Source organism: Petromyzon marinus, chromosome 57 (assembly GCF_048934315.1).
Source record: "Petromyzon marinus isolate PM22_M1 ecotype Great Lakes invasive population chromosome 57, UKy_Petmar_22M1.pri1.0, whole genome shotgun sequence".
In the NCBI taxonomy this organism is placed as follows: domain Eukaryota; kingdom Metazoa; phylum Chordata; class Hyperoartia; order Petromyzontiformes; family Petromyzontidae; genus Petromyzon; species Petromyzon marinus.
Window position 1 is genome coordinate 10,700,657 of NC_133723.1, and position 141,566 is coordinate 10,842,222.

Genomic DNA, 141,566 nt, shown 5'->3' on the forward strand with positions numbered 1-141,566 from the left:
ATTCCCGCAGGATGAGCGAGGCGCAGGAATTCGCGCACGTCGTTTGAACTCTACTTTATTTTACTTTACCGGGGTGGTATACTTTGTATGTATGTTGAACGTCTTTGTACGTATGTTGAACAGCATTGTATGTATGTTGAACGTCTTTGTACGTATGTTGAACAGCATTGTATGTATGTTGAACGTCTTTGTACGTATGTTGAACAGCTTTGTATGTATGTTGAACGTCTTTGTATGTATGTTGAACATCTTTGTACGTATGTTGAACGTCTTTGTACGTATGTTGAACGTCTTTGTATGTATGTTGAACGTCTTTGTACGTATGTTGAACGTCTTTGTATGTTGAACGTCTTTGTACGTATGTTGAACGTCTTTGTACGTATGTTGAACGTCTTTGTACGTATGTTGAACGTCTTTGTATGTATGTTGAACGTCTTTGTATGTATGTTGAACGTCTTTGTATGTATGTTGAACATCTTTGTACGTATGTTGAACGTCTTTGTATGTATGTTGAACGTCTTTGTACGTATGTTGAACGTCTTTGTATGTATGTTGAACGTCTTTGTACGTATGTTGAACGTCTTTGTATGTTGAACGTCTTTGTACGTATGTTGAACGTCTTTGTACGTATGTTGAACGTCTTTGTATGTATGTTGAACGTCTTTGTATGTTTGTTGAACGTCTTTGTACGTATGTTGAACGTCTTTGTATGTATGTTGAACGTCTTTGTATGTATGTTGAACGTCTTTGTACGTATGTTGAACGTCTTTGTATGTATGTTGAACGTCTTTGTATGTATGTTGAACGTCTTTGTATGAATGTTCAACGTCTTTGTACGTATGTTGAACGTCTTTGTACGTATGTTGAACGTCTTTGTACGTATGTTGAACGTCTTTGTATGTATGTTGAACGTCTTTGTATGAATGTTCAACGTCTTTGTATGAATGTTGAACGTCTTTGCATGTATGTTGAACGTCTTTGTACGTATGTTGAACGTCTTTATAGGTATGTTGAACGTCTTTGTATGTATGTTGAACGTCTTTGTATGAATGTTCAACGTCTTTGTATGAATGTTGAACGTCTTTGTATGAATGTTCAACGTCTTTGTATGAATGTTGAACGTCTTTGCATGTATGTTGAACGTCTTTGTACGTATGTTGAACGTCTTTATAGGTATGTTGAACGTCTTTGTATGTATGTTGAAGGTCTGTGTATGTATGTTGAACGTCTTTGTATGTATGTTGAACATCTTTGTATGTATGTTGAACGTCTTTGTACGTATGTTGAACGTCTTTGTATGTATGTTGAAGGTCTTTGTATGTATGTTGAACGTCTTTGTATGTATGTTGAACGTCTTTATATATATGTTGAACGTCTTTGTATGTATGTTGAACGTCTTTGTATGTATGTTGAACGTCTTTGTATGTATGTTGAACGTCTTTGTATGAATGTTGAACGTCTTTGTACGTATGTTGAACGTCTTTGTATGTTGAACGTCTTTTGTACGTATGTTGAACGTCTTTGTACGTATGTTGAACGTCTTTATAGGTATGTTGAACGTCTTGTATGTATGTTGAAGGTCTTTGTATGTATGTTGAACGTCTTTGTATGTATGTTGAACGTCTTTGTATGTATGTTGAACGTCTTTGTACGTATGTTGAACGTCTTTGTATGTTGAACGTCTTTTGTACGTATGTTGAACGTCTTTATAGGTATGTTGAACGTCTTGTATGTATGTTGAAGGTCTTTGTATGTATGTTGAACGTCTTTGTATGTATGTTGAACGTCTTTGTATGTATGTTGAACGTCTTTGTACGTATGTTGAACGTCTTTGTATGTATGTTGAACGTCTTTATAGGTATGTTGAACGTCTTTGTACGTATGTTGAACGTCTTTGTATGTTGAACGTCTTTTGTACGTATGTTGAACGTCTTTGTACGTATGTTGAACGTCTTTATAGGTATGTTGAACGTCTTGTATGTATGTTGAAGGTCTTTGTATGTATGTTGAACGTCTTTGTATGTATGTTGAACGTCTTTGTATGTATGTTGAACGTCTTTGTATGTATGTTGAACGTCATTGTATGTATGTTGAAGGTCTTTGTATGTATGTTGAACGTCTTTGTATGTATGTTGAAGGTCTTTGTATGTATGTTGAAGGTCTTTGTATGTATAATGTTGACCTCCTTTCGCACCGTACGTAGTTTACTGTGCTAATCGGAGGTGCCGGGGCGACAGGACAACCAACTTAACACGCAAAGCAGTTTTAAAGAAATAGGTTTGTCAATCTGGATGATGATTTAAAAGTCCATCATAGCTCCCAGTCACTTCCTAATATCGGAAGGAAGAGAGAGCGTTCCAGACGGCCTTAGAAGCGCATCTGAAACGCTCGAAAGGAAATTGTCCACTGAGCTGTGTATCTCTTTTTGTGAAGCGACCTGGCCACAAATGAGAGCCCAACGAAGCGGCTTTGTCTTTTGAAATGTACAGCAGCCAAATGCTCTTAAACGCGTGATGTTGATTCTGAATGTGGAGGGGAAAAAACGGAGGTCCCAGAGCAAAAATCCACGCAACCCACGGCCTCCTGTATACCGGGCGAGGTAGTTAACATCTCTCTACCGCGATGCTTGTATATTTCGAGGAGGGTGATCAGAGAGGGGGGGATCAGAGGGGTGGGGCAGAGGGGGGGGGGGGGGAGCAGAGGTGGGGGGGAGCAGAGGGGGGAGCAGAGGGAGGGATCAGAGTTGGGGGGATCAGGGGGTGGGGGGATCAGGGGGGGGGGGTGGGGGCTAGTTACGCGACTGCCCCTCGGCAGTGAGAGCGGCTGATCTATTCTCATCGTCACGAGCGAGGCATGTTCCGAGCCGGCCCTCTGCGACTGAAATAGATGCTGGGGGTGGGGGGGGGTGACGGGGCAGGGGGGGTGACGGGGGAGGGGGGTGACGGGGGAGGGGGGTGACGGGGGAGGGGGGTGACGGGGGAGGGGGGTGATGGAGGAGGGGGGTGATGGAGGAGGGGGATGATGGGGGAGGGGGCTGCCTCACATTCCAGTGTGCACCCCCCCCCCCTCACTCGGAAAGCGAGGGAGACGAGGGGCGCGAGATCGTGGTGGTGAGTAGTGGTGGTGGTGAGTGGTGGTGGTGGTGAGTGGTGGTGAGTGGTGGTGGTGAGTGGTGGTGGTTGTGGTGAGTGGTGGTGGTGAGTGGTGGTGGTGAGTGGTGGTGAGTGGTGGTGGTTGTGGTGAGTGGTGGTGGTGAGTGGTGGTGGTGGTGAGTGGTGGTGGTGAGTGGTGGTGAGTGGTGGTGGTGAGTGTTGGTGGTGGTGAGTGGTAGTGGTGAGTGGTGGTGGTGATGGTGGTGAGTGGTGGTGGTGAGTGGTGGTGGTGGTGAGTGGTGGTGGTGAGTGGTGGTGGTGGTGAGTGATGGTGGTGAGTGGTGGTGGTGAGTGGTGGTGAGTGGTGGTGGTGATGGTGGTGAGTGGTGGTGGTGAGTGGTGGTGGTGGTGGTGAGTGGTGGTGGTGAGTGGTAGTGGTGAGTGATGGTGGCGAGTGGTGGTGATGGTGGTGATGGTGAGTGGTGGTGGTGAGTGGTGGTGGTGAGTGGTGGTGATGGTGGTGGTGAGTGGTGGTGGTGAGTGGTGGTGATGGTGGTGAGTGGTGGTGGCGAGTGGTGGTGAGTGGTGGTGGTGAGTGGTGGTGGTGAATGGTGGTGGCGAGTGGTGGTGATGGTGGTGAGTGGTGGTGGTGAGTGATGGTGGTGAGTGGTGGTGGTGAGTGGTGGTGATGATGATGGTGAGTGATGGTGGTGAGTGGTGGTGGTGAGTGATGGTGGTGAGTGATGGTGGTGAGTGGTGGTGGTGAGTGATGGTGGTGAGTGATGGTGGTGAGTGGTGGTGATGGTGGTGATGGTGGTGAGTGATGGTGGTGAGTGGTGGTGGTGAGTGGTGAGTGGTGGTGATGGTGGTGAGTGGTGGTGGTGAGTGATGGTGGTGAGTGGTGGTGGTGAGTGGTGGTGGTGAGTGGTGGTGGTGAGTGGTGGTGATGGTGGTGAGTGGTGGTGGTGAGTGGTGGTGGTGAGTGGTGGTGGTGAGTGGTGCTTATGGTGGTGAGTGGTGGTGGTGGTGAGTGGTGGTGGTGAGTGGTGGTGGTGAGTGGTGGTGGTGAGTGGTGGTGAAGGTGGTGAGTGGTGGTGAGTGGTGGTGAGTGATGGTGGTGGCGAGTGGTGGTGATGGTGGTGAGTGGTGGTGAGTGATGGTGGTGAGTGGTGGTGGTGGTGAGTGGTGGTGAAGGTGATAAGTGGTGGTGGTGAGTGATGGTGGTGAGTAATGGTGGTGAGTGGTGGTGGCGAGTGGTGGTGATGGTGGTGAGTGGTGGTGGCGAGTGGTGGTGAGTGGTGGTGGTGAGTGGTGGTGGTGGTGAATGGTGGTGGCGAGTGGTGGTGATGGTGGTGACTGGTGGTGGTGGTGAGTGGTGGTGATGGTGGTGAGTGGTGGTGAGTGGTGGTGATGGTGGTGAGTGGTGGCGCAGTGGTTAGCACTGCGCTACGAACTGGGCACTCCAATAGTTCGATTCCCGCTCGCGGCCAACGCCAGTGGCGATTCTCTGAACCGGTTCAGGTCCTCTCCTAGGTCGACTCAGCCTCAAATGAGTACCCGGTTGCGGTGTGTAAACATCGCCACTGGGGAGACAAAGGCGGTCGGGGCGTGGTGCTGGCCACCCACTCCCTCGTGTGCCGTCCCAGCCTTCCTAGGCGGCTGCTAGTCGCTAACATAGCACCAGGCTACACAGCGGGGGAGGGGTCTGGGGGATCTTTGTCTTTGTGTGTTTTTTGTGGTGACCGACGGGGTGACATGCGGCGAGGAAAGATTGCCTCTAAATAAAAACTCGCGATCCACGCACGACAGCCCTCGTCACCCCCCGCCCCCCCTTCCTCCCTTCGGCACAGACGCAGGATGGAGGAACGCGCGCGGATTTCTCTTTCCCGGGGGGTCGGATGAGGTGGGGGGGGGGGGTGCGCACGGAGCTCCTTGCAGCCCCGGAACGCTCCAGAGTTGCTGCTGTTCCGGGAATTGTCAAATTGTTCTGGCGCGCACTCACAACGAAGAGCGGTCACGCAGCATCGCACGGCGCGTTCACGTGCACGGCTGCTGCCGTCTGGAACGCTCTCTCTTCCTTCCGATATTGGGAAGCCACTGGGAGCGATGATGCACTTTTAAATCATCATCATCATCTAGATTGACAAACTCATTGCTTTGGAACTGCTTGCTAATGTGTTTAGTCTGTTGCCCCCTCCCGCACCTCCGATTAGCGCGGTTGGCCACGTGCGGTGTGAAAGAAGTTCAACACACATGCATATTGAGGCCATCGAAGGCTCGTTGCTGGCAGTGGGATGTCACGGGACAGACCCAGGTGCTATGGGTTGACTGGCAGAAGCGTCACCTCTGCGCACACGCTGACAATTCATCCACTCGCACAAAGACAAAGATCCCCGTATAGCCATAGCAAACTGCTGGGTCAAGCGCTGTCAGTGAGCAGCTACCGCTCCCCACACATGTTCAACATACGTACAAAGAAGTTCAACATACAAGTGAGATCTACATACATATAAAGAAGTTCAACATGCATGCAACATACATCTCGTGTCGGACCTCACAGTGATATTTCCCCTCTTTAACACCTCGTCGGAGGCTTTCGCGACCAATATTGTCCAAAATAGAGGTGTTTTGGGTTAGATAGCGGAAATATAAAAATGTTGTGTCGTTAAACCCGCCACCACCCGACGCAGCCACAACTAGTAAGGTTTGTGACGTAAACAAAACGTGCCAATTCGTTGGAGAGTAAACCCCACGACATTTACAATTCGAGTACGACGTTTCGACAGCAATTACAACTAGCATCATCAGGAGACGGCCTAATGATGCTATGTGGTGGGTTTACTCGCCAACACACTACCGGTGTGCTGTACTAGTCAAGGTCGACTCAGCCGCAAATGAGTAGCGGGTGCGGTGTGTAGTAAACATCGCCACTGGGGAGACAAAGGCGGTCAAGCGTGGCGCTGCCCCCGTGTGCCGTGCCGGCCTTCATAGTCACTACAACAGGGCTCGTGAACAGGGCTATACGGGAGTCGGCCTTCCTAGTCACTACGACAGAGATCGTGAACAGGGCTATACGCGTGTCGGCCTTCCTAGTCACTACAACAGAGTTCGTGAACAGGGCTATACGCGTGTCGGCCTTCGTGGTCACTACGACAGAGATCGTGAACAGGGCTATACGGGGGCGGGGGGGTCTTTGGAGTTAGACAAGGTGTTTGAGGATGATGATGAAACGATCTTTCCGCGATAGTCTCCCGTCATCATGATCATCTTCCGCCAGCATCAGCAGCGTCAGTGGAATAAAATACGAGCAGAGAAATTCAACTCCTCGACACATTCAATGTCAGTCGCCCTCCTACCCCCCCTCACCCCCAACCCCCCCCCCCCCCCCCCGAATGTGAGTCTGGATCTGGGCTCCCGATCTCGCCCTAATGCGTGGGAAAGCGAGAGGCTTCGTGCGTGTCACGTGGCGTGCGTTGGTCGACTGAGATGACTGCCCGATGCACCACCTGTGCCCCCCTAATGTGCCAACTCGCTGCGTAGCTCCTCTGCCCTCCGCTGTTGTTGTTGTTGGAGGGGGGCTGCCCCCAAGTGGCCTAGCAGCAGCGTCCTTCACGAGCCTCCTCCTCCACAGAGGCCGATGTTGACAAGGCTGGTACCGGTCATCGGCAAGTCCACTCAGCTTCCACATCCTCCTGTACCCCATCAGCCCATCATCAAACACAAGACAAAGATCCCCCGTATAGCCTCAACAGACTCTTGGAGCAAGTGCTGTTAGCGAGTGGCACCTATGAGGGCCGGCACCGTACACGAGGGGGTTGGTGGCCAACACCACGCCCGGCCGTCTTTGTATCCCCAGTGGTGATGTTCACAAACCACACCAGGTACTACTCAATTGACGCCGAGTCGACCAAGGGGAGGCTCAGAACCGGTTCGGTTAATCGCCACTGGTGTTGGCCGTGAGCGGGACTCGAACTCGGGTGGCCGGGTTCGTAGCGCGGCTCTCATTCAGCCACTCGCACGCATCCCAAGACACAAAAAGTTGAACCCGCGTGGGGGAGCGCTTCACACTCGTGGTGGATGCGCGTGGTCGTTTAAAGATTTTGCGACTGGTGGAAAGCCTCAGGGAATGAATCCGTGCGCGTGCCTCGGGTTTTGGTCTTCTTATCCTTAATAGGAAGTTGACGGTGCGCTGAGAGACCGGCTCAGGGTGTGAACTCTGAACTTGGATGCGTGGGGTGGGGCCGAGGAGTCGGATTCAGCTGCGCTCGCCGATTTTGCGGGCCTGGAAATAGACGGCGGCGTTCCCACTCTGCACCACCACCACTCTGCACCACCACCACCGCTCTGCACCACCACCACCACTCTGCACCACCACCACCACTCTGCACCACCACCACCACCACCACTCTGCACCACCACCACCACCACTCTGCACCACCACCACTCTGTACCACCACCACTCTGTACCACCACTACCACTCTGTACCACCACCACCACTCTGTACCACCACCACCACTCTGCACCACCACCACTCTGTACCACCACCACTCTACACCACCACTACCACTCTGTACCACCACCACCACTCTACACTACCACTCTGTACCACCACCACCACTCTACACTACCACTCTGCACCACCACCCACGACCACTACCACTCTGTACCACCACCACTCTACACCACCACTACCACTCTACACCACCACTACCACTCTGCACCACCACTCACTCCTCTCAACAACTTCCACGACTGGATGAAGCTGCGCGCGACTCCTTCAGCTCTCGCTGCCTTTTCATCTTCGTCGACGGCTCGTCGCAGTCCACCTTGAACCGCATCCACTGCACAAACCACTGCACCTCCGATAATTAGCAACGGATTGCCCACGGTACGGTGTGAAAGAAGTCCAACACACACTACAGACAGGGCAGTAGCTGCGGCGACGCTACCCAGTAGCTGTGTGCGCCTGTGGTCATCCAGAACAGAGACACGAGGACAACGAAGAAGGACGCAATGCAACCGATCCACAAATACGAAGGCGACATCGTCACAGCTGCGTCGATACCCTAATCCGGACCGACTCTGATTGCAATTGGCAAGGCGTTCCATCGCCCGGGTGCCACGCTAACAGAAGCCCCGTCACCGAAAGAGCGTAGCCTATCGACAGCGGTTGGAGATATCACAAGATCTCAAGGACCTGTGATGGAATATATATATTCACGTTTTAGGTCCTGCAAGTAATGTGGGGTGCTGAAAAATGTTCAGTCCTTAGAGGTCATTGTGAAATTGTAGTTGAGGCTCTGCATCGACATCAGCAGCCGTACAAAAGAAGGAGCAGTCTAAACTAGAAACTGTAAAAATATATTTTTTTATTTTACCAGTTAAGGCCCACTGAGCTGCTACCGTAGCTCTTTGTCAACAGTGACCTGGCTATCACAAATGATAGCTCAACGAAGTGGCGCGTCGTCATCGTCATCACGTGGAAATGTTTATCAGTAGCCACATGCTGTAAACGCGTGGTGATGTTGATTCTGATTGTGGAGGAAACTGCGGAGAGCCCGGAAGACAAAAATTCACGGGACCACGGAGAGAGACACGCAAACTACAGAGCAGCAGACGGCGTCAGGGTCGGGATCGAACCCACAACCTCCTGTTGTATAGCAGGCGAGGTAGTGAACGTCTCCTAGCCACCGTGATGATGATGATGAGAGAGAGACACGCATACTATAGAGCAGCAGCAGGCGTCAGGGTCGGGATCGAACCCACAACCTCCTGCTGTATGGCAGGCGAGGTAGTGAACGTCTCGTCTGCCTCTCCATGCCCTTCCCTCTGATCCCGATTCCGCTGGCCTTACGAACCTGCCCACCAGAGTTTGAGTCCCGCGCACGGCCAAAGTCAGTGACGAAACTCTGAGCCGGCATTGGGCCTCCCCTAGACTGATTCAGCCTTAAATGAGTACCTGGTGCGGTGTGTGTGTGTAAACATAGCCACCGGGGAGACAAAGGCGTCCGGGCGTGGTGCTGGACACCAACCCATTATGTGCGCCATGCCGGGCTTAATAGGCGCTGTTGTTACTCGCTAACAGCACCTGCCCGACCGCCTGTTAGAGGCTATGCGGGGATCTGTGTCTTTTGCAATAGCTGCTCTGGGTATACACGGACACAGTACTCAGGGCATATTCGCCACTCTGCTTTTACATGTACTGTATGTTCCGTTATGAAGGTCCATTGACCGAAACGTCGCCTACTATATACACTATCATTCTCAGGCCACGCACACGCGGTGCTGTTATTGACACGGAATTTGTTTTCACAGCACGTTACAAAAATCCGAGTCGTGAATCGAATCGCCACTGACGTGCCCGTAGACTGGTTCAGACGTCAGCCGTGGGCATGGAATCCAACTCAGGTAAGAGCGGGCACAGTGCTCTGTGTGCGCTGCTGACTTCTTCACGCCACCGATCCGCCACTCATCCTCGAAGACGAACCATGAGGCTACGCTGCCCTCTGCTGGCCGACGCGCTGCGGTGAGGAGCATCCTTCCACCAGATAGAACAGCCACCTTCAAGTGTCTCAACTCGAAAGGGACTCCTCTACTGACGAATATTCGACTTACGAACTTTCAGAGATACGAGTGAGTGTAGGGGTGAGTGAGTGAGTGTGGGGGTGAGTGAGTGAGTGAGTGTGGGGGTGAGTGAGTGAGTGAGTGTGGGGGTGAGTGAGTGAGTGAGTGTGGGGGTGAGTGAGTGTGGTGGTGAGTGAGTGAGTGTGGGGGTGAGTAAGTGAGTATGGGGGTGAGTGAGTGAGTGAGTGTGGGGGTGAGTGAGTGTGGGGGTTAGTGAGTGAGTGAGTGTGGGGATTAGTGAGTGAGTGAGTGTGGGGGTGAGTGAGTAAGTGAGTGTGGGGGTGAGTGAGTGAGTGAGTGTGGGGGTGCGTGAGTGAGTGAGTGTGGGGGTGAGTGAGTGAGTGAGTGTGGGGGTGAGTGAGTGAGTGAGTGTGGGGGTGAGTGAGTGAGTGAGTGTGGGGGTGAGTGAGTGTGGGGGTGAGTGAGTGTGGGGGTGAGTGAGTGAGTGTGGGGGTGAGTGAGTGAGTGAGTGTGGGGGTGAGTGAGTGTGGGGGTGAGTGAGTGTGGGGGTGAGTGAGTGTGGGAGTGAGTGAGTGAGTGTGGGGGTGAGTGAGTGAGTGTGGGGGTGAGTGAGTGAGTGTGGGGGTGAGTGAGTGTGGGGGTGAGTGAGTGAGTGAGTGTGGGGGTGAGTGAGTGAGTGAGCGGCCACCACTTGAGAGTATTGGCACTACAACACAGCGGCAGTGTAAACAAATGACGAAATGTGCAGTGCACAACTACAACTGGCAATCTCTCTATGGATCGTGATGATGATGATGAAACTATATTTAATTTAACCAGGTAAGGCCCACTGAGCGATGTACCGTAGTTATTTTTCAGAAGCGACCTGGTTATCACAATTCATATCTCAACGAAGTGGCTTATCATCACGTGCGCATTTATAGCAGCCAAATATACTGAACACGTGATGTTGATTCTCAAGTATGGAGGAAAAAATCGGAATACCCGGGAGAAAAATCCACGCGACCACGGGGAGAGAGAGAGACCGCAAACTTCAAATAAACCACAGGCGTCATGGTCAGGACCGAGACCACGATCTCATGCATACCAGGCGAGGTAGTCAACACCTCCTAGCCACCGGGACGATACAGCATCGTGCGATGTCTCCCCAGAGAGGCGTTTTCTTACCAACAAAGGCAAAGAACCACCGTACAGCCTTTAAAGACTTTCGGGGCAAGTGCTGTTAACGAAAAGCCCGGCCGGCCGCCTTTGTCTCCCCAGTGGCAACGTTTCCACATAGCACGAGGTACTCATTTGAGGCTGAGTCGACCTCGGGGAGGACCCTGACCGGTTCAGACACTCGTCACCGGTGGTGTCCGTGAGCGGGAATCGAACTCGGGACGACGGATGTGGAGCTCAGCGGTCTCCGCACTGCGGTACCGCTCACCGCGAGAGGACAGCACGCAGGCAAAGATCTCCCGCGTGTGACGCCTTGGCAGGCTGTCGGGGCGAGTGCTGTGAGCGAGTCGCGAGCAGCAATGAATGCCGGCATGGCACGCGAGGGGGTGGGTGGCCAAGAGCACGCCCGGCCGCCTTTGTCTCTCCAGTGGCGATGTTTGCACAGCACTACAGGGCAGTATACACACATCACAAACACAGGACACACACAGCACACACACGGTACACACACAGTACACACACAGCACACACACAGTACACACACAGCACACACACACAGCACACACACAGTACACACAAAGCACACACACAGCACACACACAGTACACACACAGTACACACACACAGTACATACACACAGTACACTCGCAGCGCACACACAGTACACACACAGTATATACACAGCGCACACACAGTACACACACAGCACACACACAGCACGCACAGCACACACATAGTGCACACACAGCGCACACACAGTACACACACAGTACACACACAGCACACACACAGTACACACACAGTACACACACACATTACATACACACAGCACACACAGCACACACACAGTATACACACAGCACACACACAGCACACACACACAGTACACACACAGTACACACACACATTACATACACACAGCACACACACAGTACACACACAGTACACACACATAGCACACACACAGTACACACACAGTACACACACAGCGCACACACAGTACACACACAGTACACACAGCACACACACAGTACACACAGCACACACAGCACACACACAGTACACACACAGCACACACACAGTACACACACAGTACACACACACATTACATACACAGCACACACAGCACACACACAGTACACACACAGTACACACACAGCACACACACACAGTACACACACAGTACACACACACAGCACACACAGCACACACACAGTACACACACAGCACACACACAGTACACACACAGCACACACACAGTACACACACAGCACACACACAGTACACACACACAGCACACACACAGTACACACACAGTACACACAGTACACACACAGTACACACACAGTACACACACACACATTACATACACACAGTACATACACACAGTACACACAGCACACACACACAATACACACACAGTACACACACACAGTACACACACACAGTACACACACAGCACACACACAGTACACACACAGTACACACACACAGTACAGACACACAGTATACACACAGCACACACACAGTACACACACAGCACACACACAGTACACACACAGTACACACACACATTACATACACACAGCACACACAGCACACACACAGCACACACAGCACACACACAGTACACACACAGTACACACACAGCACACACACAGTACACACACAGTACACACACACATTACATACACACAGTACACACACAGCGCACACACAGTACACACACAGTACACACACAGCACACACACAATACACACACAGCACACACACACAGTACACACACAGTACACACACAGCACACACACACAGTACACACACAGCACACACAAACAGCACACACAGTACACACACAGTACACACACAGCGCATTCACTCCACTTGGTTGGTGTTGACACCTTAGCCGGCAGTATCCCAGAGGCTGCCGAGTTGTTTAACACGTTGCAGCCACTGTGCCTGTTTTTCTCTTCATCCACACACAGATGGGGGAAAGCCTTTCGGAAGACAGATGTCAGACTGGCATTAAAATCGCTGTCCAGTCCTCGGTGGAGTGCCCGGGCAGAGTCAACCAAGGCACCGTGGAGCAATTACACCCACACTAAAGAGGCCTTGGGTGGTGTGTGCCACGATGATAATGAGAAGAGAGACACTCGAATTGAGGCCGCTGGACTACGTGCTGAATTGGACACCTTAGAGATGGTGTTGATGGCACGTTTCTGGGACGTCATACTTGACCGGTTCCACGCTACAAGCATGCACCTGTGGCATTGACATCTCTGTAGCAGCACAGCTTTTGTCTTCGTTGAGGGATTTTGTGGCGGGGCAGCGAGACCAGTTTGATGCTTTTGAAAGGGCAGCCTTAAATGTGGCAGGTGTCTCTCAGTCATATCAACACGGTCTTCGGCGAAAGAGGAAACGCAAAAACATTTGCAGATGATCGCTCAGAGCCAGGTGTGACACTTGAGGGGAGGGAGAAGTTCAAAATAGAAACATTTTACGTTGCCGTTGATAAGCTAGTGGGCATGCCTTGAACATCGCTTGTACGCTTACAAGCGTTTGACAGTGATGTCACAGTGGAAAAGGTAAATCCAGTCTCCGCTGCATATCCATCAGACCTGGACATGAACTTTGCCAACGACTCATCCAATTCAAGTCTTTCATGTCCGACTCTGATGGTGAGAAGTGTCCCAGCTAAATTGCTTGAGACGTTGCGGGCACTTCGTCTGCAGTGGTCCCCAGTGTGTTCGTGGCACCTGGGATGTTTGTCACTTTGTGACAAAACTGCCATGGTGAGCGGACATTTCCCCTCTGAGGCAGAATACAAAATGAGCTGCGGAGTAGCGCGTTGCCAAAGACGTCTCAGCTAATATCGTCACTTTAATGTGAGTCAGATCTTGTCAGACAGCGAGAGTTTGGCGATCTAGTGGATGATTTTGAGGAAGGAAAGAAAGACACCAATATAGGTAAGCGGTGGGGTAGGGGGGGGCTCCAAAAGACACCACGTGACCAGGGGCCTCACGGGACTATGGTCCGGCCCGGGTGGTGGTGGCTGCTTTTGTGTGCGCGTGGCTGTCTGTGACATCAGTAGCGCTGTGGAGGCATCAGCGAGGGGTTGGTGGATCACACAGAGACGGTGTTGTTGTGAAACTCGCTTCCCTTTGCTACCCGTGGGTGGGCATCGAAGAGGAGCCGTATCCTGGGCTCTGCCAGGAGAGGGCAGTACACTGAGCGTAACCCAGCCAAGGTCAAATCTCAGCGATGACACGTGTGTAGCGTGACCCGGCCAAGGTCAAATCGCAGGGGTAGCACGCGTGTAGCGTGAAATGGCCAAGGTCAAATCGCAGGGGTGGTACGCCTCTATCGTGAGCCGGCCAAGGTCAAACGGAGGCAAGTGCGCGATCATCGAGTACAGAATCCCCTGCGGACTTCATGCCCCCCCCCCCCACATAACCCCCTAAACACCCCCCCCATCCCCAGAGGAGTATCCTGGGCTATATTTAAATGAGGGAGCAGAGAGCGCACTGTAAGCTCACTGGCTGTGAGATTAAACAATCTCGCACCCATTGTGAGTGTCTCCCAGTGTGTGTGCTTGGATTATATTATGGGGAGCGGTGGGGCAGCGGTTAGCACGCTGCGCTACGAACCCGGCGAGCTGAGTTCAAATACCGCTCAGGGTGGTGGTGGAGGTTGTGGTGGTGGAGGTTGTGGTGGTGGTACAGGTTGTGGTGGAGGTAGTGAAGGTTGTGGTATTGATGGAGGAGGAAGTGGTGGTGGTAGTGGTGGAGGAGGAGGTGGTGGTAGTGGTGGAGGTTGGAGGTGAATGTGGAGGTTGTGGTGCTGGAGGTGGTGCTGGAGGAACAGGTGGTGTTGGAGGAGGTGGTGGTGGTGGTTGTGTGGGGAGCGGTGGCGCAGTGATTAGCGCTACGCTCACAGCCAGTAACCCCGATGACGAATATCTAAACCAGGTCGGGGCGCCCCTAGGTCGCCTCAAACGAGTGCGTAAACATTGCCAACAGGGAGACAAAGGCGGCCGGGCACGATGGTGCTGGCCACCCACCCCCTCGTGTGCCTTGCCGGCCTTTATAGGTGCTACTCGCTGACAGCACTTTCCCGAAAACGTCTGTTAAGGCTACCCGGGAGGGATCTTTGTCTTGTGAAGACGATGGTCATTATGAATTAAGATGAATCGTAACTTACGATCTCTCACCCGGATCCCCAGATGCTGTGGTAAGAACAATCGTAAGTTTAAACCGTGGTTGTGGCTTAACACAGCCCATCATCACTAGCATCATCCACCCGGGGTCGATAAAAAGAGTACCACTCTGGTGGTACTTAATTAGGGCAATGCAAGTGGTTGCTCGATGCGTTGACTAGCCATCTCCTCTCTGCAATAGGAATGTGGAATTTCCACCACTGGAAAGTCCTCGCGGCCCCAGCACCGTCGTTCCGCGTTTGACAATTTCGTCCTCCTTCCCATTAATGATACAAATTAACTATGTCCACGCTGCACGGACCCGATTATTGTTCAACACGTCCCACGTGACGCGCCAAGCAATTAACGCTGTCTGCGTCACGTGAAACACGTGAAGAAATAACAAAAATCTCCTGTGTCATCTGACCGGACGTTTGGGGCAAGTGCTGTTTGCGAGCACCTATGAAGGCCGGCACGGCGCACGAGGGGGTGGGTGGCCAGCACCACGCCCGACCGCCTTTGTCTCCCCAGTGGCGATGTTTACTACACACCGCACCGGGTACCCATTTGAGGCTGGGTCGACCTATAGGGGAGGCCCAGGACCGGTTCAGATAATCGTCACCGGTGCTGGTGGCCCTGAGCAGGAATCAAACTCGGATTCGCCGAGTTTCTTAACGCAGCGCGCTAACCGCTGCGCCACCGCTCCCCACGTGTACACACACACGCGCGCGCACACAGAGACGCCAATCGTAATTATAAGCGGCTGTATTAAATCAGGCGGCGCGATTTGCTTAGCGCTTCTCGTGGGACGCGTTTAACAATCATCAGGCGCGTGCAATGTGGAACGCGTTGATTTGTATTTTGAATGGGGGAGGGAGGAGTAAAGTGGTGGATGCTTGAATTGACTGAGGATCGTGATGATGATAAGTGGTGATTGGTGCATGCCATTACGCTTTGTGATTACGCAATTCACTGCTGCTGCTGATGATGATGTCTGGCTGAATATGATGATAATCATACCCGAGTGATATGAATTGATTGATTCATGTTTATAATTATTGATTTATTCATGTCTATAATAGCATTACCGCTGTCATTACGCATTTCACTGCTGATGATGATGCTGATTATGATGATGTCTGTCTGAATATGATGGTAATCATACCCGAGTGACATTCATTGATTCATTCACGTCGATAATAGTTAATAGATTCATGTATTTAATAATTAATTGATTCATGTATATAATAATTGATTAATGCCTATAATAATTGATTAATGTATATAATAATTGATTCATGTCATAATAATTGATTCCTGTATACAGTTGGTAGCGACGACCGAGGTCCTGCCCGTCGACTTCGGCTTAGGAATCCTAAGGGAGGAGTGGTCACGCTTGCAGATGGAGGAGGATGCCTCTCTGCTGAAGCTGCGACGACGGGTTAGGCCTAATGGCCAACCCCCCTCTCAGCCGACCACTCCGCCAATTGCCCTACACGACGGCTTACTCATGCGCTGGGACCCTGTGCTCGAGGAATATTGTCTGGTGGTTCCTGTTGTCCTACGAGGGAGACTAATTAGGTCCGTTCATGAAAAGTTGATGCACCTGGGGTACACGAAACATTGTTGACCCTCAAGGGCGACTACTATTGGCCAGGCATGGAAGGAGACGTTTCACTACAGTCCATCCAGCAAAACATTAAAGTACGATTTGGTACAGTACACAAAATTCAAAAACTAGTATCTTGCACTAAAGACGAATTACCTAGATTATTAATAGGTGTATATCGGATTAATTGTTTATGTGGCAGATGCTATATTGGACAGACGGGGCGTAACATCAGCGTAAGACTAAAAGAACACCAAAGAAATATTAAATTATCTCAAACACAACTGTCGGCAGTGGCAGAACATGCATGCCAACAAGGACACTCAATTGATTTTGATAACGTTGAAGTGTTGTGTAAAACGAATTATTACTGGCAAATACTAATTAGATCATCCATTGAAATTGAGAGAAATAGAAATAACTTTAATCGCTCTGACAGCTACAGGCTTAGTGCGGCCTGGCAGCGAATTATTAAATAATACACATTACATTTCCTTATAGGGGAAACACATACTAATTAACTGATTACTAGTGTAGTATATAATTACAATAACCATCTCCCCCCTCCGCCCCCTTCTGATCTTGCACCTGCTTGGATATAATAATTGGGTTAGGTTATTTAATAACACACATTACAACTAATTACTAATCTACACCTGATTACTAATCTATTATATAATTACAATACCCCCCCTCCGCCTCAAATCACTGCACCTGATTGGGTTAACTGATGATGACGTCACCCTGCTGCTGCTCTATTTAAGATCGGGAGCAAGTGAGGGCTTCACCATTCTGGCAAATTGCCCGATGATGCTGGATGTCATTACCAGACAAACGGCGGTCTCAAAAATTGTAAATGTTGTGGATTCACTCTTCAACACACCGGTGGGCTAAAGTAGTGAACTCTTTGTCAACGTGACGCTACTGATTGGCCGTGGTGGAGGGTTATGACACATTTATAAATAACGCGATCTAACCCAAAAACGTTCATGAACGAAGCAAAGTGCCTACTAAACCGAGGATCATCATCGCCTTGTTTCCTCTGATCGTAACACAAAGAGAGAGAGAGAGGAGAGGGGGAGACTGGAACGGGACGTTGTAAGAGCTTCGATGAGATTCGGATGAGGAGAGAGAGGAGAGAGATAGCGAGGGAGGTGAGAGGGGAGAGAGGTAGGGGAGGAGAGGGGGAGGTGGAATAGGAGAGGAGGGAGAGGTGATACGGGGAGAGAGCGAGGAGAGAGGTAGGAGAGGGGGGTGATACGGGGAGAGGGAGAGAGGTAGGAGAGGGGGGGTATAAGAGAGGGAGAAGTAGGAGAGGGGGGGTGGTATGGGAGAGAGGTAGGAGAGAGAGAAGGGGGGTATAGGAGAGAGAGGGGGTATAGGGGAGAGAGAGGTAGGAGAGGGGGTGGTATAGGAGAGGGGGAGAGAGGTAGGAGAGAGAGGGGGGTATGGGAGAGAGGTAGGAGAGAGAGAGGGGGGTATAGGAGAGAGAGAGGTAGGAGAGGGGTGGTATAGGAGAGAGGGAGATAGGTAGGAGAGAGAGAGGGGGGGGGGTATAGGAGAGAGAGGGGGAGAGAGGTAGGAGAGGGAGGTATAGGAGAGAGCGGTAGGAGAGGGGGGGGTGATACGGGGAGAGAGCGAGGAGAGAGGTGGAGGGGGGGTGATACGGGGAGAGGGAGGGAGGTAGGAGAGAGAGAGAGAGGGGGTTATAGTAGAGAGAGAGAGTAGGGAGAGAGGAAAGCGCTCCATCTCTCCACCGACGTCTTCCCTTGCTCTCCTCCTCCTCGTCGTTGGCGGTGGCGGCGGCGGCGGCGAGGCAACAGGTCGGGCTCACAGCAACAACAACACCACCACTGTCGTATTAACAGCTTGCAACCACAATCGCTCGCAACAACCTTGCACAACGACACTCACTGACTCGCATCACCACCGCAATCACAGCTTCACATTAACCTTGCACAACCAGTGACAGCCGCTCACAACAACAACAAAACCACAACCACCACAATATTTAATATTAACAACCAAACCACGACCACAATGTTTAATATTGACAACCAAACCACCACTACAATGTTTAATATTAACAACCAAACCACCACTACAATGTTTAATATTAACAACCAAACTACCACAATGTTTAATATTGACAACCAAACCACCACTACAATGTTTAATATTGACAACCAAACCACCACCACAATGTTTAATATTAACAACCAAACTGCCACAATGTTTAATATTGACAACCAAACCACCACCACAATGTTTAATATTGACAACCAAACCACCACCACAATGTTTAATATTAACAACCAAACTACCACCACAATGTTTAATATTAACAACCAAACCACCACAATGTTTAATATTGACAACCAAACTACCACCACAATGTTTAATATTAACAACCAAACCACCACTACAATGTTTAATATTAACAACCAAACCACCACAATGTTTAATATTAACAACCAAACTACCACCACAATGTTTAATATTAACAACCAAACCACCACTACAATGTTTAATATTAACAACCAAACTACCACCACAATGTTTAATATTAACAACCAAACTACCACCACAATGTTTAATATTAACAACCAAACCACCACAATGTTTAATATTGACAACCAAACCACAACCAAACCCCCACTACCACCAACCCAAAAACATAACAATTTACTGTCACAACATTTCACAACAACAAAAACAGCAGCAGCACCACTCATGACAACAACACTGTTCACAACATGCACAACAACAACACTTCACAACACACACCACAACAACACTGCTCACAACACACACCACAACAACACTGCTCACAATACGCACAACAATAACAACGCTGTTCACAACACGCACCACAACAACGCTGCTCACAACACGCACCACAACAACAACGCTGTTCACAACACTCACAACACCACAACAACAACTCGCCACGTAGATCACCAAGGTACACACACAGTGAGGGAAAACAAGTATTTGATCCCCTGCTGATTTTGTACGTTTGCCCACTGACAAAGAAATGATCAGTCTCTAATTTTAATGGTAGGTTTATTTGAACAGTGAGAGACAGAATAACAACAAAAAATCCAGAAAAACGCATGTCAAAAATGTTGTAAATTTATTTGCATTTTAATGAGGGAAAAAAGTATTTGACCCCTCTGCAAAACATGACTTAGTACTTGGTGGCAAAACCCTTGTTGGCAATCACAGAGGTCAGACGTTTCTTGTAGTTGGCCACCAGGTTTGCACACATCTCAGGAGGGATTGTGTACCACTCCTCTTTGCAGATCTTCTTCAAGTCATTAAGGTTCCGAGGCTGACATTTGACAACTCGAACCTTCAGCTCCCTCCACAGATTTTCTATGGGATTAAGGTCTGGAGACTGGCTAGGCCACTCCAGGACCTTAATGTGCTTCTTCTTGAGCCACTCCTTTGTTGCCTTGGCCGTGTGTTTTGGGTCATTGTCATGCTGGAATACCCATCCACGACCCATTTTCAATGCCCTGGCTGAGGGAAGGAGGTTCTCACCCAAAATTTGACGGTACATGGCCCCGTCCATCGTCCCTTTGATGCGGTGAAGTTGTCCTGTCCCCTTAGCAGAAAAACACCCCCAAAGCATAATGTTTCCACCTCCATGTTTGACGGTGGGGATGGTGTTCTTGGTCATAGGCAGTATTCCTCCTCCAAACACGGCGAGTTGAGTTGATGTCAAAGAGTTCCATTTTGATCTCATCTGACCACAACACTTTCACCCAGTTGTCCTCTGAATCATTCAGATAGATGTTCATTGGCAACCTTCAGACGGGCATGTATATGTGCTTTCTTGAGCAGGGGGACCTTGTGGGCGCTGCAGGATTTGAGTCCTTCACGGCATAGTGTGTTACCAATTGTTTTCTTGGTGACTATGGTCCCAGCTGCTTTGAGATCATTGGCAAGATCCTCCCGTCTAGTTGTGGGCTGATTCCTCACCGTTCTCATGATCATTGCAACTCCACGAGGTGAGATCTTGCATGGAGCCCCAGGCCGAGGGAGATTGACAGTTCTTTTGTGTTTCTTCCATTTGCGAATAATCACACCAACTGTTGTCACCTTCTCACCAAGCTGCTTGGCAATGGTCTTGTAACCCATTCCATCCTTGTGTAGGTCTACAATCTTGTCCCTGACATCCTTGGAGAGCTCTTTGATCTTGGCCATGGTGGAGAGATTGGAATCTGATTGATTGATTGCTTCTGTGGACAGGTGCCTTTTATACAGGTAACAGGCTGAGATTAGGAGCACTCCCTTTAAGAGTGTGCTCCTAATCTCAGCTCGTTACCTGTATAAAAGACACCTGGGAGCCAGAAATATTTCTGATTGAGAGGGGGTCAAATACTTATTTCATTAAAATGCGAATCAATTTATAACATTTTTGACATGCGTTTTTCTGGATTTTTTTTGTTATTCTGTCTCTCACTGTTCAAATAAACCTACCATTAAATTATAGACTGATAATTTCTTTGTCAGTGGGCAAACGTACAAAATCAGCAGGGGATCAAATACTTTTTTCCCTCACTACACAGACACCTGCTGCTGTGAATGTTGTTGTGAATAATGCTGCTGTGATGCTGTTGTGAGTGATGCTGCTGTTGGTGTGAATGTTGTTAATGCAATTCAGGTGGTGGTGGTGTTACATTTCACGCAGGGTCTGCTTTAACCTCCTAACTCATTATCCGTGTATGCAGTAGATATATGTACAGTACTGCATATACAGTATACAAAACACACGGTATACGTGGAACTACAGAGTCTGTACACTACAGAGTCTGTACACCACTACAGAGTCTGTACACCACTACAGAGCCTGTACACCACTACAGAGCCTGTACACCACTACAGAGTCTGTACACTACAGAGTCTGTACACTACAGAGTCTGTACACCACTACAGAGTCTGTACACCACTACAGAGTCTGTACACCACTACGGAGCCTGTACACCACTACGGAGCCTGTACACCACTACGGAGTTTGTACACCACTACAGAGTCTAAACTACAGAGTCTGTACACTACAGAGTCTGTACACCACTACAGAGCCTGTACACCACTACGGAGCCTGTACACCACTACGGAGTCTGTACACCACTACAGAGTCTGTACACCACTACAGAGTCTGTACACCACTACGGAGTCTGTACACCACTACGGAGTTTGTACACCACTACGGAATCTGTACACCACTACGTAGTCTGTACACCACTACGGAGTCTGTACACCACTACAGAGCCTAAGCTACAGTCTGTACACCACTACAGAGTCTAAACTACAGAGTCTGTACACCACTACAGAGTCTAAACTACAGTCTGTACACCACTACAGAGTCTAAACTACAGTCTGTACACCACTACAGAGTCTAAACTACAGAGTCTGTACTACAGAGTCTAGACGCACCGAGGCCGATCCGGTTATCAAATCGCTGGAAGCTTGGCAGCCTTTGAGCCCGGGTATCCGGACATCTATGAAAAAGAGCTTTATAGCTCATCGGATTCCTCCCGTATAATTAAAGATGATTCTGATTCTGGATGGTGCATTTCGATGAGATACCGCGAAATATGCACAACAGTTGCTAATGCCAGTGGTCTATAGCAGGGGGTCATCCAGCAGTGGAGTGACCACGTGCTGTGTGTGTCCATTCGCTCAACCCGAATACCATCATCATCAGCATCACCGTCGTCACGATCACTATCATCAGCATTAATTATTATTACCAATATCATCATTACCATCATCACTGTCGTCATCATCACCATCACCACCATTATGACTGCCATCACCACCACCATTATGACTGTCATCATCGTCACCATCGTCACCATCACCACCACCACCATGAAAAACAGCAGCAGCACCATCACTATGGTCTTAATCAGCACTATTATAATCACTATCAACAGCACCATCATCACCACCACCGTTATCACTCTCATCACTGTCATCAGCACCATCAAAACATCATCAGCACCACTGTCATTATCATCAGCACCACCGTCATCATCATCAACAGCATCATTATCACTATCATCAACAGCATCATTATCACTATCATCATTAATGGCATCACTATCAGCATCATCATTAACGGCATCACTATCAGCATCATCATTAACGGCATCACTATCAGCATCATCATTAACGGCATCACTATCAGCATCATCATTAACGGCATCACTATCAGCAGCATCATTAACAGCATCACTATCAGCAGCATCATTAACAGCATCACCATCAGCAGCATCATTAACAGCATCACTATCAGCAGCATCATTAACAGCATCACTATCAGCAGCATCATTAACAGCATCACTATCAGCAGCATCATTAACAGCATCACTATCAGCAGCATCATTAACAGCATCACTATCAGCATCATCATTAACAGCATCACTATCAGCATCATCATTAACAGCATCAATATCAGCATCATCATTAACAGCATCACTATCAGCATCATCATTAACAGCATCACTATCAGCATCATCATTAACAGCATCACTATCAGCATCATCATTAACAGCATCACTATCAGCATCATCATTAACAGCATCACTATCGGCATCATCATTAACAGCATCATCATCATCGTCATCATCAACAGCAGCATCATCATCGTCATCATCAACAGCAGCATCATCATCGTCGTCATCATCAACAGCAGCATCATCATCGTCATCATCAACAGCAGCATCATCATCGTCATCATCAACAGCAGCATCATCGTCATCATCAACAGCAGCATCATCGTCATCATCAACAGCACCATCATCGTCATCATCATCAACAGCAGCATCGTCATCGTCATCATCATCAACAGCAGCATCGTCATCGTCATCATCATCAACAGCAGCATCGTCATCTTAATCATCATCATCGTCATCATCAGCATCATCATCATCGTCATCGTCATCATCATCATCATCAACAGCAGCATCATCATCATCATCATCAACAGCAGCATCATCATCGTCATCATCATCAACAGCAGCATCATCATCGTCATCATCAACAGCAGCATCGTCATCATCATCATCAACAGCAGCATCGTCATCATCATCAACAGCAGCATCGTCATCGTCATCATCATCATCAACAGCAGCATCATCATCGTCATCATCATCAACAGCAGCATCATCATCGTCATCATCAACAGCAGCATCATCATCGTCATCATCAACAGCAGCATCGTCATCGTCATCATCAACAGCAGCATCATCATCGTCGTCATCGTCATCATCATCAACAGCAGCAGCATCGTCATCGTCATCATCAACAGCAGCAGCATCATCATCGTCATCATCAACAGCAGCAGCATCATCATCATCAACAGCAGCATCATCATCGTCATCATCAACAGCAGCATCATCATCGTCATCATCAACAGCAGCATCATCATCGTCGTCATCATCAACAGCAGCATCATCATCGTCATCATCAACAGCAGCATCATCGTCATCATCAACAGCAGCATCATCGTCATCATCAACAGCACCATCATCGTCATCATCATCAACAGCAGCATCGTCATCGTCATCATCATCAACAGCAGCATCGTCATCGTCATCATCATCAACAGCAGCATCGTCATCGTCATCATCATCAACAGCAGCATCGTCATCTTAATCATCATCATCAACAGCAGCATCATCATCATCATCATCATCGTCATCATCAGCATCATCATCATCATCATCGTCATCATCATCATCAACAGCAGCATCATCATCGTCATCATCATCAACAGCAGCATCATCATCGTCATCATCATCAACAGCAGCATCATCATCGTCATCATCAACAGCAGCATCATCATCGTCATCATCAACAGCAGCATCGTCATCATCATCATCAACAGCAGCATCGTCATCATCATCAACAGCAGCATCGTCATCGTCATCATCATCAACAGCAGCATCGTCATCGTCATCATCATCAACAGCAGCATCATCATCGTCATCATCAACAGCAGCATCATCATCGTCATCATCAACAGCAGCATCGTCATCGTCATCATCAACAGCAGCATCGTCATCGTCGTCATCGTCATCATCATCAACAGCAGCAGCATCGTCATCGTCATCATCAACAGCAGCATCATCATCGTCATCATCAACAGCAGCAGCAGCATCATCATCAACAGCAGCATCATCATCGTCATCATCAACAGCAGCATCATCATCATCATCGTCATCATCAACAGCAGCATCATCATCATCGTCATCGTCATCATCAACAGCAGCATCATCATCGTCATCATCAACAGCAGCATCATCATCGTCATCATCAACAGCAGCATCATCATCGTCATCGTCATCATCAACAGCAGCATCATCATCGTCATCATCAACAGCAGCATCATCATCGTCATCATCGTCATCATCAACAGCAGCATCATCATCGTCATCATCGTCATCATCAACAGCAGCATCATCATCGTCGTCATCGTCAACAGCAGCATCATCATCGTCGCCATCGTCAACAGCAGCATCACAATCGTCGTCATCGTCATCATCATCAGCAGCATCATCATCATCGTCATCATCGTCATCGTCCTCAGCAGCATTATCATCGTCATCATCGTCATCGTTATCATCAACAGCAGCATCATCATCGTCATCATCAACAGCAGCATCATCATCGTCATCATCAACAGCAGCATCGTCATCGTCATCATCAACAGCAGCATCGTCATCATCAACAGCAGCATCGTCATCATCAACAGCAGCATCGTCATCATCAACAGCAGCATCGTCATCGTCATCATCAACAGCAGCATCGTCATCGTCATCATCAACAGCAGCATCGTCATCGTCATCATCAACAGCAGCATCGTCATCGTCATCATCAACAGCACCATCATCGTCATCATCATCAACAGCAGCATCGTCATCGTCATCATCATCAACAGCAGCATCGTCATTTTAATCATGATCAACAGCAGCATCATCATCATCATCGTCATCATCATCAACAGCAGCATCATCATCGTCATCATCATCAACAGCAGCATCATCATCAACAGCAGCATCGTCATCGTCATCATCATCAACAGCAGCATCGTCATCATCATCAACAGCAGCATCGTCATCGTCATCATCATCAACAGCAGCATCGTCATCGTCATCATCAACAGCAGCATCATCATCGTCATCATCATCAACAGCAGCATCATCATCGTCATCATCATCAACAGCAGCATTATCATCGTCATCATCATCAACAGCAGCATCATCATCGTCATCGTCATCATCATCAACAGCAGCATCATCATCAACAGCAGCATCGTCATCGTCATCATCATCAACAGCATCATCATCGTCATCATCAACAGCAGCATCATCATCGTCATCATCAACAGCAGCATCATCATCGTCATCATCAACAGCAGCATCATCATCGTCATCATCGTCATCATCATCAACAGCAGCATCATCATCGTCATCATCGTCATCATCAACAGCAGCATCATCATCGTCATCATCAACAGCAGCATCATCATCGTCGTCATCGTCAACAGCAGCATCATCATCGTCGCCATCGTCAACAGCAGCATCACAATCGTCGTCATCGTCATCATCATCAGCAGCATCATCATCATCGTCATCATCGTCATCGTCCTCAGCAGCATTATCATCGTCATCATCGTCATCGTCATCATCAACAGCAGCATCATCATCGTCATCATCAACAGCAGCATCATCATCGTCATCATCAACAGCAGCATCGTCATCATCAACAGCAGCATCGTCATCATCAACAGCAGCATCGTCATCGTCATCATCAACAGCAGCATCGTCATCATCAACAGCAGCATCGTCATCGTCATCATCAACAGCAGCATCGTCATCGTCATCATCAACAGCAGCATCGTCATCGTCATCATCAACAACAGCGTCATCGTCATCATCATCAACAGCACCATCATCGTCATCATCATCAACAGCAGCATCGTCATCGTCATCATCATCAACAGCAGCATCGTCATTTTAATCATGATCAACAGCAGCATCATCATCATCATCGTCATCATCATCAACAGCAGCATCGTCATCGTCATCATCATCAACAGCAGCATCATCATCATCAACAGCAGCATCATCATCATCAACAGCAGCATCGTCATCGTCATCATCAACAGCAGCATCGTCATCATCATCAACAGCAGCATCGTCATCGTCGTCATCATCATCATCAACAGCAGCATCATCATCGTCATCATCATCAACAGCAGCATCATCATCGTCATCATCATCAACAGCAGCATCATCATCAACAGCAGCATCGTCATCGTCATCATCATCAACAGCAGCATCATCGTCATCAACAGCAGCATCGTCATCATCATCAACAGCAGCATCGTCATCGTCATCAACAGCAGCATCGTCATCGTCATCATCAACAGCAGCATCATCATCGTCATCATCATCATCAACAGCAGCATCGTCATCATCAACAGCAGCATCGTCATTGTCATCATCAACAGCGTCATCATCAACAGCAGCATCATCATCGTCATCATCAACAGCAGCATCATCGTCATCGTCATCATCATCAGCAGCAGCATCATCGTCATCGTCATCAGCAGCAGCATCATCATCGTCATCGTCATCATCAACAGCAGCAGCATCATCATCGTCATCGTCATCATCATCAACAGCAGCAGCATCGTCATCGTCATCATCAACAGCAGCAGCATCATCATCGTCATCATCAACAGCAGCATCATCATCGTCATCATCAACAGCAGCAGCATCATCATCGTCATCATCAACAGCAGCAGCATCATCATCGTCATCATCAACAGCAGCAGCATCATCATCGTCATCATCAACAGCAGCATCGTCATCGTCATCATCAACAGCAGCATCATCATCATCGTCGTCGTCATCAACAGCAGCATCATCATCGTCATCGTCATCATCAACAGCAGCATCATCATCGTCATCGTCATCATCAACAGCAGCATCATCATCGTCATCGTCATCAACAGCAGCATCATCATCGTCATCGTCATCATCAACAGCAGCATCGTCATCGTCATCGTCATCAGCAACAGCAGCATCATCATCGTCATCGTCATCATCAACAGCATCATCATCATCGTCATCGTCAACAGCATCATCGTCGTCGTCATCGTCAACACCATCATCATCATCGTCATCGTCAACAGCAGCATCATCGTCGTTGTCGTCATCATCAACAGCAGCATCATCGTCATCGTCATCATCAACAGCAGCATCATCGTCATCGTCATCATCAACAGCAGCAGCATCATCGTCATCATCAACAGCAGCATCATCGTCCGTCGTCGTCATCATCAGCAGCAGCATCATCGTCCGTCGTCGTCATCATCAGCAGCAGCATCATCGTCATCATCAACAGCAGCATCGTCATCATCAACAGCAGCATCGTCATCGTCATCATCAACAGCAGCATCATCATCATCGTCATCATCATCAGCATCATCATCGTCATCATCAACAGCAGCATCATCATCGTCATCATCAACAGCAGCATCATCATCGTCATCGTCATCATCAACAGCAGCATCATCGTCATCATCAACAGCAGCATCATCATCGTCATCGTCATCATCAACAGCAGCATCATCATCGTCATCATCAACAGCAGCATCATCGTCATCGTCGTCATCATCAGCAGCAGCATCATCGTCATCATCAACAGCAGCATCGTCATCGTCATCATCAACAGCAGCATCATCATCATCGTCATCATCATCAGCATCATCATCGGTATCATCAGCAGCAGCATCATCGTCATCGTCATCAACAGCTGCATCATCATCGTCGTCATCGTCATCATCAACAGCAGCATCATCGTCATCGTCATCATCAACAGCAGCGTCATCGTCATCATCAACAGCAGCGTCATCGTCATCATCATCAACAGCAGCATCATCGTCATTGTCATCATCAACAGCAGCGTAATCGTCATCGTCATCATCAACAGCAGCGTCATCGTCATCGTCATCATCATCAGCAGCGTCATCGTTATCATCATCAGCAGCGTCATCGTTATCATCATCAGCAGCGTCATCGTCATCATCAACAGCAGCGTCATCGTCATCGTCATCATCAACAGCAGCGTCATCGTCATCGTCATCATCAACAGCAGCGTCATCGTCATAATCAACAGCAGCATCATCGTCATCGTCATCGTCAACAGCAGCATCATCGTCATCATCAACAGCAGCAGCATCATCGTCATCATCAACAGCAGCAGCATCATCGTCATCGTCATCATCAACAGCATCATCGTCATCATCAACAGCAGCAGCATCATCGTCATCGTCATCATCAACAGCAGCAGCATCATCGTCATCGTCATCATCAACAACAGCAGCAGCATCATCGTCATCGTCATCATCAACAGCAGCATCGTCATCGTCATCATCAACAGCAGCATCGTCATCGTCATCATCAACAGCAGCATCATCATCGTCATCGTCATCATCAACAGCAGCATCGTCATCGTCATCGTCATCATCAACAGCAGCATCGTCATCGTCATCGTCATCGTCATCGTCATCATCAACAGCAGCATCATCATCGTCATCGTCATCATCAACAGCAGCATCATCATCGTCATCGTCATCATCAACAGCAGCATCGTCATCATCAACAGCAGCATCGTCATCATCAACAGCAGCATCATCATCGTCATCGTCATCATCGTCATCATCAACAGCAGCATCATCGTCGTCGTCATCATCAACAGCAGCATCATCGTCGTCGTCATCGTCATCATCAACAGCAGCATCATCGTCATCGTCATCATCATCGTCATCATCAACAGCAGCATCATCATCATAATCATCGTCATCATCAACAGCAGCATCATCATCATAATCGTCGTCATCATCAACAGCAGCATCATCATCATAATCGTCGTCATCATCAACAGCAGCATCATCATCATAATCGTCATCATCATCAACAGCAGCAGCATCATCATCGTCATCATCAACAGCAGCATCATCATCATCGTCGGCATCATCAACAGCATCATCGTCGTCGTCGTCGTCATCATCAACAGCAGCATCATCGTCATCATCAACAGCAGCATCATCGTCATCATCAACAGCAGCATCGTCATCGTCATCATCAACAGCAGCATCATCATCGTCATCATCAACAGCAGCATCATCATCGTCATCATCGTCATCATCAACAGCAGCATCATCATCGTCATCATCGTCATCATCAACAGCAGCATCATCATCGTCGTCATCGTCAACAGCAGCATCATCATCGTCGCCATCGTCAACAGCAGCATCACAATCGTCGTCATCGTCATCATCAACAGCAGCATCACAATCGTCGTCATCGTCATCATCATCAGCAGCATCATCATCATCGTCATCATCGTCATCGTCCTCAGCAGCATTATCATCGTCATCATCGTCATCGTTATCATCAACAGCAGCATCATCATCGTCATCATCGTCATCGTCCTCAGCAGCATTATCATCGTCATCATCGTCATCGTTATCATCAACAGCAGCATCATCATCGTCATCATCAACAGCAGCATCATCATCGTCATCATCAACAGCAGCATCGTCATCGTCATCATCAACAGCAGCATCGTCATCATCAACAGCAGCATCGTCATCATCAACAGCAGCATCGTCATCATCAACAGCAGCATCGTCATCGTCATCATCAACAGCAGCATCGTCATCGTCATCATCAACAGCAGCATCGTCATCGTCATCATCAACAGCAGCATCGTCATCGTCATCATCAACAGCAGCATCATCGTCATCATCATCAACAGCAGCATCGTCATCGTCATCATCATCAACAGCAGCATCGTCATTTTAATCATGATCAACAGCAGCATCATCATCATCATCGTCATCATCATCAACAGCAGCATCATCATCGTCATCATCATCAACAGCAGCATCATCATCAACAGCAGCATCGTCATCGTCATCATCATCAACAGCAGCATCGTCATCATCATCAACAGCAGCATCGTCATCGTCATCATCATCAACAGCAGCATCGTCATCGTCATCATCAACAGCAGCATCATCATCGTCATCATCATCAACAGCAGCATCATCATCGTCATCATCATCAACAGCAGCATTATCATCGTCATCATCATCAACAGCAGCATCATCATCGTCATCGTCATCATCATCAACAGCAGCATCATCATCAACAGCAGCATCGTCATCGTCATCATCATCAACAGCATCATCATCGTCATCATCAACAGCAGCATCATCATCGTCATCATCAACAGCAGCATCATCATCGTCATCATCAACAGCAGCATCATCATCGTCATCATCGTCATCATCATCAACAGCAGCATCATCATCGTCATCATCGTCATCATCAACAGCAGCATCATCATCGTCATCATCAACAGCAGCATCATCATCGTCGTCATCGTCAACAGCAGCATCATCATCGTCGCCATCGTCAACAGCAGCATCACAATCGTCGTCATCGTCATCATCATCAGCAGCATCATCATCATCGTCATCATCGTCATCGTCCTCAGCAGCATTATCATCGTCATCATCGTCATCGTCATCATCAACAGCAGCATCATCATCGTCATCATCAACAGCAGCATCATCATCGTCATCATCAACAGCAGCATCGTCATCATCAACAGCAGCATCGTCATCATCAACAGCAGCATCGTCATCGTCATCATCAACAGCAGCATCGTCATCATCAACAGCAGCATCGTCATCGTCATCATCAACAGCAGCATCGTCATCGTCATCATCAACAGCAGCATCGTCATCGTCATCATCAACAACAGCGTCATCGTCATCATCATCAACAGCACCATCATCGTCATCATCATCAACAGCAGCATCGTCATCGTCATCATCATCAACAGCAGCATCGTCATTTTAATCATGATCAACAGCAGCATCATCATCATCATCGTCATCATCATCAACAGCAGCATCGTCATCGTCATCATCATCAACAGCAGCATCATCATCATCAACAGCAGCATCATCATCATCAACAGCAGCATCGTCATCGTCATCATCAACAGCAGCATCGTCATCATCATCAACAGCAGCATCGTCATCGTCGTCATCATCATCATCAACAGCAGCATCATCATCGTCATCATCATCAACAGCAGCATCATCATCGTCATCATCATCAACAGCAGCATCATCGTCATCAACAGCAGCATCGTCATCATCATCAACAGCAGCATCGTCATCGTCATCAACAGCAGCATCGTCATCGTCATCATCAACAGCAGCATCATCATCGTCATCATCATCATCAACAGCAGCATCGTCATCATCAACAGCAGCATCGTCATTGTCATCATCAACAGCGTCATCATCAACAGCAGCATCATCATCGTCATCATCAACAGCAGCATCATCGTCATCGTCATCATCATCAGCAGCAGCATCATCGTCATCGTCATCAGCAGCAGCATCATCATCGTCATCGTCATCATCAACAGCAGCAGCATCATCATCGTCATCGTCATCATCATCAACAGCAGCAGCATCGTCATCATCATCATCAACAGCAGCAGCATCGTCATCGTCATCATCAACAGCAGCAGCATCATCATCGTCATCATCAACAGCAGCATCATCATCGTCATCATCAACAGCAGCAGCATCATCATCGTCATCATCAACAGCAGCAGCATCATCATCGTCATCATCAACAGCAGCAGCATCATCATCGTCATCATCAACAGCAGCATCGTCATCGTCATCATCAACAGCAGCATCATCATCATCGTCGTCGTCATCAACAGCAGCATCATCATCGTCATCGTCATCATCAACAGCAGCATCATCATCGTCATCGTCATCATCAACAGCAGCATCATCATCGTCATCGTCATCAACAGCAGCATCATCATCGTCATCGTCATCATCAACAGCAGCATCATCATCGTCATCGTCATCAGCAACAGCAGCATCATCATCGTCATCGTCATCATCAACAGCATCATCATCATCGTCATCGTCAACAGCATCATCGTCGTCGTCATCGTCAACACCATCATCATCATCGTCATCGTCAACAGCAGCATCATCGTCGTTGTCGTCATCATCAACAGCAGCATCATCGTCATCGTCATCATCAACAGCAGCATCATCGTCATCGTCATCATCAACAGCAGCAGCATCATCGTCCGTCGTCGTCATCATCAGCAGCAGCATCATCGTCCGTCGTCGTCATCATCAGCAGCAGCATCATCGTCATCATCAACAGCAGCATCGTCATCATCAACAGCAGCATCGTCATCGTCATCATCAACAGCAGCATCATCATCATCGTCATCATCATCAGCATCATCATCGTCATCATCAACAGCAGCATCATCATCGTCATCATCAACAGCAGCATCATCATCGTCATCGTCATCATCAACAGCAGCATCATCGTCATCATCAACAGCAGCATCATCATCGTCATCGTCATCATCAACAGCAGCATCATCATCGTCATCATCAACAGCAGCATCATCGTCATCGTCGTCATCATCAGCAGCAGCATCATCGTCATCATCAACAGCAGCATCGTCATCGTCATCATCAACAGCAGCATCATCATCATCGTCATCATCATCAGCATCATCATCGGTATCATCAGCAGCAGCATCATCGTCATCGTCATCAACAGCTGCATCATCATCGTCGTCATCGTCATCATCAACAGCAGCATCATCGTCATCGTCATCATCAACAGCAGCGTCATCGTCATCATCAACAGCAGCGTCATCGTCATCATCATCAACAGCAGCATCATCGTCATTGTCATCATCAACAGCAGCGTAATCGTCATCGTCATCATCAACAGCAGCGTCATCGTCATCGTCATCATCATCAGCAGCGTCATCGTTATCATCATCAGCAGCGTCATCGTTATCATCATCAGCAGCGTCATCGTCATCATCAACAGCAGCGTCATCGTCATCGTCATCATCAACAGCAGCGTCATCGTCATCGTCATCATCAACAGCAGCGTCATCGTCATAATCAACAGCAGCATCATCGTCATCGTCAACAGCAGCATCATCGTCATCATCAACAGCAGCAGCATCATCGTCATCATCAACAGCAGCAGCATCATCGTCATCGTCATCATCAACAGCATCATCGTCATCATCAACAGCAGCAGCATCATCGTCATCGTCATCATCAACAGCAGCAGCATCATCGTCATCGTCATCATCAACAACAGCAGCAGCATCATCGTCATCGTCATCATCAACAGCAGCATCGTCATCGTCATCATCAACAGCAGCATCGTCATCGTCATCATCAACAGCAGCATCATCATCGTCATCGTCATCATCAACAGCAGCATCGTCATCGTCATCGTCATCATCAACAGCAGCATCGTCATCGTCATCGTCATCATCAACAGCAGCATCATCATCGTCATCGTCATCATCAACAGCAGCATCATCATCGTCATCGTCATCATCAACAGCAGCATCGTCATCATCAACAGCAGCATCGTCATCATCAACAGCAGCATCATCATCGTCATCGTCATCATCGTCATCATCAACAGCAGCATCATCGTCGTCGTCATCATCAACAGCAGCATCATCGTCGTCGTCATCGTCATCATCAACAGCAGCATCATCGTCATCGTCATCATCATCGTCATCATCAACAGCAGCATCATCATCATAATCATCGTCATCATCAACAGCAGCATCATCATCATAATCGTCGTCATCATCAACAGCAGCATCATCATCATAATCGTCGTCATCATCAACAGCAGCATCATCATCATAATCGTCATCATCATCAACAGCAGCAGCATCATCATCGTCATCATCAACAGCAGCATCATCATCATCGTCGGCATCATCAACAGCATCATCGTCGTCGTCGTCGTCATCATCAACAGCAGCATCATCGTCATCATCAACAGCAGCATCATCGTCATCATCAACAGCAGCATCGTCATCGTCATCATCAACAGCATCATCATCATCGTCGTCATCATCAACAGCAGCATCATCATCGTCGTCGTCATCATCAACAGCAGCATCGTCGTCGTCGTCGTCGTCATCATCAACAGCAGCATCATCGTCATCATCAACAGCAGCATCATCGTCATCGTCATCATCAACAGCATCATCGTCATCGTCATCATCAACAGCATCATCGTCATCGTCATCATCAACAGCAGCAGCATCGTCATCGTCATCATCAACAGCAGCATCATTATCATCGTCGTCGTCATCAACAGCAGCATCGTCGTCGTCGCCGCCGCCGCCGTCGTCGTCGTCATCAACAGCAGCATCATCGTCGTCGTCATCATCATCAACAGCATCATCATCATCAGCAGCATCATCATCAACATCATCAACAGCATCATCATCATCAACAGCATCATCGTCGTCTGAATAAGTTCCAGCTCTAAGACTTCAATGTCAGTGACGACCACGACTCTCGTGCGGGTGGGGGCGGCATTGCTCTCTCGTGCGCGTGCACCGCAGTGGTCACTTGAAGAAGTGGATCTCGGGGATAGTTCTGTAATAGCCACTTCAGCATGTTCCGTTCTCTATAACAGTGCGGTGGATGGCACGGCTGTGGAATGCGATCCTCCGTCACCGATAGCAATTGATCTTGGTGACAATTAGTTTTGAACGCGTTAGTAGTAGTAAAGTTTTCGCGATCAATTTGCGTATCGATAATGAAGGTGTTGGGTCGCGTGACTATAAATGTCGTTTTGTGAAACCCTCCAACAGCCAATCAGCGAGCGTTTGTCACGTAAACAAAACCCTCCAACAGCCAATCAGCGAGCGTGTGTCACGTAAACAAAACCCTCCAACAGCCAATCGGCGAGCGTTTGTCACGTAAACAAAACCCTCCAACAACCAATCAGCGAGCGTGTGTCACGTAAACAAAACCCTCCAACAGCCAATCAGCGAGCGTTTGTCACGTAAACAAAACCCTCCAACAGCCAATCAGCGAGCGTGTGTCACGTAAACAAAACCCTCCAACAGCCAATCAGCGAGCGTGTGTCACGTAAACAAACGTGCCAAATGAGTTGCTGCTTCAGCACGCGCACTCTCCAACACAACCGGTGTGTGTGTGTGCTGAAACTAGAAACTCATCGGGCCACGTTTTGTGTGCGTGACACGTGGTGATGCTGAAGTGTCACGTGGGGAGCGCGAGTGGGCACCGCACGGAGTTTCCTTCTGTGCGGGAACGCAGAGCTCTAAATACCAGGACGTTTTAAATAATAACTTCTGCATTTCAATTATAAAGTGGCTCCCCATTCTAGATTTGAAGCTTTCGTGACTGCAAGGATCCATACTCTTTGGTTCTATTCGGTAAAGTCACGTAGGTAAAACAACAAAAATCACGACGTTTCGGCCACAACACAAGCGGCCTTCATCAAGTGAAGGGACCAGACTGTCTCGAGGACAGTGCTGGAGTGAAACACTGCCAAGCTCAGACCGCGACCTTTAAGCTGTGTGAGAGTAATCAAGGTGCCTAGACAAAGGAATTAGCATTAAAAATTTGCATTTTAATAGGCGGACTTAGCATGTTGAAAGGTAGGGAGGGGGTCGACCTGTGCAGGCTGGCGAGGGGGCACGGAAGCGTCCACATGCTGGTGGTGTGAAAAGGGGATTTAAGATGCGAACGTTTGGGGTACCACTACTTGAAAAATAAACTGTACCATTGAACAATTAGTTTAATGTTTGATTCGATTTAGAACATCTTTCCAATGGTTGCTTAATTTGAAACCATCTTCTCGGTTGAAATTGTGTCTGTGTTTGTAGATCTGAATTGCCTCGTGAACAAATCTCTGATAAAAACCAGTGGGTTTGCAAAGAACCTTGGTATCGGAGAAAATTATATCATGATCACCCACAGCGTTGTAACAGTGATCAGCTACGGCAGAAGAATTCGTTCTGCCGTGTTTCAAATCTGATTTGTGCTCGCGAATTCGGTCAGAGACATGTCGTTTCGTCTCCCCGATATAGCAATCACCGCAGATACAACTCAATTTGTAAACCGCGGGGTACTGTAAGTCAGGAATGACATCCTTCACGGATGGGATCAGATCACGAATTTTGTGTACTGATTTGAGGGCTACATCGACCTGAGAAATGATATCATCTATCGGGTATATGTTTTGGGGTGACAGCAAATTTAGTCCTGACGATATCCTTGTCAGCTTCGATGTGGTCTCCTTGTTCACCAAGGTCCCGGTACTTGATACCATTGATATAATTGAAAATTTGGTACAACATGGACTAAACCCCGAGGTACCTACTCTGGTCAGGCACTGCCTCACCAACACCTACTTTACTTGGAATGGCTCCTTCTACAAGCAAAATGAGGGTACTCCCATGGGTTCCCCCCTTGTCACCAGTGATAGCCAATATTTTCATGGAGAAATTTGAGTCGGACGCCATCCAGACTTCCACCCTCAGACCTTCCCTGTGGAAGAGATATGTGGATAACACTTTCGTCATTTGGCCACATGGCCTCCCAGCTCTGAACCTTTTCCTACACCACATCAATTCCAGACATCCCGCCATCAAATTCACCATGGAAGTGGAGAAAGATGGCAAGCTACCATTCTTAGATGTTCTGTTTGAGAGGAGACCTGATGGCTCATTGGGGCATTCTGTCTACAAGAAACCCACCCACACGGATTCCTACTTGAAGCCTGATTCCCACCACCATCCAGCTCAGAAGAATTATCTCATCAAAACTTTATACCATAGGGCTCATTGCATTTCGGACCAACACCACCTGACCAGTGAATTAAAACATGTACACCTGGCCCTCAAAAGGAATGGATACTCTGACCGTACCATCCGCCAAGCTGTTTCTCCCTCCATACAGAAACAACCACTTGATACTCCGGTCAAAACCATCACACTACCATATATAGCAGGCGTTGCTAAAAAGATTTCCAAAATTCTAAGCAAACACAAGATCCAGGTCCGGTTCAATACAGTACACAAAATTCGTGATCTGATCCCATCCGTGAAGGATGTCATTCCTGACTTACAGTACCCCGCGGTTTACAAATTGAGTTGTACCTGCGGTGATTGCTATATCGGGGAGACGAAACGACATGTCTCTGACCGAATTCGCGAGCACAAATCAGATTTGAAACACGGCAGAACGAATTCTTCTGCCGTAGCTGATCACTGTGACAACGCTGTGGGTGATCACGATATAATTTTTTCCGATACCAAGGTTCTTTGCAAACCCACTGGTTTTTATCAGAGATTTGTTCACGAGGCAATTCAGATCTACAAACACAGACACAATGTCAACCGAGAAGATGGTTTCAAATTAAGCAACCATTGGAAAGATGTTCTAAATCGAACCAAACATTAAACTAATTGTTCAATGGTACAGTTTATTTGTTCAAGTAGTGGTACCCCAAACTTTCGCATCTTAAATCCCCTTTTCACACCACCAGCATGTGGACGCTTCCGTGCCCCCTCGCCAGCCTGCACAGGTCCGACCCCTTCCCTACCTTTCATCATGCTAAGTCCGCCTATTAAAATGCAAAATTTTTATGCTAATTCCTTTATCTAGGCACCTTGATTACTCTCACATAGTTTAAAGGTCGCGGTCTGAGCTTGGCTGTGTTTGTGTGGAGGCCAGCCATGCGTTCAGGTGAACTGGATTCACCCATTCCTTCACTTTGGCGCCATTGCAGCTCCGCTGTGCTGCCGTTTGTATTCCTATGGCGGTATTATTAAACATTTACGTTCTAGAGGTGGATTAAGTTGTTTATGAGTTATTATATAAATACACGTTAAAATGCGCTGTGGGATTCTGCTGAGGAGGCCCTTTATCCAGCAGTGGATTGAACAAGGCTGATGATCATGATGATGAGATCTCGGCTGCGTTACTTGATGAACGCGTCTGTCTGCTACCGTCATTAATCGGTGCTGCTACTTGCTACTAACAGCACTTGCCCCTTGCTACTAACAGCACTTGCCCCAACAGTCTGATGCTATACGGCGAGGGGGAACCTTTGTCTTTGGCTGTGCACGTGACCTGGATTCGCTGTGGAGGCGAGGGGTTGGTGCCAGTGACTCGGATGTGTTAACTATCTCGTCTGGTGTGCAGGATGTGTTAACTACCTAGTGTCGGGTGTGCAGGATGTGTTAACTACCTAGTGTCGGGTGTGCAGGATGTGTTAACTACCTAGTGTCGGGAGTGCAGGATGTGTTAATTACCTAGTGTCGGGTGTGCAGGATGTGTTAACTACCTAGTGTCGGGAGTGCAGGATGTGTTAATTACCTCGTCTGGTGTGCAGGATGTGTTAACTACCTAGTGTCCGGTGTGCAGGATGTGTTAACTACCTAGTGTCGGGTGTGCAGGATGTGTTAACTACCTAGTGTCGGGTGTGCAGGATGTGTTAATTACCTAGTGTCGGGTGTGCAGGATGTGTTAACTACCTAGTGTCTGGTGTGCAGGATGTGTTAACTACCTAGTGTCTGGTGTGCAGGATGTGTTAACTACCTAGTGTCTGGTGTGCAGGATGTGTTAACTACCTAGTGTCGGGTGTGCAGGATGTGTTAATTACCTCGTCTGGTGTGCAGGATGTGTTAACTACCTCGTCTGGTGTGCAGGATGTGTTAACTACCTCATCTGGTATGCAGGAGGCCATGGGTTCGATCCCTACCGTGACACCTGCTGTATATTTGGAGTTTGTTTAACACGCAGGCTTTCGCGACCAATATCATCCACAATTCATAATATCACAAATGATAGTTCACCGAAGTGGCTGATATTATCGTCATGTGTAAATTTATAGCAGCAGCCAAACACTCTAAACGCGTGGTGATGTTGATTCTAAACGTGGAGGGGAAAATCCACGCGACCACCACAGGGAGAAAGCGAGAGACCGACGCAAACTCCAAATATACAACAGGCGTCGTCAGGGTCGGGATGGAACCCACGACCTCCTGCGTACCACGCGAGGTAGTTAACATCACAGCGCCCCCCCCCCCTAACATAGGCGCACAGAACTTGGACAATTACATTTTGACTTAACTTTCGTTACTGCAGGAATTCATATTCTTTAGTTCTTTCGGTAAAGTCGCATAGACAGAAAAAAAAGTGAATAAAAAGAACAAAAACACGAATGTAGACTGTAGCCTGGTAAAAAAAAAAAACACATTCCTGCGGAGGGAGCTGGTAGGAACGTTGGGTTGCTTGGTCAACGGCGGCGTGGTGTATTCGGCAAATATGCCCGACTGTGAGGGTGGACACATGCCGGCGTGAGTAGGTTAAACGTTGAGTTTTATAAGGGCACCACGGGGTGACCAGCCCCTCTCCACCCAGCCCCACCCCTCCCATTTTTGGATGCACGACGGACGGACACAATAATCCCCTGTGGGCTGGTGGTGTAACCAAGAGGTGTCCTACCAGTAAAAACGGGCTACAGTTTACATGAGACTACCAGTACACTCACCCAGCTTAATAACAACCATTGCTACAGTCTACATAGGTTGCCAGTACACTCGCCAAACTTAATAACCAAGCAACAGTCTTCATTAGACTGCCAGTACACTCACTCCGATTAGGAACCAGGCTACAGTATACATTAGTGTTTTTTTGTTGTTTATTAGTTTAATTGTATTTTTATTCACTTTATTTCGTATTATTTTTCTATCTACGTGACTTTACCGAAATAACCAAATAATACTTGGACAATTCTTGGTGGCACCGATGTCTGGCTGCATTCTCCCGTTGTTATCGTTGAACCTACGGGAACCCCTGTTACGAAATGTAAAACTCTAATTATTATAAGTGTAGTGAGGTATATTGAGTCACTATGGCGTCTATCGCCAATTATTGGAAGAAGGGTGGAACTGTTAGCGTCTCTCTCTGGCACCAGAGCGTGCATGGCATAGAAGCGAGCCCATGGGGGCGTGCTTCGGGTGACGGCCAGAGAGAGGGGCACTTCAGGTCATGGAAGTCTGGGTGAACCCGAGAGGGCACGTGACCGAGACAGGGTAGCGAGGGGGGCCAAGGGTTGGCGTGAGGGACACGTGATACAGGGTCCAGAACCTTGTAGAAGGGGGCGTGGCCAAGGGCGGAGCCAGGCCACGCTCTGGAGCATAAAAGGGAAGTCCCGAGAGCCGATCCAGGCTGTCTTGTGAAATCAATCCGCCGTGCTCATCTCCTCGGTCTTCCATCCTCGGTCTTTGAGCTCGGCATCGTGGGTCAGGCAGTGTGTTTCTGACTGACCCGTTTATATAGTTACACTGTTGTGGTGTAGTTAACCAGTGTTAGTTAGGTAGTTACCCTGTCGGGGTCATGTAATAGAAGTGTTGCTTCCAAGTGTAGTATGCGCCTCTGTAGAACCCACTAGATGAGCATTAATTATTATAATAGTTAAATTATATAATAATTAATAATTGTTTGATTTTACTTTTTGTGCGTCAGGACATTTGCCCAGCATGTCTCGATACCATGTGACTCCCCGCACCTCCTCCACCTCATCGCTGCTCGTGGCGTTCCTCCTCGTCATCGTCGTGATGACCATGGGCACCACCGCGGCCCTCTGCTCCCAGGGGACGCGGCGCGGCCCCCACCTCGGGCTGGGCCTGCACCCCCTGCACAGTGAGATATCATCATCATCATCATCGTCGTCACATTGGTCTTCATCCATCAGTAGATTGACAATGGTTACTGAGACACAGGAGTACGTGGATTAGAGAACATGCGCAGGGTAGAAACATCACATTCATCCAGCAGTGGATATGTCATGACTTCATGATGATGTCACGACTTCATGATGATGTCACGACTTCATGATGATGTCACGACTTCATGATGATGTCACGACTTCATGATGATGACCAGTTACTTGGGCCTATCCAGGTGTTTCACCTAGAGTTCTTTACCCTTAAAGACTTGCCCCTACCATAGGAATGTGGAATTTCCACCACTGGCTGTGCAGCAGGGCTGTCAACGGGATGGAGCGCCAACGCCTCGGCACTCATTCTGAGCAGTCGCAGTGGCAGCAGTACCAGCATCGGCAGTAGTAGTAACAGTACCAGCATCGGCAGTAGTAGTAACAGTACCAGCATCGGCAGTAGTAGTAACAGTACCAGCATCGGCAGTAGTAGTAACAGTACCAGCATCGGCAGTAGTAGTAACAGTACCAGCATCGGCAGTAGTAGTAACAGTACCAGTATCGCCTTAGTAGTAACAGTACCAGCATCGGCAGTAGTAGTAACAGTACCAGCATCGGCAGTAGTAGTAACAGTACCAGCATCGGCAGTAGTAGTAACAGTACCAGCATCGGCAGTAGTAGTAACAGTAGGGGTATTGGCAATAGTAGTAACAGTAGGGGTATTGGCAGTAGTAGTAAGAGTAGGGGTATCGGCAGTAGTAGTAACAGTAGGGGTATTGGCAATAGTAGTAACAGTAGGGGTATCGGCAGTAGTAGTAACAGTAGGGGTATTGGCAGTAGTAGTAACAGTAGGGGTATTGGCAGTAGTAGTAACAGTAGGGGTATTGGCAGTAGTAGTAAGAGTAGGGGTATTGGCAGTAGTAGTAACAGTAGGGGTATCGGCAGTAGTAGTAACAGTAGGGGTATTGGCAATAGTAGTAACAGTAGGGGTATCGGCAGTAGTAGTAACAGGGGTATTGGCAGTAGTAGTAACAGTAGGGGTATTGGCAGTAGTAGTAACAGTAGGGGTATTGGCAGTAGTAGTAAGAGTAGGGGTATTGGCAGTAGTAGTAACAGTAGGGGTATTGGCAGAAGTAGTAGCAGCAGCAAGGATTGAGTCGGTGAGTTTTGTTCGTGTTGTTTTTAACTCCGCTCCACCATTGCCCCTCTCTCCCTCTCTCTCTGCAGAGCCGCCCGGCACTTCGTTCACAACCACAGCCGCCACCACCACCACCACCACAGCTGGAACCACCACCACCAGCGGCAGCACGAGCGGCGTTAGCAGCACCGGCAAGAACAGCAGTCGGCACCACCATCCTCTGCTCTCCTCCACCTCCTCCAACGCAACCTCCTCCACTCCCACCACCGCGTCCCCGCCCCGCGCCGGCGGCGAGTACCCTCGCGACCTCTTCTCGCTGGCGCAGCGCCGCCGCGGCGCAGTCGTCCTTCACCTGGCCGGCGTGGCGTACACCTTCGTCGCGCTGGCGCTCGTCTGCGACGAGTTCTTCGTGCCCGCCCTGGGCGCCGTCTCGGAGCGGCTGGCGCTCGCCGACGACGTCGCGGGCGCCACCTTCATGGCGGCGGGCGGCTCCGCGCCGGAGCTCTTCACGGCGCTCGTCGGCGTCTTCCTGGCGCGCAGCAACGTCGGCGTGGGCACCGTCGTCGGCTCGGCCGTCTTCAACGTCTTCTTCGTCGTGGGGGTCTGCGCGCTGGCGTCGCGCGCCCCCCTGCGCCTCCGCTGGCGCCCGATGTTCCGCGACGCGGCGTTCTACGCGCTCGCGCTCGCGCTGGTGATCGGCGCGTTCGCCGACGGGCGCGTCGAGTGGTGGGAGAGCGTCCTGCTGCTCGCCAACTACGCCGCCTACGTGGCGTTCGTGGCGCGCGGGGCCTGCGCCGCGGGCTGGCTCCGGCGGCGGCTGCGGTGGGACGGCGGTGGCGACGGTGGCGAGAGCGTGGGTGCTGCAACTACCGCTGCACCTGCACCTGCCGCCGCCGCCGCCGCCGCTGCTGCTGCTGCTGCTGTCCAGCCCGTGGTGATGGAGGCGGCCAGGAGGAATGAGGTGAGAGCGTGTGTGGGTTTCTCTCGGCGTGCTCCGGTATCCTCTTCCCGAAGGCACCAACACATACAGAGAGGATGGCAGAGCTTGGAGGGTAATCGTTGGTTGCGCCAGCTCTTCACCGCGTCGCTGCTGCAGATGCTGCTGCTGCTGCTGCCTTTCTCCTCGTTGTCATATGTGGTTCCTACTCCTGGTGCCCCCCCTCTCTCTGTCGCCCCCCCCCCCCACCTCTCTCTGTACGAGCGTGATGAGCTGGCACTCCGTGTGATGGCGCCGTGCCCAGGACACACGCTCGCTCCCCCACGACTGTGCACGCTCACGAACCAGACAAAAAAACGCGTCCGCCTCTCTCCACTCGAGTGGCCGTGGTGACATCACAGCAATGCCTGCGCCAGGCTCGGTGTACCCTGAGAATACGTGAAGTGTGGAAGGGAGGCTCGCCACTGCCAGTAAGTGGGGTGGAAGTGATGATGGCCACCGCTGCTGCTGCCGAACGTATCTGTCTATCCGTGTGTGTCCGTGTGTGTGGGGGAGCGGTAGTGCAACGGTTGGTGCGACCCAAGTTCGATTCCCGCTCGCAGCCAACACCAGTGACGATTATCTGAACCGGTCCTGGGCCTCCCGAGGTCGACTTAATCTCAAATGAGTACGTGGTGCGGTGTGTAAAACATTGCCACTAGGGAGACAAAGGCGGCCGGGCGTGGTGTTGGCCACTCATCCCCTCGCGCGCTGTACCACCTTCATAGCTGCTACTCGCTAAGAGCCTTGCCCCAACACTCTGTTACGGGCAATACGGGGATCTTTGTGTGCGTGCGCGATCTCAATTCAGTTGTTAGCTGTGCAAGTGGTAAATTCGTGCGTGTATTCATCTATTTTGGGGCATTTGAGGTGGCAGGAATCTTTCACGTTGTCCCGCGGTGAGCGATGGCAAAATTCAATAGGGGAGGATCGCAAACGCAAAACCTACGACCACGCAGTACAGGCGACCCTCACGCCTACGACCACTCGCTACAAGCGACCCCCACCCCCCCCAGGCGAGGTGCACTTTGAGGTCACGTAAAGTGTCGAACGCTACCCGCTGGCAGGAGGTCACGGGCAGACCCAGGTGCCATGAGTCGACTGACTGAGATGACTGGCTGATGCACCACCTGTGCCCCCTACTGTGCCAACCTGCTGTGCTTTAGCCACCCGGCGATCTTGACACCGCTGGTACCAGTCATCAGCAAGTCCACGTCCTCCTGTACCACATCACTCCATCTCTTCTCTAGCCCATGCCGCGCCCGTTTTGCCCCCTTGATCTGGCTGAAAAAAAGATGTTTAGGCATGCGGTGGCTGGGCATGCAGGCTACATGAACCAGCCAATGCAGACTTGCCTGCCGGAGGAGTTCACCAATGAGACTTTGTCCACTTCTTTCAAGGATTTGTGAGCTACTCACACAATCGTGCCTGGTTAAACTCAGGATGGATCGTAGTCAGGCCAGCCTAAAAGGTTCTAAATGGTGAAGATGTTCCATTAGGGGGGTCCACGTTTCGCAAGCAGAGAGAAGGGAGGGAATGACTGTGGCCGAGAAGACCTGAAGCTTCATGCAGAGCAACAGACCAGGTAACTTCCACACAGCGTTACGCAACCGATGAAAAGATAATGCCGCTCGACTAATTTCGGAGCGAGACCTCTGCTGTTAAACCGGAGCCGGTGATGAACACACTGCCGAGGTATGGGGAAGCTCTCCACTCTCCACAACTGCTCCATCACCAGCGGGGAGCTGAGAGGGGTGGAGTGTCCGATGGTACAAAATACCCAGGCAGATGCTTAGTTTTGGTGGGGCAGATGGTAAGGCCTCACCTCTTAGTGGCAAGCTTCAGGTTCAGCAGCGCACACGCACACACTCGCCGCCACACATACATACACACACCATAGCTTCCACATGCAAATTGCGACCCTTCATTAGCGATGTAGAATGCCAAGTGCCGGATTAAAACTCGCACGGCCTACCTTGCACAGTCACCCGCACCCCCCCCCCACACACCAGCCGCCCACACCAGCCAAACCACCCACTCGCCCACCCCACTCGTTACTAGTTCAGCACTAACTGGTGTGTCGCAGAGTAAACCCACAACACATTACAATTCGAGTACGACATTTCGCCAGTAATCACTCCTAGCCTCATCAGGCAACAGCCAGAGTGGTGGAGAAATCCTCCCGTTTCTATCTTAAATAGAGCGGATAAATGTGATGTCATCACTTGTGAGCCAATCGGGTGCAAAGACCAGAGAGGGATGGGGGGTTAATGTGGGCCCATAAACATGGGGGGAGCAAACACAACGACGTTCCACACCACCACCACCACAGTACTTGGGTTTCCCCACGGCAGAATATTATGCCCCAACCTGGAACAAGAAGTGTGCACACGAAGCTGCTGCTGTGGATCCACAGCAGCAGAGTGCAGCCACCAGGATCAATCGGGGGGCTCGCGAAAGAGCTCCACCGCTGCCGTGGCTTCCGGGCCTCGCAAACACCGCTCCCCTTGCTGGAGGGAGTACCCAGCAAGGCCATCAGGAATCACAAACCCCTCAATGAACAAGGACATGCCCCCATACCTGTGCCTACCTTATTACAGACCAATTCAGACCTTATTGGTCAAGGCGTGGCCTTATAAATCTCAACGTTCATCCTACAAAGTCCCATCAGAAGGGAGAAACGCAAACAAATATACTTTTTTGTACCCGCATTGAAACGGCTATATGCTGTATGGACCTGAGAGTCAATTTTTCTGTTCAGGAATACGGAGTAAACTCTATGGGTTGACAGGGATGTGTCGATGTCGCCGCCACCACCACTACACAGGTGGCTCAAATGCCAGAGAACACATTTCTGGCTAGAAACAAAAAACGTCCGACGATGACGACCGAAGCGCGAGGGAGGCCTGGGGCAAAACAGCCCTGCTGCAGAAATCCATCGTTCGTGATCTGACCTACCGAGGGAAGATCCTGAGTCTTCCCTGAAACCGGATCTGGACACTGCATGGAAGATGTGGGGACACTTTCTCCAAGAAAGGGAAATGAAGGAGAGTCCAGTGTGCGACTGTGGTGGTGGTGGCGGTGCGACCATCGTGTAAATGCATCGTGAATGGCTGCCCCGATCGGATCATTCAACGGCGATCTGAAACAAATCTACGTGGCGGCTACTCGTGAAGCAGTCGAATGGAGATATCAAATCTTGGCATTAATATGCCATCTGTTGCAATCCACAAAAATGCCACGTGAAAGAAGATGGGGAGAGGTGGCACAGGGATTGGCACTACACTGAGCTAAGAACCCAGCGATCCCAAGTTTGATTCCTGCTCACGCCCACCAACGCCAGTGACGATTATTCTAAACTGATCTTGGGCCTCCCCTAATTCGACTTGGCCTCGTAAGTAACTGATGCGGTGTGTGAATGTTGCAACTGGGAAAATGAAGGCGGCCGTGTGTGGTGCTGGCCATCAACACCCTCGTGCTGCTACTCGCTAATACTACTTTGCCCAACAGGCTGAAGCTACGGGGGGCGGGGGGGGGAATCTTTGTCTTCATCCCGCAAGAAGCTAGCCAGCCCACCTCTCAGTGCCTGCGTCGCACAATCTTCTGAGTAATTGCATAGATGATAGATGTGCAAATATCCCGCACTGTTTGTACGCGAGTATTTATATTTTAATTCTAAGCAGAATTAATTGAGCTGCTTTGTGGGTGAATGAATGTGTGTCCGGCAAAAACAAACCCCTGCTTCCCTCGTGATGCCGGATGGCAACATTGTGGGCTGTGTCGTGGGGGGAGGGCCAATGTAGATTGGCATTTCCCTTCATGGCGACTGTAACCACCACAGCAGCCAAATGGGGGTTCTGGATGGGTGTGAGGGGCTGGTAATCCCTCCACCTTGAATTAACTACCACTAAACTACGAGGCAAAACATTTAAGCTTGTGCCGGAGGCCCCGGGGGAGACAGGCATCTATGACGTCTCCTGACCAAACCCCATTTGGTGGCGCCAGGAGACTGAATCTAACCTCGGGGCTCCTCCAGAAACAACAAAAAGCCACTATGGATGGCCATGTGGAATGTTCGAATGCTCACTGTGGAGGGAGAGGCTGCCACTCCTCTGTCGGGAGCTGGACTGGTACCATCTGAATCTCTGCGGTATTCAGGAGGTCCGGTGGACCAGTTCTGGCTCCTGCCACCATGAGGGGGTGGACAGTCCTCTACTCGGAGTAGGAGACTTCTGAACAAAAGAATGAAGGGTGTGGGAGCATGGGTTTGAGGTGTGGGGAAGCTGTAAGCCCCAGGCTACTTTGGGCTCGCCTTCCCATCAACCAGAGGCGAGGAGTGGTGGTTGTGGTTACTTATGCCCCCCACCAAAGACGAACATCCATGGAGGGATGCAGGCAAGGCCAATGAGTCAGATGCCTTCTATGACGTCCTGTCACAGGTACTGGCTAAAGTGTTCTCTCGGGATAGTTATTTTGTTGGGTGACTTCAATGCCCGAGTTGGTCACAATGCTGGCACCTGGTCTGGAGTGATTGGAAGGCATGGGCCAGATCAGCTCAATAACAACGGTAGGAGGCTGCTAGATTTTTGTCCAGCCCATGGGCTTGTAATTACCAGCATGCTGTTCCGGCATCGGTGCATCCACACAACATCATCGATGCATGCCGGGTCCAAGAAAGAACATCTGCTGGACTACATAGTGACGGAACGCGGATACGGACCTATGTCCTTGACACCAGAACCTACCGTGGAGCTGATCTGTCCTCTGACCATCGACTTGTCACCTGTAAGATACCATTCTTCCACTCCGGTGGTGGGTGTACACCCAGGATCCCATTCAAACCCGTAGTGGCATGATCTCAGCTAGCTGATGAAAGTTGCAAGCGAGAATATCATCACTTGTGGCTGAGGTTGGCATCGTCCCCCACTCCTGATGGCGAGGGGAAATGGGCCAGGTTTAGGACTGGCTTGTGCAGCTGCAATGCCTACTTTGGGTACACGGTCAAGACCTCGTCAGAGACCCTGGCTGACAGAGGAGGTGTTCAGGCTGGCTGAGAAAAGCGACAGGCCGACTCATCGTCTACAGCATCCCATGTCAGAGAATGAGGAGGCTTACCGCAGCCTTCGCTCGGAGGTTCGGAGAGCCGTGAGGCGCTGTAAGGATGGGTGGTGGTCTCGGGTTGCTGAGGAAATGGAGTCTGCCTCAGTGGCCCGCGATCACAAATTGCTATTTAACTCCATCAAAAAAGTTACCTGCAGCGCCACACCTATTACCATCATTAGGGGAAAGGATGGTGATCCAATCTCCGATGCCCAGGAACAGGTTTGCAGATTTGCTGAGCATTTATGTGAGGACCTGGGGGAGGAGAAATCCCTCGGCCTGGAAAATATCGTGGCACAAAGTGGGGATGACCCTGCTGAGGCTGCAGTGCCTCATATTGGAAGAAGTCACCCCCTGTGAGTGGCTGGCTGAGAATGCCATCTGTTGAAGCACTGAAGGCGAGCCTGAGGCAAGGAAAGGCACCAGGCAGAGATCTCCCAAGTGAAATTCTGTTGGAGGGTGGTGTTTGTGCACATGCTTCCCTACATGACATCATAACAGTCTGGCCCATTGGATGTGTTCCACAACATTGGAAGGATGCTTTGGTGGTCCCCCTCTTTAGGAAGGAGAACCGCACGGACTAACAACTACAGGGGCATCTCACTCATCAGTGTGCCGGGAAAGGTACTGGCAAAGATTATTCAACATTGCCACACTAGGCACGCTGAGGAGAGGCTTGCAGAGACCCAATGCGGTTTCAGGAAAGGGTGGTCCTGCACAGATGCCATATTTTCTGTCCATCTGGTACAGCAGAGGTGTAGAGAATTCCAACGACCTACATCTCTGCTTTATTGACCTGGTCAAGGCCTATGATACCATCGGTAGGCCTGGGCTCTGGGTTGTTCTTCGTGCTTTCGGAGTCCCTGACCCTCTGAGCGGGCCTGGGTGAAACTACGTGGCTGAGAGTTGGAGCCATTCCCTGTTCACTTTGGGGTGCGACAGGGATGTCCTCTGGCTCCCACATTACTTAACATATTTTTAGACTATGTAGTTCGTGAAGCCTTTGATGGCTTACTGGAGGAATTTCCATCTGTTACAGACACAATGGGAGGCTGATCGATGCCCGGGTGTGGTCAAGGGATGGCTCCCTATTGCTCCAACCGTGTTATGTATACCGATAGTCTGGTAATTGCTGCTCATTCAGAGGGGAGGAGTTTGAGATGCTGCTGCTGAGACTGGAGCGTGCCACTAAGAGGTGTGGGGCCTTACCATCGGCCCCACCAAAACTAAGCATCTGCCTGGGTATTTTGTACCATCGGACACTCCACCCCCACAACTCCCAATCGGTGATGGGGCAGTTGTGGAGAATTTCCCATACCTGGGCAGTGTGCTCATTACCGGCTCCAGTTTGGCAGCGGAGGTCTCACTCCGAATCAGTCGAGCGGCAATATCTTTTCATCGGTTGCGTAATGCTCTGTGGAAGGTGCCTGGTCTGTCGCTCCGCACGAAGCGTCAGGTCTTCTCGGCCACGGTAATTTTCCTCCCTTCTCTACGCTTGCGAAACGTGTACCCCCCTAATAGAACATCTTTGCCGGTTAGAAACATTTTAGGCTGGCCTGCCTACGATAAATCCTGGGTTTAACCAGGCTGGATTGTGTGAGGAGCTCACAAATCATTGCATGCCTAAACAGCTTTTGTTCGGCCGGATCGAAGGGGCTAAACGGGCACGGAACGGGCTAGAGAAGAGATTGAGTGATGTGGTACAGGAGGACGTGGAGCTGAGTGAACTTGCTGATGACTGGTATCAGTGGTGTCAAGATCGGCCTCTGGAGGAGGCTCGTGAAGGACGCTACTGGGCAGTTGGAGGTAGTCGCCCTCCAACAACAACGGAGGGGGGAGGAGCGACGCTCACAACAACGAGCGGCGCGCCGAGTTTGCTAAAGCACAGCAAGTTGACACAGGAGGGGGCACAGGTGGTGCATCAGCCAATCGTCTCGGTCGACCTGTGGCATCCGGGTCTGCCCCATGACCACTTGCCAGCGGGCGTTCGACACTTCACGTGGCCTCGACGTGCACATAGCCTGGCACAAGCGTCGTGGTGACGTCACCGCCACTTAGTGGAGAATGGTGGTTGTGTGTGTTTGCTTACAGCACTTGCCCCAAAAAGTCTGGTCAGGCAGTATGGGCGATCTTTGTGCTTCCTGTCAAATGAGTACCCGGTTGCGGTGTGTAGTAAAACAATGTCACTGGGGAGACAAAGGTGGCCGGGGAAGTTTAATACGGCGTCGGCAACCGATGTATATGATAACTCGCCGTAGACATTTCCAGGTCAGATCAGTGGAAGTTGTAATGTTGTCGTACGCCCTTCCTCGAACTGACACAACCCAGTTTTTATAAAGTAGTCACGTGGTGAATATACGTGGCCAATGTATTGGCGTCCTGCATATCAACAGTAGCAGCACACGGGTGGTGCGTTTCTCACGCCGTGATAAATTGGCCACGTGTTTAGTCATCGCGCGACGTCATCAATTGGGCTATGGGGGTGGAGGGATATACGACACAACGGTTTTACTCGCACGGGCGATCTGACCCAAAGCAAAAAAAATCGCCGCTGAATGGTTTGGGAACTAGGCGAGCGAAGCAAGGGGAGGCTCTCTTGATGGACTGGTATTGGGTGCGGCTTGGAATTAAAACTAAAGATGATTATTACACATATTTATAAAGCACCTTTCATCCAAGGTGCTAAACATAATAAAACAATGGTACGTATGAACAAGGCCATTATTTAGATGGCAGGGGCATGCAAGGCGTGATGAGTGACAAAAAGGAGTGACTTGATTCGAAGCTTTCGTGACTGCAGGAATTACTCTTTGTTTTTTTCGGTAAAGTCACGTATGAATAAGAAATAATAAAATAAAATAATAGCGTATTTTATTACCTCTTATTTATACGTGACTTTACCGAAAAAAACAGAGTGACAAAGGAGTGCTTGGGGGGGGGGGGAGGGGGCGGTTAACGAAAGGGCTAAAGGCGGAGTGGAGGGGCGATAGAGGAGAGGTGAGGCTTGAGAGGAACAGAAGGAGGTTAAAGAGGGGGCGGGGGGGGTGCTTAATGTACAGGGATGATATGGAGGATATGGTGCAGTGTTGGATCTATGGTGCAGTGCTGCTCCATGTAAGGGAAGCTGATTCCAGTGGAGGGATGTAACCAGAGATGGGCCGTGCCAGCCTTAGCACCGCTGCTGCTAATCAATAACAGCACTTGTCCCAACAGTCTGCTAAAGGCTACGTGGGGGTTATTTAGCTTTGTATCCCCGCAAAGAGTAGGAGGGAATTAGGATGTATGCTCCGCATCGCGATCTGACAAGCGTGTGAGATGACCACTTTGCATCGACCCACTGTGTGATTCTGTATCGACCCACAGACACACAGAGCGCGCGTGTTTCCACTGTCACGTGGGACGACGGTTCTCCCTGATGAGACGAGACCTTCCGCATTGGATAAAGCTTTGTGCTTCACAAGGATTCTCTATCCGCCTCTGCTGCTACTCCTGCTACGCTTACTCAGTGCCGGATGAAGCTCGTGTGGGGCCTGTGGCAAATGTTATCAAGGGGCCCTAAATAAAAAGACACATGAATCTTAAAACATGCTTTTTTAACTTGCATAGTAAAGTAAATGTGTTTTTTCATTTGCTACACAGTCGGGTAATACGACAAATTGCTAACCTTAAACACCCAGCCATTCATAAAAGTTTAAGGCAGTACAGTACTATAGTAATAGAGCAAGCGCAGAATCGCTGAACCGGAATTGATGGTTGAAAGCATTTAGCGCGGGGCCCTTGAAAGTGCGGGGCCCGTAGCTGCTACTACACGTGCAGCTGCTACTGCACGTGCAGCTGCTACTACACGTGCAGCTGCTACTACACGTGCAGCTGCTACTACACGTGCAGCTGCTACTCACGTAGCTACTACACACGTAGCTACTACATATGTAGTAGTAGCTACGGGCCCCGCACTTTCAAGGGCCCCGCGCTAAATGCTTTCAGTTACTACTACACGTGTAGTAGTAACCACTACAACCTGCGATTAGCACGGTTGGCTACGTATGGTGCGAAAGAAGTTCAACGTACATTACATGAATACGATAGACAGAGGGAGAGCGAGAGAAAGGGAGCAAGAGATAAGAGAGGGAGAGAAAGAGAAAAAGAAATGGAGAGGCACAGAAAGAAAATAAAACGAGATCAAGGGAGAGAAAATGAGGAAGAGGTGAGAGTGAGAAAATGTGAAATTGGGAGACCTGAACACAATGTGGAATGTGAAAAAAGTGTTTTTTTTTTTTCAAATTATTTCTGCAGCCAAAGCCATTTATTATTATAATGATATATTTAATCCGATTTCAAATGTCCCGAGCAGGAGTTACTCAGTGTGCAGGTGCAAATATACATTTGCATCTTAATTTCCAGAGTCAGCAGAGGTGTGAATTAGAATGCGGAATGATTTATATTTGAAATTCATGGGAGAAGGCCGATGGGGTTTAACACTCGCCCACAGGGTGGTGGTTATAGAGGTCACGGAGGTTGTGATGGAGGTGGTGCTGCTGGTGGAGGCGGTAGGAGGTAGTGGAGGAGGTGCTGCTATTCGTGATGGAGGTGGTGGGAGCAGCTATGTAACGGTGAGCGCGCTGCACTCCAAACCCAGCGACCGGAGTTCAATTTCCAATTATCTGAACCGGTCTTGGGGCCTCCCTGAGGTCGGCTCGGCCCCAAATGAGTAGCTGGTGTGGTGCGTAAACATCGCACCACTAGGGAGACAAAGGTGGTCGGGTGTGGTGCTGGCCACCAACCCTCGTGTGCCGTGCCGGCCTTCGTAGGTGCTACCCACTAACAGTCCTTGCCCCAAGTCTGTTCGAGGCGATATGGGGAATATTTTTTCATTGGAGATGGCGTGTGGTGTGTGTGTGAGAGAGAGGGTCTATCAACCCCTCCAACTGAACACTTGGGTGATACCAAGAGGCAATGTGGAGGCCTGGGGTGGATAGGCGTCTGACATTTGGAGCATAAACCATCATCACGCAAACTCCGCTCATCCTCGTAGCAGTAGCAGCAGCAGCGGCGGCGGCTTTTGGCTGCTGGCCATCGAACAAAGACGGCGGTCACCGCATCATCGCCTGGCGATTTCAGACGCACTTCTGCGGCCGTCTGCAACGCTCTTCCAATATGAGGAAGCCACTGAGCTATGCAATTTTAAATCTATAGTGAAAACGAATTTCTTTAAAACTGCTTTGTGTGTTTTAGTTTGTCTTTATCCCGCACCTCCGATTAGCGCGGTTGGCTACGTGCGGTGTGAAAGAAGTTCAACACACATACATATTGAGGCCAACCAAGGCTCGTTGCTGGCAGTGGGATGTCACGGGACAGACCCAGGTGCTATGGGTTGACTGGCAGAAGCGTCACCTCTGCACACACGGTGACAATTCATCCACTCGCACAAAGACAAAGATCCCCGTATAATCTTAGCAGACTGTTGGGGCAAGTGCTGTTAGCGAGCACCGCTGAAGGACGACACGCGAGGGGGTAGGTGACCAGCACCACGCCCGGCCGCCTTTGTCTCCCTAGTGGCGATGTTTACACACCGTGCCAGGTACTCATTTGAGGCCGAGTCGACCTAGGGGAGGCCCAGGACCGGTACAGATAATTGTCACTTATGTTGGCCGTGACAGGAAGTAGAACTCGAGTCGCCGGGTTCGTAGCGCGGCGCGCTAACCGCTACACTACCGCTCCCCACACAACAACGGCCATTCGCCACCAAGTGGTGATGATGTCACCACGGCACTTGTGCCAGGCTACGTGCATGTTAAGGCCACATGAAGTATCGAACGCCAGCTGGCAGGTCATGGGATAGACCCAGGTGCCATGGGTCGACTGAGATGATTGGCCGATGCACCCCCCCCCCCATCATCCCAGGAGTGGAGTGACCATGGCTGATGATGACCGTGGTGGTGGTCTTCATAGGGAGGTGCTACTCGCTAACAGCACTTGCCCCAACAGTCTGTTCAGGGAATCTTTGTCTTTGGTATTACCGCCCCCTTGCCCCCTTCTGCCCCTCCCCTCTAGAAGTGGCGGCTGCAACGTGGGGGCAGCACCGCTTCCCTGCGCAGTAGCACCATGAGGAGCAGCCTCTTCCAGCTGATGATCCATACCCTCGACCCCCTCGGAGATGGTACGGGCCCCCCTTCTTCCCCTCAGCCCCCTCACCCCCCTCCACCCCTTCCCCCTCTCACCCACTCCTCCGTTTTATTTCATATAGACCTCGACACTGCCCATTTCATTCATTCCACATCTGTCCATTCGACTCCACCACAGTTAACCCACCCCACGCGCCCCAGTGTATAGGAATGTATAGGAGTGTGTGTACCGTATGTTGAACTTCTTTGGTGCCGTCCGTAGCGAACCGTACTATAATCGGAGGTGTGGAGGGCAAGAACAACAGACGTAACACAAAGCAGCTCTCAAGAAATGAGCTTGTCAATCTAAAGCGGTGATTCTTAGCCTGCGGTGAAGGTCAATCATGGAAACACAAACTAAGCACGGGCACGCCAGTACAACTTCTTTGTTTCATTAAAGCCCTATGTCTTTATTAACACTGTTTTTTTATGATTGAGAAGTAAAAGGGTGCAAGGCTGCAGTAAAAGGTTAAGAATCACCGATCCAGATGACGATCTAAAAGTACATCAAAGCTGCTGCCGGTGGCTTCCTAATATCGGAAGGAAGTGGCGTTCCAGACGGCTGCAGAAGCGCGCGTCTGGAAGCGCCGCACGACGCCGCCTTTGTTCGACCACCGCCGCCGCGAGGGCGAGCGGCGTGTCCTGTGACGACGACGATGGCTCCCGAGCTCCTTGGCCGAGATGGCCAGCGAGGCGGTATTGTGGCGACGAGCGATTTGCTCGTCAGCGACGTGCGTGCGTCGGAAGAGAAAAAAAAAAACCATTCCGAACGAAGAAAGAAAATGTCTTTGAGAGAAAATCAAAACGATGTCTAGGTTTTGCAAAAATCACCAACCCTGGTTCCTTTTGCGAGAGTCATGGCAGAGTGAGGCGGTGAGTTATTTTTGGGAAGCCGCTGCTGACCTTTTCCGAGATGCGGCGTTACAGCGAAGCTCCTTGCCCGTGCCGATAATTCCCAGCGGAGGCGTCACTTCAGCTCCCATCTCCCTCCACCTCTCCCCCCCTTCCCTATCTTCCACTAGATCTCCCCTTCTATCCCTCCCTCCCTCCCCCTCTTTCTTTCCCCCTCTCTCTTTCTCCCATTCTCTCTCTATCCCCCCTCTTTTTTTTAATTAAAACAACCTTTATTTTTTTTTCAAAAAATCCATAAATCAAGAAAGGTATTCAAATCACTCAAAAAAAGAAAAGTAGAATAATTTCTGCAAGCTTGACACACTACTTTTGAAAAAATACATGAAAGAGAATCGATAATTTTCGCGTTAATGTTATTCCTTTTTAAGTTATTCCTTTATTGTTTTGACCGTCTGTCTGCAACTCCACTGGGCAACCTCACTCCAGCAGCCGGTTTATAAACGTGGATGTTAGAGGGGATTACGTGCAGAGATGAGAGGATGACGAAGGAGATGAGGGAGATAGTGAGAGATGATGAACGCTTAGTTGATGCAGAATTATGAGGGGGAGAGGAGGTGATGGGAATGAGTGAACAAGGTGGAACATGAACTAGTTTGACAATTTTGAAGGCGATGGTAGGTTAAGGGAGAATTTTGGAAATCCATGGAGAAAACGATGAATAAGAAAACAACCTCTTGAGACTCCAATCAAAACCATCACGTTACCATACATAGCAGGCGTTACCAAAAAAGATTTCCAAAATTCTAAACAAACACAAGATCCAGGTCCGATACAGTACACAAAATCCGTGATCTGATCCCATCTGTAAAGGATGTCATCCCTGACTTACATTACCCTGGTCTCTATAAACCGAGTTGCATTTGTGGTGATTGTTACATTGATGAAACGAAACGACATGTATCTGACCGCATTCGCGAGCACAAGTCAGATTTGAAACACGGTAGGACGAATTCTTCTGCCGTGGCTGATCATTGTTACAATGCTGTGGGTTCTCGTGATATTGTTTTCTCTGATACCAAGGTACTCTGCAAGCCGTCTGGATACCACCAAAGATTTGTCCATGAAGCCATAGAGATATACAAACATAGACATAACTTCGGCTCCTGCCACCCACACCCCAAACCCCCCCCCTTCACCCTGCATATGTCCTCCCTGGCTCCTCCCCCCTCCTCTTACCTTATATAATTAATCTCTCATCACAAATAGCTTTACAGTAATTTTGCTGTGCTTTGTACACCTTATGAAGGAAGCTTGTGTTGCCTCCGAAACGTCGTGATTTAATTTAGTTTTCATTTTTGTTTTGTTTTGTTTGATTTATTTATTTTTTACCTACGGGACTTTACCGAAAGAACCAAGAGTATTTCAAGCTCTGTTCCTTCTTCTTACCACTTCCACCTCTCCCTACTCTGTTCCCCCTGTTTTGTATGTACATATTTTTTACTACGCAATTCCACCTCCTTTAGATCCTCGGTCAAGCCGAAAAAGGTTGTAGTTGTCAATCGTAATCTGCAAGTCATTGACGGCACAAGTGAGAAATGTTTCTGTTAGGCAAAAATGTCTGGGTCAAGATTTGCCACTTCTAGTTTTAGTTGACTTAATTTAATCACAAGCCATCTGATGTTGACATGTAGAACACCAACACCTTCTGCCAGAAAAATCTACAGAATTAAATGAGTTATTTATATTTGGGCCAGGGTGAAGCTCCAATACCTCCCAGAAATAAGAAAATGAGAATTAATAGTTTGCACAAGTATTTTCTGTGAAAGGATGAAGGGCGACAAACCTTGGATGAATAGCAGCTGCTTACATACGGCGACATTTTTAAGAGCAGAATGGACTTAGGAAGGAGTGCTGGTGAAGTAATAGGGCAAAGATAGCCTTTAAAAGGATTACAATGATGGAGTGTAGAAGTGGCTATAAGCTGTTTAACTAACAGGTGTAGTGGCAAATGGAGCATCAAGTACGAACGAGAAATAATGAGGGCTGCCAGTGGTGGAGTTCTGTTTGGCACTAGATATGGCCTGGAGGGACAGCAGTAGGATTAACAGCAGAACTGCAATCTTTAAAATAACAAAGCTCCACAACAGTTAAACACAAGTGAAAACGTACAGGTAGGCCAAGCGTGAGAAATGTCTTTCCGCACTCGTCGCACCATGTACGACTTCTCGCCCGTGTGCTTCAGTTTGTGTTGGCGGTTAGCTCCAGGTCACGAAGTTGACTAGTCGTTCAAGTTATTGCTGTTTGTAAGCACACCTTCGTGCGTTGCTATTTCTCAACGCTAGCGTGGATGTGACCTAACACTTCACTCTTTTTTTTCTCTCAAGGAGCATATTCGCGAGCAGGGCAATAACCTGATCAAACATGTGAAGGGTAAAAACCTCGAGTGGGTTAAAGACGGTCGAGGGCTTCCTGCAAACGCTTCGGCTCCTTGTTAATGAAGAGCGTTTCTGAGCAAACCAGGCAGCAGCAGTTAAGGCAGGCCCGGGGAGCGGCTGCTCAGGCGTGCATTGTCTTCAAGGGCAAGACCACGACCCAGGGCGAGGACTGCGGCGATGATGATGAGACTGTGGATCTTACGCAGAGGTGATAGCGGTAGCGGGAAGTCGCAACGCTGAGGAGCCATTGCACCGAGTCTCTGCGGTCGCAGCGCAGATGCTCCACCAGTGGGCTCCTCCATAGAGTTTGCTCTGCACTCTGTAGGTAACGTCCAGGAGCGACATCATCCAGGGAGTGCAGGATGAGGAGGACATCCTCGGCTTATGCGGTCAGGACCAACTTGACGCTTGGTTCCCTGAGCACCAGGCCGCTTAGTCTCGCCTTACGAGATTCAGGAAAGGCTCTAAAGCCAGGGCATGACGTTGGCCTGACCAATGGGCATCTGTCTCACGCCTTGCTCGAATTTGACCGGGGCAGTGAGGGCGCCATTGACCTTGATCATGCACTCTGCCTTGGTGTAGAGTAGGCGGATCATTCGGACAAAACAATCCCCAAAACAAAGGTCTTGAGGGTTCCCAGCAGGTATACATGGTCCACTCTGTCAAAAGCTTTTTCCTGGTCAAGGGCCAGAAACACGATTTGGGATGCCCAACCTCAGGGACACCGCGATTAGGTCCCTGACTAGGAAGATGCTGTCGTGGATGGTTCGTCCGAGGATGGTGTAGGACTGGTCCCTGTTTATGACTTGTGCAATCACCTCTTTCAGTCGCAGGGAGAGCCTTCGTCAATATTTTGTAGTCTTATGTTCAGAATGGAGACTGGACGCCAGTTTATTGTGCCTCGGGTCTCTGTTCTTGGGAACAGAGTGAGCACCGCCCTCCTCCAAGACTGAGGCATCGCCCCAGTCACAGAGGCTTCCTCCAGCACCTCTTTGTAGTCCTCCCCGTAGGGATGGCCAAAAAGTGGCGTAAAACTCTCCTGTTAGCCCATCGAACCCTGGGGATTTATTTGGGGCCAGTCTTCTTACAGCTGCGTCAAGGTCATTCCTAGTAAGCTTTTGCTCTTGCAGTTCTTTCCCGTCTTCCCCCAGGGTGGGTAGACCGCTCCATGCCTCCACCTGGGCCGATCCCGATGTCTCTTCAAGGGAGAACAGGCTGCGGTAGAAGTCTCTGATGGTCGACTTCTGCTGGAGTTCGTGCGCCAGGACACCGTCACCATCAAAGAGGCACTCCATGAATTTGTGCCTCCCGAGGGAGTAGAAGAGCGGGGATCCCGTGTCGAGGTCGGTGATGAGCTTCACCCAGGATTGTACAAACACCCCCCTCGTCTGCTACTCCTGTTGCCATTTGAGACGCTCCCTCTTCTCGTATTCTCGGAGAAGAGCAGGGTTGCTGTCCTCGGCGAGCTGACCCTCCAAATTGAGGACTCAGGCTTCCATGTCGGTGATGTCTGTGTTCTTCTGTCTGGTGCTCCCCCAGGTCTATTGTTGGCACAACTGCCTGGTGTGCACTTTACCCATTGGGCCACAGAGTCGAACTGCGTTTTTGGTTTTTCGCCACGCTTCCCAGAAATCCTTGAACATTTCTATGAAGGCACCATCCTCCAGCAGCGAGTTGCTAAAATGCCAGTGGGACGCGCCCTCGCGGGCTCTCTCCAGCCTGACACAGAGCATGATGAGGTTGTGGTCCGTGAAGGGTGCCGCCCTGATGCCAGACGTTATGACGCACGTCACAAAGCTCTTAGAGATGTAAAATCTGTCGAGCCTGGACTGCGTCACCGAGCCGTGGCGCCTTTTCCTTGTGTACATGAACTGGCATTGGCCCGAGTGATGTATGCGCCACACATCCACCAAGGCGGCGTCCTCCAGGAGCCCCTGCATTTCCTTCTGCCTAACTCCCCCTGACTGCCTCCCCGAACGATCCAGGACACCGAGTGTGCAGTTGTGGTCACCACCCACAATCACGCAGTCGTCGCCCGGCATCCCAGCCAGGTGCCTCCTGAGGAGGTGCAGAAACAGGATCTTCTCCTTGTTGGTCACCAGCGTGTATACGTTCAGCAGGTGCGTGGTGACATCGCCCACTCTGACCGTTACTGCGAACAGCCTTCCCTTCACCACTTCAGTTTGGGTGATGAGCTTGGGATGAAACCCTTTAGAAAACAGGGTCGCGACTCCACAGGAGGTGTTGTCAAGGTGGCTGTAGAAGGAGTCCCCTCCCCACTCCTTCCTCCAGTCATCCTCGACTGTGAGATGTGTCTCCTGAATGAAGAAGATGGGCAGCGTGTTTCCTCGCCAGAGACATTGCGGAAAAACCTCCACCGCCTCCCTGCTCCCGTTCACGTTTAGGGGGCCAGTGTACATAGGCATTGCTTGTTCCTTGCCTCCGTGGCCTCCCACCTTTTGTAATTTGTTTGCAGAAATATCCCAGCTTTGCCATTTGCCCCGGGACTCGAGTCCCTGCTTGGCGAGGAGTCTCTCAGCTTGAGTCAGAGGCCTTTATTGCCTTGATATCCTTTCATCGAGCCAAGGCAATGTCCGCTCTGTCCTTCACATTGGTCTCGTCGAGGAAGTGCCAGAGATATTCCAGGGGAGTCTGAGGGTCAAAGAGTGTTGACCCCTGGCTGCTCTCGCTCCCCACGCTGAAGCAGTCGTCCCGATCTGAGTCGATCTCCGCGCCATCCGGCTCAGCTGGAAGAGCTGCAGTGGCTGGGCTGGTGCATTGCCCAGCGGCGTCCTCTCCCCCAGTGTCAGGGATGGCCTGGGATGTCTCCTGCTCAGGCCCTTCGGGTGGATGGCCCAGTGTCTCTTCCACTGGGTCAGCAGTGGGATGGGGACCTTCCTCATTCCCATCCATTTCCTCCTCGCCCCTGGTGAGTGGTCGATGTCTCTCAACCAACTTCCCCTTCCTCTTCTTAGTCGAGGGTGGCGCAAATTGTATTTCTCCCAGCCTCATCCATAGCTGGTGGGGGTGAGGCTCTATGACCACAGGAGATGGGTCGATCTCCGTGGCGATGTCTCCTTCATCGTCCACGGTCTCCTGCTGTGGCAGCCCTTCCCCAGACGCACGCTGCTTCTTCCTCTTGGGGGTTTTTTCCTCGCCGCCCGTGCGTCACTCGGCGTGGCGTCCAGGATGGCAAAAACCACGTCTTCGGCGTCTGGCAGCTGTTCTGCTCCCTCCCCCTGGTGTGAGGGGGTTTCACCGCTTCCAGGTCTGGGAGGTGTTCCTCCTCTGAATTTGACCCTTGCGATCGGGGTCCATCTGGATTTTTCCTCTTGCGATTCGTCGCTCGAGGCGGCGATGATGTTGGGGCCACGACCTCAGGTGTGAGAGGCTACATGCTTCACGGGTCTGGTGTGGGCTGTTGGGGGCCTTGTTGCAATGCAGGCTCTTACTACTTTGCTTTCTTTCCAATGTCTCCCTCCTCCCCGCTCGTTTCTCCGACCCTTGCTGTCGTCGGTTTAGGGCAATCCCTTCGGAAGTGCCCCTCTTCTTTGCAAATATTGCATTTGATGCAATCCTTGCCATAAAACAATCTATGAGCAATGCCTTCATAGACAACCACACAAGAGCCCGCCTCCTGCTGTCTGGGAGTTAGCAGGACGTGTTTTTCAGGGCAGGGTTTCTGCACCCCCAGTGGCAGGGCACGTACTGGCGACACGACCGTGCCCAACGTGGACACGCGCTCCAACACGGCCTTGCCGGGGATTGTAGGGTGGCACGTTGGATACGATTCGTGCCGCCACCGAAGCGACGGGTTCCAGTTGGACGTCGAGTCCCCCCACGGTCATCCCCTTCTCGACGGCCGCATTGACCGTCTTCTTCGTCGCCGGGAAGAAGACGGCTTTCCCGCTCAGCTTCGAGGCGTGGGTGACGGTGACTGGCGGGACGATGGCGGCCAGGGCCTCGATGTTATGCCTCGATCGTGACGGAGCTCGAGGCGTAGCAGCGGATGCCGTTCTGGTGCAGTGGTCGCTGCACGCTTGGGGGGTGGGGGGGTTGTCCTTGGAACAGAGGCCCTAATGGGGGGGGCGTCGTGACTCCAGGCAGATTGGCAGCAGCAGCCTATCCTCCTACCTTCAAACTCTGCCTGATTGTGGTGTTGAGTGTAAACGGAGGATCAATAAATAATCCTCGTTTAAGAAAATAGTGGAATAAAAAATGAAAAATAGATTTATTGAATAAATAAACGTGATAAAAAAATAGGAATCGATAAATTATCTCAAATTAACTTATTTAATACATTTACGTGTTACATAAGTAGATGTATTTTGCAAACAAATCTACTTGGACAAATTTGTTTATTAAATACATTCACTCATCGTTAAATAAATACAACTTAGAGACCTTGCGCACACGTGAAGGGGCCCAGAAAAAAACGCAGTGTGTGATGGAATCATTAACTAGTAGGTTAGCATTAGCAAAGTCAACAATTGTGTTCTAAGCGCTTGTGTGGCCTTAAATCTACTGCCCACTGTACTCGGAGCGACTATGTGCTACAGCAACAGATGCCCCCACTTGGCTTGCACACGAAACAAGGTATAACAAATCTCAAATAGTTGGAGATTCGTAAACTAAGATTAACACCATAATCAGAAGAATAAAGAAACGATAAACAAAGTAGAAAAAAAACCTGTAATGTATGAAAACGATGCTTTAATTAACTATGGGATTGAGCACAGTGCCTAAGGAACACCACTTTCAAAAGGCTATGCCTCACCCTTACTGTTAAGCAATAGAAAGTAATGAAGAGGAGGGATATAAACACACAAATAGTACGACCTGTGTGTGCAAGAGGTCGGATACTTACTCTTGCTGAGTAAAATCTAAAAAAAAAAAATTAAATCAAAGTGGGGATGTTAGATTTATAGAGTTAACGCGGGGAGCTCAAACGAAAGCGCGTCTCTCCCCCCTCCCTCTTCCCATCAGCGCCCGCCAAAGTGGTCGCTTGATTTTCTGCTTTGCCATCCGTGTGAAGGAGGGTACAAAGGTCCCCTGTATAGCCTGTAGCAGGTTGTTGGGGCAAGTGCTGTTAGCCAGTAACAACAGCGCCTACGAAGGCTGGCACTGTGGCACACACAGAGGGGGTGGGTAGCCCAAAGCACGCCTGCCCGGCCGCCTTTGTCTCCCCAGTGGCAATGTTTACTACACACCACACCGGGTATTCACTTGAGGCCGAGTCGACCTAGAGGAGGCCCGGAACCGGTTCAGAGATGTATTGGTGCGTTGCATGGCATCCCTTGAATTGGAATGTGAATATTTACTTACACTGGAGGAATACGATGAGCTATAAAGCTCTTTTTTCACAGATTTCCAGAAGGGGCACGGCCAGAACGTAACAACACCACCACACAATACAAAAACCCGGTCGGAGTGCAGAGTATAGGAAAGGTGACCAAACATTTCCACACGATGACGATGATAAGCCACTTTGTTGAGCTATCAATTAGTGATAGCCAGGTCGTTGCTGAAACGGAAGCTAATAGCTCAGTGGGGCAACAATAACAACAAACTTTTACAGTTTTAGAGCGCCTCCGAGAAGCACGGTTGGCTAAGTACGGTGCGAAAGAAGTTCTACGTACATACACAGAGCAGTCGGTGTTGTTTGACCATACTTCACCGCTTTGGGCAGTGCGGGTGGGTCTGTGTTGGGTGCCGTGGGGAGCGGTGGTGTAGCGGTTAGTGCTACGCTGCGCTACGAATCCAGCGAACCGGGTTCGATTCCCGCTCACGGCCAACATCAGTGGCGATTATCTGAACTGGTCCTGGGCCTCCCCTAGGTCGACTCGGCATCAAACGAGTACCTAGTGCGATGTGTAAACATCGCCACGAGGGAGACAAAGGCGGCCGGGCGTGGTGTTGGTCACCCACCCCCTCGTGTGCCGTACCGGCCTTCATAGGTGCTCGCTAACAGCACTTGCCCCAGCAGTCTGTTAAGGCTACACGGGGGATCTTTTATTTTGGTGCTGACGTCAGCGTCTCTGGACGAGGGCTGAACAATTTGTGGAAAATTGCTAATTGCGATTCTTCTGACAGATATTGCGATTTGATTTGCAATTACATTTTTTCAAAAGTCAAGCTTCAGTTCAATATTCACTGTAATAGATTTAAAACGTGATGGAGCATTACCACGTGATACCATCAAAATATGAACTGCTCTATATATTCTAATGCTAGGATGAGAACTTAAAATATATGAATTGCTTCTAACATGTTTTTTATAAAATGTTTTAATTGAAATAGAACAATCAAACATAAACCAATTGTTAAATTAAATAAAGTTATAATAATACAAAATAAGACAATTCCAATAAGAAAGTAACAGGACTTTTCAAATCGCAGCTTTTGCGATTTACTAATCGCATTGTTTCAAATTGCGATTTCTATTTGAAATCGATTAATCGTTAAGCCCTACTCTGGACACGGCCATTTGTGAGTCATCTTCAAAGCGAAACTTTTTGTATTTATTTTTGTTCCCACGGACTAGAGCGGATCAATTTTCCCATCTGCAAATACAACACTGGTGTACACGTTTTATATCGTGTTCCGTCGATTCCAATTTTCTTAGATGATTAGACTGGCGGTAGCGGCGGCAGCAGCGGCAAAATATTCTTTGTCTTGGAGCGCGATCCAGATACTCTCATTTCTGATCACCATAGGACACCTCCATTGTCATTATTCACTAACTAAACTATCGTTTTTATTTTGCCAGGTAAGGCCCACCGAGCTCTATACCTCTTGGTTCTTTCGGTAAAGTCACATAGATAGAAAATGAATAGAGCACGTTGTGATCTATAACTTTCTATCTCCGTGATGACTTTACCGAGAGAACCAAAGAGTGTGGATTCCTGCAGTCACGAAAGCTTCAAATCAATATTAGATAGCGACCTGGCCGCACGTATTGATGGCACAACGTAGTGGCTTGTCGTCATCACGTGAGGAATATATTGCAGCCAAATACTGTACTCTAAACGCGTGATTTTGTTTCTAAATGCGGAGGGAGGACCCGGAGGACCCGGAGAAAAATCCACGCCACCACGGGGAGAGAGAGATGCTAACTCCCAATATACAGCAGGCTTTCAGGGTCGGGATCGAACCCACGCACTCCTGTATGCCAGGCGATGTAATTAACATCTTGCCCATAATTATTACCATGATTAGCATGACCCCAGGGTTATTATCTTCATAATGACTCTGCAATCGAACAGCCGCCGAGTAAATATCCGCAAACAGCAGGCGACGGCTCCAGCATCATTGGCGAGAGTCCTATCCCAACCTGGTGCTGGCAGGAGAGTAGAAGTTCGACTCCGAGCCCTGGCGACGCCTGCTGCTGTCTATTTGGAGTTTGCGTGTGTCTCTCATCATCATCACGATGGCTAGGAGATGTTGACTACCTCGCCTGGTGTACAGGAGGTCGTGATGTGTGCGTCTCTCTCTCATCGTCACGGTGGCTATGAGATGTTGACTTCCTCGCCTGGTGTACAGGAGGTCGTGGTGTGTGCGTCTCTCTCATCATCATCACGATGGTTAGGAGATGTTAACTACCTCGCCTGGTGTACAGGAGGTCGTGGTTTCAATCCCGACCCTGGCGACGCCTGCTGCTGTATATTTTGAGTTTGTGTGTCTCTCGCTCTCTCCCCGTGGATCTTTTTTTCTCCGGGTCCTCCGGTTTTCCCCTCCACATTGGGAATCAACATCGTGCGTTTAGAGTATTTCTCTGCTGTACATTTTTATTTGAGCCACTTCGGTGAGCTATCATTTGTGGCCAGGTCGCATCTGAAAAAGCGAATTGCTCAGGTTGGGCTTTACCTGGTAAAAAAATAAGTAAATTTTTATAGTCATTTGCTTTCCGTTCTTATACTTTGCCCTCATACCGCATGTTTGTATTGTTTGTAACGTTCTGACCCCCGGTGCCCCTGCTAGATATGTGAAAAAGAGCTTTAGAGCTCATCGGATTCCTCCAGTATAAATCCATATTCTGACCTGGCAGTCAAACCAAAACACGTTCACCCTCAGGGTTGCAGTGAAGTGGAACTGAGCAGAGAAACAACTCTTGCTGCACTTGACAACCCAGTTTAAACACATCTCCGGCTACCCGAGTCTGTGGGTCTCTATGGGTCTACACGAGCCTATGGGTTTCTACGCGAGCCTATTGATCTAAATGAGTGGTTATTTGAGGCTATGGGGTCTCTGCGCGAGTTTATGGGATGATAAAACGAGCACCGCTTTGTGAAGTCTTCCGTGGGTTGGATAGATATAGGCTCGGCTCTCTGGTCATAGGAACGTGGAATTCGTGACAGATGTTTGACAAAGCGTCGTTGGGAACAACGCAGTAAAATTACATTCGTGTGATTTATTCTCAGCGTCGTCATTATTACGATTTTTATATAAATGTGTTATTATCATCGTTATATAATATTTAAATTCCAAGGGTGAGTGTCGTCGCAATCTGAGGGCCTTGGATCCCAGGTAACCGCTGCCATGGCAACAGCCAAGAATCTGCTGTCTCTGTCTGGGGGGGGGGGGGGGGCGCTGTTCAACCCCAGCACACGGGCGAGAAGCCGTGCGTGTGTGACGAGTGCGGCAAGACGTTTCCTCGCGCTCGGCCGACAAGTATATATTGTGTGTTAATCTGTGTGTACCCCGGATATTTTAAAGATGGCAATTCTCCTGCTGTGTGTATCATTCTGCTATCCCTCCCGGCCATATCTAGTGCCACACTCAACTCTACAAACGGCTCTACCCTCGTTACTTTGCGTCCATGACTTGTTGCTCGATTTGCCGCTACACCTGCAAATGAAACGGCTCATAGACACTTCTACACTCCATCATTGTATCCTTTTAAACCCTGTCTTTGTCCCATTACTTAACCAGCACTCCTTCCGAACTTCATTCTGCTCTTTAAAATAACACCATCTGCGAGCTGCTGCTATTCGTCCAAGGTTCGCCGCTCTTCATCCTTTCACAGAAAATACTTGTAAAAATTGGTTTTCTGTATCGACACAAGCACTGCTTACCCCCAATGTTCCGTTTGGAATTGATAACAGCTACCATACTGCCTCTACTTGATTACTGTGACATCATATTCTTGGTTCTTTCGGTAAAGTCACGTAGAATGGAAACAATAAAATAATAAAAATATAAAACAATAAAATTCTCACGACGTTTCGACTGCAACACAAGCAATCATCATCAGGTGTGAAAACCTGCAGTCACAAAAGCTTTGAATCAAAATTTTACTGTGACATCGTGTATAAATCAGCCCCAAGTACTGTACTGAAGAAGCTTGATTCCATCTATCACTCGGCCTTAAGATTAGCATTGAACTGCCCATATAGGACTCACCACTGTCATCTCTACATTGGGTCAAACTTAACATCTCTTAATGTTCGACGGCTTGTGCACCAGATCTTATGTATTCACGATGTACTTACAAAAAAATCTGCAGACTACCTGCTGGACCTCCTCTCTGTTTCAAAGAACAAATTTGATCTCAGGTCTTCGCTCATTTACCAGCTTCACGGTCCCTATTGCCGTCCAAAAACTGGAGGAAGGGCCTTTGCTATTGATGCCCCCATGGTCTGGAATGCTATTGCCAATAACCTGCAACTTGAATCGCTACCAATGAGATCTTCTCTCAAATTGCTCTAGAGGAGTTGTACACCCCTAGCTGCCACTGCTATTCATTGGCGTAAAATAAAATAAAATGTTTTCGCTCCGGATGACGCTGCAAAGTATTATCTGTATTTTGATTTAGCGTGCTGATCTTAAAGGTGCATTGAAAAATTTGATACTCCGACTGATGCTTCTGTTGTGGAGTAACTCATGCAGCCAGCTATGGCTCTAGGATTTGGTGTTACATGTTTTTTTATGTAGTTTATTGTAAACATTCGGTCAGTCCCTATGATCACTGTTACATTGCAATTATGGCTTTATTTTTTGGTGATTTCGAAAACTTTTGTGGTTTGGACATGTGTGTTTCATTTTAGTACGGAGTTAGACTGATGGCTTTAATCTAAGTTGTCTTGTGGTTGTTGTTGTTGTTTGACTTGCATCCCACTGGGATTTTTTGCACACAGCGTTGGTATACGGTGCTTTTTTTTAGGACTATTTTTGCTGTCTTTTCATGGATTTTCTGTTTGCATAGTCACTTTAAGATGTTCTTGTTCGTGTTTTTGTTTGTGGTTGCACCCGATTCAAGAGCCGAATGGCTCACAGGGCTATACCAAAATAAAGAAACTGAACTGTCTCGAGCGAGAACATAACGTGTAGTAATCGCAGTAGTAATAATAATTATTCTGAACTCCAATTTGTTTATCGCTGCTGTTGTTCCTCCTGTTACAGCTCACCAGCGGGGTTTTATTTTTCTTGTGGTAGCATGGTGTTTTGTTAATGTGATTATTTATGATGAATAATCGATCGATTAAATCGTGACTACGCTACATATCTATAATTTGGATTCATTCTGTACACTTCGCAATATTAGAAATAATGCCTGGTGCTTCTGCTGCACGAGTGACAACACTGCCAGTGTAGCCGTAAAATCAAATTATATAAACATTGTATAATGATTATAAATCTTACTCTCAATGGCGTCTGCCTGTGTATGCGCACTTGCGAAGGATTTGGCTCGCGAACCGTGGGGTTTACGTAAAAAAAATTAGCCGGGTACCACGCCGTAAGCCCCATGCTTGGCATAGGCTATTCCCTGTCCACGTCCGTCACCTTTGAATAAGTAAAAATAGCGTTTTTGTGAGACTTCTCTTTATTTACTTTTTGCTGCACAGCGTGGGACAAAGTACGCAATTGCGCATGCGCGAAATGCTGACAGGATTCTCCTTGGCGTTCAAAATACAAAAAAAAATACACACAACGCTGAGGTACATTCATCAAAGTGTCCATGTCCCTCCCCCCCCACCCGAATGTGTGCACTTACTACTATAGGGTCGGTAGATACTAAAATTATCGCGCTTGGATAGCATTATTGTAGCGCGGGCGGGGGGTAGCGGCCCAGCCCACAGCCTCGGCCGGCTGGGCAATCTAGGCGAGGGCGGGGGCTCTGCACGGGACTAGGCCTCACCACGGCACTCAGTCAGGTGAGTACTTTGTGCTATAGAGTCAGCATGTACTGCTCTAATCATAGCAGGTACCACCACAGTCGGTATCCACTGCTGTAGTGAAAGCAGGTACCACAGTCGGTATGCACTGCTGTAATCATAGCAGGTCCCACCGCAGTCGGTATGCACTGCTGTAATGATAGCAGTTACGACCAGAGCCAGTATGCACTGCTGTAGTGAAAGCATATCCCACCACAGTGGGTATGCACTGCTGTAGTGAAAGCATATCCCACCCAAAGTTGGAATGCACTGCTTTAGTGAAAGCAGGAACCACCACAGTATGCACTGCTGTAATCGCCACCACAGTCAGTATGCACTGCTGTAAATCATGGCAGGTTCCACCACAGTCAGTATGCACTGCTGTAGTGATAGCAGGTACCACCACAGTCGGTATGCACTGCTGTAGTGATAGTAGATACTGCGATTGAGTTGGTAGATACTAAGTCAGTATATACCACTATTGTCAGTAAATACTGCTAGTCAGTAAAGACTACTATACACTCCATAGCTACTACTAGCTCTAGTATCTACTGAGTCAATAGATACTACTTACTCTATTGTATGTAGGGTGTGTAGGTACATATACCTATGCGGGGGTAAATATATTTTTTGAGGGGGGGGGGGTCGACAATTTTCATAAACCTTTTAGATCAACTATTTACTCCCCACTTTCTATAACTTTTTGGACTTCTGCAAGCCTCTCAATTTTGTTGATGGAGAAATGGACAAATGGCCCACTGGGCATTCACTTGAGCTTAGTATCTGTGTATGTGTAATGTTTTTAAAAGAAGTTTTGAAATAAATGTTTCACCTGGGCAATGCTGGGTACTTCCGGCTAGTATTATATAAACATTCCTGCGGAGGGAGTTGGTAGGAACGTTGGGTTGCATGGTCAATGGCCAGGGTCAACGGCGGCGTGGTGTATTCCGCAAATATGCCCGACTGTGGGCGGGCACAAGCCGGCGTGAGTAGGTTAAACGTTGAGTTTTATAAGGGCACCACGGGGTGACCAGCCCCTCCCCACCCTCCCCTCTCCACCCAGCCCCACCCCTCCCATTTTTGGATGCCGGACGGACACAATCCCCTGTGGGCTGGTGTAACCAGGAGGTTCCTACCAGTATAAACATTGAGACCAGTAGAGGCGAGGTATATACGGTAATACGAGTTGGTTACTGCACTTAGATCGATGGGACCCTGATGCTAATTACTTCAGAATATTTTCTGATGACCGGATTAATAATATGTTAATATACATGTGAATACATTTTGATTTAAAGCTTTCGTGACTGCAGGGATTCATATTCTTGGTTCTTTCGGTAAAGTCATGTAGAAGGGAAACAAAGTAATAAAAATATAAAACAATAAAATTGTCACGACGTTTTGACTGCAACACAAGCAATCATCATCAGGTGTGAAAACCATAGCAAGAAATTTTGAAAAAAGTGGCGTTTTTTAACGTTAGCACCACGGAGAGCGATTTGACAGTTTGTTAAGATGGACAAGTCCATATATGTTCGGAAATGAGGAGGGGGGAGACGAAAATAATGGATGCGGTCTGAAAGCCACCTTAAGCGTGATCAATCAATTAAGACCCGAAATGGTTTATCAAATCCTTCCAATGATTGCTAAGCCAGAATCCATCTTATCGGTTGAAATTGTCTCTGTTTGTATATGTGGATAGCCTCATGAACGAATCTCTCATGGTAGCCAGATGGCTTGCAAAGAACCTTTGTCTTGGAGCAGTCAATGCCATGTGAGCCAACTGAATTATATCACTGTTATAATTTAGTAGGCTCACATGACATTGACTTCTCCAAGACAGAGGTTCTTTGCAAGCCATCTGGCTACCATGAGAGATTCGTTCATGAGGCTATCCACATATACAAACAGAGACAATTTCAACCGATAAGATGGATTCTGGCTTAGCAATCATTGGAAGGATTTGATAAACCATTTCGGGTCTTAATTGATTGATCACGCTTAAGGTGGCTTTCAGACCGCATCCATTATTTTAGTCTCCCCCCCCCCCCCTCTTTTCTGAACATAGATGGACTCGTCCATCTGAACACACTGTCAAATCGCTCTCCGTGGTGCTAACGTAAAAAAAACGGCACTTTGTTTCTTTTTTTTCAAAATTTCTTGCTGTGGGTTTCACACCTGATGATGATTGCTTGTGTTGCAGTCGAAACGTCGTGAGAATTTTATTGATGTATAGTTTTATTATTTGATTGTTTCCATTCTACGTGACTTTACCGAAAGAACCAAGAATATACATGTGAATAGTTTAACACGTAGGCTTTTGTGACCAAGATTATTCATTATAAAGGTTTTCGGGTTAGATGGCGTTAGTATAAATGTGTCCTAACCCTCCACCACCCTATACAGCCAGTAAGGTTTGTCACGTAAACAACATGCTAATTAGTTTATACTTCAGTCCATCGGTGTGTTGGAGAGTAAAGCCACATTTACAATTAGAATACCGTGACGTTTCGCAGGTAGTTACATCAACCAGCATCATCGGGCGATTTGCCACAACAGTGAAGGAATCCACCTGCTTCCGGTCTTAAATCGAGCAGCAGAAGGACTACGTCATCACTGAACCCATCAGGTGCAGAGATCAGAGGGGGGGAGGTATTGTAATTATATCATAGATTATTAATCAGTTAATTAGCATATGTTTCCTTTATAAGAAATAGTTGTGATGTGTATGACTTAATACGCTTTCAGGCCGCACTAAGTCTGTAGCTGTCAGAGCGATTAAAGTTATTTCTATTTCTCTCAATTTCAATGGATGATCTACAGTGAGGGAAAAAAGTATTTGATTCCATGCTGATTTTGTACGTTTGCCAACTGACAAAGAAATGATCAGCCTATAATTTTAATGGTAGGTTTATTTGAACAGTGAGAGACAGAATGACAACAAAAACAATCCAGAAAAACGCATGTCAAAAATGTTATAAATTGATTTGCATTTTAATGAGGGAAATAAGTATTTGACCCTTCTGCAAAACATGACTTAGTACTTGGTGACAAAACCCTTTTTGGCAATCACAGAGGTCAGACGTTTCTTGTAGTTGGCCACCAGGTTTGCACACATCTCAGGAGGGATTTTGTCCAACTCCTCTTTGCAGATCTTCTCCAAGTCATTAAGGTTTCGAGATTGACGTTTGGCAACTCGAACCTTCAACTCCCTCCACAGATTTTCTATGGGATTAAGGTCTGGAGCCTGGCTAGGCCACTCCAAGACCTTAATGCGCTTCTTCTTGAGCCACTCCTTTGTTGCCTTGGCCGTGTGTTTTGGGTCATTGTCATGCTATAATACCTATCCACGACCCATTTTCAATGCCCTGGCTGAGGGAAGGAGGTTCTCATCCAAGATTTGACGGTACATGGCCCCGTCCATCGTCCCTTTGATACGGTGATGTTGTCCTGTCCCCTTAGCAGAAAAACACCCCCAAAGCATAATGTTTCCACCTCCATGTTTGACGGTGGGGATGGTGTTCTTGGGTCATAGGCAGCATTCCTCCTCCTCCAAACACGGCGAGTTGAGTTGATGCCAAAGAGCTCCATTTTGGTCTCATCTGACCACACCATTTTCACCCAGTTGTCCTCTGAATCGTTCAGATGATCATTGGCAAACTTCAGACGGGCATGTATATGTGCTTTCTTGAGCAGGGGGACCTTGCGGGCGCTGCAGGATTTGAGTCCTTCACGGCGGAGTGTGTTACCAATTGTTTTCTTGGTGACTATGGTCCCAGCTGCCTTGAGATCATTGACAAGATTCCTCCCGTGTAGTTCTGGGCTGATTCCTCACTGTTCTCATGATCATTGCAACTCCACGAGGTGAGATCTTGCATGGAGCCCCAGGCCGAGGGAGATTGACAGTTCTTTTTTGTGTCTTCCATTTGCGAATAATCGCACCAACTGTTGTCACCTTCTCACCAAGCTGCTTGGCAATGGTCTTGTAGCCTATTCCAGCCTTGTGTAGGTCTACAATCTTGTCCCTGACATCCTTGGATGGCTCTTTGATCTTGGCCATGGTGGAGAGTTTGGAATCTGATTGATTGATTGCTTCTGTGGACAGGTGCCTTTTATACAGGTAACAAGCTGAGATTAGGAGCACTCCCTTTAAGAGTGTGCTCTTATTCTCAGCTCGCTACCTGTATAGACACCTGGGAGCCAGAAATCTTTCTGATTGAGAGGGGTCAAATACTTATTTCCCTCATTAAAATGCAAATCAATTTATAACATTTTTGACATGCGTTTTTCTGGATTTTGTTGTTATTCTGTCTCTCACTGTTCAAATAAACCTACCATTATAATTATAGACTGATAATTTATTTGTCAGTGGGCAAACGTACAAAATCAGCAGGGGATCAAATACTTTTCTCCCTCACTGTAATTAGTCTTTGCCAGTAATAATTAGTTTTGTACAACACTTCAACGTTATCAAAATCAATTGAGTGTCCTTGTTGGCAAGCATGTTCTGCCACTGCCGACAGCTGTGTTTGAGAGTATTTAATATTTATTTGGTGTTCTTTTAATTGCACGCTAATGTTACGATCCGTCTGTCCAATATAGCATCTGCCACAATCAAATAATCCGATACACCCTCTGTTGATAACTTAGGCAATTCATATTTAGTGCAAGATACTAGTTTTTGAATGTTGTGTACCGTGCCAAATCTTACTCTGATTTTTTTTTTCCAAAACTCTCGCCAGTTTGTCAGTTCATTCCGCAATTGATCTTATTTTAATTGTTTTAATAACCTAATCGCTTTCAGCAGTATTGCTGTTCTATCTTGGTTTAGCATTCAATGCCATTAATTTGAGCATTATTGCGCATCTTCATCTCTCTCATCAGACTTTCACCATCTGACACTGTTTTAGCCCCATGTATAAGCTTCTTGATGACAGAATTTATGTGCGGGGTGATGATGCGAATCTGCATTCAGATAGGTATCAGTGTAAGTTTCCTTTCGGTAAACAGTGTTATTTTACCATTTATGACGTGTCTGAGCAAAATATTCAGGAAATAGTGTGTTATTCACCTCCATTTCCATGGTGAACTGCATGGACGAGTTTTGCGAATTGAGATGATTTATAAATGCATTAAGTGTATCTACGCCATGTGGCCAGACAACCAAAGTGTCATCTACATATCTAACAATTATTCATTACAATACCCCCCTCCTCCGCCTGATCTCTGCACCTGATCGGTTCAGTGATGACGTCGTCCTGCTGCTCTCTAAGACCGGAAGCAGGTGGATTGCTTCACTGTTTTTGGCAAATCTCCCGATGATGCTGGATGTAATTACCAGCGAAACGTCACGGTATTCTAATTGTAAATGTTGTGGATTTACTTTCCAACACACCGTTGGGATGGAGTAGTAACTAATTGGCGCGTTGTTTACGTGACACACCTTACTGGCTGTGTCGGGTGGTGGAGGATTACTGCACATTTATACTTACGCGATCTCACCCAAAAACCTTTATTATGAATACATGTGAATAGTCTCAGTAGCTACTGTGGCAGCGAACTTTCAAGCCAGTTCCTGCGCTTCTCCCACCCCTAGCTCTACTCGGCCTCAAATAAGTATCTGGCACCGTGTGTAATAATCCAAAGCAAAAACATTTCGCCACTGGGGAGGCAAAGACGGCTGTGCATGGGGCCGGGTCCCGCCCCTTCTCCCCTCCCCGCTCGTGTGTCACGGTGGAGGCCTTTATATGCGCTGCTGCCACTTGCTACTACTAAACAGCACTTGCCCCCAACAATCTGTCACGGGCTATACGGGGAATCTTTGTCTTCGATGGATGGGTCATTTCACACGTGGGCGTACTTGCCACTAAGTGGCGGTGGTGGCCTCGGTTGGGTGGCACGTGTGGATTGGATGGCTTTTATTGGCATGCGCGCACAGGTCACGTCACGCACGCCACGCACGCACGCAAGAGTCGAGGCTCGAAATCCGAGCCCTTTTGTTGCCGTGAGCTAGGAACGAGTGTTACGACTGCACGACCATCCTGCGATATCGTGACGTCGCTGCAACATCGTGGCAACGTCGCTGTAACACCACTGCCTCTGCTATTCTTGTTGTGGTGGTGCCAGCAGCCCAGTTCCAAGAGAAGGCTGCAATCCTCCATCGCGTGGCGAAGATGCAGCGGGATGAGCCACAGGCTGAAGGCAAGCCAGGCTCCTGTCCACAGCACGCCCACAGCACAGTAATGATTTATTGTAGCGCCGTAGACGCCAGGTCGCCCCGGAGCGCTTTGCCATGCGACTCATCTCGACGCATCTTAACGGGCACCCCCCAGTGGCAGCTAGCTGACCCTTTGCGGCTCAAGGGCGACTCGGTTACCTTGCTTGTAAGCAGGCCATTACCCTGCTGCCAGTAGGGTGGGGAGCACTGATTGCAGCTCCTACTGCTGCTACGTGATCCCGATTGAGGAATTTGCCAAATCTTTTTTTCGAATTGAGGATGATGTTTGGGCACCCAAGGATGATGTTCCTTTTGCGGATGATGCCACGGGGTCTCAAACGTCCAGTGCGCTTATTGCTCCGCGCAGTATCCGCCACCACCGCTATCGCCCACAACATCCCTCGTGTGTGCCACAGCGCCGGCCTTAATAGGTGCTGCTGCTATTCGCTCCTAATGGCACTTGGCCCCAACAGTCTGTTCAAGGGCACCTTTGTCTTTGCTACCGAGGCAGCGTCGGCCGCGGGCCCAGCTGGGACGGATCCTGGGCACCACGTGCTGCTCTCCCAGTCGCCCGGCGTCAGCGGCGGCAGAGGGGTGGTCAGCTACCAAAACTACGACTCCTCACTTCAGTCGGTGAGGTCATGGGGGGGGGGGGCTCATGATGGAGCCAAGCAGAGACGGCTCCACCTGTGAGAGCTACAACTTCTACACTTTCAAAATAGATTTTAAATTTATTTTTTTCATTTACCACCCGGTGTAAGGCTCAGACTGTGAGCCAAAATATATTTTCCCTTTCCAGCAACGACCTGGCTATCACGAATGATAGCTCTTCATTCGTGAATCCATTGTCATCTTGGCGTAGAAATGTAGTGGCAGCTAAAAACTCGAAAACGCGTAAAGTTGTTGGTGATTCTAAATGTAGAGGGGGGAGATTTTAAATAAAAAAAAACGTCGTAGGAACCCCGGAGAAAAATCCACGCGACCACAGGGAGAGACGCAGACTCCACACATACAGCAAGCGGCAGAATGGAACCCACGACCTCCTGCATGCCAGACGAGGTAGTAAACATCTCCTAACCACCGTGGCGCCAACGCCTCCACAGTGGTTCCAGGCCTCGCCATATAGCCTGTTAGGGCAAGTGCTGTTAATGGTGAGTTGCAGCACCGATGAATGCCAGTAGCAGACATACATGTTCATAAAGTAACGCAGCCGAGATTCCATCAAAGATCGGCAAAGTTCCATCCACTACTGGATTAAGACCGACTCCAGCGGAATCCCACAACCGTAGCTCATCTGCCCCGAGCCTGGAGCATCGGTGCGGCTGTTGAGTGCGCAGGCAGTGCAACTGCACGGGGGGGAACCCCCAAAGGGGTGGCAGGGCCCCAGGCGACGGCCCAGGAGTGGGGCGAGCAAGAGAGCTTACACCAGGGCCTGTGCCGACATACGCCTATCGTATTCATAGACTCACGCGGAGACCCATATCCTCGCACAGATTCATAGGCTGCTTATATAGACAGACTCGCACAGACACCGACACATTATGCATGCGCGTACTTTAAACACTTCGAGCCACCAGTGCTCATCGGGGACTCGTGCAGAGCTCCGTGCGCCGCTCTCTCCCCCAGCCCCTGCCCCACCAGCCCCTCCCGGGCGACACGGAGCGAGCAAACGAGCGAGCCCGCTGCGTGACATCTTCTTGTGCACCCACCCGCTTGTGCGTTACCACGCAGCCCCAGTGCAACGACGACGAGGTGATGGGTGACGACGGTGACGACGGTGACGACGATGACGAGGCGATCGAAGAACCCATGAGCCTGGCGTGGCCGGACTCAACGCGCAAGCGAGCGATCTACCTCCTCGTCTTCCCCATTGTGTTCCCCCTGTGGCTCACGCTTCCTGACGTGCGCAAGCCGGTACGCAGGAGGGTCTGTGTGTGGCAGCGTGCTGTGCGAGTGTGTGGGAGAGTCTGCGAGTGCGTGGGAGAGAGTGCGAGAGAGTGCGTGGCAGCGTGCTGTGCGAGTGCGTGGGAGAGTGCTGTGCGAGTGCGTGGCAGCGTGCTGTGCGAGTGTGTGGGAGAGTCTGCGAGTGTGTGGCAGCGTGCTGTGCGATGTGTGGCAGCGTGCTGTGCGTGGCAGCGTGCTGTGCGAGTGTGTGGGAGAGTGCTGTGCGAGTGTGTGGGAGAGTCTGCGAGTGTGTGGCAGCGTGCTGTGCGATGTGTGGCAGCGTGCTGTGCGAGTGTGTGGCAGCGTGCTGTGCGAGTGCGTGGCAGCGTGCTGTGCGAGTGTGTGCGAGAGTCTGCGAGTGTGTGGGAGAGTGTGCGAGTGTGTGGGAGAGTGTGCGCGCGAATCTGCGTGTGTTATGGGGGAGAGGTTAGCGCGCAGCCCTGCGAATCAGGCGGCCCGATTTCGAATCCCGCTCGCGGGCCACCCACACCAGCGACAATAATCTGAATCGGTCCTGGGCTTCCCCGAGATCGACTCAGCCTCAAATGAGTACCTGGTGCAGTGTGTAAACATTGCCACGAGGGAGACAAAAGCGACCGGGTGTGGTGGTGGCCTCCCACGCCCGGTGTGCTATGCCGGCCTTTCTAGGTGCTCACTAACAGCACTTGCCCCAACCGTCTGGTGAGGCTACACGGGGGATCTTTGCGCCCACAGCCGCCCCTACCACCTCCCACACAAAGATCCCGCCCCACCCTGTATCGGCTCACAGACTGTTGTGGCACGTGCTGCTAACGAGTAGCAGCACCTACGAAAGCCGGTAGTGTGGCACACGAGGGGTGGCCAGCATCACCCCCCCCCCCACATACCCAGGGTAGAGACGTCATCACATCGATCCTCATCTCGGGACGCAGCGCGTTCCCCTCTGCTGCCGCTCGATTCGACGTCTGTGACCGGCTGCCCGGCGCCGTCCTCCCAGTAGGGAGGGAAGCCACGGGGCGGGGCGCGCTGTGGGAAGCCTCAAACTCGAGAGCCGTCGCGCAGCCCGTCCGTCTCTCGAGACGGGCGCGTGAGTGGGGCATTGGGTGGGTCAATTAGTGGGCTAGTGGGTGGGCGAGTGGGGCATTGGGTGGGTCAATTAGTGGGTTAGTGGGTGGGCGAGTGGGTCGGTGAGCGAACGGGGCATTGGGTGGGTCAATTAGTGGGAGGGCGAGTGGGTGCGCAAGTCCGTTCCAAGGCGGAGTGCTCGCTGTATGCCGCTAAGCCCCCCGCCCCCTCTCTGCGCGCGTTCCCAGGCGGCGCGGCAGTACTTCGTGGTCACCTTCCTGGGCTCCATCGTGTGGATCGCGCTCTTCTCCTACCTCATGGTGTGGTGGGCGCACCAGGTACGGGACGCGCCTCACGTTTGGCTGTAGTGGCAGTGCCTAATGCCGAGTCGCCACTCTCCAAGGCGGCCCAGCAACGAGCAGCGCTGCGGAAAATAGTGAGATGGCAAACCCTGGGTCACTGATGCCGGGGCACTGATCCAATGCCGATATTTTCCCACAATGCGTGATTCCTCCCTGTCGTGCTGCGAGGTGGGAGAGACGATGGGAATCAGCGAGGAGATTATGGGGCTCACCATCCTGGCAGCGGGGACGTCCATCCCGGACCTCATCACGAGCGTCATTGTCGCTCGCAAGGGCCTGGGGGACATGGCCGTCTCCAGCTCCGTGGGCAGCAACATCTTCGACATCACCGTCGGGTGGGTGGTTAGGTGGGCGGGCAGGCAATTGGGTGGTTGGGGCGAGTGGTCTGACGGGTGAGTGGTCGGTTGGGCGAGTGGGCGAATAGACGAGGCTGTAGGAGCATCAGGAGCAGGTGGGTCGCTATGTTGGTGGCTGGGCGAGCCAATCCGCTATCTCTGGCTCCCTGGTCCAGCATTCAATGTTTAAGTCATTGTCCCCGTTCAAGTGTCCGTGTCTAATTGTCCTTGTATCAGTCTGTCACTGCCCAACACGTGTCCACGTGTCTATCGCACGGGCCTTTGTATCAGTGTCATTATCTCATTGTCCCTGTAGCAGGGTCGCTGTCTCCGTATCTAATTGTCCCTGTAGGTCTCATTGTCTATCTCATTGTCCATGCATATCATGGTCAAAGTATCTAATCGTTCTTTTATAAGCGTCTCGTCCGTGTGTCTCAGTCCTTGGATCAGCGTCTGTCCCTGTATCGGTGTCATTGTCCCACGTCAGCGTGTCCCTCTATCCCTGTCCGTGTCGTTGTCTGCCTCCAAGTCTCGGCGTGGCGTAGACAGCCGTCTCATTCAAAATGAATGGGGTCCCGGAGGGGTGCAGCTGGAGAGACGGGGGGATGGGGGGAGGGGGGATTACACAGCTGGGTGGCGAGCAGTGATTTTCTCTATAGGAGACCGTGGATTGTATTTTAAATGGTCCTACCGTGTGGGGAGCGCTAGTGCAGCGGCTAGTGCGCTGCACTTAACGCCCAGAGTTGAATTCCCGCTCATGGCAAACACCAGTGCCGATTTTGTGAACCGGTTCTGGGTCTCCCCCGCCCCCCCCCCCCCCCCCCCAGGTCGACCCAGCCTTTAATGAGTACCTCGTCCTGTGTGAATATCACTGGGGAGACAAAGGTGGCCGGGCGTGGTGCTGGCCACCCACCCCCATCGTGTGCCGTGCCGGCCTTCCTAGGTGCTCGCTCACAGCACTTTCTCCAACACTGTCGGAGGCTACACGGGGGGATCTGTGTACGCACCTTGTGCGTGCAAACACGGGGGAGCGGTGGCCGAGCGATTGAGCGGGGCGAGTGGGTCAGTGATTGGGCGAGTGGGTCAGTGATTGGGCGAGTGGGTCAATGTGCGGGGGAGTGGGTCAATGTGCGGGGGAGTGGGTGGTTCAGTGGCCGAGTGAGCGGGCGCGTGAGCCAGTGAGCGTAACCCCCTCCCCTCCCCCCCCCGCTGCCCCCAGGCTGCCCGTGCCGTGGTTGCTCTTCTCGCTGTCGCACGGCCTCGCGCCCATCGGCGTGAGCAGCAACGGCCTCTTCTGCGCCATCGTGCTGCTCCTGCTCATGCTCGTGCTGCTCATCGGCACGGTGGCGGCCAGCCGCTGGGTGATGACGCGGACGCTCGGAGCCGCGATGCTGGCGCTCTACGTGCTCTTCCTGCTCGCCAGCGTGCTCCTGGAGCAGCGCGTGCTCACGTGCCCCGTGTCGCTCTGAGCGAGACGGCGGGGGTGGAGGGGGGGGGGTGGTGGTGGCCGTGGCAGTAGTGATAATGTCGGTGGCCGCTGTGGTGTTGGTGGTGGAGGCAGCAGTGGTGGTGGTGTTGGTGGTGGAGGCAGCGGTGGTGGTGGTGGTTGTGGTGGTGGCCGCTGTGGTGTTGGTGGTGGAGGCAGCGGTGGTGGTGGTGGCGGTGGTGGAAGCAGCAGTGGTGGTGGTGTTGGTGGTGGAGGCAGCAGTGGTGGTGGTGTTGGTGGTGGAGGCAGCAGTGGTGGTGGTGTTGGTGGTGGAGGCAGCGGTGGTGGTGGTGGTGGAGGCAGCGGTGGTGGTGGTGGAGGCAGCAGTGGTGGTGGTGGTTGTGGTGGTGGAGGCAGCAGTGGTGGTGGTGGTTGTGGTGGTGGTTGTGGTGGTGGAGGCAGCAGTGGTGGTGGTGGTTGTGGTGGTGGTGGTTGTGGTGGTGGAGGCAGCAGTGGTGGTGGTGGTTGTGGTGGTGGTTGTGGTGGTGGAGGCAGCAGTGGTGGTGGTGGTTGTGGTGGTGGTTGTGGTGGTGGAGGCAGCAGTGGTGGTGGTGGTTGTGGTGGTGGTGGTTGTGGTGGTGGAGGCAGCAGTGGTGGTGGTGGTTGTGGTGGTGGTGGTTGTGGTGGTGGAGGCAGCAGTGGTGGTGGTGGTTGTGGTGGTGGTGGTTGTGGTGGTGGAGGCAGCAGTGGTGGTGGTGGTTGTGGTGGTGGTTGTGGTGGTGGAGGCAGCAGTGGTGGTGGTGGTTGTGGTGGTGGTGGTTGTGGTGGTGGAGGCAGCAGTGGTGGTGGTGGTTGTGGTGGTGGTTGTGGTGGTGGAGGCAGCAGTGGTGGTGGTGGTTGTGGTGGTGGTTGTGGTGGTGGAGGCAGCAGTGGTGGTGGTGGTTGTGGTGGTGGTGGTTGTGGTGGTGGAGGCAGCAGTGGTGGTGGTTGTGGTGGTGGTGGTTGTGGTGGTGGAGGCAGCAGTGGTGGTGGTCGTCGTCGTGACGACAACTGCAGTGGTGGCAGCGGCAGCGCTTTAGTGCTGTGGACGCAGCCAAAGGCGTCCGTGTCTCACTGATGAGACCAAGTGGAGCCGGTTTATGGTCCTCTGCAGGAGATGTTCAGACCGAGCTGTCGGTAGAGAGTGGGGGTTGTGCTATTGGTGGGTTACATAATTGCAGTATGTTACACCCATCAGAAACACGTTGCGAGAAACATGAACAGATTTACAATAAGATTGTATCCTGTGCTCGGTTTGCCGGAGTAAGATGGCAGCAGTTATAGAAATCGAGGTGAGGGGGACGCAGCCCTGCAGGCTCCGGCTCGCTAGGCAATGGGCCCCCTCCTCCAGCAGTTACCCACACTTTACCCAACCACATGAAACACACCGATCAGAGAGCAACTTATAATAATAGGTTTTTTCCCCTTTTTTCTGGCAACAAAACTGAAACCTATTTTACAAGGATTCATATCTGCATTAATCACAATACTTGCAGTCAAAATGCAAACAAAAAGCACACTATGATAATATATGTTGCATTGTCCTTGAAAATGATTGGTCCACACCAGAGACGGCTTCCTTTTGAGCCTCGACTCAATTGGTGCTAGACCAGATGATGCCAGAAGGCGTACAGCTCAAAGACAACGCCACTATCAAAGGAGGTCTAATGATGTAGATGCTTACCCCGAGCCCTCATTACTTTGATAGTGCATTGTCTTTGAGTTGTGTAACGTATTTTGGCGTCATCTGGCATCCTCTGGTATAGCACCAATTGAGACGAAGCTCTACAGAAACCTGCCTCTGGTGTGGACCAATCAGTTTCAACGACAATGCATATATTCATTTTTTTGTTTGCATTTTGACTGCAAGTATAGTGGTTAATGCAGTAACATGAATCCTTGTAAAAAAAAAGGTTTCAGTTTTGTTGTCAGAAAAAAAGGGGAAAACCCTGCTTATTATATTTCGTTCCTGGCAAAGGAGGTCCAATGATGTAGAGCGCAACTTGTGGGTGAATCCGTTAATACCGCTGTGGGTGGACAGAGGTGGCAGGGGTTGGGGGGCCAGTGGGTGAACGGGAATGTTGAGAACCCCACTCTTACTGAACTGTCACGCCAGGAGGTGGACTCGAACCCACGAGCTTCGGGTCGCGAGTGGAGCGGATGGCGAGGGGTTCGGACGAGGACGCAGGGGTGTCCTGTTCGTTATTTTTGAAGCACACCATTGGGCAAGGCGAGCGTTTGTCTGTACCGTCGCGTCTGTGCTGTACGTATTGTTTAAATGGGGGGGGGGGGCATAAAACCAATCGGGTCCCCAAATCGGCAAACGTTTTGAAAGGGGGAGGTGGCAATTTCTGTACGTACGGTGCGAACGAAGTCCACAGTACAATCAACATCTCTCCATTTCCCGCCTGGCTCACACGTCACCAAGTGCTGGAGTCGTCACAGCCAAGGGATGGTGGTGTGCGGGTGGAGAGATTGTTATTACGAGAGATTATTATTATTATTACGAGATTATTATTAATGCATCTCCCCGGGGGTGCACTGGGAAAGCGGTGGCCACGTGGCTCGAGTGTCGGCCCGCAGCCATAGCGGGTAGCTATACTGGATGTTGTGTGCCGATTGGCGGGCGATATAAACCGTTACAACGCAGCTGCCATGTAACTAAATGGACCAAATGATACCGTAACTCAAAAGGTTTACATTGTCAAATATTGTTGTAAAAATCTGCAGTAAGAATCGGATTTTTTTTTTTTACACAATTCGCCCCAAGATTTTTTTTTTCTTCAACGCAATTGGCGTGTGCGTCAGCCCGGTCCGTGCGTCTCATGGAGAGCGGTGGTGCAGCAGTTACCGCCGAGCTACGAACCCGGCAACCAGAATTCGATTTCCGCTCACGGCCACCAACACCAGTGACGATTATCTGAACTGGTCCTGGGGCCTCCCCTGGGTCGACTCCGCCCCAAATGAGTACCTGGGGAGACAAAGGCGGCCGGGCGTGGTGCTGGCTAACCATCCACTCCCTCCTCCCCCTCTCTCACCTTGTGCCGTGCCGGTTTTTAATAGGTGCTCACCGACGGCACTTGCCCCTAAAAGCTTGTTAAAGCTGTACGGGAGGAGGGGGGGTGATCTTTACCTGTGTCTTGTACGTGCGCCGCGATGGCCTTAATAGGTGCTCGCTAACAGCAAATCGTCGTCCCTCTGCAGAAGACGAAGCGAACCAAGCAGGGTAATTCACGTCGTGTGTCTGTGCGCGTGGTTTGACATTCCTGCTAATCGATTTGTGTTCACCTGTGAATCGTAACCGATGTCTGCGTGCGATGGGAAATGCGGGCTTCTAGGGATGCGTTCCAGATTGTGTTGTATGATGAAAGTCAACTTCAAATGGTCCGGCCGAGATTAGACTTCCGGAGCGCGAAATACATTTTTGGTGATAGGTCCGGAGATTGACGTCACTAATATGGCATCTCCCTCAGTTATAGGTGGGAGAACGGATACTATTATTCGCCCGTGGTGTTACAAAATCATTGTCTGCGATAGTCCCAACCGCCTAACCCCCGCGGATTCAAGCAGCGTTTCGTTGCCGTGCAGAAACTCCGATACACTCGCCGTGTCGCGGATCACGGTAGTGTCGTGACGATCCGTTACCCGTGGATAACCGGATGGTATCAGAAATCAGACTTTATACTGGAGGCATTCGCCAACTAACCACGCGTGTTCCCTCAATCCGTGAAAGTTCAACATCGCCAGTACTGGGAATGCGGGTTTGTTATCCATCAACTACACCACGCTTAATCAATTCCATCCTACATACAGATGTAGTATTTGTATGATCTCGGAAGCGTCTTGGAATTAGGCGGTGCTGACAACTCCTCGATATAAGATTTCAGATAATAAATCGGAGTCGCTGTAGGCGTTTCTTTCAGCTCTTGCGAATAATAGGGTCACAGGTGAGCGATGGGTCTATATGACCAGTAAATTAAAAAAACATGATTTGACAGTGCTTTAAGATGTAAAGCCACAAAGTTATTTATTACCTAACTCATCCCTATTGGCTGCTGTTGTGATAATGTTGGCACAATGTGTATTACTACAGTTGGCACGGTTGACTACGCACGGTGCGAAAGTTCTACGTACGTTCATCGTTACACATTTACGAATCATTACGCTGTACATAATTTTATAATCTACAGGAACCTGTTAGAATGAAGGTACTTACGCCAAAAGCCCTCACAATGTATTGTTTTCTGTAATTGTACAAATACAATAAAACTAATATAACCTATCACAAAGGTGTGCCTCTCTTTGCCAGCAATCAATACCGGGTTCTGTGCGATTGAGAGCAGGGGGTCTACCTTTGTCACTCCAGAGCCGCGTGCGGGCTTCGTGACGCCATTGATTAAGGAGCCACCACCACCGTCTCGCATTCACGTCGCGGCTCTTCAAAGATCAGTTTCTTACAGAATTAGAACAAAAATGATTGTCGTTGTTTGGTTGCTCGACCCATCCCCTCTATGGGCAAGCCTCTGTATAAAGGACAGCTTCGTGACGTTATTTATTTAGGACCACAGTTTTCACGTAGCAGCTATTTATTGAGTTTGACACCGAATTGGAATGAAAAGCCTTGTTAATTTAGTTGTCTAACGCTACCCCATCCCCTCTGCTCAAAGAGTCAGAATCCTGCGGCTCTTTCAGGACAGTTGCATCTTTTTTAAAGGGACCACCGTCTCGTATCCACATTGCATCGCTGCTGTTAAAATATTGGAGTTTAATGTACAATTTATCAGACTTGATTCCATGCAAATGGTATCCATTTGCTGTTTGAACATTTAAACACCTGTTTTATTGCCAGAAAAGGCGTCCATCTTTACCTGCACGTCGAGCGATGGAGAAGTCGCCACCAAAAGCCGCCGCAGTCACGTCACTACAGCGCTTGTGCCAGGCTAGGTGCACCTTGAGGTCCACGCCAAATGTCGAAGGCTCACCCCGTTTGGCAGGAAGGTCACGGGACAGACCCAGGTGCTATGGGTTGACTGCTGTGCCAGGCTAGGTGCAGGAGGTCACGGGACAGACCCAGGTGCTATAGGTTGACTGCTGCACCGCGCTAGGTGCAGGAGATCACGGGACAGACCCAGGTGCTATGGGTTGACTGATGTGCCAGGCTAGGTGCAGGAGTTCACGGGACAGACCCAGGTGCTATGGGTTAACTGCTGCACCGCGCTAGGTGCAGGAGGTCACGGGACAGAGCGAGGTGCCGACCGACTGCGCTCTCCGCTGTTCCGAATAAAAAATTCCACACCCCCAACTTTACGCTGTTCGTATTTATAGCGAATCTGTGGGAGACCCGAGGTTGTTAACCAATTATCCAATTGCAACGCCACTGTGACCCGACGCGTAATTAGACCCGCGTGTATTTCAGTTTCATTTCAGTTTCATTGATTTGGTATATCCCTGTGAGCCATTCGGCTCTTGAATCGGGTGCAACCGCAACAAACAAAAACAAAAACATGAACAAGAAAACATCTTAACGTGACTATGTGACTGTGCAAACATAAAATCCAGGGAAAAACAGCAAAATTTTCCACAAAAAGCACCGTACACCAACGCTGTGTGCAAATAGCATATGACGTTTCGATTGCAACACAAGCAATCATCATCAGGTACAAATGCAAGAGAAAACAAAACCTAGTAAACTTAGAAACGTAATGCAATACAACACAGAGAGTCGGCTAACATAACAGTCAACACCCCACCTGGTTGATAACGTTCTTCCAAAGATTGCTCAATTTGAGAGATAGACAAAACACAGACACGGAGACACATAGACAGAGAGAGATAACACAGAGACACACAGAGAGAGATACACACATAGGCACACAGATATACAACGCCTCTGTGTCGAGGCCTTAAATAGAGAGAGAGAGGGGGGGTAGAGAAATTAGCATGTCAATGCAAGGCTGTAGCCATGGACCAAATCTTCCAGGGGGGTCTGGGGTCCCCCCCCCAGAAAAAATGTAAATTTTAAAACTAATTTCATGCCATTTCCTGCATAAAATATTAAACATGTCACTAACACAAGGGATGAAATTTTGTTTATTTGATTCAATGTCTAATATTGTATTGTATTACATTGCTCTGTTTTTACTTTTTTACCTCTTCTTGTGTCATAGTATATAATGGCAGAGATTAGGGATTCATAAATTACAACGCAATTATATAAACAGAAATCTGTCCATTGTTATATGAAGACAAGTCCAGATTTTCTGGCCAAGTTTTTTTTATAGCAATATATTGGGAGGGACATTTTGAGCATATTTGATTATTGAGAGGGATGTGTGTCCCCCAATAATAGATTATAATTATTATAATATATTATAATTACGGATTTGTGTCAATGAGAGATTTGGAGCTTTGGTGACTGCAGGTGTGGTGCCACAACAGCGAAGCCACTCCGCCGAAACCGGGGCCGTCGCTGTGCTGCTGCGACCGAGAAGCCACCCGGCTCCCGTCACAGCGCTCTCCCCCCCCCCCCCCCCCCCACATAAACACACACTCACGTAGGGCCTCGTGGGGAGGGGGGGGGCACCTGCCCTGAGTTTTTACCCGAGAGACCCCCTCGTGGGGGTGCTCCACGGTTTCTCAGGGCCAGGGAATTGGCAGGCCCCCCTCCCAGGCCAAATGGCACTGCGGCGCCGTGGCTTAACTTAGAATTAAATGACCACGGCGAACTCACTGAGAACCGCAGTGAGGAGGTGTCCAAGACACACGCGGACCAGCAAGCAGGTGAGGAGCGGGGCAGCGCGGGTTAAACGTCTCTACCCGTGATGCACCACGGATTAACGTCTTTACCCGTGATGCACCACGGATTAACGTCTCTACCCGTGATGCACCACGGGTTAACGTCTCTACCCGTGATGCACCACGGGTTAAACGTCTCTACCCGTGATGCACCATGGATTAACGTCTCTACCCGTGATGCACCATGGGTTAACGTCTCTACCCGTGATGCACCACGGGTTAAACGTTTCTACCCGTGATGCACCACGGATTAACGTCTTTACCCGTGATGCACCACGGATTAACGTCTCTACCCGTAATCCACTGCGGGTTAGCGTCTCTACCCGTGATGACCACGGATTAACGTCTCTATCCGTGATGCACCACGGATTAACGTCTCTACCCGTGATGCACCACGGATTAACGTCTCTACCCGTGATGCACCGCGGGTTAACGGCGATGATGCGGCTCCGGCTCGCTTATTGAGTCGGTGCACTTGGTTAAACAATGGGGGAGCGGAGCGTCGGAGAGGGGGGGTGATCGGATTGGATAAGAGGCCAACGGGTCGGCGGCGCGCATGCTTTGAAGCCGAGCATAAAAAGCGACGATTTTGGAAAGCACGGGGTCGTTTTCGCTGGGGATCAACTGGAGAGAGGGATCGAGGAGCCGTCATCTCACTGTTACTCGCACGTCCGTGAGACGGGTCAGAGAACAGCCAGATTCCGTTTACAGCATCATCTTTCCGTGACCTCCAACACTGCGAGGTCGGACCGTAAGTACAAGGATGAGAGGTAAGACAAAGGGGCGAAATTCTGAGAGAGAAAGAGAGAATAGAGAGCGGACAGGCCAATTAAGTATCAGACAGTAGAGAGATAGGTTAGACCTGTCCTGCTGGTCCGCACTGACACGCGCAGTTTGGTTTGTTTATTCGTGGGGAATAAATCGTCAGTAGAGTATAAACCAGGGGTGGGCAATGGGTTCTAAAATTTGATAGAGGGGCCGGGCCAGGAACAGATGGATGGAGTGTTTGTGTGAACTAAATATAAATGACGTGTAAAAATCATTACGTGAAAGGATTTGGCCTTTAACAGGGAGCAAAGCATTTATTTACAAGGCAATATAACAAATTGCGCGAACATGAACAATACAAAAGCATGTCGTAACTCCCGGTCAAAGTGCGCTATCTAATGGGGAAATGGGGGCATTACAGGAGAAAGGTAAAATTGTATTTAATAATAATAATATTTGGACAAGTTCGGCGGGCCGGATCAAAACGCCCAACGGGCCGTATACGGCCCGGGGGCCGTACTTTGCCCATGTCTGGTATAAACCGTGTCGTGTTGTCTCCGTGAGTGCGAAGGGGAGTTCGTGGTGTGGTGAGCCTGCGCACTGTGGTTTCTGTGTTTATGCACGGGTGTGTAATTTCACCCACGTGTGCGCGCTTGCCACGGCACGCTAACCCGTGAGCCTGCGCAGCTCGCCATGATTGTAAAGTGGTTAGTGCAGCCAGTTAAATCATGCCCCGAGGAGCAGCAACGAAGGGGGGAGAGCAGGAGGACGGTGGGTCACGGGAGAACGGGGAGACGGGGGGCAGTCTCCCTAACACAGTAAATAATAATAACACGAGCACACACAGAGAGAGAAAGCACACTTAATCAAACAAACTGAGTACAATTAGGAAATGTAATGCAATGCAACACAGAGAGTCGGTCAACACACAATGAACGCATAGACTGGTTGATTACGTTCTTCCAACGATTGCTCAACTAAGCAAGAGAATTTAAGCAAACGCGATCAGGCGAGGACAGGAGGCAAGGCCCCGCGTGGCTAGGCCCCGCGCTGTAAAGTTCCAACCTGGACATCGCTTCCATGCTTGCTGCTACTCAATTGACACCCCTACGAGAGAGAGAGCGAGGCTCTCCCTCGGTAAACAACAACCACAACATCAACCACAATAACCACCACCACAACCACCACCACAACCACCACCACAACAACCACCACCACAATAACCACCACAACAACAACAACAACCACCACAACCACAACCGCGATGAGAATTTCTCACTGTATGTGAGCGCGCGTGCACTCGGGGCATCGCACGCTCACGTAATCACTCGCACCTGCGGATGCGTTATACAGGGTGGCCCAAAAGTCAGGACACATAAGGTTATTGTTATACAGGGTGGCCCAAAAGTCAGGACACATAAGGTTATTGTTATACAGGGTGGCCCAAAAGTCAGGACACATAGGGCTATTATTATACACTAGGGGTTGTTTGAGGCGCCCCCTCGCAACCATTTACGGCCTTTGGCCAGGAAAGTCACGAAAAATATTGCACACGAACAACGCATTCACGCAAGTATCCGATGCTCCGTTTTGAAGTTATAAAATGAAACATCTTTGAATTGTATTGTTTTGAATTAGATAATTGTATTTATTCATTAAAAGCTTATATAATTTTACATCTGGAAGACTTCATTAAAAAGGACATTTGGTGTGACTTTTCTCTCGTCGGTAAGTAGATGGCCTTGCTGGGGGTTCGGTTCGATGCGGACTTCCACCTGTTTGGGATTGCGGGATCGAGATAAGGCGACGTGGAGCTGCTGGCCGTGCGAGAAGACCGCCGTCTGCAGATCGATTCCAACGTGATCGAACGTCTGTCCCTGCGCCTCCGTCGTTCATGCATGGGGCACGTGTAGGTTTGCAGCGCCCCCTGCATGAAAAGGACGGTGAGAGCAGCGTTCATCACAGAGAGATATGCGCTTACATAAGAGTATGGTGGCCCAAAAGTCATGACACGTCGGGATATTATTATACAGGGTGGCCCAAAAGTCAGGACACAATTGGATATTATTATACAAATAAACACCACGTTGTTGTGGAAGATCCAACGCATAAGACCCCCTGGAGTTTGATCTTCCACGAAGCTGCTCATGGTCCACCCCTAAGCCGCATCCACTCCTAAGCCGCATCCACTGCACAAATAATGGCAGCAGCAGATGCGGATAGCTGATGTACAAATGGAAAATAAAAAAAAGTCTCCATATTCTTGGTTCTTTCGGTATAGCCACGTGACTTTACCGATAGAACGATAGAACCAAGAATATGGATTCCGTCAGTCACGAAAGTTTTCAGTCAAAAGTCTCCAGCAGTTGTGTGCGTCGGTGGTCATTTCAGAACAGAGACCGGAGTACAGCGTAGAACGACGCAATGGAACAACCCATCCACAAACACCAAGGAGACATCGTCACAGCGATGCACTCACTCCGCTTGATACACGACGCGGTTGTCTTCTGGCTTGACCACCTGAATGCGACATTCTCAGTGTTTTGCTCTGCATCTACATCATGCGTACGACGAGAAGAAGATAAGGAAGATGATGAACGTACAGACGAAGTTAAAGAAGAAGATAACGAAGATGATGAACGTACAGACGAAGTTAAAGAAGATAAAGAAGATGATGAACATACAGACGAAGTTAAAGAAGAATAAGAAGATGATGAACATACAGACGAAGTTAAAGAAGATAAATAAGATGATGAACAGACAGACGAAGTTAAAGAAGATAAATAAAAAGCTGAACATACAGACGAAGTTAAAGAAGATAAAGAAGATGATGAACATACAGACGAAGCTAAATAAGAAGATAAAGAAGATGATGAACATACAGACGAAGCTAAAGAAGATAAAGAAGATGATGAACATACAGACGAAGCTAAATAAGAAGATAAAGAAGATGATGAACATACAGACGAAGTTAAAGAAGAATAAGAAGATGATCAACATACAGACTAAGTAAAAGAAGATAAATAAGAAGATGAACATACAGACGAAGTTAAAGAAGATGATGAACATACAGACGAAGTTAAAGAAGAAGAATAAGAAGATGAACATACAGACGAAGTTAAAGAAGATAAAGAAGATGATGAACATACAGACGAAGTTAAAGAAGAATAAGAATAAGATGAACATACAGACGAAGCTAAAGAAGAATAAAAATAGAAAGATGAAGCTAAAGAAGAAAGTAAAGAATAAGAACCCGAGCCGCAAACTCTAATGATTATTTAGCAATACCCCGGTTTACGTCTGGAGGGGGGGGGATGCGTTCCTTAATGGTGCGACGATGAATATCGACACGACATGAATCCCAAGTGATGTACAGCGTGGTAGTAGCAGTGGGTGGCAGTAGCAGTGGGTGGTAGTAGCAGTGGGTGGTAGTAGCAGTTGGTGGTAGTAGTAGCAGTGGGTGGTAGTAGCAGTGGGTAGTAGTAACAGTAGGTAGTAGTAGCAGTGGGTGGTGGTGGTAGCAGTGGGTGGTAGTAGCAGTGGGTGGTGGTGGTAGCAGTGGGTGGTAGTAGCAGTGGGTGGTAGTAGTAGCAGTGGGTAGTAGTAGCAGTGGGTGGTAGTAGTAGCAGTGGGTAGTAGTAGCAGTGGGTGGTAGTAGTAGCAGTAGGTAGTAGTAGCAGTGGGTGGTGGTGGTAGCAGTGGGTGGTAGTAGTAGCAGTGAGTGGTAGTAGCTGTGGGTAGTAGTAGCAGTGGGTAGTAGTAGCAGTGGGTGGCAGTAGCAGTAGGTAGTAGTAGTAGCAGTGGGTAGTAGTAGCAGTGGATGGTAGTAGTAGTGGGTTGTAGTAGCAGTGGGTGCTAGTAGCAGTGGGTGGTGGTAGCAGTGGGTGGTGGTGGTATCAGTAGGTAGTAGTAGCAGTGGGTGGCAGTAGCAGTGGGTGGTGGTGGTAGCAGTGGGTGGTAGTTCCATAGTTCATTTAGTTCATTTATTTGGTATGGCCCTGTGAGCCATTCGGCTCTTGAATTAGGTGCAACCGCAACAAACAAAAACTTGAACAAGAAAACATCTTAAAGTGACTATGTGACTGTGCAAACAGAAAATCCAGGAAAAAAAAACATCAAAATATTCCTGAAATAGCACCGTACACCAACGCTGTGTGCAAAAATCCCAGTGGGATGCAAGTCAAATGACAATAACAACCACAAGACAACTAAGATTAAGGCCCTCAGTCTAACTCCGTACTACAATAAACAAAAACATGGCCAAAACAAAAAAAACGTTTTCGAAATCACCAAAATAAAAGCCATAAATGCAATGTAACAATGATCATAGGGACTGTGACCGAATTTTTAACAATAAATTACATAAATCAATTATAACACCAAAATCTAGAGCATTATTTTAGGCCACTGAATAGCAGTGGCAGCTAGGGGTGTACAACTCCTCTAGAGCAGTTTTGAGTGAAGATCTCATAGGTAGTGATTCAAGTTGCAGTTTACTGGCAATAGCATTCCAGACCCTGGGGGCATCAATAGCAAAGACCCTTCCAGTTTTTGTACGGCAATAGGGAATGTGAAGCTGGTAAATGAGCGAAGGCCTGAGGTCAAATTTGTTCTTTGAAACAGAGAGGAGATCCAGTAGGTAGTCTGCGGATTTTTTTGTAAGTACATCGTGAATAAATAAGATCTGGTGCACAAGCCGTCGAACATTAAGAGATGTTAAGTTTGACCCAATGTAGAGATCACAGTGGTGAGTCCTATATGGGCAGTTCAATGCAAATCTTAAGGCCGAGTGAAAGATGGAATCAAGCTTCTTCAGTACAGTACTTGGGGCTGATTTATACACGATGTCACAGTAGTCAAGTAGAGGCAGTATGGTAGCTTTTATCAATTCCAAACGGAACATTGGGGGGAAGCAGTGCTTGTGTCGATACAGAAAACCAATTTTTTATTTTTGACTTTTTACCAATATAATCAATGTGATCTTCAAAATTAAGTTTTGAATCCAGGATGACCCCAAGATACTTATAGATCTTGACTTGCTCTATTTGATAATTATTCAAGGAATGTAATTGGGGAAAAATAACTTCCTGCTTTAGTCCCGGTGAGAAGCATAGCACCTTGGTTTTGGAGGTATTCAGGACTAGTTTAAGAGAAACTAGCTGATGTTGTAGTTTGTTGAAATCACCCTGGAGCTTAGCAATCACGTCATCCGGAGAGCGGCCAGCAGTAATCAGTATCGTGTCATCTGCAAAAAGATTTACCCTGGAATGATTCAGGTCAGTGCCCAAGTCATTGACATGAAGATAGAACAAGAGGGGGCCGAGGATGGAACCCTGTGGAACCCCTTTGTTATCTTAACACTGTTTGACCTCCAACCATCTGTGAATACAGTTTGGGTGCGAGAAAAGAGGTAATTTTTTAACCATTGTACTGTGTTCTCAGAAAAACCGAGGCAACTTAGTTTACTAAGCAGGGTGTCGTGGTCTACTGTAGTAGCAGTGGGTGGTAGTAGTAGCAGTGGGTGGTGGTGGTAGCAGTGGGTGGTAGTAGCAGTGGGTAGTAGCAGCAGTGGGTGGTAGTAGCAGCAGGTGGTAGTAGTAGCAGTGGGTAGTAGTAGCAGTGGGTGGTAGTAGCAGTGGGTGGTAGTAGCAGTGGGTGGTGGTGGTAGCAGTGGGTGGTAGTAGCAGTGGGTGGTGGTGGTAGCAGTGGGTGGTAATAGAAGTGGGTGGTAGTAGCAGTGGGTAGTAGTAGCAGTGGGTGGTGAAGGTAGCAGTGGGTGGTAGTAGCAGTGGGTGGTAGCAGCAGTGGGTAGTAGTAGCAGTGGGTAGTAGTAGCAGTGGGTGGTGGTGGTAGCAGTGGGTGGTAGTAGCAGTGGGTAGTAGTAGCAGAGGGTGGTAGTAGCAGTGGGTAGTAGTAGCAGTGGGTGGTAGTAGCAGTGGGTGGTGGTGGTAGCAGTGGGTGGTAGTAGCAGTGGGTGGTAGTAGAAGTGGGTGGTAGTAGCAGTGGGTGGTAGTAGCAGTGGGTAGTAGTAGCAGTGGGTGGTGGTGGTAGCAGTGGGTGGTAGTAGCAGTGGGTGGTGGTGGTAGCAGTGGGTGATAGTAGCAGCAGTGGGTGGTGGTGGTAGTAGCAGTGGGTGGTAGTAGCAGTGGGTGGTAGTAGCAGTTATGTGGTGGTGGTAACAGTGGGTGGTAGTAGCAGTGGGTGGTAGTAGCAGTGGGTGGTAGTAGTAGTGGGTGGTGGTGGTAGTAGTAGCAGTGGGTGGTGGTGGTAGTAGCAGTGGGTGGTAGTAGCAGTGGGTGGTAGTAGCAGTGGGTGGTAGTAGCAGTGGGTGGTGGTGGTGGTAGTAGCAGTGGGTGGTGGTGGTAGTAGCAGTGGGTGGTGAAGGTAGCAGTGGGTGGTAGTAGCAGTGGGTGGTGGTGGTAGCAGTGGGTGGTAGTAGCAGTGGGTAGTAGTAGCAGTGGGTAGTAGTAGCAGTGGGTGGTAGTAGCAGTGGGTGGTGGTGGTAGCAGTGGATGGTAGTAGCAGTGGGTGGTAGTAGCAGTGGGTGGTGGTGGTAGCAGTGGGTGGTAGTAGCAGTGGGTGGTAGCAGCAGTGGGTGGTTGTGGTAGTAGCAGTGGGTGGTAGTAGTAGTAGTGGGTGGTGGTGGTAGCAGTGGGTGGTAGTAGCAGTGGGTGGTGGTGGTGGTAGTAGCAGTGGGTGATAGTAGCAGTGGGTGGTGGTGGTGGTGGTAGTAGCAGTGGGTGGTAGTAGCAGTAGGTGGTAGTAGCAGTGGGTGGTAGTAGTAGTGGGTGGTGGTAGTAGCAGTGGGTGGTAGTAGCAGTGGGTGGTAGTAGTAGTGGGTAGTAGTGGCAGTGGGTGGTAGTAGCAGTGGGTGGTAGTAGCAGTGGGTGGTAGTAGTCGTGGGTGGTGGTGGTAGCAGTGGGTGGTAGTAGCAGTGGGTGGTAGTAGCAGTGGGTGGTAGTAGCAGTGGGTGGTGGTGGTAGTAGCAGTTGGTGGTTGTGGTAGTAGCAGTGGGTGGTAGTAGCAGTGGGTGGTGGTAGTTGTGGGTGGTGGTAGCAGTGGGTAGTAGTAGTTGTGGGTGGTGGTGGTTGCAGTGGGTGGTAGTAGCAGTGGGTGGTAGTAGCAGTGGGTGGTAGTAGCAGTGGGTTGTAGTAGCAGTGGGTGGTGGTGGTAGCAGTGGGTGGTAGTAGCAGTGGGTGGTAGTAGTTGTGGGTGGTGGTGGGTGGTAGTAGCAGTGGGTGGTAGTAGCAGTGGGTGGTAGTAGTTGTGGGTGGTTGTAGCAGTGGGTGGTAGTAGCAGTGGGTGGTGGTAGCAGTGGGTGGTAGTAGCAGTGGGTGGTAGTTGTTGTGCGTGGTAGTTGTTGTGCGTGGTAGTAGCAGTGGGTGGTAGTAGCAGTGGGTGGTAGTAGCAGTGGGTGGTAGTAGTTGTGGGTGGTAGTAGCAGTGCGTGGTAGTAGCAGTGGGTGATAGTAGCAGTGGGTGGTGGTGGTGGTGGTAGTAGCAGTGGGTGGTAGTAGCAGTAGGTGGTAGTAGCAGTGGGTGGTAGTAGTAGTGGGTGGTGGTAGTAGCAGTGGGTGGTAGTAGCAGTGGGTGGTGGTGGTGGTAGTAGCAGTGGGTGGTAGTAGCAGTGGGTGGTAGTAGTAGTGGGTAGTAGTGGCAGTGGGTGGTAGTAGCAGTGGGTGGTAGTAGCAGTGGGTGGTAGTAGTCGTGGGTGGTGGTGGTAGCAGTGGGTGGTAGTAGCAGTGGGTGGTAGTAGCAGTGGGTGGTAGTAGCAGTGGGTGGTGGTGGTAGTAGCAGTTGGTGGTTGTGGTAGTAGCAGTGGGTGGTAGTAGCAGTGGGTGGTGGTAGTTGTGGGTGGTGGTAGCAGTGGGTAGTAGTAGTTGTGGGTGGTGGTGGTTGCAGTGGGTGGTAGTAGCAGTGGGTGGTAGTAGCAGTGGGTGGTAGTAGCAGTGGGTTGTAGTAGCAGTGGGTGGTGGTGGTAGCAGTGGGTGGTAGTAGCAGTGGGTGGTAGTAGTTGTGGGTGGTGGTGGGTGGTAGTAGCAGTGGGTGGTAGTAGCAGTGGGTGGTAGTAGTTGTGGGTGGTAGTAGCAGTGGGTGGTAGTAGCAGTGGGTGGTGGTAGCAGTGGGTGGTAGTAGCAGTGGGTGGTAGTTGTTGTGCGTGGTAGTTGTTGTGCGTGGTAGTAGCAGTGGGTGGTAGTAGCAGTGGGTGGTAGTAGCAGTGGGTGGTAGTAGTTGTGGGTGGTAGTAGCAGTGGGTGGTAGTAGCAGTGGGTGGTGATAGCAGTGGGTGGTGGTGGTAGTAGCAGTGGGTGGTGGTGGTAGCAGTGGGTGGTAGTAGCAGTGGGTGGTAGTTGTTGTGCGTGGTAGTAGCAGTGGGTGGTAGTAGCAGTGGGTGGTAATAGCAGTGGGTGGTAGTAGTTGTGGGTGGTAGTAGCAGTGCGTGGTAGTAGCAATGGGTGGTAGTAGCAGTGGGTGGTGGCAGCAGTGGGTGGTGGTGGTGGTAGTAGCAGTGGGTGGTGGTGGTGGTAGTAGCAGTGGGTGGTGGTGGTAGCAGTGGGTGGTAGTAGCAGTGGGTGGTGGTGGTTGTGGGTGGTGGTAGTGGGTGGTGGTGGTGGTGGAAGGACGCGTGACGATGCTGCCAGCGACGTGAGTGTGGGGGGGGGGGCGATGCTAATCGGGTCGTGTTGTCAGTGGTGTTGCGACGGATTTGTGAAACGACTTAAAACGGGGAGAACGTAAATGGGGGTATTGTTATGTATTCACTTCTACAACGTGGTAAAACACACGTAAAGTATTTAATATACAGGATCCTCCGTTAGTCACAACATTAATTTAAATAACTTCATGTGTACGTCCTTAATTGGAGACGATAATTCAATCGTTGTTTGGAATAATTAAAACAAGCGTTACTGTTGGTTGCACATACGGTGCTAAAATAAAGAATAAATCACACTATTGATTATCGTCAACATAACATAATTAATCTCTTTTGATAATCATCAATGACACGTTGACTCACCAGGTATAAAACTTCTCCCATAATCAAACAAATATGCTACATACCTGGTAATTAAAAGACAAAGATCCCCCGTATAGCCTTGACAGACTGTTGGGGCAAGTGCTGTTAGCGAGCACCTATTATGACCGGCACACGACGTGGTGGGGTGGCCAGTACCACGCCCGACCGACTTTGTCCCCCGATTGGCGATGTTTTACTCCATACAGCACCAGGTACTCATTGGAGGCTGAGTCCACCGAGGAGGAGGAGGAGGTTCAGATAATCGTCACTGGTGTTGGCCGTGACCGTGAACGAGGCTCCGTCGGGGTCCGTCTCTCCAACGCTCTAACCGCTGCGCCACCGCTCCCCACTGGCACACAAAGACTAACAGAGACGTGTCCGCCAGAGGGCGCCGTGTAACCATTCATTAAAATACAACTATAAACGATTTATATATTATAGGTTCCTTCGGTAAAGTCACGGAGATAAAAAAAAATAACATTAAAAGACTACAAAAAATTAAGCAAAAAACCGACAATTAAAATAGCAAAATAAAATGTAAATTAATAAAGTTTATAAATATAAAGTATTTGCCAGGTGTCAGGTACCGCTGAGCTATGTTGCTCTCTTTTTTCAGAAGCGATTTGGTAATCACAAATGATAGTAAAACGAAGTGGCTGACATGATCATCGCGTGGAGATTCATAGCAGCAGCCAAATAACTTTAAACGCGTGAGGGCGATTTTGATTCGAATAAATGTGGAGGGGAAAATCCCGGAGGGACCCGAAGTGAAATCCACCAAGAACGACAAGAAAAAGACATTTCATGAACTCGTTGATCGTAAACAATGCGGGCCCTCCAAGCATGGGAAGTGTCCGTTGAATGTATTTTGTATTCGTTTGAGTTACTTCGCTATATGTACGTGGCATTCCTTGTTGTTGCCAGCATCCAACAATTATTAAAAAATAAGAATAGGTTTTACCCTTTCCAGCCAATCAAACTGGCGTAAGGGCAATCAGTTGCAAGGATAATGCGTGTATATCACACTGGTCTGCAATTGTTTTAGACGTCGTCTGCCTCAGTGATGAAATGTGCTGTTTATTACGGATGTTTACGTGCTAAATTCAAATATGACAATCAAAACTCATTGGCTACTGTTCCCACGATATTAAAGTTTTTATTTTTATTTTACGTCTATGTATATTGTGTAGATAGTTGAGTTTTAATCATAAATTGTGTTTATGGTTGCTTTACATGAGTTATATGAATGAAATGTTACATGAATAAAACGTATTATGAAACAAAAGGCAAACAACTATTATGTATATAAAAGTGCAGTGAGGGAAAAAAAGTATTTGATCCCCTGCTGATTTTGTACGTTTGCCCACTGACAAAGAAATGATCAGTTTATAATTTTAATGGTAAGTTTATTTGAACAGTGAGAGACAGAATAACAACAAAAAAATCCAGGAAAACGCATGTCAAAATGTTATAAATTGATTTGCATTTTAATAAGGGAAATAATTATTTGACCCCTCTGCAAAACATGACTTAGTACTTGGTGGCAAAACCCTTGTTGGCAATCACAGAGGTCAGACGTTTATTGTAGTTGGCCACCAGGTTTGCACACATCTCAGGAGGGATTTTGTCCCACTCCTCTTTGCAGATCTTCTCCAAGTCATTAAGGTTTCGAGGCTGACGTTTGGCACCTCGAACCTTCAGCTCCCTCCACAGATTTTCTATGGGATTAAGATCTGGAGACTGGCTAGGCCACTCCAGGATCTTAATGTGCTTCTTCTTGAGCCACTCCTTTGTTGCCTTGGCCGTGTGTTTTGGGTCATTCTCATGCTGGAATACCCATCCACGACCAATTTTCAATGCCCTGGCTGAGGGAAGGAGGTTCTTACCCAAGATTTGACGGTACATGGCCCCGTCCATCGTCCCTTTGATGCGGTGAAGTTGTCCTGTCCCCTTAGCAGAAAAACACCCCCAAGGCATAATGTTTCCACCTCCATGTTTGACGGTGGGGATGGTGTTCTTGGCGTCATAGGCAGCATTCCTCCTCCTTCAAAGACGGCGAGTTGAGTTGATGCCAACGAGCTCCATTTTGGTCTCATCTAGCCACAACACTTTCACCCAATTGTCCTCATCGGCATACATAACGTGGTTGAGCAATAGGGAGCCATCCCTTGACCGCACCCGGGCATCGATCAGCCTCCCATTATATCTGTACCAAATGGAGATTCCCCCGGTACAGCTATTGAAGGCTTCACGAACTACGTGGTCAAAATAGATGTTAAATAATGTGGGAGACAGAGGACATCCCTGTCGCACCCCAAGGTGTACAGGGAATGGCTCTGACTCCCGGCCATGTAATTTTACCCGGGCCCGCTCACCATCATGAAGGTCCTTAATGATCGTGAGCAGAGGGTCAGGTACTCCAAAAGCACGATGAACAACCCAGAGCCCAGGCCTACTGATGGTATCATAGGCCTTGACCAGCTCAATAAAGCAGAGATGTAGGTCTTGTTGGAATTCCCTACACCTCTGCTGTAGCAGACGGACAGAAAATATGACATCTGTGCAGGATCGCCCTTTCCTGAAACAGCATTGGGGCTCCGCAAGCCTCTCCTCAGCGTGCCTGGCAAGGCGATGTTGAATAATCCTTGCCAGCACCTTTCCCGGCACACTGAGGAGTGAGATGCCCCTGTAGTTGTTACAGTCTGTGCGGTCCCCCTTCTTAAAAATGGGGACCACCAGGGCATCTTTCCAATCCTGCGGAACCCGTCCCGTGGTCCAGACTGTTGTTATGATGTCATATAGGGCAGTCTGTGCACAAACGCCACCCTCCCTCAGCATTTCGCTTGGGAGATCATCTCTGCCCGCTGCCTTTCCTGGTCTCAGACTCCGGATCACCTTCAGTACTTCCTCAACAGATGGCACCTCAGCCAGTCACTCACAGGGGGTGACTTCTTCCAATATTTGAGGCACCGCAGCCTCAGCAGGGTCATCCTCACTTTGTGCCACGATGTTCTCCTGGCTGAGGGATTTTCCCTCACCCAGGACCTAACAGAAATGCTCAGCAAATCTGCAAACCTGTTCCTGGGGGTCGGAGATTGGATCACCGTTTTTTCCCCTCATGATGGTAATAGGTGTGGTGCTGCAGATTACTTTTTTGATGGAGTTAAATAGAGATTTGTGATCACGGGCCACTGGGGCAGACTCCATCTCCTAAGCAACCCGCGACCACCACCCATCCTTGCAGCGCCTCACGGCTCTCCGAACCTCCGAGCGAAGGATGCGGTAAGCCTCCTCATTCTCTGACGTGGGATTTTGTAGCCGACGACAGTGGGCCTGTCGCTTTTTCTCAACCATCCTAAACACCTCCTCTGTCAGCCAGGGTCTCTGGGGAGGTCTGGTCCGCGTACCCAAAGCAGCCATTGCAGCTGCATGAGTCACAGTCCTAAACCTCGCCCATTTACCCTCGACATCAGGAGGAGTCGGGGACCAATCCCAGCCGCAAGCGATGATGAAATTCTCGCTTGAAACTTTCATCAGATAACTGAGACCAGGCCACTTTAGGTTGGAATGGGGTCCTGGGTGTACACCCACCACCGGAGTGGAAGAATGGCAGGCGCATCTTACAGATGACTAGTCGATGGTTAGAGGGCAGATCAGCTCCACGGTAGGTCCTGGTGTCAAGGACATGGGCTCGCATCCGCTGGTCCATCACTATGTAATCCAGCAGATGTTTATGCTTGGACCCAGCATGCATCCATGATGTTGTGTGGATGCGCCGATGCCGGAACAGCGTGTTGGTAATTACAAGCCCATGGGCTGCACAAAAATCTAGCAGCCTCCTACCGTTGTTATTGAGCTGATCTGGCCCATGCCGTCCAATCACTCCAAACCAGGTGCCAGCATCATGACCAACTCGGGCATTGAAGTCACCCAACATGATAACTCTATCCCAAGGGGCCACTTTAGCCAGCACCTGTGACAGGAGGTCATAGAAGGCATCTGACTCATCGGCATTGCCTGCATCCCTCCACGGATGTTCATCTTCGGTGGGGGCATAAGTAACCACGACCACCATTCCTCGCCTCCGGTTGATGGGAAGGCGAGCCCAAAGTAGCCTGGGGCTTACAGCTTCCCACACCTCACCGCCACGCTCCCACGCCCCCTTCATTCTTTTGTTCAAAAGAAGAGCCACACCCTGTTGTTTGGTAGTCTGCTGCCCCGAGTAGAGGACTGTCCACCCCTCATGGTGGCAGGAGCCAGAACCGGTCCACCGGACCTCCTGAATGCCACATAGATCCAGGCGGTACCGGTCCAGCTCCCGACAGAGGAGTGGCAGCCTCTCCTCCGCAGTGAGCGTTCGAACATTCCACGTGGCCACCCGTAGTGGTTTTTCGTTGTTTCTGGAGGAGCCCCGAGGGTAGATATTCAATCTCCTGGCTCCTCACACATACACAGACACACGCACACACAGACACACGCACTCTTAGACGCACACACACAGACACACGCACACACAGACACACACACAGACACACACATACACAGACACACGCACACTTAGACACACGCACACACAGACACACGCACACTTAGACACACGCACACACAGACACACACACACTTAGACGCACACACAGACACACGGACACACAGACACACATACACAGCCACACAGACACTTCGACGAACACACGCACAGACACATACACAGACACACACAGACACACACACCGCCACACACATACACAGACACACACACAGACACACACACCGCCACACACATACACAGACACACACAGACACACGCGCACAACACTGCGGTGAATTATTTTTGGCACGAATCGCTGGGCGAGTTGACGCCTCGCTTGGGGAGGCATCCGCGTGACCCAGATTCCACTACAAAGGGAGGCTGCGCATCCACAATGAAGCACGCGTGCGTGTGTACACGTGTTTGTGTGTGTGTGCACGTGTGTGTGTGCCCGTGTGTGTGCACGTGTGTGTGTGTTCACGTGTGTGTGCCCGTGTGTGTGCACGTGTATGTGTGCCCGTGTGTGTGCACGTGTGTGTGTGCACGTGTGTATGTGTGCACGTGTGTGTGCACGTGTGTGTGTGCACGTGTGTGTGCACGTGTGTGTTTGTGTGTAGTAGTTAGCACGCTGCTCTATGGACCCCGCGACCCGAGTTCGACTCCCGCTCACAGCCACCACCAGTGACGATTATCTGAGTCGACCCTGGTCTCTCTAGGTCGGCTCAGCCTCAAATGAGTACCTGCTGCGGTGTGTAAACATCGCCGCATCGGAGACAAAGGCGGCCGGGCGTCGTGTTGGCCACCCACCCCATCGTGTGAGGTACCGGGCTCCAGAGGTGCTCGCTAACAGCACTTGCCCCAACAATCTGTTAAGGCTACACAGGAGAGGGGGGTGGGGGATCTCTGTCTTTGTGTGTGATTGTACACAATTATTGAAAGTGTGTTCCTCAAAAGCAATACATAACTATTCACATGCCAATTCAAAAGCTGTTCATCAGGAAACATTTTGCAATGTAATAATCACCAGGCATCATGGTGTGGAGTAGTGAGTCTCCAACTCGGATTAATCCACTCTCCCTGCTGCTGTGTTCAAGGGCCATTGACCCAGCGCTCTGAGATGCCGCTACAGCTCACTGAGCGATGGGGCTCTTTGTCAGAAGCGACCTCGCCTTCACAAATGATAGCTCAACGAAGAGTGGCCTATCGTCATCATGTGGACTTTTACCTGCTCAAATTAAAAACAACGTTACATTTTAATCGTTAGCCCATACGAAAGAAGAAATAATACAAAGACAAATATCCCCCGTATAGCCTGAAGAGGGTGTTGGGGCAAGTGCTGTTAGCGAGTAGCACCGATGAATGCCGGTACGGCACACGAGGGGGTGGGTGGGTGGCCAGCACCACGCCCGGCCGCCTTTGTCTCCCCAGTGCTAGCGATGCTTACACACCACACTCGGTACTCATTGGAGGCTGAGTCGACATAGGCCCAAAACGGGTTCAAATAGTCATCACTGGTGTTGGCCGTGAGCGGGAATCGAACTCGGGTGGCCGGGTTCGTAGCGCAGCGTAGCGCTAACCGCTACACACTCACACACACACGTGCTCCTTAATAGGTGCTCGCTAATTACCTCCGGACAGCTTGTGATGCAAGGGCCCGCGGTGGGAGAGAGGGCGGAATTCAGGGTGGGTGTGAGATGAGTCGCAGGCGCCTTCCAGGAGTAACCTCCCGCTGGTTAATTAGAGACGAGGGAGTGTAGAGAGAGAGAGTGTAGAGAGTGTAGAGAGAGAGTGTAGAGAGTGTAGTGTAGGGAGGGTAGAGAGTGTAGAGAGTGTAGAGAGAGTGTAGAGAGTGTAGAGAGTGAGTGTAGGGAGTGTAGAGAGAGTGTAGAGAGTGTAGTGAGTGTAGTGTAGGGAGTGTAGAGAGTGTAGAGAGTGTAGAGAGTGTAGAGAGCGTAGAGAGAGTGTAGAGAGTGTAGAGAGTGAGTGTAGTGAGAGAGTGTAGAGAGTGTAGAGAGAGAGTGTAGAGAGTGTAGTGAGTGTAGAGAGTGTAGAGAGTATAGAGAGAGTGTAGAGAGTGTAGAGAGTGAGTGTGGGGAGTGTAGAGAGAGTGTAGAGAGTGTAGTGTAGGGAGTGTAGAGAGTGTAGAGAGAGAGTGTAGAGAGTGAGTGTAGGGAGTGTAGAGAGTGTAGAGAGTGTAGAGAGAGTGTAGAGAGTGTAGAGAGTGAGTGTAGGGAGTGTAGAGAGAGTGTAGAGAGTGTAGTGAGTGTAGTGAGTGTAGAGAGTGTAGTGAGTGTAGTGAGTGTAGAGAGTGTAGAGAGTGTAGTGAGTGTAGTGAGTGTAGAGAGTGTAGTGAGTGTAGTGAGTGTAGTGAGTGTAGAAAGTGTAGTGAGTGTAGTGAGTGTAGAGAGTGTAGAGAGTGTAGTGAGTGTAGAGAGTGTAGTGAGTGTAGTGAGTGTAGAGAGTGAGTGTAGGGAGTGTAGAGAGTGCAGAGAGTGTAGTGAGAGTGTAGAGAGTGTAGAGAGTGAGTGTAGAGAGTGTAGTGAGTGTAGTGAGTGTAGAGAGTGTAGTGAGTGTAGTGAGTGTGGAGAGTGAGTGTAGAGAGTGTAGAGAGTGTAGTGAGTGTAGAGAGTGAGTGTAGGGAGTGTAGTGAGTGTAGGGAGTGTAGAGAGTGTAGTGAGTGTAGTGAGTGTAGTGAGTGTAGAGAGTGTAGTGAGTGTAGTGAGTGTAGAGAGTGTAGAGAGTGTAGTGAGTGTAGTGAGTGTAGAGAGTGTAGTGAGTGTAGTGAGTGTAGTGAGTGTAGAGAGTGAGTGTAGAGAGTGTCGAGAGTGTAGAGAGTGTAGTGCAGAGAGTGAGTGTAGTGAGTGTAGTCAGTCTAGAGAGTGTACAGAGTGTACAGAGTGTAGAGAGTGAGTGTAGTGAGTGTAGTCAGTCTAGAGAGTGAGTGTAGTGAGTGAGTGTAGAGAGTGAGTGTAGAGAGTGTAGTGAGTGTAGTGAGTGAGTGTAGAGAGTGAGTGTAGAGAGTGTAGTGAGTGTAGTGAGTGAGTGTAGAGAGTGAGTGTAGTGAGTGTAATGAGTGTAGTGAGTGTAGAGAGTGTAGAGAGTGTAGTGAGTGTAGAGAGTGTAGTGAGTAGTGAGTGTGGAGAGTGTGGAGAGTGTAGAGAGAGAGTGTAGTGAGTGTAGAGTGTAGTGAGTGAGTGTAGAGAGTGTAGAGAGTGTGGTGAGTGTAGAGAGTGTAGAGAGTGAGTGTAGTTAGTGAGTGTAGCGAGTGTAGTGAGTGTAGAGAGTGTAGTGAGTGTAGAGAGAGAGTGTAGTGAGTGTAGAGAGTGAGTGTAGAGAGTGTAGAGAGTGAGTGTAGAGAGTGTAGTGAGTGTAGTGAGTAGTGAGTGTAGAGAGTGAGTGTAGAGAGTGTAGTGAGTGTGGAGAGTGTAGAGAGTGTAGAGAGAGAGTGTAGAGAGTGTAGAGAGTGTAGAGAGTAAGTGTAGAGAGTAAGTGTAGAGAGTGTAGAGAGTGTAGAGAGTGTGGAGAGTGTAGTGAGTGTAGAGAGTGTAGTGAGTGAGTGTAGAGAGTGTAGAGAGAGAGTGTAGAGAGTGTAGAGAGTGTAGAGAGTGAGTGTAGAGAGTGAGTGTAGAGAGTGTAGAGAGTGTAGAGAGTGAGTGTAGAGAGTAAGTGTAGAGAGTGTAGAGAGTGTAGAGAGTGTGGAGAGTGTAGTGAGTGTAGAGAGTGTAGTGAGTGAGTGTAGAGAGTGTAGAGAGAGAGTGTAGAGAGTGTAGAGAGTGTAGAGAGTGAGTGTAGAGAGTGTAGAGAGTGTAGAGAGTGTGGAGAGTGTAGAGAGTGTGGAGAGTGTAGTGAGTGTAGAGAGTGTAGTGAGTGTAGAGAGTGTAGTGAGTGAGTGTAGAGAGTGTAGAGAGAGAGTGTAGAGAGTGTAGAGAGTGTAGAGAGTGAGTGTAGAGAGTGTAGAGAGTGTAGAGAGTGTGGAGAGTGTAGTGAGTGTAGAGAGTGTAGTGAGTGAGTGTAGAGAGTGTAGAGAGTGTAGTGAGTGTAGTGAGTGTAGTGAGTGTAGAGAGTGTAGTGTAGAGAGTGTAGAGAGTGAGTGTAGAGAGTGTAGTGAGTGTAGTGAGTGTAGAGAGTGAGTGTAGAGAGTGTAGAGAGTGTAGTGAGTGTAGAGAGTGTGGAGAGTGAGTGTGGAGATTGTAGAGAGTGTAGTGAGTGTAGAGAGAGAGTGTAGAGAGTGTAGAGAGTGTAGAGAGTAAGTGTAGAGAGTAAGTGTAGAGAGTAAGTGTAGAGAGTAAGTGTAGAGAGTGAGTGTAGAGTGTTGTGAGTGTAGAGAGAGAGAGTGTAAAGAGTGTAGAGAGTGAGTGTAGTGAGTGTAGAGAGTGAGTGTAGAGAGTGTAGAGAGTGTAGTGAGTGAGTGTAGAGAGTGTAGAGAGTGTAGTGAGTGTAGTGAGTGTAGTGAGTGTAGAGAGTGTAGTGTAGAGAGTGTAGAGAGTGAGTGTAGAGAGTGTAGTGAGTGTAGTGAGTGTAGAGAGTGAGTGTAGAGAGTGTAGAGAGTGTAGTGAGTGTAGAGAGTGTGGAGAGTGAGTGTGGAGATTGTAGAGAGTGTAGTGAGTGTAGAGAGAGAGTGTAGAGAGTGTAGAGAGTGTAGAGAGTAAGTGTAGAGAGTAAGTGTAGAGAGTAAGTGTAGAGAGTAAGTGTAGAGAGTGAGTGTAGAGTGTTGTGAGTGTAGAGAGAGAGAGTGTAAAGAGTGTAGAGAGTGAGTGTAGTGAGTGTAGAGAGTGAGTGTAGAGAGTGTAGAGAGTGTAGTGGGTGTAGAGAGTGTAGAGAGTGTAGAGAGTGTAGTGAGTGTAGAGAGTGTAGTGGGTGTAGAGAGTGTAGAGAGTGTAGTGAGTGTAGAGAGTGTAGAGAGTGTAGTGAGTGTAGAGAGTGTAGAGAGTGTAGTGAGTGTAGAGAGTGTGTAGTGAGAGAGTGTAGAGAGTGTAGAGAGTGAGTGTAGAGAGTGTAGAGAGTGTATAGAGTGTAGAGAGTGAATGTTAATTAGAGACGAGGGTTTGCCTCGCTTCATGGCGCAAGGGAATTGTTCGTGCGGTTGATTCTCTCCCAGGGATCGGGGGGACACACGCGGTGGGTGGCTCCCGAGCCACCGGCATGTCTCTCCGGAGCCGCGGGCGGTGGCTCCTTCAGCACTGACAGTGGCGGCTCTTGAAAAATCGAGAGAGAGAGAAAAACAAATTCTCCTCTTCTTATTTGGGTTGCCACCCCCCTAACCATGTGAATACAGTTCACCATGGGAGTCCAGTTCACCATGGGAGTCCAGTTCACCATGGGAGTCCAGTTCACCATGGGAGTCCAGTTCACCATGGGAGTCCAGTTCACCATGGGAGTCCTGTTCACCATGGGAATCCAGTTCACCATGGGAGTCCAGTTCACCATGGGAGTCCAGTTCACCATGGGAGTCTAGTTCACTATGGGAATACAGTTCACCATGGGAGTCCAGTTCACCATGGGAGTGCAGTTCACTATGGGAATACAGTTCACCATGGGAGTCCAGTTCACCATGGGAGTCCAGTTTACCAGGAAGTCCAATTCACCATGGGAGTCCAGTTCACCATGGGAGTCCAGTTCACCATGGGAATACAGTTCACCATGGTAGTCCAGTTTACCATTGGAGTCCAGTTTACCATCGGAATACAGTTCACCATGGGAATACAGTTCACCATGGAAGTCAAGTTCACCATGGGAATACATTTCACCATGGGAATACAGTTCACCATGGGAGTCCAGTTCATCATGGGAGTCTAGTTCACCATGGAAAGCCAGTTTACTATGGGAGTCCATTTTACCATGGGAGTCCAGTTCACCATGGGAGTCCAGTTTACCATGGGAGTCCAGTTCACCATGGGAGTCCAGTTTACCATGGGAGTCCAGTTCACCATGGGAGTCCAGTTCACCATGGAAAGCCAGTTCACCATGGGAGTCCAGTTTACCATGGGAGTCCAGTTCACCATGGGAGTCCAGTTTACCATGGAAGTCCAGTTTACCATGGGAGTCCAGTTTACCATGGGAGTCCAGTTCACCATGGGAGTCCAGTTTACCATGGGAGTCCAATTCATCATGGGAGGCCAGTTTACCATGGGAGTCCAGTTTACCATGGGAGTCCAGTTCATCATGGGAGCCCAGTTTACCATGGAAGTCCAGTTTACCATGGGAGTCCAATTCACCATGGGAGTCCAGTTTACCATTGGAGTCCAGTTCACCATGGGAGTCCAGTTCACCATGGGAGTCCAGTTTACCATGGGAGTCCAGTTCACCATGGGAGTCCAGTTCACCATGGGAGTCCAGTTCACCATGGGAGTCCAGTTCACCGTGGGAGTCCAGTTCACCATGGAAGTCCAGTTTACCATGGGAGTCCAGTTAACCATGGGAGTCCAGTTCACCATGGGCAGGGGTGGGCAACCTGTGGCTCCAGGAGCCGCATGCGTGGCTCACCAAGGGACTGCCACGTGACCGTTCTTTATTAAGGGACCACCACGACCCGTCTCGTATTCACCGCCACGGTTCATTGCGGCTGCTCTTGAAATATTGAGTTGGTGTTGGTTTTTACACCGAATTCGAAAACAAAAATGTCTCTTGTTGTTGTTCTCGTGGTTGACGACCCCCTGGTCCATCGTGTCGTGCCTGCCGTGTACGCTGTGTGCACACACCGTGGTGTAGCACAGGACTCGAGTTTGCTACAGGCGACCGTGCGTGCTCGCAGGAGAGCCGTGCCTGGGCTACACGGCGACTCGGGGCGACCACCCTGGGCCCCGTGCTTGGGGGTGGGGATGGGGGGGTGGTGCGGGCGTCGCTGGACCCACACGCCACTATGGACGGCCCTGACTATCCAGTGCCACTCGTGGACATCTGTGAAGAAACGAGCTTCATAGCTTATCGGATTCCTCCGGTCTCAAGAGAGGTTCTGATTCTGTCACTGTGTGTGGGCGCGTGTGCGGAGAGGTGGCGCAGCGGTTAGCACTCCTGCGCCACGAACCCTGGCAGAGACCCGAGATCGATCATTCCCGCTCACGGCCACCAACACCGGTGACGATTATCTGAACCGGTGCTCGGCAATCCCAACGTGTAAACAACGTGAGTAGGGAGACAAAGGCGGCCGGGCGTAGCAGTGTCCACCCACCCCCTCGTGTGCCGTGCCGGCCTTCATAGGTGCTACTCGCTAACAGCACTTGCCCCGACAGTCTATTACAGGCTATATGGGTGACCTTTTGAATCACACAAAGTTAATGATACATTTCGATTTAAAGCTTTCGTGACTGCAAGGATTCATCTTCTTTGGTTCTTTCGGTAAAGTCACGTAGAATGAGAATAAAATAATACATTGATTGAGAATATTATTGTGTTATTTTATTTTATCAATTTATTATTTTATTCTGATTCTACGTAACTTTACCGAAAGAACCAAAGAAGATTAATGATATTTTTTTAATGTATTGATTACCTATATAACAATTGCATCGCGTTATTCATTTGTTGATAGCCCAGTCCCTTCAAATCCATTGTTTTGTTTGGTGCTCGATGGGACTGTGGAGTTTGATGCACGCGGGATGCTAATAGGGTCAAAATACGCCGCAAGTTCAGTATCTTAAACTACTATTTTTTTTATTTTACCAGGTAAGGCCGACTGAGCTCTTTTTTTCAGATGCATTCCTGGCCACAAATGATAGCTTTTAACGAAGTGGTTTATCATCATCGTGTGGACATCTGTGAAAAACAGCTTTATATCTCATCGGATTTCTCCGGTATAAATATTCTGATGTGGAAATTTATCGCGGCCAAATTTTCTCCATATGCACGACGTTGATTCTAAATGTGGAGGGGAGAAACCGGAGGACCCGGAGAAAAATCGACGCGACCACGGGGAGAGAGAGAGACGCAAACTCCAAATATACAGCAGCAGCAGGCGTCAGGGTTGGGATCGAACCCACGACCTCCTGTAGACCAGGCGATGGAGATCACATCTCCTAGCCACCGTGGCGTATCACGAGGCCACTGATTTTGATTTAAAGCTTTCGTGACTGCAGGGATTCATCTTCTTGGTTGTTTCGGTAAAGTCACGTAGAATGGAAATAAAATAATAAAAATAAAACCATAATAAAATAAGATTCTCACGACGTTTTGTGTTGTGGCCGAAACGTCGTGAGAATCTTATTGTATTATGTTTTATTTTTATTATTTTATTTCCATTCTACGTGACTTTACCGAAAGAACCAAGAAGATGAGGCCACTGATGTTAGCCGTGCTCCACTAACACTCGGGTCGAATCGAAGAATCGTCCTCGGAATCGATTCTCGTTGAGCGTTTCATCGCGCAAACGCGTGCGCGCCAACTGCTGCGCCACCACTCCCCCCCCTCCCCAAATCACTCCACCCCCCCCCCCCCCCCCATGATCGCGTGATTAGTATTACGATTGAACGATTGCTTCAATTAAAGGAATGATCCGATTATCTTGATGGTAATTCATCGATTGATTGATTTAGCAATGGTTTATGGAATTAGGATGATTAAACATTGCACGGTGTGATTGATGATTATGGATTATTATGATTGACCAATATGTTAATTTCCGCCCGCGGGTGAGAATCGATTCCGCCACGAATCGATTCCCACAGTGCGGGGAGGGGGGTTGCCTCGCTTAGAACGCCCCCCACTCTCAGCCCCCCCCCCGACCCCCGCGATTGACGTCATGCTTGACGTCACAAGATGACAGCGGATGACGTTCCCTTGGCTTTTTGTGCGTGGCCGAAGCGAAATGCATCGTCGTTACGGGGCAGCGAAAAACCTGGGCCCGCGCGGTGTTTCTGGTGAATGCATGCGGAGTTGCCAGTCCCGCAACTGCGCCTGTCTGCCGCGTAGCTTGACACTATGAACGCACCCCCTCTCTGTACCAACACACGATGACAAAGACCCCCGTATAGCCTTAACAGGCTGAAGAAGCAAGTGCTGTTAGCGAGCAGCAGCATCTATAAAGGGTGACTCTCTACGAGGCGTTTTTTTATGCCAGTACCCAAAGAGGTCCCATAGATGTAACTGCTCGACCCGAGCTATGAGTGTTCGCACGCGTGTGGAATCGTCTTTGCACTGGTCGCCTTTTGGCTTTGTTCTCTGGTCGGGCACTGGTGAGACCAGGCCATCAAGAACGCTGTCTCTGGTGTAGGCCAATCAGTTTAAAAGACAACGCATTTATTATTATTATCAGAGCACGTTTGCTTCCACGTTTTACCACAAGTATGTGTGGTTAATGCAGGCTTGATGATACCTTACAATAGGTGTATCTCCTAACAAAACCCTTTATTATGAACAATATTGGTCGCGAAAGCCTCCGTGTTAAATAGGTGTATCTCTCTGGTGTTTGACATCTTAATACAGCTCCTGTCTTATTGCCAGAAAGGGTGAAGGGTTACTAGTTCAGAACATGTCCAGTGGACAGACTTCCCTTGTCAGGTAAGCCTCGGGGCAAACTGGAAATTGTGTTTAAAAAATAACAATCAGTTACTGCACGCTTACAAACAAAGAAAAGCACACTTAAATCATACTTTGTCAATTGTTGGAGCGAAAATAGATATAATCAATAACAGTTTACATTTGTAAAGTGACGCATTGAATCCGTAGGTCCCAATGCGTCACCTTGTATGGAAAGCAGAAAATCAACAGAACCTACAGGTTAAACGGCGAGAACTATTAACTTTTTACCTACGCGACTTTACCGAAAAAAACAAAGAGTATGAATCCTTGCAGTCACGAAAGCTTCAAATCTAGAATCAGAACTATAAACTATATTTTTTTTACCAGGTAAGGCCCCACTGAACTATGTAGCTCTTTTTCAGAAGCGACCTGGCCACATATGATAGCTCAACGAAGTGGCTTATCATTGGGTGTAAATGTACAGCAGTTAAATTCGCTAAACGCGTGATGTTGATTATAAATCTAAAGGGAAAAACCGGAGAACCCAGATACAAAATTTTACGGGGAGAGAGAAATATACGCAAACGCCAAATATACAACAGGCGTAAGGGTTGGGATCGAACCCACGACCTCTTGCATACCAGGCGAGGGAGTTAACATCTCACCACCGCAGCGCCCGAGGTGGGGGGATAATGCCAGTTCAAAGAGGTGAGTTTTCAGGACAGGACTTAATAGAGCTAGCGACTCTGATTTGTCTTCTTAGACAAAGGCACAGAGCGTTGTCCCAGACCTTGGGAGCTGCTCAGTGGCAAAAGATTGATCACCCCTATAACCTAAAACTATAAACCCTTTCAGGAAGAGAGCATTGACCTCGGAGTCCTTAGGCAGAAGGCGATCCGAAGGTCTCAGGGACCTGGTTGGAGAGCCAACGCGGATGAGTCCCTGTAGTTATTGGTGGCCATTTTGAGAGAGAAAAAAATGGCTGCCAATGTGGATTTGCAAGTGGCTTGCGGTTTGAGTCAGCCGAAGACGCAGCCAGCAGCGAGCGTCACGAGCGTGGGGAGCAGGTAGGGGGTGCCTTGCCCCCCTCACACCTGATGGCCAAAGCTACGAGTTGCCCCCCCCCCTATAACCACCATGAGATATGTTTTCAACAAGTTTATTTGAACACTGAGAGACAGAATAACAACAAAAAAATCCGGGAAAACGCATGTCAAAAATGTTATAAATTGATTTGCATTTTAATGAGGGAAATAAGTATTTGACCCCTCTGCAAAACATGACTTAGTACTTGGTGGCAAAACCCTTGTTGGCAATCAAAGAAGTCAGACGTTTCTTGTAGTTGGCCACCAGGTTTGCACACATCTCAGGAGGGATTTTGTCCAACTCCTCTTTGCAGATCTTATCCAAGTCATTAAGGTTTCGAGGCTGACGTTTGGCATCTCGAACCCGCAGCTCCCTCCACAGATTTTCTATGGGATTAAGGTCTGGAGACTGGCTAGGCCACTCCAGGACCTTAATGTGCTTCTTCTTGAGCCACTCCTTTGTTGCCTTGGCCGTGTGTTTTGGGTCATTGTCATGCTGGAATACCCATCCACGACCCATTTTCAATGCCCTGGCTGAGGGAAGGAGGTTCTCACCCAAGATTTAGCGGTACATGGCCCCGTCCATCGTGCCTTTGATGCGGTGAAGTTGTCCTGTCCCCTTAGCAGAAAAACACCCGCCAAACCATAATGTTTCCACCTCCATGTTTGATGGTGGGGATGGTGTTCTTGGGGTCATAGGCTGCATTCCTCCTCCAAACACGGCGAGTTGAGTTGATGCCAAAGAGCTCCATTTTGGTCTCATCTGACCACAACCCAGTTGTCCTCTGAATCATTCAGATGCTCATTGGCAAGATCCCCCTGCTTTATTGAGCAGGGGGACCTTGCGGGCGCTGCAGAATTTCAGTCGTTCACGGCGCAGTGTGTTACCAATTGTTTTCTTGGTGACTATGGTCCCAGCTGCCTTGAGATCATTGACAAGATCTTCCCGTGTAGTTCTCGGCTGATTCCTCACCGTTCTCATGATCATTGCAACTCCACGAGGTGAGATCTTGCATGGAGCCTCAGGCCGAGGGAGATTAACAGTTCTTTTGTGTTTCTTCCATTTGCCAATAATCGCACCAACTGTTGTCACCTTCTCACCAAGCTGCTGGGCAATGGTCTTGTAGCCCATTCCAGCCTTGTGTAGGTCTACAATCTTGGCCCTGACATCCTTGGAGAGCTCTTTGGTCTTGGCCATGGTGGAGAGTTGGGAATCTGATTGATTGATTGCTTCTGTGAACAGGTGTCTTTTATACAGGTAACAAGCTGAGATTAGGAGCACTCCCTTTAAGAGTGTGCTCCTAATCTCAGCTCGTTACCTGTATAAAAGACACCTGGGAGCCAGAAATCTTTCTGATTGAGAGGGGGTCAAATACTTATTTCCCTCATTAAAATGCAAATCAATTTATAACATTTTTGACATGCGTTTTTCTGGATTTTTTGTTGTTATTCTGTCTCTCACTGTTCAAATAACCCTACCATTAAAATTATGGACTGATCATTTCTTTGTCAGTGGGCAAACGTACAAAATCAGCAGGGGATCAAATACTTTTTCCCTCACTGTAACTACAACGGCGCTGTAGTGGCTGCATTTTTTTCGAAGACGGAGGAGCGACCCCCATACAGCGTTAAATGTTCGAGACCGTGAGCGATATATAATAGCTTCTAGGTGCGACCGTGCAAAGAGACAAATCGTTGCGCTGCTGGTTAGATCGCGTTAATATAAATGTGTCGTTAATCCACCATTGTAGTGTTTTTCTCCAAACACACAACCGGTGTTTTGAAGTGGTAGCTAATTTGCACGTTTGCTTACGTGTCAAACCTTATCTATCTAACCCATTAAACCTTTATGATGGTTAATATTGGTCGCGAAAGCCTACTAACGTGTTAAACTATGAAACACCACGTAATCCGAAAACCAAACATCATCACACGACCTTCTGGCCTCATCCTCTTCCTCGAAGACACAGGTGCTGCAACCATGAACCGCATCAGAACATCAACAGCTCCCGATTATCTTGGCACGTGCAAGAATAGGAAGGCATTGAAATCGTGCTACGTAGCAGCAGGCTACCGATGAGATGGTGTGTGGCCACTCTCTCCTTGCAGCGCCACACGGCTCTCTGGCTTTCCAAGCAAAGCCTTGGGTAAGCCTCCTCCTTGTGTGGGCGCCATGGTGGCGAGGGGCCTTACCTGGTGGGATAATGTTGAGATTTGGGCCCTGCCACTCAATCTCAACTGGGCGCTCACCAACAAAACGGTGGCGCAGTGGTTAGCGCCGCACTCAGCTACGAACCCAGCGACCCGAGTTAGATTCCCACTTATGGCCAACTCCAGTGACGAATATCTGGGCATCTCTTAGGTCGACTCAGCCTCAAATGAGTACCCGGTGCGGTGTGTAAACATCGCCACTGGGGATACAACGGCGGCCGGGAGTGGTGCTGGCCACCCACCCCCTCGTGTGCCGTGCCGGCCTTGATAGGTGCTACCCGCTAAACGCACTTGTCCCAACAGTCTGTTCTGGCTATGTGGATGCTGAATGGCGCTATGAACATAGTCATGTCTGAGTTCGACCACAAACCCACACCAGGTCAACTAGCGACTCAAGTGAATACCTGGTCCGTTGTAAACTTCTGCCGCATCGCAACGGGGACGCCATGGTGGCTAGGAGATGTTAACTCCCTCGCCTGGTCTACAGGAGGTCGTGGGTTCGATTCCCACCCTGACGCCTGCTGCTGTATATTTGGAGTTTGCGTGTCTCTCTGTCTCTTCCCGTGGCCGCGTATTTAGCTGCTCTAGATTCCACACCATGATAAGCCACTTCGTTGAGCTAGCATTCGTGATAGCCAGCGTCGCTAACTAATTAACAGCGCTATATGGCAACTCAGTGGGCCTTACCTTGCAAAAAAAAATAAAAAAAATGATTGTTAGTTACGTGGTGTAACCGGCCTTAATAGGTGCTCGATAACAGCACACCTCTCGCATACAATCCGGAAGGCTGTTGTACTACGTGGGATTGGAGTGTTAGCTTCGGTGAGAGTGAACGTGAGAGGGATAAGCACGCAGGGAGATTCTGGGAGGGATGAACAGAGAGACCAGGAAGATGGTAACGCATGTGGGAGGATAGAGACAGAGAAATATAGATAAGTGTGGGAGAGACGGGGGAGACGCAGAGAGAGGGAGAGGCAGAGTGGGGAAGAGAAGACGCATAGAGAGTGTGTGTGCGTGGGAGGAGGAGGAGGCAGTGTCATAGAGAGGGAGAGAGGGGGGACGAGAGAGAGAGTGGGAGGAGGAGGAGGAAGAAGAGGAGGGAGCTTGGGAGGGAGACAGAGAAACGGAGACGGAGGGAGAGGCAAAGAGAGAGAACGAGATACCGGCTTCAATGGAGAGTCGAGAATGATCGTGAGTTGCGTCCACCATCGCATCGGCATGCGGCGTCTGCGTATGCACACACACGCGCACACACACGCGCACACACACACACGCGCACACACACGCGCGTACACACCGACGCCACCGAAGACACATGTAAAGGTCCCTGTATAGCCTCTAACAGGCTTTTGGGGCAAGTGCTGTTAGCGAGCACCTCTGAAGGCCGGCACGGTAATGAGGGGGTGGGTGGCCAACACGCAGACACTCTCATCTACGCACACACAGAGGCACGCATGTCCACACACATGTACACGCATGTGAACCTGAAGACATGTATACACATATGTATATGTGGGCACTCACACACACAAATATTTACACATACACAAAAATGGCATGCAGATATGTACACACGAAACACACACATGTGCACACACATATGTACACACACACACATATGTACACACACAGATATATACAGTACATACAAATCACACGCAGACACACACAGGCGCACACACACACACGAAAGATATGCGCATGCTGCATAATGCATAAACATGAATGCGCTCACACACACGTGCATGTCATTATGTGTGGACATGTGTACATACTAAAGACATGCAGTACACATTGACCTGAATACAATGCATATGCTGTAATGTCTATGTAGTGTGTGTGTGTGATATTATTAATGTCTTCGTCGGATGTAATAGATGCTCACCAACAAGAAACCGGTGAGTTGCAAATGCTGCACGCAGTATTGCTCGCGAGCAAATGCATTGATAGCACACATCTGTGTATATGGTGTGTGCGCGTGTGCATCGTTAGGAATTTTGATAAGGAGGTGTAGCATAAGGGAATTCATTTAAGAGAATGAATGCAGAGAGAGGGAAGTGGTGGGGAGTGTGTGGAGAGAGAGAGAGGGGAGTGGTGGGGAGTGTGTGGAGAGAGAGAGGGGAGTGGTGGGGAGTGTGTGGAGAGAGGGGAGTGGTGGGGAGTGTGTGGAGAGAGAGGGGAGTGGTGGGGAGTGTGTGGAGAGAGAGGGGAGTGGTGGGGAGTGTGTGGAGAGAGTGAGAGGGGAGTGGTGGGGAGTGTGTGGAGAGAGAGAGAGGGGAGTGGTGGGGAGTGTGTGGAGAGAGAGAGGGGAGTGGTGGGGAGTGTGTGGAGAGAGGGAAGTGGTGGGGAGTGTGTGGAGAGAGAGAGAGGAGTGGTGGGGAGTGTGTGGAGAGAGGGGAGTGGTGGGGAGTGTGTGGAGAGAGAGAGGGGAGTGGTGGGGAGTGTGTGGAGAGAGGGGAGTGGTGGGGAGTGTGTGGAGAGAGAGGGGAGTGGTGGGGAGTGTGTGGAGAGAGGGGAGTGGTGGGGAGTGTGTGGAGAGAGAGGGGAGTGGTGGGGAGTGTGTGGAGAGAGATAGAGGGGAGTGGTGGAGTGTGTGGAGAGAAGGGAGTGGTGGGGAGTGTGTGGAGAGAGAGGGGAGTGGTGGGGAGTGTGTGGAGAGAGAGAGAGGGGAGTGGTGGGGAGTGTGTGGAGAGAGAGGGGAGTGGTGGGGAGTGTGTGGAGAGGGAGGGGAGTGGTGGGGAGTGTGTGGAGAGAGAGGGGAGTGGTGGGGAGTGTGCGGAGAGAGAGGGGAGTGGTGGGGAGTGTGTGGAGAGAGTGAGAGGGGAGTGGTGGGGAGTGTGTGGAGAGAGTGAGAGGGGAGTGGTGGGGAGTGTGTGGAGAGAGAGGGGAGTGGTGGGGAGTGTGTGGAGAGAGTGAGAGGGGAGTAGTGGGGAGTGTGTTGAGAGAGTGAGAGGGGAGTGGTGGGGAGTGTGTGGAGAGAGTGAGAGGGGAGTGAATAAACCGCACGAGGGGGATGGAGCGAGAGGGGAGAGAAAGAGAGAGTGGATTTTTTTGGGGGTGCTCGCTATAACATAATAGCACTTGCCCCCAAAATGTTAAGGGCTATACGGGGGATCGTTGTCTTTTGTGTATGTTCGTGTGTGTTTGTGTGTATGTTTGTGTGTGTTTGTGTGTGTGTTTGTGTGTGTTTGTGTGTATGTGTGTGTGTTTGTGTGTATGTTTGTGCGTGTGTTTGTTTGTGTGTTTGTGTGTGTGTTTGTGTGTATGTTTGTGTGAGTGTATGTTTGTGTGTGTGTTTGTGTGTATGTTTGTGTGTGTGTATGTTTGTGTAGTGGGGAGCGATAGTGTAGCGGTTAACGCGCTGCGCTATGAATCTGGCGACCCGGGTTCGATTCCCGCTCACGGCCAAGACCAGTGACGATTATCTGAACCGGTCCCGGGCCTCCCCTAGGTCGACTCAGCCTCAAATGAGTACCTGGTGCGGTGTGTAAACATTGCCACTAGGGAGACAAAGGCGGTCGGGCGTGGTGCTGGCCACCCACCCCCTCGTGTACCGTTCCGGCCTTCATAGGTGCTGGCTAACAGCACTTGTCCCTACAGTCTGTTAAGGCTATATGGGGGATCTTTATCTTTTGTGTGTGTGTGAGTGTGTGTGAGTGTGTGTGAGTGTGTGTGAGTGTGTGTGAGTGTGTGTGAGTGTGTGTGAGTGTGTGTGTGTGTATGCGTGTGTGTATGCGTGTGTGTATGCGTGTATGTTTGTGTGTATGTGTGTGTGTATGTTTGTGTGTATGTGTGTGTGTATGTGTGTGTGTGTATGTTTGTGTGTGTGAATCGGGAAAGGTGGCGCAGCGGTTGGCGCTGCACTGCGCCAACGAAGCCGGCAGAGCGAGTCCCGACATCCGTGACGAAATATCAGAACCGTTGCTGGGGGCCTCCCCCTAGGTCGACTCAGCCTCAAATGAGTCTCACTGTGAGCATCGCCGCGAGAGAGACGAAGGCGGCCGGGCGTGGTGCTGGCCACCCACCCCCTCGTGCGCCGAGCAGGCCTTCATGGCTGTTGCTGCTACTCGCTAACTCACTTGTCCGTCCAACAGCCTGTTAGAGGCTACAAGCGGCACCTTTGGGTGGGGGGGGGGGTCACATCTTCACCGACTGCCATCGCGAACCCCGGTTCAATTCCAGTACAAGGTTTCCCTTGTCCATAACCAAGCCATGTATGTTGCTGCTCAGCAGACCTTCCGCTATCCACTGTGCATCTGTCCTAATAGATGCTCGCAAACAGCAATTCCACCGTCTTGTAATGCTACGTGGGGGGTGGGGGGGTGAAGAGGGGAGGGGTATTGATCGGCTGACAGCCCACTCTCAATCATTGCCTCTGGTGACGTCACTGAACACGCACACATGCATTCACGACAAAGACAAAGCTCCCCTGTGTAGCCTTGAACAGAATATTGGGGCAAGAGCTGTTAACGACTAGCAGCAACACCTATGAAGGCCGGAGCGACGCACGAGGGGGTGGGTGGCCAGCACCACGCCCGGCCGCCTTCGTCTCCCTCGCGGCGATGCTCACAGTGTGACTCATTTGAGGCTGAGTCGACCTAGGGGAGGCCCATGACCAGTTCAGATAATCGGCTCTGGTGTTGGCCGTGAGCGGGAATCGACCTCGCGTCGCCGGGTTCGTCACGCAGCGCGCCAACCGCTACACCACCGCTCCCCTTCTACCACACACATACCCTGGCACACATGCACGTGACAAAGATTCCCCGGAGAGCCTGAACAGGCTGTAGGGGCAAGTGCAGTTAGCGAGTAGCACCTACGAAGGCCGGCACCGCTCCCCACGTACACAGAAACACACAAACAGTGCACGCATACACACGTGAACACGGAGGCTTGTGCATATACATAAGGAAGTGATGCATGTAAACATATTCCTGCACGAAGGCAGAGAGATCCACCGTTTAATTGGTCCGACAACTACGTTCATATATAGAGGTCAGCAGAGCGCGGGCAATCGTCGGTACCCCCAGCTCCTAACCACTGCGTGGCTCCAGCTGCTGCGACCTTCCCACTCCTCGTCTGTGGTCCCTCCTCCTGGCCCCTCTGAGTCGTCCTCTCTGAGTCGTCCTCTCTCTCCCTGAGTCGTCCTCTCTCTCTGAGTCGTCCTATCTCTCCCTGAGTCGTCCTCTCTCTCTGAGTCGTCCTCTCTCTCTGAGTCGTCCCCTCTCTCTCTGTGTCGTCCCCTCTCTCTCTGAGTCGTCCCCTCTCTCTCTGAGTCGTCCCCTCTCTCTCTGTGTCGTCCTCTCTCTCTCTCTCTCTGTGTCGTCCTCTCTCTCTGTGTCGTCCCCTCTCTCTCTCCCTGAGTCGTCCCCTCTCTCTCTCTCTGAGCCACCCCTCTCTCTCCCTGCGTCGTCCTCTCACTCTCTGAATCGTCCCCTCTCTCTCTCTCTCCGTGAGTCGTCCTCTCTCTCTAAGTCGTCCTCTATCTCTCTCTGAGTCGTCCTTTCTGGCTCTCTCTACGAGAGCGAGCTGATACTTGTGAGCAATGAAGGTGGTTGTGTAGAGACGGTGTGAGTCAAGACAAATAGGGTTATTAGATTTTCATAAACACCGGCATTAAAATACGTTAATTTATTATTCTTAAATGTTTTTTTTATCTCGTCTTATCAATATTACTACTGTATCTAGTTTTCTTCTTCTGTCTTTGCCTTTTCAGATTGTATTTTTGTTTAAAGAAAATGTTCTGATTGGAGACAAAAAACGTAATTTATGGATTTCCAAAGATTGCACCTGTAATGTGTAATGAGTAATGTGCAATGTGTAATGAGTCCCAAATTTATTTCAAAAGAGAAACCATGCATCATGCATTCCTGTTAATAGAAGTCGGTTTGAACATTTGTGAAAATAAATTAAAACTCTTCGTAATTCGTTAAAATAAATATAACAGCCCTATGTGTCCTGGCTTTTGGGCCACCCTGTATAACAACCCTGTGTCCTGACTTTTGGGCCACCCTGTATAACAACCTTATGTGTCCTGACTTTTGGGCCACCCTCTATATATCGCAGGTTCGGAGCGAGACATCTGCTGCCAAACTCGGGCAAGCCACGAGCACAGAGTCTCAGGTATGGGACATTCTCATACCGTCTCTACACAACTACCTCCATTGATAACGATAATTATCAGCTCGCTCTCGTGGAGAGAGCGAGATCGGACGACGCCGAGAGAGAGAGAGAAGACGACTCAGAGAGAGGACGACTCAGAGAGAAAGGACGACTCAGAGAGAGAGAAGACGACTCAGAGAGAGGACGACTCAGAGAGAGACAGGGGGACGACTCAGAGAGAGGGAGAGAGAAGACGAGTCAGAGAGAGACAGGGGGACAACTCAGAGAGAGACAGGGGGACGACTCAGAGAGAGAGAAGACGACTCAGAGAGAGAACAACTCAGAGAGAGACAGGGGGACGACTCAGAGAGAGAGAATACGACTCAGAGAAAGGACGACTCAGAGAGAGACAGGGTGACGACTCAGAGAGAGAGGACGACTCAGAGAGAGACAGGGGGACGACTCAGAGAGAGGACGACTCAGAGAGAGGACGACTCAGAGAGAGACAGGGGGACGACTCAGAGAGAGACAGGGGGACGACTCAGAGAGAGAGAGAAGACGACTCAGAGAGAGGACGACTCAGAGAGAGACAGGGGGACGACTCAGAGAGAGGACAACTCAGAGAGAGACAGGGGGACGACTCAGAGAGAGAGAAGACGACTCAGAGAGAGGACGACTCAGAGAGAGACAGGGGGACGACTCAGAGAGAGACAGGGGGACGACTCAGAGAGAGGGAGAGGACGACTCAGAGAGAGACAGGGGGACGACTCAGAGAGAGACAGGAGAACGACTCAGAGAGAGGACGACTCAGAGAGAGACAGGGGGACGACTCAAAGAGAGACAGGGGGACGACTCAGAGAGAGGACGACTCAGAGAGAGGACAACTCAGAGAGAGACAGGGGGACGACTCAGAGAGAGAGGGAGAGGACGACTCAGAGAGAGACAGGTGGACGACTCAGAGAGAGAGGACGACGCAGAGAGAGACAGGGGACGACTCAGAGAGAGAGAGAGAGAAGATGACTCAGAGAGAGGGAGAGGACGACTCAGAGAGAGACAGGGGGACGACTCAGAGAGAGGGAGAGGACGACTCAGAGAGAGGACAACTCAGAGAGCGACAGGGGGACGACTCAGAGAGAGGACGACTCAGAGAGAGAGGACGACTCAGAGAGAGAACAACTCAGAGAGAGAGAGGACGACTCCGAGAGAGGACGACTCAGAGAGAGACAGGGGGACGACTCAGAGAGAGAGAGAGAGAGAGAAGATGACTCAGAGAGAGGGAGAGGACGACTCCGAGGCGTCAGGAGGAGGAACCACAGACGCGGTGGTGCTTCCAACGATTGACCAAGCTCTGCGGTCCTTTATATATTAAGGTGTTATCGGCATCATTAAATGGTTGGTCTCTCTCCCTCCGTGCTTGACTATGAGTGTGAGGAAACCGGAGCACCTGGAGAAAACTAAGAAACTCCACTGCGTGCGAGGGTCAAACTCTCTATCCCATAACTGCCTTCTTCTGGCACAGCCAGGGGCGACGGCTCCTCCTCGGCGCCCACCCACGGGTAGGAAGGGAGTTTCACTGTGTGGTGATCCATCAACCGCTTGCTGCTGCTGCTGCTACCTGCACAGCGCTACTGAGATCACAGGAAAACCATGTGTAGCCTGACCACTAAGATCCCCCGTACAGACTTAACAGACTGTTGGGGCAAGTGCTGTTAGTGAGCATCAATGAAGGCCGGAACGGTGCACGAGGGGGGTGGGTTGCCCACACCACGCCCGGCCGCCTTTGTCTCCCCAGTGGCGATGTTTACACACCGCAGCAGGTACTCATTTGAGGCTGAGTCGATCTAGGGGAGTCCCAGGACCGGTTCAAATAATCGTCACTGGTGTTGGTGGTGGCCGTGAGCGGGAATCTAATTCGGATTCGCCGGGTTCATAGCGCAGCGCAGCGAGCTAGCCGCGACCGTTCACCACCGCCGCCACTCCCTCGCCCACGGTCGGACGAGCTGAGGGGGGGTGGGGGTATGACACGGAGCACACAGAAAAGTGTTCCGTTCTTGGTACCGGCTGATTGTGAGCCGAGGCCCCCCCCCTCCCCCTTCGCTACCCCCGCCCCCTTAACCACCCGTCCCCACTCCCCCGCCTCTTCGCCGCACCCTAGGGACGGCCTCTGGCTATAGAGGGGATGATGGTTTGGATTCTCAGGCCGCAACCACGGGGTCCGCACCGCCCCCCACCCCTACTGCTGCCACCACCACCATCATGGTGATGAATGATCCTACGGCAGAGAGCCACGGACCCTGAACGCACAAAGTGCGACCCCGAGTCGCTATCCCCCACCTGTGATAGTATCGCAAGGCAATGAACCGAGCAAACGCAGCTCACCTCTGCTGCAGGCAGAAGGATTTAGTGCTGGATTACGGCCACATTTGCAAATGCCATGTTCTGGTAACCTTGATCCTTGCCCGTGTGTTATCGATAGTCCCATTTGAAATGTGCAGTTCTATTGAGGGACTGTGTGTTGTTGTTGTTGTCTTGGTGTGGCCTGGGACTGTTGTTGTATTTCTGCCTCGCTCCAAGCTTGCATTTTGTGTTGAAAAATCAACAATACGCCCTATTTATTTTTAGTGACTTGCTTACCTTTCCTATACTTTGGACTCCTAACGCGTTTACATCATTTGTAGTTGTACTTTAGATTTGAAGCTTTCGTGACTGCAAGATCTGTGTAGATCTTTTGCTGTGACTATTCCACCTGAAGACGGAAACTTGTGTTGCCTCCGAAACGTCGTGATTTTCTTTTTATTTTGTTTTATTTTATCTTCGTGACTTGACCGAATAAAACCAAGGAGTAGTTGTACTTTGTTGGCCTGCCCCGACTGAACACCTGTGAAAAAAAGAGCTTCATAGCTCATCGGATTCCTTCCAGGATAAAGATTCTGATTCTGCTCGGCGTGTGCTGCTAGCTGTCTGGCTATTTGATCGCGAAATTGAGCATCGAGAAATTTTGCCAGGACAATTTATTATTGGCATACTCAGGTAGGGAGGTTGCGTCAGTTCACTGCACTCGGCACCGGGTTCTAACTTAAGGCTGAGTCGACCTAGGGGAGGCCCACGACCGGGATTCAGATTATTCATAGCTCGAAAGCGGGAATCGAACTCGGGTCGCCGGGTTCGTAGCAAAGCGTGCTAATCGCTACACTTCCGCTCCGACCATTAACATATTAACATTAATTATGACCACAATAGCCTTTAAAACGGACTGTTGGGGCAAGTGCTATTGGCGAGTAGCACCTATGAAGGCGGGAACCACACACACGCCTTTGTCTCCCTAGCGGCGACACTTACTCCACATCGCTCCGTGTACTCATTCGAGGCCGCATCGACGTAGGAGAGGCCGCAGGCCCGGCTCAGATAAAGAGCCGACGGTGTTGGTGACTGTGATTGAGACCTCGCCTGCCCGTCCTGTTTTTCAGCACCATGGAGAGCTCCCCAAACCTCTCATCCCTCCACTCATTCGCGTCGCCCTCCCTCGCCTCCCAGAGACACGGCGGCTTCCAACACCTGCAACAGCACCTCCAACAACAACACCACCACCAACAACACCACCACCACCAACAACAACAACACCACCACCACCATCAGCACCAACCACAACCCATCACCACCGCCAATAATAACCGCACCATCGAAACGGACGACTCGATGGATGCGGAGGGATACGCGGGCGATTTGCCCCGCGGCGCCTTCAAGGGACCTCATCGCCGCTACTTCTCCAAAGAGTCGTCCGCCGACACGGGCTACTGCACCAACACGGAGCGCAGCTTCGCCGACGCGGAAGACTCCATCGACTTCGGCGCAATGTTCGGCTTGCTGGATGAGCTTGACCCTCGCGTGGAAGGTGGTGGCAGTGGTGGTGGGCGCCGTCACGGTGGTGGTGGTGTTGTTGGTGATGTATTGGCGACGGCTCCACGCCACGCGGTCGAGCACCATCAGGCCTATCAGCAGCGTGCGTGCAGCGATCACATGCAACATCAACAACATCTACAGCAACAGCAGCACTATTTCCAAAATAACCCCTTCCAGCTGGTTCAGAAGCACCACATCATGAATCTTCATAATGTCCTACAGCATCAGCAGCAAGACGAGCATCATCATCATCAGCAGCAGCAACTGCAGCAGCAGCAACTGCAGCAGCAGCAACTGCAGCAGCAGCAACTGCAGCAGCAGCAGCAACCGCACGTGTTCGCCGACCCCATCCTGGGCAACGGCGTCGCCGCGCGCGTCGCAAAGCCCGGGTTCGCCACCCAGTTCAGCAGGGGGGGTCCTCCGCTGAGGCTCGGCTCCATCCCCGAGGGGAACTCCCCGCCCGACGTGTCCCCGCCGCTGCCCGCGGCGCGATCCTGTCGCTCGGTGCCCACCTCGCCCGTGTCCGGAGGTCGCGATCGTGAGAAGGAGCGAAGGACGCGGGAAGGAGACGCGGGGGAGGACGAGGAGGAGGCAGCGGTGGCGGCGGCGGCTGCCGCAGCGCGGCGGTTTGCCAGGCGCGAAGTTCAAAACGGCGAGAGGCACGCACGCGGGAAGAGGCATCACGGGAGGCATCATCATCAGCAGCATCATCATCAGCATCATCATCAGCAGGAGCAGCATCATCATTCTCAGCAGCAGCGGCGTCACAGTCGCGATCTACTCCATCATCATCAGCAGCGTCATCATCATAATCAGCAGCAGCCGTCTCATCATCTTCATGAGCCGAAGCAATTGTATCATCATCATCATAATCAGCAACAGCAGCAAGAGTTACAGCAGCAGCTACAGCAGCAACTTTCTTTCGAGAATCATAATCACCACGATCCACATCAGCAGCAGCAAAACGAAGACCAGCAGCTTCAGCCGCAGCTCCATGAGCAACACGATCGCTACGACCACCACCAGCAGCAGCACCACCACCTCCATCAACTTGAACAATACAGTCACGAGCTACCCGACGACTATGAGCAGCAACACAATCAACAACACCTGCAACAGCAACAACAAGAGCACCACCACCACCACCTCCTCCTCCACAACCACCACAACCACCATCAACAACATCAACAACAGCAGCGACAGCCGAACATCCAGCAGAAACGCGAGCGTCTGCAGCGAGGCCATCACCGCTCCCTCGGCACGAGGGATGACGACGACGACGACGACGATGACAACGACGATCATCATCACCATCGTGATCATCATCGTCATCACCACCATCACGAGGAGGGCGAGGACGAGGACAACGCCGACGTCTTGACCGCGAGTCTCGAGCCCGAGGAGCTGGAGGCGAGCGTCTCGGAGTTGGCGCAGCGCGTCGTCGAAATGGAGCGCCGCCTTGAGGCGCTGGCCGGAGTGCGCGGCGAGGTATCCCAGGTGCTCGTCAAACTCGACCAGCTCGACGCGCGCATCGTCCCGCCGCCTCCTCCGCCAGCCTCCTCACTCTCCTCGTCGACCGATCAGCTGCAGCCGTCGCACCAGCAGCACCAGCAGCACCAGCAGCTCGGTGGGGGAATGATCTCCTCCGTCTCAGCCGGAGCAACTCCGAGGCTGGTCCGCCACAGGCACGCGGCGGCCAACGGCGTCGATGTGGGGAGCGCCGCAGCCGCCTCTGCTGCGGCTGCGGCGGTGGGGAAGGCGACCGCAGGCTCCGCCAAAGGCGGCGCAGGCACCGTCGGGGATGGAGGAGGAGCGGGAGGAGGAGGAGCGGCGGCGGCGAAGGAGCACTCCTACAGATCCACGTCGGCGTCCGTGTCGGCCTCGGCGGAAGCGTCGCAGGTTGGGAGATGGACCAGACGGCCGTCATGGCAGCGGCCGATCAACGATGCTCGTTGACCCATCCTGACCTATGCTCATTGACTGAATGCTCATTGATCCAATGCTCTTTATCCCTGCCTGACCAATGCTCATTGACCCAATGCACCGTTAACCCTGCCTGACCAATAGCCATTCACTCTGCCTGACCAATGCCTATTGTCCCTGCCTGAACAATGTCCATTGACCCAATGTACCGTTAACCCTGCCTGACCAATAGCCATTGACCCAATGCCTGACCAATGCCCCATCGACCCAATGTACCGTTAACCCTGCCTGACCAATGTCCATTGACCCAATGCCTGACCAATGCCCCATCGACCCAATGTACCGTTAACCCTGCCTGACCAATGTCCATTGACCCAATGCCTGACCAATGCCCCATCGACCCAATGCACCGTTGACCCTGCCTGACCAATGCTCATTGACCCAATGCACCATCCACCCAATGCTTGACCAATGCCCCCATCGACCCCCGACGCCCCCAGGACGAGGGCTTCCTCCACGGCTCGAGGTCTCGCGGGGCAGCGACTCCGCGCTCGGTCCCGCTGGACCGGCGGAGCCGCTCGTTCAGCGCCGCCGACCCCGGCGGGGTGGCGGCCGCGGCGGCGGCTCGCGGCTCGTGGGTGTCGCTCTGCGCCGTCCCCGGGGAGCCGCCGGCGGGGGGGGCGGGGGGGCCGGGGGGGGCGGGAGCGGTCCACAGCCTGGGCAGGGCGGAGGGCAGCGCGAGGGAGCGCAGGTCCCGCGGCGGCAGGGAGAGAGCGTCGAGTCAGATGTGGAGCGACCCGCATGTGAGTGGTGGTGGGGGTGGTGGGGGTAGTTGTTGTGGGGGTGGTTGTGGTTGTAGTGGTTGTTATCGCGCGGCGCTGTGGAGCTGAGTGGACTTGCTGACGACCGGTGCCAGCGGTGTCAAGATCGGCCTCTGTGGAGGAGGCTCGTGAAGGACGCTGCTGCTACTGGGCAGTTGGAGGCAGTCGCCCTCCAGCAACAACGGAGGGCAGAGGAGCGACGCTCACGGATAAAATGCAGCAAGTTGGCACAGTAGGAGGTACAGCTGGTGGTGCATCTACAGGTGATCTCAGTCAGCCAACCCCATGGCACCTGCTGGGTCTGTCCCGAGACTTCCTGCCAGCGAGCCTTCGACACTTCACGTGGCCTCAAAGTGCACCTGGCCTGGCACAGGCGTCGTGGTGACGTCACCGACACTTAGTGGCGAATGGTGGGGGTATTGGTCTTGGTCAGGGGTCACCAAACTTTTTTCACAGCGGGCCGAATAACTGATAGAATGACGATCGCGGGCCGCATAAACATTATGTTCAATACTTGGGGGCGGGAAAGATGCGTATTTGTGTGTGTTGCCATGGAAACCATGGTAACGTGTTGCCATGACGTTGCCATGGAAACCATGGTAACGTCAGAGCGTAGGCGGAGCTACCACGAGCCGGGGAAGGACTTGGGATGGCGCGAAATAAGCAAACATTAGAATTAACAAGAACATCTAGATGCAATAATTTAAAATTTTAAATAGTAAATTTAAGGCACATAGCAGTAAGGAGGTCTCCGCACGCGTGAAGATCTCCTGGTATTCTAAACATAATATTTAAATTTAAATTGTATCACAACGTCTCGTGTTCCATACGTTTTATCAACCAAATTCAAGTACCGTCGGCGGGCCTGATGGACTGACGTCGCGGGCCGGATGCGGCCCGCGGGCCGTAGTTTGGTGACCCCTGGTCTTGGTGATCGTGAGGGTCGTGGCGGGGGGCGATAGTGGCCGGTTGTGACCGCGGCTCTGCTCCTGTCCGCCCTCCCCTGCTGCCCCCCTCTCTGCTGCCCCCCCACGCCCCCATATCTGCTACCCCCCCCCCCCCCCACCGTACCAGCGCCTGGGCCTCTACGCTGCTCTCCTACCGCGTAGCGACACCGTTCTCAGCGCGCCGGGCGGCTCGGCGGCGACGGCAGTGCCGGGGGCCCCCCGCGGCGACGCCACCGCCACCGGAGTCCCCTCCCGTCGCTCGGCGGGGGGGGCCTCCGGGCGAGCGCGGGGCGGGGGCCTCACGGGGGGCGGGGGCCTCACGGGGGGCCGGGGACGCGAGCGCGGGTGCCGTGGCAGCGGGGTGGCCCTGGCGGGGCCCGAGTCGGTGTGGAGCGTTCACGACCACGCCTCGTGGACGCCGAAGGCCAGGAGGTGTCCACGGGAGTCGGTGGTGAGTGTGGGGGGGGGGGGGGGGGCAGGGGAGGGCCCGATCATGACTCCGCCACCCCTAACAAAGTCGTCCGTGTACGAACATCCAACCGGGTTTTTTTTATAATATTCGTAATATGCAGAGATTTGGTTTCTAGGGAGACGTGGCGTACTACTCATTGCATATTGCCAATACAAGGCTGAGAGAGAATGGAAAACAAATGACGAAATGTTTCAGTGGACACCTACTACAGTGGCCTCTCTGCCCCCATGTATCGTGATGATGATGATGAACTCAGTTTATTTTGTTATTTTACCAGGTAACCAAGGTAACCAAGGCCCACCGAGCTGTCTAGTTTTTTTCCCTTTAGAAGTGACCCATGGCCATCACAAATAGAACCACGAGAACCTCGCTGATCTCGTCATGGAGCTCTAAACCATCATCTCTGCTTATCCTCACAGCGGCAGCTTTATTGGGCTAAGCCACCGAAGCAAAGGCGGTGGTCACGCCGCATCGCGCGGCGCTTTCAGACGCACTTCCACGGCCGTCTGGAGGCCCCCTTCCTTCCGATATTAGGAAGCCCACTGGGAGCGATCGAACCCAAATCGAACCCAATTGAATCCAAATCGAACCCAAATTTAACCTCTATTATGGATAATATTGGTCGAGAACGCCCTACTACTACTACTACTGCCATATGTTCAACTCACTGGGAGCTGTGCGGCTAACAACAACGTTGTCAACAACTCTGTGACGACGTGGGGTCGTGGAAGGGTGGCGGCGGTCACGACCTTCTCCTGCCCCCTCCCGTCTTTTGTCGTTGTCTCTGTGGCAAGATGCCGCGGGACTTCTCCCTCGACTTCTCCACTGGCGATGACGACGATGAGGCCCGCGCGTGGCTGGGCCGGCGGGGCCGAGGCGGTGGTGGCCGTGGCGGTAGTGACGGCGGCGTTGGCGGTGGCTCCGAGACAGCGGTGGCGGCGGGCGTGCCGCGTTGCTGGCCCTCCGAGAGGCGCCCCGACCGCTCGCTGGCGCCCTCCTACGACTCGCTGCTGCGCCGCAAGGGCCGCGCGCACGTCCGGGCGCGGCGCTGCAAGCTCGTGGCGCTCGTGGTCGCCGCCTTCTGCACCCTCGTGCTCGTCATCGTCGTCCCCATTTGCACATCGCGTGGGTGAGAGGCTGGAGGGGGTGGGGGGGGGGGGCAGGCGCGGCAATGGAGGAGATTGCACGCCCGGCCTGAGCCGATCCAACCCGGCCCTCCCAGCCAATGGAGGTGGTGATGGAGGTGGTGATGGTGATGGAGGTGGTGATGGAGGTGGTGATGGTAATGGAGGTGATGATAGAGGTGGTGATGAAGGTGGCGATGGAGGTGGTGATGGTGTTAGAGGTGGTAATGGAGGTGGTGATAGAGGTGGTATGAAATAATAATAGGTGTTACCCTTTGTGGCAATAAAGCAGGTGTTCAGATGTTAATAGACCAAATATATACCTTTTTCAATGAATCGAGTCCGCATTAACCACACATATAAAGCTATCTATTTGGTGTTTTGGACTTCTTAACAGCTATTGTTACATTTTTTGGCAGAAAGGGTCAAATCTATTCTTATTCTTCATACTTTGACACTGGTAAAAAAAAATGTCCCATAGATACAACGGAGCTTCCGTTGGTAGTGGAAGTGGTGATGGTTATGGAGATGTGCATAGTAATATCGGTGTGTGTTAACGATGTGGAGCTAGGGATTGGCGAATCGCGAGGTGACAATGCCTGTTACATAATATAATCATCGCAGCTAGGAGATGTTAACTGCCTCGCTTCGTATGCAGGAGGTCTTGGGTTCGATCGCAACCCCGACGCCTGCTGTATATTTGGGAGTTTGTGTGTACCTCTCCCGGGTCATCCTGGTTTTCCCCTCCACATTTAGAATCAACATTACGCGTTTAGAGTATTTGGCCGCTATACATTTCCACACGACGATGATGATAAGCCAGCCACTTCGTTGAGCGATCATTTGTGATAGCCAGAGTCGCTTCTTTAAAAAGATCTACGTAGCAGTTCAGTGGGCCTTACCTGGTAAACTTAAATGTTTGCCTGTTTTAGTTTGCCTGGGATTGAATGTCCATCCACTTGCGTGCGAATAGCACCGTCCATCTGTCACACCACGGGGGTTGGCAACCACATCAACGAGAAGAGACATTTTCTTTATAATTCAGTAAAAAACAAATATTTCAAGAGTCACAATGCACACGCAGTGAACATAAGACGGTGGCCCTTCATAAATAACACCACGAAACAGCCCTGAATGAGCCCGCATGGTAAATTGGACTCCCGTGGTGAACTGGACTTCCACGATAAGCTGGACTTCCATGGTGAACTGGACTTTCATCATATGCTGGACTTCCATGGTAAACTGGACTCCCATGGTAAACTGGACTTCCATGGTGAACTGGACTTCCATGGTAAACTGGATTTCCATGGTAAACTGGACCTCCATGGTGAACTTGTTTTCTATGGTGAACTGGACTTCCATGGTGAACTGGAATCCTATGGTAAACTGTATTTCCATGTAAACTAGACTTCCATGGTAAACTAGACTCTCAAGGTCTCAAGGTTAACTGGACTTCTATGGTAAACTGGACTTCCATCTTGAACTGGACACCCACGGTGCACTGGACTCCCATGTTAAACTGGATCTCCATGGTAAACTAGACTTTCATGGTAAACTCAATGGTAAACTGGACTGCCATGGAAGTGGAGGACTTCTATGGAAGTCCAGTTTATCGTGGCTCCGGATCTACAGGTTGACGACCCCCTAGGTGTTAGACCTTCTCAGATTTCACCTTTGAATTGTCGCGGCTCAACTCCCATGGACCAATTGAAAGCTTCTCTTGCAGACCTCACGTCAGCCTGGAGAATGTCATAACATAGGGCCCAAGGCCCGACACCCCTCTACCCTTCCTTCTCGCCTGGTCAGCGAGCCCAGAGAGTCTGCTCGAATTGGCGCAGATAACTAGGCCTACTTGATTCTTTAACCCTGACTATGTTAAAACCCAAATATGAAGATAGAAAATAATACAAATATCACGACGTTTCGATCACAACACAAGCAATCATCGTCAGGTGAGAGACGATTGCTTGCTCACCTGAAGACGATTGCTTGTGTTGGGATCAAAACGTCGTGATATTTTTATTATTGTTCTATCTTTGTGGCTTTACCGAAAGACCCATAGAATATGTATTCCTGCAGTCAAGATCAAATATGAAGAGTCAGATCTGACAAAATGAGGCCCTACTCATGATTTAGTAGTGTCCCATGTATGGGTTAACTCGATAGACATTAACTAGCTTGTATTTGTTTTATTTTTAATAGATTCCCACCAAATGTTGACTTTTATTTATAGCCAAACCCGTTTGTCGTACGCAAAGCTTCGACGTGGCTCTATTTAAAGCACAGCTCGGAGATTCAATGACGGCGTGGCAGGTGCAATAGGATAGCTTACAGTTTTAACATTTGTGGCATTGTTGGCAATACGGAGATAGCCATGGTAAATGATGTGCTTGCAGATTCAAGTCTTTTTCTTGACTATGAAGGAGGTAATGAGATTTGTTATTTTGTAAAAAAAAAATCGCAGAATATGAATTCCCACCACCTTCCTGGGTGGAGGGCTTTAAGCCAAAATACTATAACATTCTTTGGGTCTTTCGGTAAAGCCACATAGATACCGAAAGACCCAAAGAATATGCATTCCTGCAGTCATGAAAGCTTTAAGTCACTATAATAACAATTTATCGATCATTTATTTAGGTTACAAAAAAGCAGTATGGTGGCCTCCTCATCCGTGACTAGTACTGTAGTCCCTCGGTTAACGCCTTTTAATCCGTTCCACGACTAATGTTCACAAATAACTTAATCGAATATAGGAATCACGTGGTTAAAAGCATTAACGGACAAAGCCAGTTGAGCTCGAAGCTAATTGGCTGCGGGCGTGGCTCAGCCCCCCCCCCCACTTAACGAGCTACTCCAATTGGCTGAAAATGGCGTGACCCGGTGCACGTGACATAACGCAAGCACGTGACCGTGAGTCAAAAATGGTAACGTTAAAGTCGAAACCGTGGAAGTCCCTCTAAGGGAGGCGTTAAACGTTAACTGCAAAAAAAACGTTAACCGATGCCACCGTTAACTGAGACTAAATGTCTTTCCATGGTTCGAGTGAATTAGGTGGTGAGATCATTTTTCCGTTTCTTTTTTACTTATTACACATGCACCATATAATTACAGTATCTCATCAATTATCCGGCGGCTTCAAGGGAAAGGGGCGCTGTGTTTTAAAAAAACGCCGGATAATCACAAAATACTTATTTAAAATATCCTATTTTTGCACATTCGTGCATAACGTTAGGTTTTTAGGTGTTGTGTATAGGTTTTTTTGTGTTTTAAATTTGTTTACTTTTGTGAAATTTGGCGTAAGCATACAAATAGACAAACATAAATATCCTGCTGTAAAAAAAAGACTGGATTCACTGTACCATACTTACTACTCAAATCTCGTAGACTCAGCATGGGATGATGACAGGGGAGTGTAGAATTGGACACTGAAATCAAGTGTAGCTACTTTGTTTATGTCACGCACACGGTGCCGACCATCAGACTGGTTACAGCCTTTGGAGGGGTTTTGCAGATTTCGCCAGATCGGCCCAGGACCGCCGGTAAATGTTGGAAGCAGCCAGACAATCCCGCAGTGCCGGATAATCAATGATAGATTGTATCACAAAAGTGTTTCGACTCGTAATGTGGTGGCTAGCGCCACCACCGCCACCACGCAGCGTCTTTTTTCGCTCACGTTTCTGAGAGTGGCCTAGAGGAAAGGGCGACTCCCGGGTGCCAGGAGGACGACACCGCAGAGCAGCTGCGACTATTCCGACGATTGCCCACAAGCTCTGGCGGTTCTCCCTGTGCTGTACCTATTGAAGACGTTTCAGGCCGCGATTTAAAAATGAACGTCATTGTGCACGTGGGAGGGAAATCAGGAGGCAAAATCCCATCCCGCCCCCCGGGAGAAATGGCGCCAAGGGAGACGTTTGTGAAGCACCACCAAATAGGGGAGCTGACAACACCAAGCATAAGCGTGCATATGGGGTGGTACCGTTCACGTCGTGGGGGGTCCAGATGGCCTAAGAGGTCTTCTTGGGCTGAAAAGCCATTTTTTATTTCGTTTGTCCTGGTGCCATCATCAAGGTTGAGGTTGCAGATTGGCACCATTCTCCGAAAGAGGGGGGAGGCCCCCCCCCCCCGCCGCCGGTTGATTGCAGCTCAATAGACGTGGGGGAGCACGCGTGAGCTCCGGGTATGAAGAGGCCTCGTGTCCTCCACGTAGGCCTCTTACCCCCCCCCACCCCCCTCTGCCTATGGCAGTACAAGACCAGCTGAACGTTCACACCTCGTTCCTTCAGGTGACCCCGGCACTTTGATAGCTGCCTTCCGTCACGCGCGTGTGAGAGAGACGCGAAATATTGTGACGGAGCTGTCAATGTCGCCGACGCTAAATTCTGAACGGTACCCCCTTCTCCCACCACGACAAATGGGATCCGTCTTGCCACGGCACTGGCACGGCCAAGTCGTGCGACTCCCAACATCCCACCGGGAGTTGTGACGTTGGTGGCCAAAGACACGGGTGTCATAGTAGCAGCAGCAGCAGCAGCGCAAGTGGATGACAATTATTGGATCCCGTCTGTGTGGTGTGGGGATTTGTTTTTGTTTTCTACCCTTAGAGCTACAGCACTTCCCTAAGTTTTGACACACACGAAGCAAACAGCACGCCTTCTTTACAATGGAAGGGAACCGGACGCATTAATTGCAGGACCCCCGCCCGTAGCCCGAACACCCGCAGTGTTGGGTCCCGTGATGCGGCATTGCTGTGCTGGGTGGGGGGCTGTGCCTCTTCTTATCTACGCACGGTCGGTCGGTCAGTTAGTTGGTGAGTCGGTCCGTGGATCGGTCGATGAGTTGGTAGATCGGTCAGTCGGTCAGTTAGTCGGTGAGTCAGTCGGTGGATCGGTCGATGAGTTGGTAGATCGGTCGGTCGGTCGGTCAGTTAGTCGGTGAGTCGGTCCGTGGATCGGTCGATGAGTTGGTAGATCGGTCGGTCGGTCAGTTAGTCGGTGAGTTGATCCGTTGGTCAGTCGATCAGTTGGCCGGTGATTCTGTCGGGGCCGGCCGGGTTGCGATTGACTCACACCTGGCGCTGTAGGATGGCACGGTGCCGTGCATCATCCTGCGGGCCATCGCGGCTCCCCCCCCACCCCCACAGTTCGCAGGGCCCCAGCCTCGTGCCTCACGAGCAATGGAGAGGGAGTGTGTGGGGAGGAGGAGGGGCGTGGAGGGCGTGGGGCATCACTTGGTTAGCTAAAGTGGTAATTCTACATTGTTATGGCGGCAGAAAGTCTTCCCTTAAGCAGAACCCAGCAAGCGACAGTGTTATTCTCCTGCACTGAGTGGAGTTTGTAAACTCCACGTTTCTATGACAAGAGGCTCCGTGGATGTATTTTTATTTGGGAATGGAAAATGGCGGATGGGGTCCTTGGTGTGTGTGTCAATGACCTGTTTCTGTATTAATGTACCATGATGATTATTTATACATATATATTTGCCTGTGTGATTTCACTATACGGTATATTTAGCACAAAGTTCCACTTGTAATAATAACAATAATGGTACAGCTGTTATCCTGATTGCGTGCAGTAAACAAGGCAGTGACGGTGGTTGAAAACCTTTGGTTGAGTCCACCCGCACTGTTTCCGTGTAGTGAGGTCACAATGTGGCAATGTTATGTCACAATGTGACGTCGTGACAGCACAATGACCACATTGTGACGTCACAATGACCAGAGCCATCCTCTCGACTCTCGCGCACACAACTCGTGTTCCCCGAATACAAATACGCGGCACTTTTCACCGTCTAGAACTTTCTACTCGCTCAGCTCAACCCAGGGGTAGGGGCAGTGTGTGGGTGGAGTGGATAGGGGTAGGGGCAGTGTGTGGGTGGAGTGGATAGGGGTAGGGGCAGTGTGTGGGTGGAGTGGATAGGGGTAGGGGCAGTGTGTGGGTGGAGTGGATAGGGGTAGGGGCAGTGTGTGGGCGGAGTGGATAGGGGTAGGGGCAGTGTGTGGGTGGTGTGGATAGGGGTAGGGGCAGTGTGTGGGTGGAGTGGATAGCGGTTGGGGCAGTGTGTGGGTGGTGTGGATAGAGGTTGGGCTGTCGAGGTTCTCCATCGTGCCAGACTTTCTCCTTAACAGACTGTTGGGGGCAAGTGCTTTGAGCGAGCATCACCTATGAAGGCCGGCACGGTACACGAGGGGGTAGGTGGACAGCACCACGCTCAGCCGCCTTTGTCTCCGGAGTGGCGATGTTTACTCACCGGACTAGGTACTCATTTGAGGCTGAGTCGACCTACGGGAGGCCCAGAACCAGTTTCAGATAATCGTCACTGGTGTTGGTGGCCGTGAGCGGGAATCGAACTCGGGTCGCCGGGATTGGTAACGCAGCGCGCTGACTGCTGCGCCACCGCTCCCCATTTGTCACTGTCTCCTTCTGCACATTCACTCTCGAATACTTTTATCGGAGCTGCTTTTTGTGTTTAGTTTGATGTCCTTCCCCCGCACCTTCGATTAGCATGGCTGGCTACGTCCGGTGCGAACGAAGTTCACCTTACATATGTAGCGGTACAGTGCAACATACCCTCTATGCGTCTTCTCTCCCACTCTCCTCCCTCTCTCCTTCTCTCCCTTGCTCTCTCTCCCCGTGTAGCCTCTCTCTCTTCGTCCCCCCCCCCAGCTCCCTCCTCCCGCTGTCTCTCGTCTCTATCTCCCCGTGTCGCCCGGCATTGACTCCCCCCCCCCCCCCTCACGATTTCCCCTCAAAGCTGTGAGTGAACGTTTCACACTTCACGTCGACTTTACAAATAGCAATCAGTCGGGCGCCAACGCGCGCCGCACGCGCCTGATGATGATGATGATTGTTATATTGATGGCTAAACGTGTCCCATGTGATGATGCAGCCCGACATAGAAGGTCTCGATGCGGTCGCGTCATTCACCCGGGGCACGTGTTTGTAATAATCATATTTATTTCTATTGTTATTCATCGATCATCATCATTGGGCGCGTGCAGCGCGTGTTCCGACCTGGGTGCAGGAGGAGCCGTGGAGGGAGAAGGCGAGAGGGAGATTGCTGGGAGTTGGGCCACGCGGCCCTCTTCAGTGTCCAGTGGCGTCACGCCGTTGTGTGTGGTGGGGGGGGGGTCTGTAACAACGCCGTTGTGTGTGTGTGTGGGGGGGTCTGTAACAACGCCGTTGTGTGTATGTGGTGGGGGGTCTGTAACAACGCCGGTGTGTGTATGTGTGTGGGGGGGTCTGTAACAACGCCGTTGTGTGTATGGGGGGGTCTGTAACAACGCCGTTGTGTGTATGTGGTGGGGGGTCTGTAACAACGCCGTTGTGTGTATGTGGTGGGGGGTCTGTAACAACGCCGTTGTGTATATGTGTGGGGGGGGGGGGGGTCTGTAACAACGCCGTTGTGTGTATGTGGTGGGGGGGTCTGTAACAACGCCGTTGTGTGTATGTGTGTGGGTCTGTAACAACGCCGTTGTGTGTATGTGTGTGGGGGGGTCTGTAACAACGCCGTTGTGTGTATGTGTGGGGGTCTGTAACAACGCCGTTGTGTGTATGTGTGTGGGGGGGTCTGTAACAACGCCGTTGTGTGTATGTGTGTGGGGGTCTGTAACAACGCCGTTGTGTGTATGTGTGGGGGTCTGTAACAACGCCGTTGTGTGTGTATGTGTGGGGGGTCTGTAACAACGCCGTTGTGTGTATGTGTGTGGGGGGGTCTGTAACAACGCCGTTGTGTATATGTGTGGGGGGGGGGTCTGTAACAACGCCGTTGTGTGTATGTGTGTGGGGGGGTCTGTAACAACGCCGTTGTGTGTATGTGTGTGGGGGTCTGTAACAACGCCGTTGTGTGTGTGTATGTGGGGGGTCTGTAACAACGCCGTTGTGTATGTGTGGGGGGGTGAGTCTTTAAAGAACACCATATATATGATATGCGACATTCCAGGCAATGTCCCTTCTGCAATAGCACGTGATGATATATTAATTGTATATACACACGCAGGGTAAGTCCTGGCTTTACGCGTTGGCGGTCTTCTCACCACGAGGCGTGTTCGTTGTAACGCGGTTCTTCCATTCGGGAACACTTCGTTATAACAACACACACAACTGTTATAACACAGCACACACAACTGTTATAACACAGCACACACAACCGTTATAACACAACACACAACCGTTATAACACAGCACACACAAATGTTATAACACAGCACACACAACCGTTATAACACAGCACACACAACCGTTACAACACAGCACACACAACCGTTACAACACAGCACACACAACCGTTACAACACAGCACACACAACCGTTATAACACAGCACACACAACCGTTACAACACAGCACACACAACCGTTATAACACAGCACACACAACCGTTATAACAAAACACACAACCTTTATAACACAGCACACACAACCGTTATAACAAAACACACAACCTTTATAACACAGCACACACAACCGTTATAACAGCACACACAACCGTTATAACAACACACACAACACAGCACATACAACCGTTATAACAACACACAACCGTTATAACACAGCACACAACCGTTATAACATAACACAACACACACAACACAGCACACAACCGTTATAACAACACACACAACTGTTATAACACGGCACACACAACCGTTATAACACAGCACACACAACCGTTATAACAAAACACACACAACCGTTATAACACAGCACACACAACACAGCACATACAAACGTTATAACAACACACAACCGTTATAACAACACACACAACCGTTATAACAACACACAACCGTTATAACACAACACACACAACTGTTATAACACAACACACAACCGTTATAACACAACACACACAACCGTTATAACACAACACACACAACCGTTATAACACAACACACACAACCGTTATAACACAACACACACAACCGTTACAACACAGCACACACAACCGTTATAACACAACACACACAACCGTTATAAAACAGCACACAACCATTATAACAGCACACACAAACAACATACACAACCGTTATAACAGCACACACAACACAGCACACACAACCGTTATAACAGCACACACAAACAACACACACAACCGTTATAACACAGCACGCACAACACAGCACACACAACTGTTATAACACAGCACACACAACACAACCGTTATAACGCAGCGCGCATTGTTATATCGCGGTTTTCTGAGCGGTCGACGACGGAACTACTTTCTTGAGCTGCGTGGCTTAGAAGTACAGTGATACAGTACAGTGATACAGTACGCAGAGCGATACAGTAACGCGGTCGTGGCGTGCTCTCGGTTATTTGTCCCGCCATCTCACTGCATGTGTGCGTAGTCATAGTACATCAGATTTTGCCAAACTTTATCGTTTTATGAGGCACAGGAACGCATCTACCGCGTTAAACGAGGACTTGCTGTATTCCTGTGTAAGCAAACCCCCAACAACACACGATGTTGTTATTGACACGAATTATTTTTTTGGAGTTTTTATTAAAGACTACTATTTGTGATTGCGCACCACGGCTGCTAACACAGCAGAAGAAGCTGCACCACCACTAAATCTAAGCAGAAGAAGCTGCACCACCACTAAATCTAAGGTGGACAGCACAGTAATGTTTAATAAAGGGTCGCTGCAGTGACGTCACAGGAGCGCTTGCGCGTCTGTGCCGGCACGTGGTATCTCACGTGGTATCACGTGTGGTATCGCACGTGGCATCGCACGTGGTATCACGTATGGTATCGCACGTGGTATCGCACGTGAAATACCACGTGGTATCGCACGTGGTATCACGTGTGGTATCACGTGGTATCTCACGTGGTATCACGTGGTATCGCACGTGCTTTTGATGTTTTCAATAGGGCTATTTGATGTTTACTGTAAGTAATAATGTAATTAAGAAATACTCGCTTATATATGATGATGACGAATATTACATTCTTTAACTGTAGGTGGTCTATGGTAATTAGACGTTCCTCTGGAAATTGGACATATGACATTTTAAATCATATATATAATTATGTATACACACATCTATATATACACACACACTCATAATGTTAAATCTTCCTATTTGTAATCTAGGCCGTGTCTTTGAGCTCTTACCTATCAAAAAGTTACGGAGGCGGGAAAAAAATCTATTAAGTCTTGCAAAGCAACATATAGGACAGGTCAGGCCGACGAGCAAGTAAAATATACAGTGAGGGAAAAAAGTATTTGATCCCCTGCTGATTTTATACGTTTGCCCACTTACAAAGAAATGATCAGTCTATAATTTTAATGGTAGGTTTATTTGTACAGTGAGAGACAGAATAACAACAACAAAATCCAGAAAAACGCATGTCAAAATTTTTTAAAATTGATTTGAATTTTAATGAGGGAAATAAGTATTTGACCCTTCTGCAAAACATGACTTAATACTTGGTGGCAAAACCCTTGTTGGCAATCACAGAGGTCAGACGTTTCTTGTAGTTGGCCACCAGGTTTGCACACATCTCAGGAGGGATTTTGTCCCACTCCTCTTTGCAGATCTTCTTCAAGTCATTAAGGTTTCGAGGCTGACGTTTGGCAACTCGAACCTTCAGCTCCCTCCACAGATTTTCTATGGGATTAAGGTCTGGAGACTGGCTAGGGCACTCCAGGACCTTAATGTGCATCTTCTTGAGCCACTCCTTTGTTGCCTTGGACGTGTGTTTTGGGTCATTGTCATGCTGGAATACCCATCCACGACCCATTTTCAATGCCCTGACTGAAGGAAGGAGGTTCTAACCCAAAATTTGACGGTACATGGCGTCGTCCATCGTCCCTTTGATGCGTTGAAGTTGTCCTGTCCCCTAAGCAGAAAAACACCCCCAAAGCATAATGTTTCCACCTTCATGTTTGACGGTGGGGATGGTGTTCTTGGGGTCATAGGCAGCATTCCTCCTCCTCCTCCTCCAAACACAGCGAGTTGAGTTGATGCCAAAGAGCTCCATTTTGGTCTCATCTGACCACAACACTTTCACCCAGTTGTCCTCTGAATTATTTAGATGTTCATTGGCAAACTTCAGACGGGCATATATATGTGCTTTCTTGAGCAGGGGGACCTTGCAGGCGCTGCAGGATTTCAGCCCTTCATGGCGTAGTGTGTTACCAATTGTTCTCTTGGTGACTATGGTCCCAGCTGCTTTGAGATCATTGACAATATCCTCCCATGTAGTTCTGGGCTGATTCCTCACCGTTTTCATGATAATTGCAACTCCACTAGTTGAGATCTTGCATGGAGCCCCAGGCCGAGGGAGATTGACAGTTCTTTAGTGTTTCTTCCATTTGCGAATAATCGCACCAACTGTTGTCACCTCACCAAGCTGCTTGGCAATGGTCTTTTAGCCCATTACAGCCTTGTGTAGGTCTACAATCTTGTCCCTGACATCCTTGGGGAGCTCTTTGGTCTTGGTCATGGTGAAGAGTTTGGAATCTGATTGATTGATTGCTTCTGTGGACAGGTGTCTTTTATACAGGTAACAAGCTGAGATTAGGAGCACTCCCTTTAAGAGTGTGCTCCTAATCTCAGCTCGTTACCTGTATAAAAGACACCTGGGAGCCAGAAATCTTTCTAATTGAGAGGGGGTCAAATACTTATTTCCCTCATTAAAATGCAAATCAATTTATAACATTTTTTACATGCGTTTTTCAGGATTTTCTTGTTGTTATTCTGTCTCTCACTGTTCAAATAAACCTACCATTAAAATTATAGACTGATCATTTTTTTGTCAGTGGACAAACGTACAAACTCAGCAGGGGATCAAATACTTTTTTCCCTCACTGTAACGTGTGTTGTGTTGTCCACCCTTCTCCACCCCGGGTCGCCGAGTTCATGAGTGGTGCAAGCAACGTGGTCCCAGCGTTTTAGTTGCCAC

General features: G+C 49.9%; 2 protein-coding genes across 2 annotated transcripts; both read left to right on the top strand.

The window, feature by feature from the left end:
- Positions 1–18,332: 18,332 nt before the first annotated feature.
- On the top strand, positions 18,333–80,576 carry LOC116954880 (sodium/potassium/calcium exchanger 2-like). The gene is made up of 10 exons (XM_032975683.2): positions 18,333–18,460; positions 41,143–41,319; positions 42,563–43,434; positions 54,601–54,706; positions 75,277–75,351; positions 75,879–76,000; positions 77,099–77,281; positions 78,604–78,693; positions 78,886–79,052; positions 80,272–80,576. The coding sequence occupies exons 2-10, from the start codon at positions 41,157–41,159 to the stop codon at positions 80,519–80,521; spliced, it is 2,028 nt and encodes a 675-aa protein (XP_032831574.2). The 5' UTR covers positions 18,333–18,460; positions 41,143–41,156; the 3' UTR covers positions 80,522–80,576.
- A 34,800-nt stretch (positions 80,577–115,376) lies between these two features.
- LOC116954893 (uncharacterized) lies at positions 115,377–135,581 on the top strand. Its single transcript, XM_032975704.2, has 5 exons — positions 115,377–115,565; positions 123,941–126,272; positions 126,797–127,099; positions 128,192–128,515; positions 129,331–135,581. Exons 2-5 carry the CDS (start codon positions 123,945–123,947, stop codon positions 129,667–129,669), a joined length of 3,294 nt encoding a protein of 1,097 aa, XP_032831595.2. The 5' UTR covers positions 115,377–115,565; positions 123,941–123,944; the 3' UTR covers positions 129,670–135,581.
- Positions 135,582–141,566: the final 5,985 nt, after the last annotated feature.

Bases quoted from the DNA above. Each gene is read 5' to 3' on its own strand.
- LOC116954880 (XM_032975683.2), top strand. From the start codon at position 41,157: ATGTCTCGATACCATGTGACTCCCCGCACCTCCTCCACCTCATCGCTG. The intron at 43,435-54,600 runs GTGAGAGCGTGT...CCTCCCCTCTAG, and splicing joins AGGCGGCCAGGAGGAATGAG to AAGTGGCGGCTGCAACGTGG. The intron at 78,694-78,885 runs GTACGGGACGCG...TCGTGCTGCGAG, and splicing joins TGGTGTGGTGGGCGCACCAG to GTGGGAGAGACGATGGGAAT.
- LOC116954893 (XM_032975704.2), top strand. From the start codon at position 123,945: ATGGAGAGCTCCCCAAACCTCTCATCCCTCCACTCATTCGCGTCGCCC. The intron at 127,100-128,191 runs GTGAGTGGTGGT...CCACCGTACCAG, and splicing joins AGATGTGGAGCGACCCGCAT to CGCCTGGGCCTCTACGCTGC. The intron at 128,516-129,330 runs GTGAGTGTGGGG...CTCTGTGGCAAG, and splicing joins GGTGTCCACGGGAGTCGGTG to ATGCCGCGGGACTTCTCCCT.